The sequence below is a fragment of the Phyllobates terribilis genome, unplaced genomic scaffold (assembly GCF_046119375.1).
Source record: "Phyllobates terribilis strain yellow unplaced genomic scaffold, ASM4611937v1 Scaffold_4__5_contigs__length_816908805, whole genome shotgun sequence".
In the NCBI taxonomy this organism is placed as follows: domain Eukaryota; kingdom Metazoa; phylum Chordata; class Amphibia; order Anura; family Dendrobatidae; genus Phyllobates; species Phyllobates terribilis.
Genome location: NW_027362764.1, coordinates 537,700,193 through 537,844,371, shown reverse-complemented (window position 1 = coordinate 537,844,371; position 144,179 = coordinate 537,700,193).

Below are 144,179 nucleotides of genomic sequence, written 5' to 3'. Positions count from 1 at the left end.
TCTGGAGGGATGTAGGCTTTGATAAAGATTGCTGCAGCGATCAAAAGGCATCACTTGTTCCTCCTATGTATGCGAGTGCTGTTCAGGAGCGTTTATATGTTTTTTTAAACATGGATTAATTCAGTAAAATTTTTGGATTTTATCATAAGGAGCTGGAGCATTACCATTTTTTCTATTGTTCTTCATGTCTCATCAGGATGGAGCTCCATGCACCTTTCAACTGTCAGTGAGCTGGCTATTTTTTCTATTTTAGCAGTCAGAAATCCTGTTCTAGAGAATGCATCAGTTTGTGACTGCCTAATAAAGAACCTCTGAGTACTGAACGGCAGGAAGCGGGAAACAGGGGCAGCAAGGATGCTGGTACAGTTAAGTAGTAAGGTAAGTATTAGGTTTTTTTTGTTTTTTAACCTTTTGCTGGACCTCAACAGTTCAAATTGGTGACTAGCTGCCATTTTGCTGAATTTCTGAAGAATACTGATTTTTGTAAAATTCAAGTAGAATTAAATTCTACTCGAATAAAGTTACACAGCTTTATTAAAGATGTTATTAAATTTGTGAGTTTGTTAACTGTCAACTGACATTTGTTTAACACCAATCTAAATTTCCAAAATACTGTATGTCTGATGACAGAGTTCACACCCCTTTATCTAACCTAGCATTCATAATAACCCTGAATGTGACTTTCAAGGAACAGGTTTCACCCATAATTCTATGATCTTCATCATGAAACCTTAGCCATGAATACCATTGATAACACAACCACAAACAGAATTAATATGAAAAATCCAACCTTGTATCCGGAAACAACATGAAAATTTGAGTGTCCTCAGTGGTTGATACAAGCAAGCTGGGAAGAATGCAACAAATAATAAGCTTTTGAAACTACTCAGGTATCTTCATCATACAAAGTATAACACAAAATCTGAAGAGTAACATACAGTATTTATACAGTCTCGAAAGCTTGCTAATTGTTACCATCTTTTCAGTTAGCCTTTAAAAAGGTAACAACCACTGAGGACTCTCAAATGTTAATATTTTTATATCAATTGGCTAACATGGTACAAAGATATATTATTCCTGTAACTTTCTATCCTGTAAATTCTTGTGATCCCTCTATCAAGACCCAGGATTCCATACACAAACTTCTTGAAAAAGAGATATTTCTGGACATTTTTACAAAGCAGCAAGCAGAATACTTTCATACAGAAAGCCCTATATGTCCGATATTTCATGCATTGCCAAAAACGCTTAAGAATGTTTTTCTACCAACCTTGTCCTACTGAAGCAGCAATCAAATCAGTAACTAAGACACTCTCACAATGGTTAGGAGACCTTCTTCAGCCATCAGTCAAAAGGCTTCCGGGATGCATAAAAGACATTAAAGAACGTTTAAAAAATGCTACATGCACTATGTTGGCGTGTGGATTATACCGGGAAAACACGTGATGTAGTTGCATTATACACATTTATACCACATCTGAGGTCAATTATGGCTTTATCACATCAACTTACTAAACTAAGTATAGTACTTACTTCAAGACTTGTGCAACTACATTATCACATCATCACAATAACAGCTCTCTTATTGACTATGCAAATTACCTCTTCAAAGAATGCTCCTAGATGAGCATTGCACAGCTTATAAACCTCCTTCCAGGCATGTTACTCTACAGAAGGAGAAACGTTACCCTTTAGATTCCACTCTTATTGACTAATAACTTTTTCACCTCTGCAAGGATATTTTATCTCCATATAAAATGGTGGTGAAGTTCTCGCCTTCATTAGTTAATCTTTATATGGCTTTGTGGTAGAATTTTATTAGTGAAATTCAAATGTGCTCAGATAAGAGGTTATCCGAGCACACTCGGGTGCTAACTGAGTATCTTTAGCATGCTCACAAAATAGGTTTGCGTCACCACAGCTGCATGTCTCCCGGCTGTTAGACAGCTGCAACACATGCAGAGAATACCAGTTTGTCAGGCAATCCCTGCACGTGATGTGGCTGTTAAAAAGCGCCGCAGCGATGCAAATCTATTTTGCAAGCACACCGAAGATACTTGGTTAGTACCTGAGCATGCTCAAATAACCCCTTATCGGAGAACATTTGCTTGTAGTAGTGGGGAAGGACGTAGCCTTCCTTTGGCACTGAAACAGTTAAAAGACAATGTTCCCATAGTTAGATCTCTCTGTCCAGTTAAGGGGTTAACTGTGATGATCCAGCCAGTAGAGTTGATGGGGAACTTATGTATAAAGCTTGTCCCTGATATATTTCCTTGTGGGGCTGTTGTACTTTTAATTGGCCACAAGATGCCACTGTCGGGCGCAGCTGTTAGTGAGAGCCTGCTACCAGAATGACAGTGAGGAAATAACTGCCGCAGGGGGTGGGGCATCCTAGGTAACGTCTGGAAAAATTTCCAGAAAGTGTCAGTTGGAGTCCTGTCAGAGTTGTGACAGGAAGCCTTACGGGCGGACAACTAGGGAAATTGGCTGCTAGGGTAGACGGGGGCTCACTACCCTCAGAAAGTGGATAAACAGTGAAATATCTCCTCATGCAGGAGTCCCATTAGGCAACAGGAGGAACTCAGAGGTATTGAGGACCCTGGAGCACTTCTAGTCTGCAGTTAGCAGAGGAAGATAGGACTCCAGGTTAAGCCGTGAGGGAGATATAGGATCCGGACACACTGTCGCTGGTGAGGAAACTTCTATTCAGCTAGAGAATAGAATTAGAGAGATGCTTCACCTAAAGAGAATACCAGGGCTTAAGATGTTTCTAGCACCTGTATGGGAGATGAAAACCTGTTGGGCCTTATCCAATGTACCTGACTATGAATACTATATATACTCCTCTCCCCCAAGTAAAATCCCAGTTATGGTTAAGAACTTCGATTTGTCTGAATTTATTGCTGCCCTGGTCCCGGAAGAGAAATGTTTGGAGACAGCTGCGATTGGATGGTTTGAAGTAAGTGAAGAATGTCACAAACCCAGCCACACATCAGAGGGAGGACACAAATTGTCTGTATCGTGTCAAAGCGAGCAGGGGCTACAACTCACACAAAACTACCTCGCTGGGGCACCTTACATGCTCATCACTAAGTTGCATCTGTATTCGGCTATTATTTTATTCTTAGATAACGTCATATGGTATTTGCAATATATTGATTATTTTTTTCCTCATATGGCAATAAAACCACGCACCAAAAATTGGGTTGGTGGAATTTTTGTATATTAACAATCTACATTTGAAATTTACCGTAGAAAATAAAAATGAGCAAGCAACCTTTTGTGACATCGTTATACAGGGGAATCCCTATAAAAACAGTATTGAAACTACAGTGTACTAGAAATCCATTAGTAGAAATACCACCCTTTAAAAGCAAAAAAGTTGCCATATTCATCATGTCATCAAAAATCTATCAATTAGGGAGTTTGACAGAGCATGACATACCAATACCACTAACACTTCATATGAACAAGAGTTTATAGCAATTGAACCTACGATGATATTCAAGTAAAATTGTAACAACATAGCCAAGACAAAAACTCACCATTTTTACTTAACCAATTTAAATGTAATAATAATAATAATTTAGAAACTAGTCTTAATAATAGAACATAGATTCAGAACATATTTCAGGCACTTAGCCAAATAACGCATTATCTAAATGATCTTTTATCTGGAGCATCATGGCATTTCCTTGTAGTGCACAACAGTGTTGTGTTCACATAGCTATGAATTGAAAAAATAAATAAATCATTGTAAGGAGGCGACTGGAAAAACGTCCTCTTAATTAAGGAAAGACAAGGACCTTAATACCTGTGTACCAAATGGGTTTAAACTATAAAACAGACCATATATTGTATACCTTGATTAATAATAATACAGACATAGGTTTGCTATTTAAACTATCATTTAGTTATCCTACTCTATTACTCTAGCTGCCTTATTTTTTGACTAATTGATCAATTAATTCTACATCTGTACTAGTCTAGTTTAACCCCTTTACAACCCAAGGTGGTTTACACGTTAATGACCTGGCCAATTTTTACTATTCTGACCACTGTCACTTTATGAGGTATTTACTATGGAACGCTCACCTGATCCCCCTGATTCTGAGATTCTTTTTTCGATACATATTGTACTTCATGATTGTGATAAAATTAATTTGATATCACTTACGTTTATTTGTGAAAAAAGCGGAAATTTGGTGAAAATGTTAAAAATTTTGCAATTTTTAAAATTTGAATTTTTATGCCCTTAAATCAGAGAGATATGTCACACAAAAAGTTAATAAATAACATTTCCCACATGTATACTTTACATCAGCACAATTTTGGAACCAAATTTTTTTTTTATTAGGGTGCTATAAGGGTTAAAAGTTGACCAGCGATTTCTCATTTTTCCAACAAAATTTACAAAACCATTTTTTTAGGGACCACATCACATTTGAAGTCACTTTGAGGGGTCTTTATGACAGAAAATACCCCAAACTGACACCATTCTAAAAACTGCACCCCTGAAGGTGCTCAAAACCACATTTAAGAACTTTATTAACCCTTCAGGTGCTTCACAGGAATTTTTGGAATGTTGAAGAAAAAAATTAACATTTAACTTTTTTCACAAAAATGTTACTTTATGTTACGGATCCAGGTGGTGGAACCTCTGTGCTGCGGTGCAAGGAGGGACCCAGAGGGGAGTAACTAAGTATCAACTCGGACTGACCCTTCTCGTACAGCGACTAACCACTCCGTGACCAGGGAGGGACCAAGCAGAGGGACCAGTTGCTACTCTGGGGATGACCTAGTAAGAGAGCAGGTGACTCCCACGGGTCAGATGGCTGAGACTGACCGATACTGCAGATGGGCACAGCAGGCAGGCTGATGAGAGGTCCGGGTAGAAGAACTGGCAGAGACAGCAGGCGACAGGCGAAAGTCTCTAGGTAGGCTGTCAGGTGCTCATGGCAAGTGACGGGCAGGAGCCTCCGGGTAGGCAGACAGGTGGTCACGGCAAGTGACAGGCGGGAGCCTCTAGGTAGGCTGACAGGTGGTCATGGCAAGTGACGGGCAGGAGCCTCCGGGTAGACTGACAGGTAACAGGCAGGTGCTCCCAGGTAAGCAGGTTGGCGAAGCCCATAGACAGACTGGCGGACTGAGCGGAAGACAGACTGTCAGGCTGGAGAGTTGTCAGGCTGGCGGACTGGACTGATAGTCAGGCTGGCAGGCAGGACTAGTAGTCAGGCTAGCAGCGGGACCTGAGGGCTGAAGCAGAGGTAAATACACTGTGCATTAACTATTGCTCGGGCACCTCCATTTTGGAGGAGGTGCCTTATATATGGGAGGACCTCCGACAATTGGCCGGGGACTCCTTAGGGCAGCGCGCACGGCCCCTTTAAGAGGAAGGGAGCACGCGCGCGCCCTAAGCACAGTGCCCGGGAATCTGCGCACGCCGGCAGCAGAAGCAGGAAGAGGAGTGCTGGAGGACGCCGGGCAGGGAGAGCGGCGGTGAGAGGGATGGCGTTTCTGCCTGGCAGAGGGCAGAGACGCCGATGCTACACTTTAGACCCATTTTTTTTTATTTTTGCAGGGGTAACAGGAAAAAATGGACCCCAAAATTTGTTGTGCAATTTCCCATGAGCACGCAGATATCCCATATGTGGGGAAAAAACACTGTTTGGGCACACGGCAGGGTTCGGAAGGGAAGGAGCGCCATTTGACTTTTTGAATGTAGCATTTGCTTGAATAATTAGCGGATGCTATGTTGCATTTGGGGAGCCCCTGACGTGCCTAAACAGTGGAAACCCCCCACAAGTGACACCATCTTGGAAACTAGACCCCTCAGGGAACTTATCTACATGTGTGGTGAGAACCTTGAACCCCCAGGTGCTTCACAGAAGTTTATAACATTGAGCCGTAAAGATAAAATTTTCACATTTTTCCCACAAAAAATGTTTTTCAGCCCCCAATTTTGCATTTTCATAAGGGTAACAGGAGAAATTGCACCATGCAGTTTGTTGTGCAATTCCTCCTGAGAAAGCCAATACCCCATATGTGGGGGAAAACCCTGATGTGTCTAAACAGTGGAAACCCCCACACAAGTGACACCATTTTGGAAACTAGACCCCTCAGGGAACTTTTCTAGATGTGTGGTGAGCACCCTGAATCCCCAAGTGTTTTACAGAAGTTTAAAACATGGAGCAGTGAAAATAAAAAAATCAAACTTTTTCCACATAAATTATGTTTTAGCCCCAATTTTTTTATTTTCACAATGGTAAGAAGAGAAAATGGACCTCAAAAACTTTTGTGCAATTTCTCCTGAGTACGCCAATACCCCATATGTGGGAAAAAATACAGCGTTTGGGCGCACGGCAGAGTTCAGAAGGGAAGGAGCATGGTGTGACTTTTTAAACGCAAAATTGTCTGGAATCAAGAGCGGACGCCATGTCGCTTTTGGAGAGCCCCTGATGTGCCTAAATAGTGGAAACCCCCCACAAGTGACCCCATTTGGGAAACTACACCCCTCATGGATTTTATCAAGGGGTATAGTGAACATTTTGTACCCAGAGGTATGACACAGAATTTGATAACATTAGGTCATCATATTGAATAAATTGTCATTCGTCTTGAGCGAAAGTGCTCGCTACTTGAGTTTGTATCGAGTATTTAGGTATGCACCATGTACCGTAGGTGCTCAAGTGACATGTTCGAGTCACCGCCCGCATGTTTCACGGTTATTAGACACCCAAAAAAAAACATGCGGGGATCGCTCGTGCATGGCAGGCAATCCCCACAAGGTTTATTTGGCCGCGAAGCATATGGTACGGAGACTATAGCGTGTCACTTGAGCACCCCCGATACTCAGTGCATACCAGAGCAACCGATGTAAACTTAAGTAGCAAGCACTTGCGCTCAACACTAGTCGCCATATCGTCATCTTTTTTTTTGAATTTTGAAAAAAATCCCAACCCTAACCCTACTCTAACCCCAACTCTAACCCCAACCCCAACCCTAACCCCAATCCTAGCCCAACCCCAATCCTAGCCCAACCCCAAACCTAATGCAAACCCTAACCCAAGCCCAACCCTAACCCAACCCTAACCCTAGCCCAACCTTAAACCTAACCCTAGCCCAACCCCAACCCCGACCCTAGCCCAACCCTAACCTCAACCCTAGCCCAACCCTAACCCCAACCCTAGCCCAAACCTAACCCTAACCCCAACTCTAACAAAACCCTAACCCCAACCACAAACCTAACCCTAACCCCAACCCTAACCCTAGCCCAACCCTAACCCCAACCCTAGCCCAACCCTAACCCTAGCCCAACCCTAACCCCAACCCTAGCCCAACTCTAACCCTAGCCCAACCCTAACCCCAGCCCTAACCTAACCCCAACCCTAACCCTAGCACAACCTTAACCCTAACCCGAGAGTTTATTTTTTTCGCCATTCCTCGTGCGGTATAAGTGATTAGACAACTTTATTCTTCGGGTCAGTGCGATTACAGCGATACCAGAATCATATCGCGTTTGAATGATTGACAGTTGTCAAACACTCAAAGAAGCATTTTTTTGTAAAATCTAGTTTTTGCATCGCCATATTTTGAGAGCTATAATTTTTCCATATTTTGAACAACAGAGTAATGTGATGGCTTGTTTTTTGCGGGTTAAGTTGACGTTTTTATTGGTTCCATTTTCTGTCATGTGATATTTTTTGATAGCTTTATATTCCAATTTTTGGGAGGCAGAATAAACAAAAACCAACAATTCAGGAATTGATTTTTTTTTTTTAAATGTTATGCTGTTCCGCGTATAGTAAAATTGATAAGGTAGCTTTATTCTTTGGGTCAGTACGTTCACAGCGGTACCACATTTATATCTTTTTTCTATGTTTTGGCGCTTTTACACAATAAATGCTATTTTATAGAAAAAATTATTTTTTTGCATCGCTTTATTCTGAGAGCTATAACTTTTCTATTTTTCGGCTGATGGAGCTGTATGGCGGCTTGTTTTTTGCGAGACAAGAGACAAGATGACGTTTTCAGCAGTACCATTTTTATTTATATTCGTCTTTTTGATCACGTGTTATTCCATTTTTTGTTTGGCGGTATGATAAAGCATTGTTTTTTGCATCGTTTTTTTTTTTTTCTACCGTGTTCACTAAAGGGGTAAACTAGTGGGAAAGTTTTATAGATTAGGTCATTCCGGACGGACGCAGTAATACCAAATTTGTGTACTTTTATTGTTTTTTTTTTTTTTTATAATAATATTTATTGATGGGTACATTATATTTTTATTTTTGGTGGATTATTATTATTTTTTTATATATATTTTTACAATTTTTTTTCATTTTTTTCATCACTTTTTGACACTTTTTTTTACTTTTATTCTTTGTCCCACATAATGGGACTTTCACTTTTTTTTATTCTGATCGCCTGTATAGCACAGGGATGGAGCACCATCCCTGTGCTATACAGGCTGTCAGGGCTGCAGATGCAGAAGATATTTTGGTCATGCACTGCGCATAACCAAAATATCTTCCTGCTGTCTGGCGACCCGGATGTTGTCATGACGAAGCCGTGGCAGACAGCGCTGGAGGCCGGCAGGAGAGGTAAGTATCCCGATCACCCCTATTGCCACCGCAATGCTGTGATTGACTTCGCATAGCACCAGGTGTCAGCTGTGACAATCATATGCAAAGACGTATTAATACGTATCAGGTTCTTAAAGCCCAGGGCGCAGATACGTATTAATACATCTTGGGCTTTAAAGGGGTTAAAAGTTTTATGGTTACAGTATATCTAAGTGCTCTTGGTAGCACAAAATGTATCAGTGAGATGCTATCATAAGAATAATACACTTTCAAGAAGTTCTGTATTACTATTCATCTCAACTTCACAAATTACACCATATCATGTATTTAACAAAAACTAGGCCAAAATACAGAAACAGTATGTGAAGAATTAAATACACCGTTATGCTTTTGTAAGAATTTGAAGGTAAGTAGCAGTCAGGTGCTGCTAATCAAATGCTTGTTATTATTTATTAGTGATGAGCGAGCATACTCGCAAGTACTCGGTGCTCACCCGAGCATCTCAGTACTGAGTACTTGTGAAATGCTCGGGCGGATGCTCGGGGCCCCTCCCTGCTTGTTTGGTGCTCTTTAGAGTGCCAATGAATATGCAGGGATTGCCTGCCACTCACTGTAATGCTGCAGCCATGTTGGTTGTAGCACTACAGTGATTGGCTGGCTGCACAGTGTCATCGGGTCTATATCAGACCTGGCGCTGCTGTGCTCGTCAGTCTACTCCGTAATCAGGCAGTGTAGGGAGAGATTTGGTTATGCATTAGATAGTATAGGGAGAAAACAAGTACATTACACATATCCATCTCAACAAACAGTCCTTTTGAGGACTAATCCATCTGCAGAGAAATCAGGCAGGCAGGGTATATAGGCAGGCAGGCAGTGTATATAGCAGACTGCAGTACATATAGCACAAGAGGCTCCATTCCAGTTCTGCCTTCTGCTGCTGTTAGACATTTCTAGACAAAGGCCCAGGTCTCAGGGGCCAAGAATAATTTTTTGGGGATCTTAATCCTCATTATTTGTTTAAAAAGCAATCCAGAGAACAACGTTTTTCTGCGCCATTTGCTTGTTGGCACTACAGAATACAGCCAGGTCCTTTCCATATTACAGCGTTACATTCAAATTTTTTTTCAGTGTGTCAGCAAAGTTTTTGACACCGGTTTGCTGTTCAAAACAGCCAGGTATTTAAAACTGTGGTTTTCCGTCACATGAATTACATATAACTTCGCTCCAAATTCAGCCATTTGTAGTGAGCGTGGAAGATATTGTCCTCCATTTAAAATGGGCAAGGCGCATGGCAAGGGACGGGGAACTGGACGTCATGGTGATGTTGCATGCAGAGGCCGAGGTCGACGCCGTGGGCAAGCTGAAATTATGCCACAACAAACATCCACATCTTCTCGCCCGACCTTCCTGTCCCAATTCCTAGGGGACCACAGCACTATTGAACCCAGAGTAGTGTCAAAAGGTTGTTGGTTGGATAACGGATAATGTTTCCTGTCACTTAGCCACCACCACCACTACCACCCTGTCTTCCACACATTCAGCTCTCAGTAGCCGTGAGTCTGGACTGCATATTCCTCACCCTGATTCTCCATCCTCCCACCATGCCGAGTGCTTGGAGACAACTTATCGCACACTTGGACACTCCGAATAGCTGTTCACGTTTCCATTTATAGATTCGGGCCTCTCGCCCGGTCCACTTGAAGTGGGGCAAGAGGAGATCACATGTAGTGATGCCCCAATATTTGAGCAGCCACGGTCACACGAAGGTGATGGTGGGAAAGTGTCACAAGAGGTGGACGATGATGAGACACAATTACCAGAAAGTCAGGAGCAGGACCAATGTGCAGAAGTGAAAGATGAGGTGGTGGATGATATAGTAACTGACCCAACCTGGCAGGAGGACATGCAGAGCAAGGACAGCAGCACACAGGGGGAGGGAGGTAGAGCACCCCAACAGACAGGAAGAAGCAGTGTGTTGGCCTCAGAAAGAAGGCAGGCAACCGTTCCCCGTAACACCAACATGAAGGAAGTTGCCAGTACAACTGTTAGGTCTTCCCGAGTCTGGTTGTTTTATAAAGACTCTGCCAATAACCCCAAAAAGGCAATTTGCACCACCTGCAGGCCAGCATCAGCAGGGGTGGCAAAACTAGCAGCCTGACCACCACCAGCATGATCAGGCACATGGCAGCAAAGCATCCGACTTTGTGGGCCAAACCCCAGGGTGCAGGAACAGTGTCTGCGGGTGGCACCACTGCTTCTTCCGCTTTTGTGCAGGCAAGCCAATTCCCTGTACATGGTGCATGCGAAGATGCCTCCTGCCCTGCACTGTCATTGCACTCTCTCAAGTAGCAGCATCAGGAAGCACATCCACGTCCTTGTCCCAGCGCAGCGTTCAGTTGTCCATACCCCAGTCCTTGGAACGGAAGCATAAATACACAGTCAACGCCCCACAGGTCACACTACTAAATTCCCACATTTCACGAATGCTTGCACTTGAAATGTTGCTTTTTAGGCTCATAGAGATGGAAGCATTCCACAACCTGGTGGCGGTGGCCATCCCTCGGTACTCAGTTCCTAGCTGCCACTATTTGTCCCGGTGTGCCGTCCCCGCATTAGACAAGCACGTGTCCCAAAACATTATCTGTGCCCTCAACAATGCAGTTACCGGGAAAGTCCACCTAACCACAGACATGTGGACAAGTGCTTGTGGGTAGGGACGGTACATCTCGCTGACAGCATACTGGTTTAACATATTGGAAGTTGGGACCCAGTCAGACCTTGGGATGGAACACATCCTCCCGACACCAAGGATTGCGGGCCGTAGGTCAAGCAGGGTTGCCCCCACAGTCTACAGCTCTTGCACCTCATGCTCCTCTTCAGCCTCCATCTCCGAAATGACCACATCAGTCACAAGCTGGAAGCACTGCAGCATTGCCTCAGCCAAGCGGCAACAGGCTGTGCTGAAGCTAATATGCTTAGGTCACAAACCGCACAATGCTGAAGAGTTGTGGACAGCTCTGAAAGAGCAGGCAGATCTGTGGCTCACACCGCTGAACCTACAGCCAGGCATGGTGATGTGTGACAATGGCTGGTACCTGGTGGGGGCTCTGAGGCGAGGCGAGCTCACATATGTACCATGCCTGGCCCATGTGCTTAACCTCGTGGTTCAGCGGTTTCCCAAATCCTACCTGGAGCTGCCGGATCTGCTTGTTAAAGTACGTCGCCTGTGTGCCCATTTTAGAAAGTCACCTACAGTTTCCACCGCCCATGCCATGTTTCAGCAGCGTTTGTAGCCTCCGGCTCACAGACTGGTGTGTGATGTCCCCATGCGTTGGAACTCTACACTGCAGATGTTGGGAAGGATTTGTGAGCAGAAGAGGGCAATTGTTGAGTACCAGCATCAACAAGGCCGTCGGTATTCAGTTCAGACTCCACACATAAGACCTCAGGAGTGGACATGGATGTCAGACATATGTACCATCCTCCAAAACTTTGAGGACTCCACCAAGATGGTGAGCGGTGATGATGCCATAATTAGCATCACCATCCCACTTCTCTGTCTTCTGAAATGCTCTCTGCTCACAATCAAAGAGGATGCATTGGAGGTGGAGAACGATGAGATGGAGCAAGGAACCATACAGTCCAGCCTCATCTCATCCCAATTTGGATTGGGTGAAAATGAGAAATAGGAGGAGGAAGTACAGGAGCTAGTTTCATGCGCTGCAGACAGTACTACCTGCACAACTGTCATACCGTCTGTTCAGCATGGATGGCCTGAGGACAGAGAGGAGGAGGAGAGCATGGTTAGTCGTCCTCTAGGTGAGGGCATGGAAGTCTTGCCTGTTAGCAGTCTGGCATGCATGGCTGAGTTTATGTTACGCTGCCTTTCCCATGACCCTCGCGTTCTCAAAATTTTGGGCCCTTGTTGCGGAACTATTAAAAAAATTTCCATCTGAAAATGGTGGCGGCATAGGTCACAGTTCGTTGGACAACCAAGGAGTACAGATGAGAGAGACACAACTCCAATCCAGCAGAGGCAGGGGAACACTGTCAAAGTTCTGGGAGAGTTTTCTCAGCCCCTCCCATCGGACAGGCCCTGAGGCGCAGGGTACTCTCACAAGGAGTGCAAAGTTTGGGAAAATGCTGAGGGAGTACCTTGCCAACCATACCAATGTCCTCCATGATTCCTCTGTGCCTTATAATTATTGGGAATCCAAGCTGGATACAAGGAATGAACTGGCTCTCTACACCTTGGAGGCTCTGGCCTGCCCTGCCGCCAGCGTTTTATCAGAGCGAGTTTTTAGTGCCGCTGGTGGAATTACAACTGATAAGCGCCTCCGCCTGTCAACTGAAAATGCTGACAGCCTGACTCTTATAAAAATGAACAAGGGCAGGATTGGGCCAGACTTCTCAACACCACTGAATGATAGCAGTGTAACAAACTCAAATCTAGTGGGTTTTTTTTGGGAAGTGTATTCCCATGCACCTCTTCACACCCACACATGGGTATACACTTCCTGATTTTGGATATTTGCTCTTGTCCTCCTCCTTCCCGTAAAATTTTTTTTTTATACAGTATGTTCATGTATACCCCCAGGAGTAAACGTTTGTCAGCCCATACACTTAGTGCATGGGCATTACCAGAATAGGAGACCCACTCCTTTCTAATGGGAACATTTTTTATGAGGCCCATTTTTTATGAGGCCCTCCTCCACATCTCTTCCAAGGGGCATTGGAATGCTTCCCAATTTTTGGCAACCTTTGCATTCACTGCATAGGCAAACACAATGAGAGACCTACTTCCTAATTATGGGTACAGTGTTTTCAGGAGACCCTCCTCTAAGTCTCTTCAAATGGTATTGGGGTGCATCCAAATTTTCAAAGTGGTATTGGGGTGCGTTCAAATTTTGGGCAGCCCTGCCACTCACTGCATACGCAATAAGAGTATAGGAGACCCATTCTTTAGTAATGGGAATAATAAAACATAGCCGGCTGATGGCTCTCTAAGAATAATGAGGGTCAACTGCTGGCCTTTTAAGAATAGTAAAGGCCGCCTGATGGCTCTATAAAAATAGGCTTTGTGACTTTCCGAGTCCCTCCTTCATAAATGAAACACGATGTGTCTGATGATGTGTCACACACCACATGGCCAGATAATGTTGTAAAATGTTAAAATGACATTTCCAGGTGAATGCATTTGTCACGGTTGAAAGCAATGCAAAAGTGCAAAAACGCATCAAAAACGCTAAGGTGTAGAGAATTTTTTTGAATTTTGGTTATTTATTTTGCTTTATATACAAGTCATTGCCCTGGAAAGGATGTTCCTTAGCATATTTCCAAGGAAAATCCATTTTGGTTCAGTTTTTGTATGTTTTATTGTGAGTCTGTAAAAGTGGTGTAATACCTCTGACAACTTTGTAGACAGAAGTGACCTGGGAGTCAGAAATGCTTCCAGGGGTCTTCCCCATGCTGATTCCATGTCATTTGAGCACTGTTCCCATCGACTTGGGCAATTTTTAGGCCCTCTGCAGACCGCTGGGGGGAGCCACCTGAAAAATGCTCGAGATTCCCATAGACTTACATTGGGCTTGTTGCTCGGGTCGAGCACCCAAGTATTCCATTGTGCTCAACCAGAGCATCGAGCACCCGAGCATTTTAGTGCTCGTCCATCAATATTAATTATTCATCAGCAACTGAAACTACTGCTAGAAATGCAGAAATTTTGGCAGTTTGCTTGATTGGAGTAATTAGGCATGAGTTAAAACAAAGCCAAGAATGAAATACATCAGCAATGATCTTAGAGAGACATTGTTGCTGTCCATCAATCTAGAAAAGGTTATAAGGCTGTTTACAAACAGTTTAGAGTCCATTGTTCTAGAGTGCAAAAGATTTTTTACAAAAGAAAAACATTCAAGACATCTGACAACCTTCCCAGGAGTAGACATCCCAGCAATTTTACCCCAAACTCAGACTGTGCAATGCTCGGAAAAATAGCAAAAAAATCCGAAGAGCTACAGCTCAGTCTCTAAAGACCTCAGTTAGCATGTTAGATGTTCAAGTTCATGAAAGTACGATTAGAAAAAGATTGATGAGGTATAACTTTTTCAGAAACATTGCCAGAACAAATTTTCTTTCTTAAAATAACATGTCAACATGGCTTATTGTTGCAAAGTTGCATCTTAACAAGCCACAAGACTTCTGGAACAATGTACTTCGGACACACAAGACCAAAGTGGAAATGTTTTGTTTCCCTTGCCACATTTGGCAAAAAACAAACTGCAAAACAGCACAAGTACCTTATACAGTGGTGGCCAAAAGTATTGGCACCCCTGCAATTCTGTCAGATAATACTCAGTTTCTTCCTGAAAATGATTGCAATCACAAATTCTTTGGTATTATTATCTTCATTTAATTTGTCTTCAATGAAAAAACACAAAAAGAATTGTCCTAAACCCAATTGGATACAATTCCACACCAAACCTAAAAAAGGGGGTGGACAAAAGTATTGGCACTGTTTGAAAAATCATGTGATGCTTCTCTAATTCGTGTAATTAACAGCACCTGTAACTTACCTGTGGCACCTAACAGGTGTTGGCAGTAACTAAATCATACTTGCAGACAGTTAACATGGATTAAAGTTGACTCAACCTCTGTCCTGTGTCCTTGTGTGTACCACATTGAGCATGAAGAAAAGAAAGAAGACCAAAGAACTGTCTGAGGACTTGAGAAAACAAATTGTGAGGAAGCATGAGCAATCTCAAGCCTACAAGTCCATCTCCAAAGACCTGAATGTTCCTGTGTCTTCCGTGCGCAGTGTCATCAAGAAGTTTAAAGCCCATGGCACTGTAGCTAACCTCCCTAGATGTGGACGGAAAAGAAAAATTGACGAGAGATTTCAATGCAAGATTGTGTGGATGGTGGATAAAGAACCTTGACTAACATCCAAACAAGTTCGAGCTGCCCTGCAGTCCAAGGGTACAACAGTGTCAACCCGTACTAACCATCGGTGTCTGAATGAAAAGGGACTGTATGGTAGGATACCCAGGAAGACCCCACTTCTTACCCTGAGACATAAAAAAGCCAAGCTGGAGTTTGCCAAAACTTACCTGAGAAAGCCTAAAACGTTTTGGAAGAATGTTCTCTGGTCAAATGAGACAAAAGTAGAGCTTTTTGGGAAAAAAGCATCAACATAGAGTGGGCAGGAAAAAAAAAGAGGCATTCAAAGAAAAGAACGCGGTCCCTACAGTCAAACATGGCGGAGGTTCCCTGATGTTTTGGGGTTGCTTTGCTGCCTCTGGCACTGGACTGCTTGACCGTGTGCATGGCATTATGAAGTCTGAAGACTACCAACAAATTTTGCAGCATAATGTAGGGCCCAGTGTGAGAAAGCTGGGTCTCCCTCAGAGGTCATGGGTCTTCCAGCAGGGCAATGACCCTAAACACACTTCCAAAAGCACTATAAAATGGTTTGAGAGAAAGCACTGGAGACTTATAAGGTGGCCAGCAATGAGTCCAGACCTGAATCCCATAGAACACCTGTGGAGAGATCTCAAAATAGCAGTTTGGAGAAGGCACCCTTCAAATATCGGGGACCTGGAGCAGTTTGCCAAAGAAGAATGGTCTACAATTCCAGCAGAGCATTGTAAGAAACTCATTGATGGTTACCGGAAGCGGTTGTTCGCAGTTATTTTGGCTAAAGGTTGTGCAACCAAGTATTAGGCTGAGGGTGCCAATACTTTTGTCTGGCCCATTTTTGGAGTTTTGTGTGAAATGATCAATGATTTGATTTTTGCTTCATTCTCTTTTGTGGTTTTTCCTTGCAAGCAAATTAAATGAAGATAATAATACCATAGAATTTGTGATTGCAATCATTTTCAGGAAGAAACTGAGTATAATCTGACAGAATTGCAGGGGTGCCAATACTTTTGCCCACCACTGTACTAACTGTAAAACTTCAAGGTGGAGCGTGGTGATGAAGTGGGCTTGTATTGCACCCACAAGACCCGGGGACCTTACAGTCATTGAATCGACTATGTACTCCTCTGTATACCAAAGTCTTCTCAAATCAAATGTGAGATCATCTATCCAAAAGCTAAAGTTTGGCTGAAACTTGGTAATGCAACAGGACAATGATTCCAAGCACACTGGCAAATCTACATCAGTAAGTCTGAAAAATAAAAGAATTAGAGTGTTGCAATGGCTCATTTAAGGTCCAGACCTCAACCCCATTGAAATTTTGTGGTAGGACGTTAAGAGAGCTGTGCAGAAACTAATGCCAACAAACCTCGATAAATTTAAGAAATTATGTAAAGAAGAGTGGGTTAAGATTCCTCCTGGACAATGTGAGAGACTGATAGAAATCCAGAAAACTATCACTATACTACCAAAGTGGAGTGGCAAGGCTTGTTCTTATAGTTTACCTAAATTACTACTAATTTGATGTTCTTTCTATGAATACTTGAAAAAAGAGCATAAATAGTGAGAGCAGGTGGGACATGTGCCCCCAGTGCGATTAGTGGGTGGAGCAATAAAGAGACAGAAGTCCACTACAGTTGATTGCTGCTGCATCTACTTAATTTACAGTATGCCTCTCAATAGAAGTCAGCTGTTTTATTCAACTACTACTCTGTGTACACAGTGGCTGCAGCAGTAATCATCTGAAGCACTGAGCAGAGCCAGTAACCTAAAGAGTGGGGTAGTGCAGAAAGGTAGGAGGAGTTACAGCACTGAAGACTGAAGCGGTTAAACAACAGGAGTTGTCTGCAGTGCTGTATGTGCTCTCTTCCTTTTCTCTATGATGTCTGCAGATCACTCCTTCCTCTGTTTCTGACCCATTCATTGCTCTACTGGGATGTGGGGAGGGAATAAATATTTTCAAAGCCGTATAACAAATCTATCATAGAGTGGGATAAAGTGTGTATATGAGTGTGTGTGTGTGAGTGCATCAGTATTTGTGTGTATGCCATTATTTGTGTATGTTTGTATATATATCTACAGTATATATATATCAGTGTTTGTGTATATATGTAATATATATTTATATATATATATATATATATATATCTATATTGGTGTGTGTGTGTAGTGTGTGTATCAATGTTAGTGTGTATGTGTGTAATTGTTAGTATGTGATGTGGCTGTTTATTAGTGAGTATATGTGCATGTGTTTGTAATGCCGCTGCCGGCGTCCCTTCATGTCTCCCCTTCCCCCTCCATGATGAGACGCCGACACTCACCGTTCCAGCCGCTTGTACCTCGGCGTTCTCCCGGCTTCCTGATTCTCGGCAGTGCGCCTACTGCGGAAGCTTGCTTCCCTGTTATTAAAGGGCCAGCATGCGCACCTGCAAGATGGCTCCCAGCCAATAGCTGGGAGGTATCTTGTTAAGGGGCACCCTCCCCAATAGGGTGGTGCTAAAGCAACATTAATTCATTAGTGAGTTAGGTGTCCTACAAGTAAGTTGTTAGTTGTTAGGCCCGCTGGTCCTGGTGTGGCCAGTGTCCTGAACCTGAAGTCCCTGGTCCTTGTGCAGCCAGTACTGACCAGTAGTCCTTGTTCCTTGTGTGGACAGTCCTGAACCCTGAAGCCGCTCTGGAGGTACCTGAATCTATATCTGAGACCCGTGTGTCTGAAAATGTGCCTATTCGAATATTCGGTGTATCCGGACAGCTGAAACTAGTCTCCGAATCAGCCCTGTCTGAAACTCCGTGTCAGTAACCATTCTGCAGAGAGTTCAGAACCTAGTAGTCAGAACGGAGGCCAAGTTCATATCCGTGTCTGCGATCCTGACTACTGGGGTAAACAGATGCAGTTCCAGGGACTGCCTAGGAGTGATACCTGGCGGCTACCTGCAGCTCAAGCCTGACTTCACCATCAGGAGCTCCAGTGAACATCAGGTAGCCACTTAGCTACACCCCTGCAAGGCAAGCCCGGCCCTGTGGCACAGTGGGTCCCGAACCACATGCACCACCTGTGCGCATAACAGTGTGTGAATAGATTAGTAAACAAATATATTTTTGTTGCTATATATACGACTCTTTAAAAAGATTTTCCATCTACAGTACAGACCAAAAGTTTGGACACACCTTCTCATTTAAAGATTTTTCTGTATTTTCATGACTATGAATATTGTACATTCACACTGAAGGCATCACAACTATGAATTAACACATGTGGAATTATATACTTAACAAAAAAGTGTGAAACATCTGAAAATATGTCCTATATTCTAGGTTCTTCAAAGTAGCCACCTTTTGCTTTGATGACTGCTTTGCACACTCTTGGCATTCTCTTGATGAGCTTCAAGAGGTAGTCACCAGAAATGGTTTTCACTAGAGATGAGCGTTGTTCTACTCGAACTGTTCGCCAATCTCAAATTCGAGCTGTTTTGGGCGGTGTTCGAGCCGTTCGGCGAACACGAACGATTTGAGAAAAATTCGGCTGTTCGAGGTTATATTCGATAACTGTTCGTGCACCAAAATCATAACTGGATTTTTTCTCAGTAATGATGAAAATTAATGTTAATACGCAGTTTGAGTGTACAGCGGGGTGGGGGGAGGGGCAGGGGATGGATCTCTGCAGGAATAATGAAGATCTCCATTTTTTTTTCTCTTTCCCGCATTTACAGTGGGGAGGTGCAATCTGTCAGCCTATCAGCAGCGCACACACGGAGCGAAGTGCTTTTTATCACACAAGCAAGGGCATGTGTCATTGGCAGTGTATGTCACATGTCCTTGCCCTATAAGACCAAGCCATTTTCCCTGTCGCCACCATTTTCTCACTGCTGCAGCTGCGTGTTAGACAGCACCGCTGTTGCTGTGTGCGCTATACCTTGTTAATTTCAAGCCAATTTTCGCACAAATCTACAGATAGCTTGGGAGTAGGGAATAGTTGTGATTGCAGTCCTTTTAAGGACTAGGTTACAGCATTTCCTACGACTTTTATCAGGCAGGTCTGTGCTCTTAAATAGATAGGTTGTGGGAGTAAAGACTAATTGTAATTGGAGTCCTTTTCAGGACTAGGTTACATCAGTTCCTATCAGTTTTTGCCAGGCAGGTCTGTGCCAGTGCTGTGCAAGTTTTTTTCACAGCATTTGGCTGAATCTAGCAAAGCTAATCCTTTTTGGCCTTTTGCAGAGTGTGTTAGTCAGTGGAGTAGCCTATCTGTGTTGCAAGATATACCACCTGTGTATAGAATACCAATTTTTTTACTGCACCTAGTGAAGTAAACTCTTTTGGGCATAGCATCATTCTATTAGTCCATCTATACTGACCTCCATCAGGTTGCAAATTGAATATAATTTTTTTCTGCATCTAGCTCTGAAAAAATATTTGGCCTTCTAGCAGTGTGTGGGACTTTCTCTATTAGTCCATCTATACTGATCTCCATCAGGTTGCAAACTGAATATATTTTTTTCTGCATCTACCTCTGAAAAAATATTGGGCTTGTAGCTGTGTGTGGGACTTGTTCTATTAATCCATCTATACAGACCTCCATCAGGTTGCAAACTGAATGTAATTTTTTCTGCATCTACCTCTGAAAAAATATTTGGGCTTCTAGCTGTGTGTGGGACTTGTTCTATTACTCCATCTATACTGACCTCCATCAGGTTGCAAATTGAATATAATTTTTTTCTGCATCTAGCTCTGAAAAAATATTGGGCTTCTAGCTGTGTGTGGGACTTGTTGTATTAGTCCATCTATACTGACCTCCATCAGGTTGCAAACTGAATATATTTTTTTCTGCATCTACCTCTGAAAAAATATTGGGCTTCTAGCTGTGTGTGGGACTTGTTCTATTAATCCACCTATACAAACCTCCATCAGGTTGCAAACTGAATATAATTTTTTTCTGCATCTAGCTCTGAAAAAATATTTGGCCTTCTAGCAGTGTGTGGGACTTTCTCTATCAGTCCATCTATACTGACCTCCATCAGGTTGCAAATTAAAAATAATTTTTATCTGCATCTAGCTCTGAAAAAATATTTGGGCTTCTAGCTGTGTGTGGGACTATCTCTATTAGTCCATCTATACTGACCTCCATCAGGTTGCAAATTAAAAATAATTTTTATCTGCATCTAGCTCTGAAAAAATATTTGGGCTTCTAGCTGTGTGTGGGACTTGTTCTATTACTCCATCTATACTGACCTCCATCAGGTTGCAAATTGAATATAATTTTTTTCTGCATCTAGCTCTGAAAAAATATTGGGCTTCTAGCTGTGTGTGGGACTTGTTCTATTAATCCATCTATACTGACCTCCATCAGGTTGCAAACTGAATATAATTTTTTTCTGCATCTAGCTTTGAAAAAATATTTGGCCTTCTAGCAGTGTGTGGGACTTTCTCTATTAGTCCATCTATACTGACCTACATCAGGTTGCAAATTAAAAATAATTTTTATCTGCATCTACCTCTGAAAAAATATTTGGGCTTCTAACTGTGTGTGGGACTTGTTCTATTAGTCCATCTATACTGACCTCCATCACGCTGCAAATTCAAAATAATTTTTTGTCTGCATCTAGCTCTGAAAAAATATTTGGCCTTCTAGCGGTGTGTGGGCCTTTCTCTATTAGTCCATCTATACTGACCTCCATCAAGTTGCAAATTAAAAATAATTTTTATCTGCATCTAGCTCTGAAAAAAATATTTGGGCTTCTAGCTGTGTGTGGGACTTGTTCTATTACTCCATCTATACTGACATCCATCAGGTTGCAAATTGAATATAATTTTTTTCTGCATCTAGCTCTGAAAAAATATTGGGCTTCTAGCAGTGTGTGGGACTTTCTCTATTAGTCCATTTATACTGACCTCCATCAGGTTGCAAATTAAAAATAATTTTTATCTGCATCTAGCTCTGAAAAAATATTTGGGCTTCTAGCTGTGTGTGGGACTTGTTCTATTACTCCATCTATACTGACCTCCATCAGGTTGCAAATTGAATATAATTTTTTTCTGCATCTAGCTCTGAAAAAATATTGGGCTTCTAGCTGTGTGTGGGACTTGTTGTATTAGTCCATCTATACTGACCTCCATCAGGTTGCAAACTGAATATATTTTTTTCTGCATCTACCTCTGAAAAAATATTGGGCTTCTAGCTCTGTGTGGGACTTATTCTATTAATCCATCTATACAGACCTCCATCAGGTTGCAAACTGAATATAATTTTTTTCTGCATCTAGCTCTGAAAAAATATTGGGCTTCTAGCTGTGTGTGGGACTTGTTCTATTAATCCATCTATACAGACCTCCATCAGGTTGCAAACTGAATATAATTTTTTTCTGCATCTAGCTCTGAAAAAATATTTGGCCTTCTAGCAGTGTGTGGGACTTTCTCTATTAGTCCATCTATACTGACCTCCATCAGGTTGCAAATTAAAAATAATTTTTATCTGCATCTACCTCTGAAAAAATATTTGGGCTTCTAGCTGTGTGTGGGACTTGTTCTATTAGTCCATCTATACTGACCTCCATCACGCTGCAAATTCAAAATAATTTTTTGTCTGCATCTAGCTCTGAAAAAATATTTGGCCTTCTAGCAGTGTGTGGGACTTTCTCTATTAGTCCATCTATACTGACCTCCATCAGGTTGCAAATTAAAAATAATTTTTATCTGCATCTAGCTCTGAAAAAATATTTGGGCTTTTAGCTGTGTGTGGGACTTGTTCTATTACTCCATCTATACTGACCTCCATCAGGTTGCAAATTGAATATAATTTTTTTCTGCATCTAGCTCTGAAAAAATATTGGGCTTCTAGCTGTGTGTGGGACTTGTTCTATTTGTCCATCTATACTGACCTCCATCACGCTGCAAATTCAAAATAATTTTTTGTCTGCATCTAGCTCTGAAAAAATATTTGGCCTTCTAGCAGTGTGTGGGACTTTCTCTATTAGTCCATCTATACTGACCTCCATCAGGTTGCAAATTAAAAATAATTTTTATCTGCATCTAGCTCTGAAAAAATATTTGGGCTTTTAGCTGTGTGTGGGACTTGTTCTATTACTCCATCTATACTGACCTCCATCAGGTTGCAAATTGAATATAATTTTTTTCTGCATCTAGCTCTGAAAAAATATTGGGCTTCTAGCTGTGTGTGGGACTTGTTGTATTAGTCCATCTATACTGACCTTCATCAGGTTGCAAACTGAATATATTTTTTTCTGCATCTAGCTCTGAAAAAATATTTGGCCTTCTGGCAGTGTGTGGGACTTTCTCTATTAGTCCATCTATACTGACCTCCATCAGGTTGCAAACTGAATATAATTTTTTTCTGCATCTAGCTCTGAAAAAATATTTGGCCTTCTAGCAGTGTGTGGGACTTTCTCTATTAGTCCATCTATACTGACCTCCATCAGGTTGCAAACTGAATATAATTTTTTTCTGCATCTAGCTCTGAAAAAATATTTGACCTTCTAGCAGTGTGTGGGACTTTCTCTATTAGTCCATCTATACTGACCTCCATCAGGTTGCAAATTGAATATAATTTTTTTCTGCATCTAACCCAGCCAATAGTTTTGGCCTAATACCACAGTTTGGCCACTCAGCTCTGCTCGGTTCCCATCCATTGTTTTTTTGTGCAAACAACTCCAGAGTTGTGAATTAGTTAACCACCAAAATGAGTGGAAAAAGGCCCGCTGCTGGTGGAAAGGGGAATAGGCGTGTTGGGAAGGGGAAAAAAGGTTGTGTCCGTGGGGTAGGTGTTAAAGCAACAGTAACATCTGCAGAAGAAAGACCATCTTCCAGCCAAACTAAAATGTCTACTTCTTTTAGCGGACAATGTGATAAGATCCCTTTCTTAAGGCCACGCCAATCGCTACAAATTCCAGATGAGGCACAAAAACAGCAGGTGCTTCAACGGATATCAAGTGCTCCTTTAAGTGGGCTCTCCTCCACATCAACTTCAACATCACAAATACTCCAGTCCTCAAAGGTGTCACCCCAATCGCACTTGCTTCCTCACAGCTCCCAAATCTCCAGCTGCCCGTCTGAGTATGAGGTAGAACAGATGGTTGAGTCTGCAGAGCTGTTTACTCATACTATAGCCTGGGAATCAGAGGTCGACTCCAGCGCTTCTGTGAATCCAGACGAGGAAATGATCTGCACTGATGCCCAGAATCTTTATGAGTCGGATCCAGGACCAAACGCAGAAGGTTCTGACCATAATGTAGACCCTCATTCCCAAACTGTAACTCCTGTTGGTGGAGACAATGAGGAAGACGATGATGAGACTCAAATACCTGATTGGAGCGACAACTTTAGTTTTTTGTCAGGGCAGGAACAGGTTGGCTCTGAGGACGACGGGTGTGATAACGCACAGGGTGATGATAATGAGGTTGGAGATCCCACTTACTGTCAACCCACAGTCAGCCAAGAGATGAGGTCAGCAGAGGAGGTGGAGGAAGATGCTAGTGATGACGAGGTCAGGTTGCGCCTTCCTGGACAGAGACGTAGTACTGGAAGCACGTCAACAACTGCATCCTCAAACACAACTCTGCCTCTCACCACAAGTCGTGGTGGCTCTTCAAGTCGCATGGGTGCTAAGCCTTGCATAGCCTGGGCATTTTTTCAGATCGATAAAGATGACCCAACTCGTGTTATCTGTAACATTTGTCAGCAAAAGCTAAGCAGAGGCCAAAAAATACATAGTTTGAGTACTTCATGCATGAACCGGTACATGGACATGAAGTATAAGTTGCAGTGGGAAGCTCAGTGTGCTACAATGCGGCCTAGCCGGCCGGGCCAACCACCGTCTGCCATATCTTGTGCATCCGCGGCCTCTTCATCCTCTGTGACTGGGGGGACAGCAGTCACACCTGTTTTGGGGCGCAGACCTGCCACCTCTTTACCCGCAACAGCCAGCGTGATTGGCAGGTCATCATTTTCTTTGGAGGTGGTAACACCAGCTGGTGTTGAGCGCTGTCCGACATCGATAGCACCACCTTTGGATCAAGGCAACCTAACATGTCCGCCTGCGTCTTCCTCACAGACCGGCAGTTTGCCGGGTACACCCTTATCAACACCGTCTAAGCACAATAGCCAGGCCTCGATCCCTCAGATGTGGACAAGTAAAAGACCATTTCCTCCTAGCCATGAGAAAGCTAAGAGCTTGAATTTCACCATCTGCAAGCTCTTGGCTACAGAAATGCTGCCTTTCCGCCTGGTGGACACAGAGGATTTTCGATACCTTATGTCCGTCGCAGTGCCCCAGTACCAGATGCCCAGTCGGCACTACTTCTCAAAGAAAGGTGTGCCTGCGCTCCACCAGCATGTCGCACACAACATCACAGCTTCTTTAAGAAACTCTGTGTGTGACAGGGTGCATTTCACCACAGACACTTGGACGAGTAGGCATGGACAGGGGCGTTACATGTCGCTGACTGGGCACTGGGTAACTATGGTGACAGCAGGACAAGGGGCTGCTGTCCAAGTCTTGCCGTCCCCACGAGTTGTGCGTCAATCCTCTTTATGTCAAAGTTCCTCCACTGCTTCTGCCTCCTCAACCTCCTCTCGGTCTTCCACCTGCACCCAAAGCCTGTCTGTTCATGCCACAAGCTTTCTAACTGCGCAGAAGGGATCCTGCACACCTCCTTACTATGCTGGCAGTAGGGCTCAACGTCATCAGGCGGTTTTTACTTTGAAATGTCTGGGAAATGTGAGTCACACAGCTGAGGAGTTGTGGTCAGCTCTGGAGAACCAATTTCATGAATGGTTGTCTCCACTGGACCTGAAACCAGGGAAGGCCGTGTGCGACAATGCTGCAAACCTGGGTGCGGCCCTTCGCCGGGGCAATGTCACACACTTGCCTTGTATGGCTCACGTGTTGAACCTGGTTGTCCAGCAATTTTTAGCCCACTATCCCAGACTAGATGGCCTTCTGCAGAGGGCACGGTCGCTGTGTGCTCACTTCCGCCGTTCGCATCCCGCAGCTCAGCGACTTACATCTCTACAGAAGTCGTTGGGCCTGCCACTTCATCGGCTAAAATGCGATGTGCCTACCCGGTGGAATTCAACTCTGCACATGTTGCAGCGACTGTGGCAGCACCGACAAGCCCTGGTGCAATACGTTCTGACGTATAGCCTGGGCCAACGATATCCAGAGGTGGGGCAAATCACGCTGGAGGAGTGGTCTCAGATCAGGGACCTATGCACCCTTCTGCACAGTTTTGAAATGGCGACGAAGATGTTTAGTGCTGACGATGCCATTATCAGCATGACTAATCCGGTGATTTACATGCTGGAGCACATGTTAAACAGAATTCGGAGTCAGGTGGTGGCACAAGAGGAGGTGGAGGAAGTAGAGGAGGAGGAGTTGTATGCGGAAGGGCTAACATCTGCAAGGTCCAGACGGTCGGCAGCACCAAGGCGGCAGGCATGTGAGGGTGGGGGAGATGGTTTTACCAGGGCGCATGGTAGCAGCCAAACTAGTGAGGAAGGTGCAGGAGCCCAGGAAGAAGTGGAGGACGAACTGTTGGAAGACTCATCAAATGAGGGAGACCTTGATCACATTTCTGTTGTGCGAGGTTGGGGGGAGAGGACAGAGGAAGGAAGCATGATTGTTACCTCGCCACCAACACAACAGGGACTTGGTGCTCCTGGATGCGCAACACACATGAGTGCCTTCTTGCTGCACTACCTGCAACATGACCCTCGAATTGTGAGAATTAGAAATAATCCTGACTACTGGGTTGCCACACTGTTAGATCCCCGGTACAAAAGTAAATTTGCAGAAATTATTCCTGCCATAGAAAGGGATGCACACATGCAGGAGTATCAGCAGAGACTGTTGCAGAATCTTACATGTGCTTTTCCACAAAACACCAGTGGTGCACGTAGTGAATCTCACAGTTCCAACTTGCCAACCGTGGGACCGTCAAGTGTTCAGCACTCAAACCATAACAGAACCACAGTATCTGCTGGTAACATCAATTTTGCACAATCATTTCACCACTTTTTTAGCCCATCCTTTGCAAGGCCACAGGAGACAAGAAGTCTGACACATAGTCAACGCTTAGAGACGATGGTACAGGAGTATCTCCAAGTAAACATTGAAGCCATGACTGTGTCACTGGACCCTTGCTCTTTTTGGGCTTCCAATCTGGATAAATGGCCGGAGCTAGCCACTTACGCCTTGGAGATCTTGTTATGCCCCGCAGCCAGCGTTCTGTCTGAACGTGTGTTCAGCGCTGCTGGTGGTGTGCTGACAGATAAGCGCACGCGGGTCTTCACTGATAATGTAGACAGACTCACGTTCATAAAGATGAACAAATCATGGATCCGAAACGACTTTTCTACCCCTGTGGCATCCTGGGGAGAGTAAAAGATGGATGATTGGTTAAAATCACCCTACCAACCGTTTTAAGCTTTCAAATTACTAATCATGTTTATCTGTATCTTGGCTGGAAAATAATTTGGGCTTTGTAGCAGTGTGCAGCACTGATTCTATTAGGCCATCTATAATAAGCTCCACCAGATTTAAAATTACTAATCATGTTTATCTGTATCTTGGCTGGAAAATAATTTGGGCTTTGTAGCAGTGTGCAGCACTGATCCTATTAGGCCATCTATACTAAGCTCCACCAGATTTAAAATTAATAATAATTTTTATCTGCATCTAGCCCGGAAAATAATTTTGGGGCTCCGAGATGCGCAAGACACATAAGTGCCTTCTTGCTGCACTACCTGCAACATGACCCTCATATTGTCAGAATTCGAAGTAATCATGACTACTGGGTTGCCACACTCTTAGATCCCCCAAACTTTTCGATCAACCTTTTCATTTTAAAAAAGACCAAAAAAATGGTCATTTTTGAAATTATAAGCATTAGCAGGTTATTAGAAACTGAAATCAAACAGCTTTCAACTCAAAACTTTATTCTAGGTGATGTTACATTTTCACATAGGACCCCTTGTTCGAAAGGAGCTTCTGAACTCTCTCGTCCATTGAATTTGTCAGGTTTTGGATGGTTTCTGCTTCAATTGTTTTGCATGAGGACAGAATACCCTCCCAGAGCTGTTGCTTACATGTGAACTACCTCCCGCCATCATAGACACTCCTTTTGATGATGCTCCAGAGGTTCTGAATGGGGTAGAGGTCAGGGGAGCATGGGGTCACACCAAAAGTTTGTCCCCTTTTATGCCCATATCAGCCAGAGATGCAGATGTTTTATGTGCAGCATGAGATGGTGCATTATCATGCAAAAAAATGATCTTGCTGTGAAATACACGGTTCTTCTTCTTGAACCATGGCAGGAAGTGCTGTTTGAGAAAATCCACATACATTATGGAGTTCATCTTTAGCGCCTTCAGGGATCCTAAAGGGGCCGACAATCTCTCTCCCCATGATTCCAGCCCAAAACATTACTCCACCTCCTCCTTGTTGGCGCTGTAGCCGTGTTTGCGTGGGGTGTCCATCAACCAGCCATCCTCCACTCCATCCATCTGGACCATCGAGCGCTGCACGGCACTCATCCGTGAACAAAACAGTTTTGAAATCAGTCTTCATGTAATGTTTGGCCCACTGGAGCCGTTTCTGCTTGTGTGAAGTGGATAGAGGAGGTCGACAGGATGGCGTATGCACAGCTGCAAACCTCTGAAGGACCCTGCATCTTGTTGTTCGGGGGACGTTGGAGGCACCAGCAGCTTCAAAAACTTGTCTGCTGCTATGACAAGGCTTTTTTGCCGCTGCTCTTTTAACCTGACGTAATTGCCTGTAGGAAAGAGTCCTCAATTTGCCCTTATCAGCACGCACACGTGTGTACTGTGAATCAGCTACATACTTCTTGATTGCCAAGACACTTCATCCTGATCATCGCACAATGTTGATTGTAGTCATGCCTTGACCTAAACACTCCACAATTTGTTGCTTCTCAGCAGCCGACACATCCTTTTTCTTTCCCATTTTGGCAGAAAATGTAGGCTGCTTAATAATGTGAGACAGCCTTCTTAAGTAGTCTTGCCTTTCATTGGACACACCTGCCAAACTAATTAGCACAGGTGTCTGCAATTGCTTACAGTGATATAAAGAGCCCTGACACACATCACCATCAATGAGTTTAACTGACAAACAAACAAATTCTTCCCTTATCACTCCTAAACACTTTTTGCATAATAATTTGGAACACAGTGTACATGTGCTTTTCCACAAAACACCAGTGGTTCACGTAGTGAATCTTACAGTTCTAACTTGCCAACCGTGGTCTGTATGGAGTTGTTCAATAAAGGGCCCAAAATTAAGATAACATAGATGGGAGAGGTCTCTATGAATAGGAATTCCTAAGTATTTGATACCCTGTGAGGGCCAGGCAAAGGGAAAGTTGGACTGGATGGAATCCTATATGGATTTGGGGAGGGAGACATCGAGGGCCTCAGACTTCGCTGCATTGATTTTAAAATTTGACCATGTAACAAAGTGATCTATTTCAACCATAACAGCATGGATGGATATATGTGATTGAGTGATATATACTAGGACATCATCAGCAAATAGAGAGCACTTGTACTCGGTGCCTCCCACCTCAATCCACCTAATATTGGGGTTATGGCGAATTGATGAGAGCAGGTGCTCCGTCACTAGGATGTATAAGAGAGGGGACAGAGAACATCCCTGCCTTGTCCCATTGGTGATTGTGAAAGGTGATGAAAATGTTCTGACGCGCCCCCTGGGCCTTGGGACACCCGGAGCCGGACCCTTTTTGGTGGATGCTGGTGGTTGTAGTCTCCGTGGCGGCGACCCGGTTCCATGGCTCAGGGCGGTCAAACCAGTGGCGGAACTATTTATGTGGTTTTGATGTTTAAATGTCCGACTACGCCACCCGTGGATTGCGGTCAGAGTGAACCGCCGCTCCAGGGCAGACCGCTGAGGCTGGTGTTGTTGGTGCAGCAGAGCGTAGCATAACTCCCCACGGGAGGAGTATAGCCTCAGGGCAGTGTATGCGGAGGATGGGGGTGATGGTGCAGGGCAGCAGCAGTAACGACACGGAGTCAGTGATGCAGTCCAGGGCCTTTACTCACAGTTCTTATTATCCAGACCACGTCTGCAGGTAATGGCTGCCCACGTCGTACTGTGCTCACCAGGTGAGGGGCTCAGACAACTCCCAGATAACTTTGGAGTGCTTCACAGGACCCCCTTTGTGTGTCCTTTGTCTGGCCTTTCTTACCAACCCTTCTGTCCGGCTGCCTCGGGCCTCCTCTTGGTAAACTTGGCGCCAGTTTCCCTGACCCTATGTGGTGCCTTCCTAGCGGGTGTAGCGAGGGGCTGCGCCACATAAAATGTCACAGCCTCCTGTTTCTAGTTGAGGGTCGTTTCCTGCCTCCACTAGTTTCGGGGACCGGTCTCCCCCTTTGGCCTGACCCCTCCACGCAGGTGGATTCGGGCGTGCGGTGGCGACTCGCCCGTCCGCACCCCTGGGATCCCTTCGTTCCTCATTCCTGGAGCCTTCTCCGCTCCTCTTACTTCCTTCTCCCTCTTCCAGGCCTGTGCCTCTGTTACTAGGCCCGCCTCTGGAGCAGAGCTCATGCAGAGCCCCTGCTCCCTGCCACTTCTGCTCAGACTTCTCTGCACTGAACTAAGATGGTGCCCACCTTTTATACTCCCTTCTCAATGCACCCAGGAACTGCTTCCTCCCTGCTCCTGCACTACAGGGTTCCCCTTCCTCAGTGTTCCCTCCCCCCACTCCAGCCAGGGACAGGGACTGTCGTGCCCATCTCAGGGGCATATTGGTCGCCCTGCCCCACGGCAATGTGGTGTAATGCATGCAGGTGTCGGGTCCTGATCCACACTCCATCCTTACCTGAGAGTGAGATATCACACCTCTGGGTGAGGTGCAATACCTCTGTAGCAACCGAGCCCTCAGGGTAATACAGTTCCATTTATCTTCAGCCTAGGTGACGTATTGCGATACAGGGCCGTGATTTTGGCTATAAAAGGGTCCCCTAGACCCCTACCCCAAGCTTTTTAAGAGAATCATATATGGCGTGCCAGGAGACTCTATGGAATGCTTTCTCAGCATCCAACGAGAGTATCTAATTACAAATTTTTAACTGCATCTAGCCCAGGAAATACTTTGTGCCTAGTAGCAGTGTCTGCTAGTCAGCGGATTATCCCGGCTGTTAAGCAAGCTACACCACCTGTAGTTTTGACACTTAATTTTTTCAAAGGAAATGCTTCGGGACCACGGGATACTCAGTGAAGAGCATCAGGAGGCACCCCAAGGCATAGGGGCTGGGACTGGCAGTAGGATGCCTTGCGGTGGACAGCCGAGCTCGATCCTTATAAAAGCTTTTTAACTGCAGCAGCTTTAGTGGACGCTACTGGAGCTGGAATTTCGCGGCTGCTGGCATGAGACTTGCCCTCCAATAGATCCTTGTAAATGGATTTAAAGTGTATTCATTCAAATTAGAGAGACAATTTAAATTAAAAAGCTTAGAGCTGCCTCCACCACAGGGGGGCTCGCTCGACCCACCAGCGGACAGGCACCAGTATTGGGAGAGGGGGGCTGGCCATCAGGGTTCACTGCGGCTCTGGCACAAACCCAGCGACACGGAGGTGGCACGGGCAGGAGCGGACTGAACGTGTCGGCTTCTCACTTTTTGGATTTTAGAAGGGCATGACATGCCTATATCTGTGTCTCCCCCTCCTTTTACTCCTCCACCTCTTTTCTTTTCGCATAACTATATGTACTTGTCACTTTTCCATGTGTTAGTTGTGTCTTCAGAGCAGTTTGTCAGCTTTTGGACACCTTTGAAAGTGTTTTCTATGTGTTTCTATGTGTTTTTGTTTGCCTGCCATTGGTTTTAACGGTGTTCGAAGGTGTTCGACGAACAGTTCGGCGAACACACGGGTGTTCGACGAACCGAACCGAACTCGAACACTACGGGGGTGGCTCAACACTAGTTTTCACTTTACAGGTGTGCCCTGTCAGGTTTAATAAGTGGGAGTTCTTGCCTTATAAATGGGGTTGGGACCATCAGTTGTGTTGTGCAGAAGTCTGGTGGATACACAGCTGATAGTCCTACTGAATAGACTGTTAGAATTTGTATTATGACAAGAAAAAAGCAGCTAAGTAAAGAAAAACGAGTGGCCATCATTACTTTAAGAAATGAAGGTCAGTCAGTGCGAAAAATTGGGAAAACTTTGAAAGTGTCCCCAAGTGCAGTAGCAAAAACCATCAAGCACTACAAAGAAACTGTCTCACATGAGGACCGCCCCAGGAAAGGAAGACCAAGAGTCACTCTGCTTCTGAGGATAAGTTTATCTGAGTCAACATCCTCAGAAATCTCAGGTTAACAGCAGCCCAGATTAGAGACCAGGTCAATGCCACACAGAGTTCTAGCAGCAGACACATCTCTTCAACAATTGTTAAGAGGAGACTTTGTGCAGTAGGCCTTCATGGTAAAATAGCTGTTAGGAAACCACTGCTAAGGACAGGCAACAAGCAGAAGAGACTTGTTTGGGCTAAAGAACATGAGGAATGGACATTAGACCAGTGGAAATCTGTGCTTTGGTCTGATGAGGCCAAATTTGAGATCTTTGGTTCCAACCACTGTGTCTTTGTGCGACGCAGAAAAGGTGAACGGATGGACTCTACATGCCTGGTTCCCACCGTGAAGCATGGAGGAGGAGGTGTGATGGTGTGGGGGTGCTTTGCTGGTGACACTGTTTGGGATTTATTCAAAATTGAAGGCATACTGAACCAGCATGGCTACCATAGCATCTTGCAGCGGTGTGCTATTCCATCCGGCTTGCGTTTAGTTGGACCATCATTTATTTTTCAACAGGACAATGACCCAAAACACACCTCCAGGCTGTGTAAGGGCTATTTGACCAAGGCATAGAGTGATGGGGTGCTACGCCAGATGACCTGGCCTGCACAGTCACCAGACCTGAACTCAATCGAGATGGTTTGGGGTGAGCTGGAACGCAGAGTGAAGGCAAAAGGGCCAGCAAGTGCTAAGCATCTCTGGGAACTCCTTCAAGATTGTTGGAAGACCATTTCCAGTGACTACCTCTTGAAGCTCATCAAGAGAATGCCAAGAGTATGCAAAACAGTCATCAAAGCAAAAGGTGGCTACTTTGAAGAACCTAGAATATATGACATATTTTCAGTTGTTTCACACTTTTTTGTTAAGTATATAATTCCACATGTATTAATTCATAGTTTTGATGCCTTCAGTGTGAATGTACAATTTTCATAGTCATGAAAATACAGAAAAATCTTTAAATGAGAAGGTGTGTCCAAACTTTTGGTCTGTACTGTATATGCACCCTTCCAGAGGTCCAGTGCTGTCCCTCCACTGCGGCTCCTTTTTTTCCTGACAGGCTATTGTGGCATATGACTAAAGTTCATGTGACCACTGTAGCCAATTACTCAGCAATAATGTTGAGGTAATAAGCCTGGGAACATTGAGCTTAGTGGGTACAGTGCTCACGTGAGCTATTGTCATGACATCACTACTGTAGCCTGTCCACAAAGACAAAGATTAATAATGGAGAGGCAGCGCTGGACTTGCAGGCGGTAAATATAGCGGAGTTTCATATTTTATATGTATAGAGTAGCTTATGAAATTTAAAGAAATCTTGCATAATCCCTTTAAACCTCTATTCAAATGAAATTTGCAGTCACTCTTCACATATATGCCAGAACATTTACGTTAACAGGTTTTTCCAGGACAGAGCAATTTTTCGCAACATACCAAATTGTAACAATATTTAATATAGTCACTGTCAGGATTTGGCTTTGTTTATCAGTTCAAGCGCTCATCATGTGACTGCTCAAATGTGATTTATATGCCTACTGTCACCTGTCGACTACCATCTTTCATGCTACTCCCAATGAAGCATGTAGTGTATTTATTCACTGAAAATTAAGTGAAGCTAGAAGAGAAGTTAGTTGGCATATATCTGTAAATATGCAAATTCAATATGACCACCACTCAAACTGAAAACCAAAGGCAGATCCTAACAGCATGTCTTTTACACTCTGTTACAATTTGGCATGCTACATTGCATACCAACAATTTTCTCTAGCCTGGAAAACCTTTTTAAAGATGTCCCTGTAGGGATGGTACTCACTCAGGTGCGATGAGAGGAAAACAGGAGGCATGTTCCTTTAAATGTCCATAATGGTTTATTTGCTTAATAAAATGGTCAAAATCAAAATGCAAACAAACAGCCTTTAGTGCAGGCAAAAACAAAGAAAATAGTCCTTTTAGCAAAGTCTCTGGTTAGCCAGCGCTGTGGTCACAAAGGCTGGTAGGCATCTAGTACATGGACCGGTCTGGAGACAATCACACATAGGAGGCTTTCTCCCTCCAGAGACACAGACCATGTGCCACACAATAGCCTCCATTAAATAGACTGTTAACCACACCCAGAGATGAGGTATATGGGTAGCTAGACCCGCCCAACTCTCTCAGCTACCCGTAATCCGGCTCCCAGGTGCAACAAATGATCCTCTTAGTTCTTACTTGCATTAGAGAAACACAGAGGGCAGCCATCTCTGTGACACATACCTTCCATCCACTATGCGGCCATTAGCCAACTTACATCCCCTTTAAAAAAACTTCGGCCCAAAGATTCAGTTACCTGTAAAAAACAAACAAATATAGCTTTACTCAGTAGTGCTACACCCAAACACTACTCTCATTGGGTCATGATGACATCTACCTCAGCAGAGCTGCTGTGTTTTGTGATTGCCTACAGTGCTGTTGACATGATGTAAACACTGCAGCCAAACAACTTAAACCAGGGCAGCAGCAGAGACATAGTTCTGGTCATTAGGAGCGTGATCAGATCGCAGTTTATTTTTATATACCTAACTGAGCCTGCGAACAGAAGATTTTTGTAAAGGTACAACCCATTTAAACGTAGCATAGGGCTCAGTGTATCATTCCACCCCCTTAATTAGAATGCTGAGCACTTTCCTTAGCTTGATTAACATTTACCCATAGCGAGAGCTGCCTGAATTGAATCCCCAGTGTCTGTACTGGCACACTCTCATACCACTCTCCTGTCTGCATCGGCCACCTGCTACTTTGTGATCCTATGTGCTCTGAATGCTGTCAATCAAACTAAGTGAAATGACACAGCATAGAATTGTACACTGAGCACCAAAGAACCCTCCTTTTTTCTGTACAAGTAAATAAATTAAATCTATACTACTATGTATGCATATAATATAGAATCCATTGCAGTATTGAAGTCAGACACAGCAGATTATCTCACTGGATTTTTCAGGTGGAAAATTCAATGTTTCTTACAGTATGAGCTGCACCAGGTGCTTTGATGATATTCCGCAGCTACATTTGACATCCACTGTATGTCAATTTTTTTCTGCAGATTTTTATTACAGATTTCAATCATTGCAAGCAGAGGATTTTTGCCTTTTTTAACACAATTTCTTGTCAAAAACATAACATTTTTACTGCGGTCCCACACCCTGCCGAGCTGTGACCCGTACTGGAAGCTCTCAGATACTGCCGGAACACAGTAGCTCTGTAAAAACTATAGTGACTGGCAACAACCACTATAGAAATGACGAAGCTACTCTGTATAGTGGCCAAACCTTTTAAGCTGTGCATAGGAGAGGGCACAAAAATGAATAATTGCCTTGGGTGCAGGAAACCCTAGATTCGCCTCTGACTTGAAGAATATTGCAAGTATTTATAACCAGTTAGAGATTACAGCAGTCTGATCTACGGTACATTAGTTAACTGTTGGTTCACATAGTGCCTTGAAAAAGTATTAATACTCCATGAACTTTTCCACATTTTTTCACGTTACACCCACAAACATAAATGTTTTATATTGGGATTTTATGCTATATATCAACACAAAGTAGCAGATATTTGTGAAGTGTAAAGGAAATTATACATATTTTTATAAAAATGTAAAAAATATAAATCTGATAATTGTGCCATGCATTTATATTCAGACCCTTTTTAGGACCAACTTTTGCTGCAATTGCTGCTGCAAGTATTTTGGGGTATGTCTCTACCAGCTTTGTACATCTAGAGGCTGAAATTTTTGTCCATTTTTCTTTGAAACTATCTCTTGCTCAGTTAGATTGGATAGAGAGTGTTTGTGAACAGCAATTGTAAGTGATTCTCAATGGGATTTAGGTCTGGACTTTGACTGCGTTATTCAAACACATGAATATGTTTTCATTTAAACCATTCCATTGTAGGTCTGGCAATATGTTTAGGATTTTTGTACTGCTGGAAGGTGAATCTACATCCCAGTCTCAAGTCTTTTACAGCATCTAACAGATTTTCCACCAGGATTGCCCTATATTTATCTCCATACATCATCACATCAACTCTGATCATCATCCCTGTTCCTGCTGATGAAAAGCATGATGCTGCCACCACCATGTTTGACTGTGGGGATGGTGCTTTCAGGGTGATATGCAGTATTAGATTTCCACCTCACATAGTGTTTTGCATTTAGTCCAGAAAGTTCTACTTTGGTCTTATCTGACCAGAACACCTTCTTCAACATGCTAATTGTGTCCCCTACATGGCTTTTTAGAAACTGCCAATGGTACTATGGGACTTATTTTAGTTTGCTTTCAAAAATGACTTTCTTCTTCTCACTCTGCCATATAGGCCAGATTTGTGGAGTATATGACTAATAGTTGTCCTGTTAACAGATTCTCCCACCTGAGTTGTGCATCTCTGCAGCTGCTCCAGGCTCTTGGATGCTTCTCTAATGTGCTCTCATTGCTTGGGATGTCAGTTTAGGTGGGCCGCAATGTCTTGGTAGGTTTGCAGCTGTGCCATACTTCTTCCATTTTTGGATCATGGATTGAACAGTACTCAGTGAGATGTTCAGAGCTTGGGCTACATTTTTTATAACCTAACCCTGCTTTACTTTCCACAACTTTATCCCTAACCTGTCTGGTATGTTCCTAAGTTTTCATGAATCTGTTTGATCCCTAATGTTCTCAAACAAAACTCTGAGGCCTTCACAAAACAGCTGTAGTTGTAGTGAGAATAAATTATACACAAGCGGACTTGATTTATTAATTATCTTAAATCTGGAGGCAATTGGTCACTCAGGATTTATTTAGGAGCATCAGACTACAGGGGGCTGAATACAAATGCATGTCACAATTATCAGATTTATATTTAAAATATTTAGAAAAAAAATGTATCACTTCCTTTACACTTCACAAATACTTTTTACTTGGTGTTGGTGTTATGTTCTGCTACCAGAGCTAAGGAAAGAGAGGAGATCTGTCCCTACGATAGAACACAGCTGAATCCCTACGATGTAACAGGGAACCTGATCCTGCGATCAGACCTGCTAAAGTCCTAAGCTAGTCTGTACGGAGACCTATAGATGTGGGGAAGGAATCCCTACAAGTACTAAGGACTGGGAGGAAAATGGGACACCTCCTAACAGAAATAGTAGCAGACAGACGAACAAACAAAATATATAGAACATAGAGGTCCGTAGACCAAGCAAACTAACAGAGTTAGATACAGAGCACAGGCTAGCTAGAAAGTAGTTATACAATGAAGTCCAGCAAAGCCAGAAGGGCGGAGCAGGATTAAATAGGCCAACAAGGTCATGTGACCAGCAAAGGAAAAAACCTAAGAGCAAGGTTCTAACAGTACCCCCCCTTCTAAGAGGATCCTCCGGATCCCCTAGGACGAGGCTTATCAGGATATCTCCTGTGAAACGCTCTGATAAGTCTGGACGCGGAAACATCATCTGACCTCACCCAAGAGTTATCCTCCGGTCCGAAACCTTTCCAGGCCACAAGATACTGCAAACTCCCTCTATACCGTCTAGAGTTAAGGATGCGAGAAATTTCATATTCCCCGTCCTCCACCACCGGAGGAACAGAGGCAGAGGCGTCACCATCCGACACAACAGCTTTTTTTAACAGAGAGACATGAAATACCGGATTAATTCTCCAGGAGGTAGGAACCTCCAACCTAACAGCAGATTGGTTGACAACCTGAAGCACCTTAAAGGGCCCTACAAACTTGGGACCCAATTTCTTAGAAGGAATCCTCAACCGCAGATTCCTAGAGGACAACCAAACCATGTCACCTTCTTGTAAAATGTTCTCCTCTTTCTCAGCACCAACTATGGGAGAAAAACTGCGAGACAAGGCATCCGCCTTAACATTCTTAGTACCAGGGATGTAAGTAACGGAGAAATTAAACCGCGAGAAAAACAGTGCCCACCTAGCCTGACGGGCATTCAGGCGCTTGGCAGCATCAAGATATATCAGATTTTTATGATCCGTAAGAACCTGAACGGGAAATTCCGCACCTTCCAAAAAGTGGCGCCAGTGTTCAAATGCGAGTTTAATAGCCAATAATTCCCGATTACCAATATCGTAATTCAGTTCAGTCTCCGAAAATTTTTTTGAAAAAAAGGCACAGGGATGTAATCCATCCCCGTTATCCTGAGACAATACTGCACCAACCCCCACAGAGGAAGCATCAACCTCAACCAAAAACGGCTTAGTCACATCAGGCTGCATATTAAAAATAATTTTTATCTGCATCTACTTCTGAAAAAATATTTGGGCTTCTAGTAGTGTGTGGGACTTTCTCTATTAGTCCATCTATACTGACCTCCATCAGGTTGCAAATTAAAAATAATTTTTACCTGCATCTAGCTCTGAAAAAATATTTGGCCTTCTAGCAGTGTGTGGGACTTTCTCTATTAGTCCATCTATACTGACCTCCATCAGGTTGCAAATTAAAAATGATTTTTATCTGCATCTACCTCTGAAAAAATATTTGGGCTTCTAGCTGTGTGTGGGACTTGTTCTATTAGTCCATCTATACTGACCTCCATCAGGTTGCAAACTGAATATAATTTTTTTCTGCATCTACCTCTGAAAAAATATTGGGCTTCTAGCTGTGTGTGGGACTGGTTGTATTAGTCCATCTATACTGACCTCCATCAGGTTGCAAACTGAATATATTTTTTTCTGCATCTACCTCTGAAAAAATATTGGGCTGGACTTACTGTTATGTTCTGCTACCAGAGCTAAGGAAAGAGAGGAGATCTGTCCCTACGATAGAACTCAGCTGAATCCCTACGATGTAACAGGGAACCTGATCCTGCGATCAGACCTGCTAAAGTCCTAAGCTAGTCTGTACGGAGACCTATAGATGTGGGGAAGGAATCCCTACAAGTACTAAGGACTGGGAGGAAAATGGGACACCTCCTAACAGAAATAGTAGCAGACAGACGAACAAACAAAATATATAGAACATAGAGGTCCGTAGACCAAGCAAACTAACAGAGTTAGATACAGAGCACAGGCTAGCTAGAAAGTAGTTATACAATGAAGTCCAGCAAAGCCAGAAGGGCGGAGCAGGATTAAATAGGCCAACAAGGTCATGTGACCAGCAAAGGAAAAAACCTAAGAGCAAGGTTCTAACAGTTGGTATATCACATAAAATCCCCATAAAATCATTTAAGTGGGTATAACGTGAAAAACTATGGAAAAGTTCATGGGGTATGAATACTTTTTCAAGGCTTTGTATTCTCAAGTAATACCCCTCCTTTATTTGTGTACTCTAACTTAGCATAAATCTGATTTGATGTGGTTAAAAAAACGCTATGAACAAAATAAAGCATAAAATATGCTTCTTCTACACATGTATCAAGCAAAACAATATTATATAAAAAGAGGGATTTACACTATGTGTGTATTAGCATTATGTATAAATCAGTATATATCTATTCATAGCATTATAAAATTATTTATAAGTGCAACTCACTCAGTACTGTGACACAATTAAGACTTAATTCAATTGGATGGCTTCTGAGATATTCAGAAATGATTACTTACCAGTATTTATACTGTAATGAAGGCTAATTTAATTTTTATAAAGAAGAATAGTGGAAGCATTAACCTTTGGAGCCTGACAATGGCACTCAGAAATTCATCTTTTTTGACACTGCAATAAGATCAGAGGGTTACTACCCTAAGGGACATCAGTTCTTTCCTTTCGAGTTATATGAATCTTTAATGTATTTTCTTTAAAAGACTTGTGCATGTTTCATATAACTCTGCAGCCATAGAGAACACATGGCAGGTGGCCTGTTATGAATGACAATTGAGGGAAAATTGCCTAGAGTAAAAAGTTCAATGAGTGTTACTGATGAGGTGAAAATGATAAATAAGCAATTCACACCAAAAATTAGATTTCTTAATGTTTGTTCCACAACCATGCACACAAACACATACTTGTAGCTATGACTTACCATGAAACTGAAGAGCCATAAAAAGATTTAAATGTATTATGGTATTGCAACCTCCGTTACCCATCATAGAAATTTATTGTCTATAGCAATTAATGTGATATATTCAGTATTGATTTTTGGCTTGAAATTTATTTCTTCTCAGTATGATATATTCCCTTGCAGCCATGTTAGAATTTCAGTATTTATACACATGTATTTTTTCTGCAGAATGACATTTCCTCTCTTCCTTGAATTCTTTAGAATAATTATGTATGTTGCTTTACATTTTTCAATCAGCTTGATTCTTCTTGCATATTGAATATTATATACTGTTTAAGTATTTACAGTACGCACATATCATTTATGAACAGTACCAAGAAATCTGAATAATGATTTAATAGTTGTATCATAGTTACCTATTAAAGGTAAATCAACATAATAATATGTGCACAGAGCTTTATTCATATACTAGGAGGACTTTATCAAGACCTTTACACCTATTTACTGGTGTAAAAGAGTTGTAAGTTTGCGACCTTTTCCACATTTACTCCCGGGTACCAATTTCTACAAAATTTCATAGAGACACTAATGTCTGTGTCCCAACAAATTTGTTATAATTTATGACAGAAATTCCCATAAATAATAATGAAAGTCTACTCCAGTTGGTGTACATTTCAGTTGATGGTGCAAGGACATCCTGAAAGTGCATCAATTTAATTAAGAAGCATACACCTCCTAATGGATTTGCCTTCTCTTTTTTCATCACACTTTTCTTCAAGACTAGTGTCAGAAATGCCAGGCTTGATAAATTGTTACATAAGTCTTTTAATAAAAAATAATTTTAAAACCTCCATTTTGCAAGCCATGGTAGCAATATTTTTTCTTAAAAATAGCCTGTTTGTGTAGACAGCACATTCACTGACTTATGTGTCACCATGGTTTCAGACTACAATCAAGCAATGTGAAGTCTGCTCCAACCATCATTCCACCATTCCATTCTTCATACTAATATATAGTTATTATGTATTTTTCACAAGCATATGCAATTTATATAGATTAAGAGAATCAAAAAGGGCCATGAAGTGATCATCAACAAAGAGCCTTGAAGTTGATCATAAACAAAGATAAGACAAAAGGATCAAAGTTTGTATGTTATCATACAGCTAGGTCTGGTCAACCTAGAAGGAAAGATATTTTAATTGCCAGACCATTTCAATTATATTGAATTAAGCAGTGACATGAAACCATGGGTGCCAGGACACAGCATAGTCCACTTTGCCCATCTTCTCATGACAAATACCCAACAAGCTATCCAGAACATTGACACTGATCATGTACATCTTGTCACACAGGATACATGGACATAAACAGTAATAGCAATAGTATGAGGGCCAAAATTGACACATGTAGGTCTCATCCCAGAAACACTATCCCCCAAATGTCCAGCTATGCCAGTTTTGGGGTGTAGTTTGCATAAAACCCACTATTTTTGGGTCTTGTTCCCTGGGCTGTCTCTGCAAAATCATGACAGTTGGCTAGAGATGAGTGCATCTTTTTGCATACATTTTTGCCAAGTTTGCCTAATTTTCCCCAAAAATTTGATTTGCAGTGAATAAATTGGAGCGGCTCTCAATACTGGAAAGCTTACAATTGCTCTGTAAATATATGTGTGAGAGAGGAGAGAGAGAGAACTCCGCTGGCCAAAGGAGCTTACACTTTATAAGCGAGAGAGGGAGAACCCTTTTAACTATAAGAGCTTACACTCTACAGGAGATAGAGAGGACCCTACTGACCATAAGAGCTTGCACACTACAGGCTAGAGAGAGGACCCGGTTGACCATATCAGCCTATACTCTAGAAGAGAGAGAGATGACCCCGTTGATCAAAAGTGTTTGCACACTACAGAAGAGAGAGAGAGGTGACCACAGTGACCATAAGAGCTTACACAATACAGAAGAGAGAGAGAGAAAGATACTTACCCAGTGACTCTAGAGATGACAAATAACTAGTCTGTATAAACTGTGTTCCGCTGAGAACTGCTGATCTGTGAGGGCCAAGGAAATGACAACTACTGTACAAGGTATGATAATCCATAAGATGTCATAGCTGCAGGGCATTATGGGGAGACCCATGCAGCAACGCAAAATGATGTTAGCCCGCTCTCTGATGCTGGAAAGTTTTTTTTCTTTTGTGACCCATTAACAGAATTTCACAATGTTTAAATTTGTATAAAAAAGTGAATTTCAAAAAATTTGACTCGAACGCGATGCCCCAAAGCAATGGCTTATCTTTGGCACACATCATTTCAGATTTTGTAGACTAGCTTTTGAGTATTTGCATTATTTACTATTAAACACTTTTTGTTCTTCGGTAGCAAAAAATGCATCCGTGCCTACTTAGAAAGATTAGTATTTCCCTAAAACACAGTAAAAATGTTCTCTTATCTATAGTAGGTATGACCTAAATATATCTTTATCCTGAAACGTCTAATACTGGGACAAGATGCTGAAACTAGAGGCATAAGGTGAAGCTTGTAACATCTGTAACATGTAATATTATTCCAGCAGTGTCAGCTGCTTTCAAAAGTGGAGCTAACATCAAAGGAGGCAATGCTACCCAGCTCTTTTCCAGAGAGTGAGTCTCGCCCTGCTGGCTGCTCCAATAACCTTATAGCTTTCAACTGCACGGCCATTATTTTATGTTGTACATGTATTTTCATTAGGTTCTCCTGACTGTCCAATCACTGAGCTGATCAACATATCAATGTAAGGAGAGGGTTCCGTCACCAATAGAGGCACATAGTGCTCTTTCTCAATCCATATGTGACACCTTTCTGATACCAATTATTACATTGCTATTGCTCTTTCTTAATTTATCCTAACCGATTCTGGTATTTCTGACCTGAACCCACTACATTGATATTTATTCCCTCAGATGCCTGGATTTTAACCTGGACAGTCTGACACCTCTAACATCTCTGCCTGAACCCCTTGATTAAAACTTGGTTATTTTACTAAACATGAGATTATGTCATTGTTCCTGTTGCTTTAGTATTTACCTGCCTCATTTATTATCCTTTCCTCAACTCACTGCCCCGACCAGCAGCTACTCTGTGAATGCAACCAAGAAGCTTTGCTGTGAAGATCTGATTCCCAGGGGCATACATACCATTGGTGAAACCTGTGCAGCTGGACAGTGGTCCAAAAGGTAAAAAGGCCCACTTCCAAGTCCAAAGCAGGGGAAATTGTGCATTATTATAACTATTTTACTGGGCCCACATTTTTATTATTCTTGCACAAGGTCACTTTTATGTCTATGACTGCTTCTGCTGATTCCTGTATGTATGCAAGGGGGAAAACTAGTCTTCCATAAGACCTGCAAAGCCAAAAGGTTTGTGCCAAGTTTGGCCATGGAATCTGTTAAGATTTGATAGATTTCCAATAACACACTAGCAAACATCAGGGAACAATGTCTAGTGTGTTATCGTGAACTCTCCATTTCCTAGAATTACTGTATTTTTTTCGGATTATATGGCGCACTTTTTTTCCCAAAATTTGGGAAGAAAATTGGGGTGCGTCTTATAATCCGAATATAGCTTACTGGGGGGTGGCTGTGGTGGAGCGGGGTCACAGGAAGCAGGGTCGCTGCTGCTGGAAGCTAGTGGCAGCGGCAGGAGTAGGGTTATTCTGCAGGCCCCGAGCTCTCACAAAATGTTTGCGGTGTCCCCACACTTACCATTGTTTTCACTTCTCTGGTCTTTGTGAAAATGGCGACAAGAGGTGGTGCATGCATACATTGAGATCTCAGGTACTGCAGCATCACCCCACTCCTGCCACTGCCACGACCGCCAGCTTCCTGCAGCAGCGACCCTGCAGCAGCGACCCTGCCTCCTGTGACCCCACTCCACTGCAGCTGACCGCTCCCAGTTAAGCTACCATAAAATCGGACTATAAGATGCACCACCATTTTATTAAAAAAAAAAAATTTTTTCCTATTTTCCTCCCCAAAATTTGGGGGGCATCTTATGGTCCAGTGCGTCTTATAGTCCGAAACATATGGTATGCCTTGTTTGAAACTAAAGAGTGACACATACACAGAATATTAGAAAACGTCTTCAAGAGGACAATTCAGGGATTTGTGGGTAATTATTTTATGTCAGAGGAACTGATGTTTAAATGAATGATATATAACCTTGGAATAAATATATAACACAGTATTGCTGTTTCAAGAAATACATTTACTTCATTTAATGCTGCATCAAACATAGTTCAAGGAATATTTATAAGGTTTAGCCCTTTTATGCATAGAATGCTTTTAACAACACTATATTTCACTACTGAGTAATGGTTTCAGAATTTATTAGAAAATAGGAGGGATATCAAGGAGAAAAAGTGAATAAAATTTAACTTTTAATGATAAGATTAAAATATTAATGAAACAAATTATCATACATCCAAGGGGATGTATATTGGGCCACTGCTGTAATAGATTCTAACCAGCTTTGACCCACAAAGTACTGACTTCAATATGACAGCACCAATATGAATATTCCATAACCAATGTCCCCACAATTGAATGTCCTCTTGCGTATCTTAATCTTATTTTCAATTTTTCAAAAATCATGATCTTAATCCAACATGAAAGGATTTTCTTCTTGCCCTTCTTAAGTTCACTTTGAAAATAAATTATTTTGTTTTTGATGGACGCTTATACCTGCAAACACGGGGGACCACGATGGGCGGTCGCACCCACATTCGCAAATCTCTATTTAGGATGGTGGGAAGAGGAGTTCGTCTTTGCAGAGGACATGTCCATCTATGTAGATCAGGTTGTAACGTGGAAACGTTACATAGATGAAGTCCTGATCATCTGGAAGGGCACAGGAGACACTTTGACTAATTTCATTGATATCCTCAATAATAATCAGCTCAGTTTGAAGCTTACACTCTCCTTTCATAGGGATCATATTCCATTTTTAGATATCATGATCCATAGAGATGCGGAGAACATGATTCAGACAGATCTATATAGGAAGAAGACGGCTACAAATAGCATCTTGGATGCTAAGGGTGCACATGCACCAGCAAGTATCAGAGCCCTAGATTTTATCCAGATGTATTGTGAACATTTTAAACTCGACATGCACTACACAGAATTTGATAACATTAGGCCATCATATTGAAAATTATAATTTTTCACAAAAATGTTGCTTTAGCCCAAAAATTTAACTTTTGCAAAAGATAACATGAAATAGTGGACCATAAACTTTGTTTCCACTTTCTTTTGAGTGTGGTGATACCCTACATGTAGTCAAAAAGTTCTGTTTGAATACCTGGCAGGGCTCAGAAAGGAAGAAGCGACATTTGAAATTTGGACACAAATTGACAACCATGACAACATGTCACATTTTAACGGCCCCTAAACAAAAGAAAAGAGACCCCATTTTGGAAACTACACCCCTTAAGCATTTTATCTAAGAGTAAAGTGAGCATTTTGAACTCACAGGTACTACACAGAATTTGATAAAATTAGGTTCTCATATTGAAAATTTTCATTTGTTTCATTTGATCTCATCAGCTGTCATGTGCCTCTAACAGCCACGAGTGGAAACGCGATCCACCTGTGGCCGTTAACATGTTAAATGGCGCTGTCAATCTTCGACAGCGGCATTTAACATGGCCACACTTGAAGCGCATCACTGTTCCCGCCCATGTCACATGACCGCGGGTCACCGATGGGTTGGCATGACAACCCGGGGTCTGCAGGCGACTCCTGCAGTTGTCATTGCTGTGATGCTATGCCCAGCGGTCGGTGCTCATAGCAAGTTAGCATATCTGCTACACACCAGGGCGGAAGCCCTGCTGTATGTAGCACAGGCAATCGGATGATCGCAGCTTCTAGTCTCCCATGGAGACTATTGAAGACAGTGTAAAGTAAAAAAAAAAAAGGTTTTTAAAAATATGAAAAAATAATATACATATATATATGTAGGTGTGTGTGCGTAATATTATAATATTCAAGTCACCCCGCTTTCAACTCATTCAAAATAAAACAATAAAAAAAAAATCAAATATACACATATTTGGCATCACCGCGTTTAGAAACGCTCGGTCTATCAATATAAAAAATAATTAATCTGATCGGTAAACGGCATAATGAGAAAAAAAATCAAAATACCAGAAATACCTTTTTTTTGATCATCACTAGTGATGAGCGAGCGCTAAAATGCTTGGGTACTCGTTGTTTGAGTTGATCAAATTGGAATGCTTGAGTGCTCGGTCCGAGTAACGAGCCCAATGTACGTCTATGGGAAACTCGAGCAGTTTTCAGGCGGTTCCACTCGGCGGTCTGCAGAGGGCCTAAAAATTGCCCAAATCGATGGGAACAGTGCTCAAATGACATGGGAACAGCATGGGGAAGTCCCCTGGAAGCATTTCTGACTCCCAGGTCACTGCTGTCAACAATGTTATCAGAGGTATTACGCAACTTTTACGGACTCACAATAAAACATGCAAAAACGAAACCAAAATGGATTTTTCTGGGAAATATGTTAAAGAAAATCCTTTCCAGGGTAATGACTTGTATATAAGGCAAAATTAATAACCAAAAACAAAAATGCTCCTCCACACCTTGGGCTATGTTCACACGTAGCGTTTTTGATGCGTTTTTGAACTTTTTCATTGCTTTCAACCAAGACAAATGCATTCACTGGGAAATGTCATTTTAACATTTAACAACCTTATCTGTCCATATGGTGTGTGACACATCAAACACATGCATACAGTGCTGAAAAGACATGGGAACAGCATGGGGAAGACCCCTGGAAGCATCTCTGACTCCCAAGTCACTGCCTGAAAGTGTGCCCATCATAAGTGATCCTTGGCGCATGTGATGATGCCTCCTGAAATGCACCTGTTGTTGCAGACTTGCAGCAATCACCGTCCATGTGGGTGGGCCCTGGCTTCTCCATCAGGAGAGTTCATGATAGCGCAAACTTTGCAGCACATATAGGGCTCTTGAACAGGGGAGAAAGTTGAGCCCTCAGAATCAAATCCTCTGGTGGGCCCAATGTTTTTCAGTTTGAAACTGCTTCTCATTGGGAGTTGTATTTCACCTCAGCCATATTCTTTAGCTCTGTGAAAGGACTGGCATAGAGGGAAACCGTATGTACTCCGGCTGTCATTTTTCCGTCAACAGGTCCTGCCCATTGTCACACACGACCATGCCTGGCTGTATGTTCAGCGGTGAGAGCCACAGATCAGGCTGCTGTGTTACAGCTTTCAACAACTCTGCAGAGGTGGGCAGTTTGTCACCTAAGCATTAAGCATTTTGGAGATGGAGGCCGAACTGGAGGAGGAGGTGCAGGAGCTGAACAATGTGATTACATTGAGGTTACATTGGCGAGTCTGGTTTTTATACTAAACAAGTATCCTACCTTGTTTTTGTTTTTTTCTTTATTTTTTAAGACAAATGCATTCACTGGGAAATGTTACTTTAACATTTTACAATCTTATCTAGCCATGTGGTGTGTGGCACATAATCAGACACATCCTGTGTCATTTATAATGGAGGAACTCTGAAAGTCACAAAGCCTATTTTATAGGGTCATCAGTCGGTCCTTGCTATTGTTAGAGAGCCATCAGCCGGCTATGCTTTGTTGTTCCCATTACTAAAGAGTGGGTCTCCTATACTATTATTGCATATGCAGTGAGTGGCAGGGCAGCCCAAAATTTGGATGCACCCCAATACCCCTTTGAAGAGACGTAGAGGAGGGCCTCCTAAAAGAAATGCTCCCATTATTAGGAATTTGGTCTTCCATTGTGTTTGCCTATGCAGTGAATGCAAGGGCTGCCAAAAAATGGGAGGCACTCCAATGCCCCTTGGAAGAGACGTGGAGGAGGGCCTCATAAAAAATGTTCCCATTAGAAAGGAGAGGGTCTCCTATACTTGTAATGCCCATGCACTAAGTGTATGGGCTGATAAACATTTACCCCTGGGGGGTATACATGAACATACTGTATAAATTTTTTTTTTTTTACGGGCATCATAAACACCCTTTAAAAAAATGATGTGGGTGTTGCATCACTACCACGGTCACCCTGGTGATATGGTGGTGGAGGATGAGGAGAAGGAGGAGGTCAGGAGCAAATAGTCAAAATCAGGAAGCATATACCCATGTGTGGGTGTGAAAAGGTGCATGGGAATACACCTCCCAAGAAAAGACACTGGATTTGAGTTTATGTTACTCTGCTATCATTCGGTGGTGTTGAGAAGTCTGGCCCAATCCAGCCCTTGTTCATTTTTATAAGAGTCAGCCTGTCAGCATTTTCAATTGACAGGCAGATGCGCTTATCAGTTATAATTCCACCAGCGGCACTAAAAACCCGCTCTGATAAAACACTGCGGCAGGGCTGGGCAGGACCTCCAAGGCATAGAGAGACAGTTCATTTCACGTATCCAGCTTGGATACCCAATAATTATAAGGCACAGAGGAATCACGGAGGATGTTGGTACGGTTGGCAAGGTACTCCATCAGCATCTTTGCAAACTTTGCACTCCTTGTGAGAGTACCCCGCGCCTCAGGGCCTGTGGCATGGGAGGGTTAGAGAAAACTGTCCCAGAACTTTGACAGTGTTTCCCTGCCTCTGCTGGATTGAAGTTGTGTCTCTCACGCCTGTACTCCTTGGTTGTTCAACGAACTGTGACCTCTGCGGCCAGCATTTTAAGATGGGAATTTTTTTAATAGTTCTGCAACAAGGGCCTTCTGGTACTGCCCCATTTTTGTAGACCTGTATGCCTCAGGAATAAGAGATATAAAGTTCTCCATGTAGCATGGGTCTAGAAGTGTCACCAACCAGTAATGACTGTCACCCAAAATTTTCAGAACGCGAGGGTCATGGAAAGGCAGCGTAACAAACTCAGCCATGCGTGCCAGACTGCTAACAGGCAAGACTTCCGTGTCCTCGCTAGCTCCTATTCTTCCTCCTCCTCCTCTTCCTCATTGTCACCCAATCCACGTTGGGATGAGATGAGGCTGGGCTGTGTGTAATCAGCCTGTATGGTTCCTTGCTCCATCTCATCATGCTCCGCCTGAATAGCATCCTCTTTGATTGTGAGCAGAGAGCATTTCAGAAGACAGAGAAGCGGGATGGTGATGCTAATTATGGTGTCATCGCCGCTCACCATCTTGGTGGAGTCCTCAGACTTTTGGAGGATGGTACATAACTCTGACATCCATGTCCACTCCTGAGGTCTTATGTGTGGAGTCTGAACTGAATACCTACGGCCTTGTTGATGCTGGTACTCAACAACTGGCCTCTTCTGCTCACAAATCCTTCCCAACATCTGCAGTGTAGAGTTCCAAAGCGTGGGGACATCACACACCAGTCTGTGAGCCGGAAGCTGCAAACTCTGCTGAAACACGGCAAGGGCGGCTGTAGTTGTAGGTTACTTTATAAAATGTGCACACAGGCGGTGTAATTTAACAAGCAGATCTGGCAGCTCCAGGTAGGATTTGAGAAACCGCTGAACTACGAGGTTAAGCACATGGGACAGGCATGGTACGTGTGTGTGAGCTCGCCTCTCCACTAAGCCACCACCAGGTTCCGGCCATTGTCACACACGACCATGTCTGGCTATAGGGTCAGCGGTGTGAGCCACAGATCTGCTTGCTCTTTCAGAGCTGTCCACAACTCTTCAGCATTGTGCAGTTTGTCACCTAAGCATATTAGCTTCAGCACAGCCTGTTGCCGCTTGGCTGAGGCAGTGCTGCAGTGCTTCCAGCTTGTGACTGATGTGGTAATTTCAGAGATGGAGGCTGAAGAGGAGGAGGAGGCTGAGGAGCATGAGGTGCAGGAGCTGTAGACTATGGGGGCAACCCTGATAGACCTAGGGCCTGCGATCCTTGGCATCGGGAGGACGTGTTCCATCTCCACGAGCTTAAAAGGCAACATTTTGAGCGCAAGCAGTCGTGAAATGTGGGAATTTAGTAGTGTGGCCTATGGGGCGTTGACTGCGTATTTGCGCTTGCGTTACAAGGACTGGGTTATGGACAATTGAACGCTGTGCTGGGACAAGGACGTGGACGTGCTTCCTGATGCTGCTTCTTGAGAATGTGCAACGACAGGTGCAGGGCTGGAGGCATCTTCGCATGCACCATGGACAAGGATTGGCTTGCATGCACACCAGCGGAAGAAGCAGTGGCGCCACCTGCAGACACTGTTCCTGGATCCTGGGGTTCAGCCCACAAAGTCGGGTAGTTTGCTGCCATGTGCCTGATCATGCTGGTGGTGGTCAATCTGCTAGTTTTGCCACCCCTGCTGATGGTGGCCTGGCAGGTGGTGCAAATGGCCTTTTTGGGGTTATCGGCAGAGTCTTTAAAAAACAACCAGACTCGGGAAGACCTAACATTTGCACTGGCAACTTCCTTCATGTTGGTGTTACGGGGGAACGGTTGCCTGCCTTCTGTTTGAGGCCACCACACTGCTTCTTCCTGCCTGTTGGGGTGCTCTGCCTCCCTCCCCCTGTGTGCTGCTGTCTTTGCTCTGCATGTCCTCCTGCCAGGTTGGGTCAGTTGCTATATCATCCACCACCTCGTCTTCCACTTCCGCACCCTGGTCCTCCTCCTGACTTTCTGGTAATTGTGTCTCATTATCATCCATCTCTTGTGACACTTTCCCACCGTCGCCTTCGTGTGACCGTGGCTACTCAAATATTTGGGCATCGCTACATTCGATCTCCTCTTGCCCCGCTTCAAGTGGACCGGGTGAGAGGCCCGAATCTATAAATGGAAAAGCAAACAGCTCTTCAGAGTGTCCAAGTGTGGGATCAGTTGTCTCCCGGCACTCGGCATGGTGGGAGGAAGGAGGAGCAGGGGGAGGAATATGCAGTCTAGACTCACAGCTACTGAGACTTGACCGTGTGGAAGACCGGGTGGTGGTGGTGGTGGTGGCAAAGAGACTGGAATCATTATCCGCTATCCAACCAACCACCTTTTGACACTGCTCTGGGTTCAATAGTGGTGTGCTGTTGTCCCCTAGGAATTGGGACAGTAAGGTCGGGCGAGAAGATGTGGGTGTTTGTTGTGGCACAATTTCATCTTGCCCACGGCCTCGGCTTCTGCATGCACTATCACCATCGCGTCCAGTTCCCCGACCTTTGCCACGCACCTTGCTCATTTTAAATGGAGGATAATATCTTCCATGCTCATTTCAAATGGCTGAATTTGAAGTGAAGTTATATGTAATCCGTGTGATGGAGAAAACACAGTTTTAAATACCTGGCCTGTAGATAACTATTTTTAACAGCAAACTGGTGTCAATTGCTTCACTGACACACTGAAACAAATTTTTAATGGATGCTAGAAAAGTCAGTATTTTCAGCGCAATTATATGTGATTATATATGATTAAACCAGTTTTAAAAAGCTGGGTTTTTAGCACTGTAATATGGAAAGGACCTGGCTGCATTCTGCAGTGCCAACAAGCAAATGGCGCAGAACAACGGTGTTCTAAGGATTGATTTTTAAGCAAATAATGAAGATTAAGATGCAAAAAAACTTATTCCTGGCCCCTGATACCTGGGCCTATTTCTAGGCAGTTGGCACCACTGCTTCTTCCGCTGGTGTGCATGCAAGCCAATCCCCTGTCCATGGTGCATGCGAAGATGCTTCCTGCCCTGCACCTGTCGTTGCACATTCTCAAGTAGCAGCATCAGGAAGCACGTCCACGTCCTTGTCCCAGCGCAGCGTTCAATTGTCCATACCCCAGTCCTTGGAACGCAAGCACAAATACGCAGCCAATGCCCCACGCTCCTAAATTCCCACATTTCAATGCTTGCGCTCGAAATGTTGCCTTTTAGGCTCATGGAGACGGAAGCATTCCACAACCTGATGGCGGCGGCCATCCCTCGGTACTCGGTCCCAAGCCGCCACTATTTCTCCCAGTGTGCCATCCCCGCATTACACAAGCATGTGTCCCAAAGCACTAGCCATGCCCTCAACAACGCAGTTACCGGGAAAGTCCACCTAACCACGGACACATGGACAAGTGCTTGTGGGCAGGGACGGTACATCTCGCTGACGGCACACTGGGTTAACATAGTGGAAGCCGGGACTCAGTCGGACCTTGGGACAGATGATGTCCTCCCAACACCAAGGATCGCAGGCCCAAGGTCAATCAGGGTTGCCCCCACAGTCTACAGCTCTTGCACCTCATCCTCCCCAGCCTCCTCCTCCTCCTCCTCTTCAGCCTCCATCTCCGAAATGACCACATCAGTCACAAGCTGGAAGCACTGCAGCACTGCCTCGGCCAAGCGGCAACAGGCTGTGCTGAAGCTAATATGCTTAGGTGACAAACCGCACAATGCTGAAGAGTTGTGGACAGCTCTGAAAGAGCAGGCAGATCTGTGGCTCACACAGCTGAACCTACAGCCAGGCATGATCATGTGTGACAATGGCCAGAACCTGGTGGCGGCTCTGAGGCGAGCTCACACACATACCATGCCTGTCCCATGTGCTTAACCCTGTGGTTCAGCGGTTTCTTGAATCTTACCTGGAGCTGCCGGATCTGCTTGTTAACCCCTTTAAAGCCCAAGACGTATTAATACACGTCTGTGCCCTGGGCTTTAAGAGCCTGACCAATATTAATACGTCATTGCGATGGCGCGCGCACACAGGCTGTGCGGGCACGATCCCCACCCGGTACTATGTGCAGTGAGTGGTCCCGCACCACTCCCGTCACATTAACCCCCAAAATGCTGCGATCGAAGTCGATCGCAGCACTGCGGTGGCTAAGGGAGGTGATCGCAATACTCACCTCCTCTTCCGGCCCCCAGCGCTGTCTGCCCCGGCTTCCCGGATGTTGCCATGATGACCCGATGTCATCATGACAACATCCGGGTCGCCAGACAGCAGGAAGATTTTTTGGTCATGCGCAGTGCATGACCAAACTATCTTCTCCCTGTACAGCGCTGACAGCCTGCATAGCACAGGGATGGTGCTCCATTCCTGTGCTATGCAGGCGATCAGAATAATAAAAGTGAAAGTCCCAGAGTGGGACAAAGTATAAAAATAAAAAAACTGTCAGAAAGTGAAAAAAAAAATTGAAAACAAATTTGTACAAATATTAAAAAATTAATAGAAAAAAACAATCCACCAAAACTAAAAATATAATGTACCCATCAATAAATATTATTATGAAAAAAAACAAAAAAAAAAATGAAAGTACACATATTTGGTATTGCCGCGTCTGGAACGACCTATAAAATTGTCCCACTAGTTAACCCCTTCAGTGAACACAGTAAAAAAAAAAAAACGAAGCAAAAAACAATGCTTTATCATCATACCGCCAAACAAAAATTGGAATAACACATGATCAAAAAGACGAATATAAATAAAAATGATACCGCTGAAAACGTCATCTCGTCCCGCAACAAACAAGCCACCAAACAGCTCCATCAGCCAAAAAATAAAAAAGTTATAGCTCTCAGAATAAAGGGATGCCAAAAAATAATTTTTTCTATAAAATTGCTTTTATTATGTAAAAGCGCCAAAACATAGAAAAACTATATAAATGTGGTACCGCTGTAAACGTACTGACCCGAAGAATAAAGCTACCTTATCAATTTTACCACACGCGGAGCAGAATAAAAAAAAAAAAAAAAAACAATTCCTGAATTGTTGGTTTTTGTTTATTCTGCCTCCCAAAAATCGGAATAGAAAGCAATAAAAAAATGTCAGGTGCTTTAAAATGGAGCCAATAAAAACCTCAACTCATCCCGCAAAAAACAAGCCATCACATGACTCTGTCAGCCAAAATATAGAAAAATTATAGCTCTCAAAATATGGCGATGCAAAAAACAGATTTTACAAAAAAATCATAAAAACCCGATATGATTCTGTTATCTCTGTAGTTTCACCAACCCGAAGAATAAAGTCGTCTAATCACTTATACCACACGAGGAATGGTGTAAAAAATAAACTCTTGGGTTAGGGTTGTGCTAGGGTTAGGGTTGGGCTAGGGTTGGGCTAGGGTTAGGGTTGGGCTAGGGTTAGGCTAGGGTTGTGCTAGGTTTAGTGTTAGGGTTGAGGTTGGAGTTAGGGCTGGGGTTAGGGTTAGGGTTGGGCTAGGGTTGGGCTAGGGTTGGGCTAGGGTTAGGGTTAGGGTTGGGGTTGGGGTTGGGGTTAGGGTTGGGGTTAGGGTTGGGGTTAGGGTTGGGCTACGGTTGGGATTTTTTTCAAAAGTAAAAAAAAAAAGATGACGATATGGCAACTAGTGTTGAGCACAAGTGCTCGCTTCTTGAGTTTGCATCGGGTGCTCGGGTATGCACTGATTATCATGGGTGGTCGAGTGAAATGCTTGAGTCTCCGCCCCATTTGCTTGGTGGCCAAAAAAAACTCGCGGGGATTGCCTGCCATGCACGAGCGATCCCCGCATGTTTTTTTTGGGTGTCTAATAACCGTGAAACATGCGGGCAGGAGCTTGAGCATGTCACTTCGAGCACCCTTGATACATGGTGTATACCTGAGTACCCAATGCAAACTCAAGTAGCGAGCACTGGCGCTCAAGACTAATGACAACTTATTCAATATGACCTAATGTTATCAAATTGTGTGTCGCACCTCTGGGTTCAAAATGTTCACTATACCCCTTGATAAAATCCTTGAGGGGTTTAGTTTCCAAAATGAGGTCACTTGTGGGGGGTTTCCACTATTTAGGCACATCAGGGGCTCTCCAAACGCGTCATGGCATCCGCTCTTGATTCCAGCCAATTTTGCTTTGAAAAAGTCACACAGTGCTCTTTCCCTTCTGAACTCTGCCATGCGCCCAAACACTGTATTTTCCCCACATATGGGGTATTGGCGTACTCAGGAGAAATTGCACAAAAGTTTTTGGGGTCCATTTTCTCCTGTTACCCTTGTGAAAATCAAAAAATTGGGGCTAAAACATAATTTTTGTGGAAAAAGTTTGATTTTTTTATTTTCACGGCTCCATGTTATAAACTTCTGTAAAGGACTTGGGGGTTCAGATTGCTCACCACACATCTAGATAAGTTCCCTGAGGGGTCTAGTTTCCAAAATGGTGTCACTTGTGGGGGGTCTCCACTGTTTAGGCACATCAGGGGCACATCCGCTAATTATTCAAGCAAATTTTACATTCAAAAAGTCAAATGGAGCTCCTTCCTCTCCGAACCCTGCTGTGTGCCGAAGCAGTGGTTTTCACCCACATCTTGGGTATCTGCTTACTCAGGAGAAATTGCACAACAAATTGCATGGTGCAATTTCTCCTTTTACCCTTATGAAAATGTAAAATTGGGGGCTGAAAAACATTTTTGTGGGAAAAATGTGAAAATTGTATTTTTACGGCTCAATGTTATAAACTTCTGTGAAGCACCTGGGAGTTCAAGGTGCTTACCACACATCTAGATAAGTTCCCTGAGGGGTCTAGTTTCCAGAATGGTGTCATTTGTGGGGGGTTTCCACTGTTTAGGCACATCAGGGACTCTCCAAACGCAACATGGCGTCCGCTAATTATTCAAGCAAATTTTACATTCAAAAAGTCAAATGGCGCTCCTTCCCTTCCGAACCCTGCCGTGCGCCTAAACAGTAGTTTTTCCATATCGGGTGTCTGCGTGCCCAGGGAAAATTGTAAAGCAAATTTTGGGGTCCATTTTTTCCTGTTACCCCTGCAAAAATAAAAAAAAATTGGCCTAAAGTAACATTTTTGTGAAAAAAGGTAAATGTTAATTTTTTTCTTCCATATTCCAAAAATTCCTGTGAAGCACCTGAAGGGTTAATAAAGTTCTTGAATGTGGTTTTTAGCACCTTGAGGGGTGCAGTTTTTCGAATGGTGTCACTTTGGGGTATTTTCTGTCATAAAGACCCCTCAAAGTGACTTCAAATGTGATGTGGTCCCTAAGAAAATGGTTTTGTAAATTTTGTTGGAAAAATGAGAAATCGCTGGTCAACTTTTAACCTTTATAGCTCCCTGATAAAAAAATGTTGGTTCCAAAATTGTGCTGATGTAAAGTAGATATGTGGTAAATGTTTTTTATTAACTATTTTGTGTGACATATCTCTCTGATTTAAGGGCATAAATATTCAAATTTTGAAAATTGCAAAATTTTCAAAATTTTCGCCTAATTTCCGTTTTTTTCACAAATAAACACAAGTGATATCGAAGAAATTTTACCACAATCATGAAGTACAATATGTCATGAAAAAACAGTATCAGAATCAGGAGGATCCATTGAAGCGTTCCAGAGTAATTACCTCATAAAGTGACAGTGGTCAGAATTGTAAAAATTGGCCTGGTCATTAACGTGCAAACCACCTTCGGTTGTAAAGGGGTTAAAGTACGCCGCCTGCGTGCCCATTTGAGAAAGTCACCTACAGCTTCCACTGCCCTTGCCGTGTTTCAGCAGCATTTGCATGTCCCCACGTGTTGGAACTCTACACTGCAGATGTTGGGAATGATTTGTGTGCAGAAGAGGGCAGTTGTTTAGTACCAGCATCAACAAGGCCGTCGGTATTCAGTTCAGATTTCACACATAAGACCAAGAGGGTGAACGGCGATGACGCCATAATTAGCATCACCATCCCACTTCCCTATCTTCTGAAATGCTCTCTGCTCACAATCAAAGAGGATGCATTGCAGGTGGAGCACGATGAGATGGAGCAAGGAACCATACAGGGTGATTACAGACCTGCCTCATCTCATCCCAACGTGGACTGGGTGACAATGAAGAAGAGGAGGAGGAGGAGGAAGAACAGGAGCTATAGATGGTACTACCTGCACAACTGTCATACCATCTGTTCAGCGTGGATGGCCAGAGGACAGAGAGGAGGAGGAGGAGGAGAGCAAGGTCAGTCATTCTCTTGGTGAGGTCACGGAAGTCTTGCCTGTTAACTGTCTGGCACACATGGCTAAGTTTATGTTCTGCTGCTTTTCCCATGACCCTCGCGTTCTCAAAATTTTGGATGACAGTCATTACTGGTTGGTGACACTTCTAGACCCAGGCTACAAGGAGAACTTTATATCTCTTATTCCTGAGGCGGACAGGTCTACAAAAATGGGCAGTACCAGAAGGCCTTTGTTGCGGAACTATTAAAAAAATTCCCATCTGAAAACGCTGGCGGCAGAAGTCACAATTCTTTGGACAACCAAGGAGTACAGGTGAGAGAGACACAACTCCAATCCAGCAGTGGCAAGGGAACAATGTCAAAGTTCTGTGAGAATTTTCTCAGCCCCTCCTATGGCACAGGCCCTGAGGCGTGAGGTACTCTCACAAGGAGTGCAAAGTTTGGGAAGATGCTGAGGGAGTACCTTGCCGACCGTAACAATGTCCTCCGTGATTCCTCTGTGCCTTATAATTATTGGGTATCCAAGCTGGATACATGGAATGAACTGGCTCTCTATGCCTTGGAGGTCCTGGCCTGCCCTGCCGCCACCGTTTTATCAGAGCGGGTTTTCAGTGCTGCTAGTGGAATTATAACTGATAAGTAGAGATGAGCGTTGTTCTACTCGAACTGTTCGCCAATCTCAAATTCGAGCTGTTTTGGGCGGTGTTCGAGCCGGTCGGCGAGCACGAACAATTTGAGAAAAATTCGGCTGTTCGAGGTTATGTTCGATAACTGTTCGTGCACCAAAATCATAACTGGATTTTTTCTCAGTAATTATGAAAATTAATGTTAATACGCAGTTTGAGTGTACAGCGGGGCGGGGGGAGGGGCAGGGGATGGATCTCTGCAGGAACAATGAAGATCTCCATTTTTTTTTCTCTTTCCCGCATTTGCAGTGGGGAGGTGCAATCTGTCAGCCTATCAGCAGCGCACACACGGAGCGAAGTGCTTTTTTTCACACAAGCAAGGGCATGTGTGATTGGCAGTGTATGTCACATGTCCTTGCCCTATAAGACCAAGCCATTTTCCCCGTCGCCACCATTTTCTCACTGCTGCAGCTGCGTGTTAGACGGCACCGCTGTTGCTGTGTGCGCTATACCTTGTTAATTTCAAGCCAATTTTCGCACAAATATACAGATAGCTTGGGAGTAGGGAATAGTTGTGATTGCAGTCCTTTTAAGGACTAGGTTACAGCATTTCCTACGACTTTTATCAGGCAGGTCTGTGCTCTTAAATAGATAGATTGTGGGAGTAAAGACTAATTGTAATTGGAGTCCTTTTCAGGACTAGGTTACATCAGTTCCTATCAGTTTTTGCCAGGCAGGTCTGTGCCAGTGCTGTGCAAGTTTTTTTCACAGCATTTGGCTGAATCTAGCAAAGCTAATCCTTTTTGGCCTATTGCAGAGTGTGTTAGTCAGTGGAGTAGCCTATCTGTGTTGCAAGATATACCACCTGTGTATAGAATACCAATTTTTTTACTGCACCCAGTGAAGTAAAATCTTTTGGGCATAGCATCATTCTATTAGTCCATCTATACTGCCCTCCATCAGGTTGCAAACTGAATATAATTTTTTTCTGCATCTAGCTCTGAAAAAATATTTGGGCTTCTAGCGGTGTGTGGGACTTGGTCTATTAGTCCATCTATACTGACCTCCATCAGGTTGCAAATTAAAAATAATTTTTTTCTGCATCTAGCTCTGAAAAAATATTTGGGCTTCTAGCAGTGTGTGGGACTTGGTCTATTAGTCCATCTATACTGACCTCCATCAGGTTGCAAATTAAAAAAAAAATTTTTTCTGCATCTAGCTCTGAAAAAATATTTGGGCTTCTAGCAGTGTGTGGGACTTGGTCTATTAGTCCATCTATACTGACCTCCATCAGGTTGCAAATTAAAAATTATTTTTTTCTTCATTTATCTCTGAAAAAATATTTGGGCTTCTAGCAGCGTGTGGGACATGTTCTATTAGTCCATCTATACTGACCTCCATCAGGTTGCAAATTAAAAATAATTTTTTTCTGCATCTAGCTCTGAAAAAATATTTGGGCTTCTAGCAGTGTGTGGGACTTGGTCTATTAGTCCATCTATACTGACCTCCATCAGGTTGCAAATTAAAAATAATTTTTTTCTGCATCTAGCTCTGAAAAAATATTTGGGCTTCTAGCAGTGTGTGGGACTTGGTCTATTAGTCCATCTATACTGACCTCCATCAGGTTGCAAATTAAAAATAATTTTTTTCTTCATTTATCTCTGAAAAAATATTTGGGCTTCTAGCAGCGTGTGGGACTTGTTCTATTAGTCCATCTATACTGACCTCCATCAGGTTGCAAATTAAAAATAATTTTTTTCTGCATCTAGCCCAGCCAATAGTTTTGGCCTAATACCACAGTTTGGCCACTCAGCTCTGCTCGGTTACCATCCATTGTTTTTTTGTGCAAACAACTCCAGAGTTGTGAATTAGTTAACCACCAAAATGAGTGGAAAAAGGCCTGCTGCTGGTGGAAAGGGGAATAGGCGTGTTGGGAAGGGGAAAAAAGGTTGTGTCCGTGGGGTAGGTGCAGAAGAAAGACCATCTTCCAGCCAAACTAAAATGTCTACTTCTTTTAGCGGACAATGTGATAAGATCCCTTTCTTACGGCCACGCCAATCGCTACAAATTCCAGATGAGGCACAAAAACAGCAGGTGCTTCAACGGATATCAAGTGCTCCTTTAAGTGGACTCTCCTCCACATCAACTTCAACATCACAAATACTCCAGTCCTCAAAGGTGTCACCCAAATCGCACTTGCTTCCTCACAGCTCCCAAATCTCCAGCTGCCCGTCTGAGTATGAGGTAGAACAGATGGTTGAGTCTGCAGAGCTGTTTACTCATACAATAGCCTGGGAATCAGAGGTCGACTCCAGCGCTTCTGTGAATCCAGACGAGGAAATGATCTGCACTGATGCCCAGAATCTTTATGAGTCGGATCCAGGACCAGACGCAGAAGGTTCTGACCATAATGTAGACCCTCATTCCCAAACTGTAACTCCTGTTGGTGGAGACAATGAGGAAGACGATGATAAGACTCAAATACCTGATTGGAGCGACAACTTTAGTTTTTTGTCAGGGCAGGAACAGGTTGGCTCTGAGGACGACGGGTGTGATAACGCACAGGGTGATGATGATGAGGTCGGAGATCCCACTTACTGTCAACCCACAGTCAGCCAAGAGATGAGGTCAGCAGAGGAGGTGGAGGAAGATGCTAGTGACGACGAGGTCAGGTTGCGCCTTCCTGGACAGAGATGTAGTACTGGAAGCACGTCAACAACTGCATCCTCAAACACAACTCTGCCTCTCACCACAAGTCGTGGTGGCTCTTCAGGTCGCATGGGTGCTAAGCCTTGCATAGCCTGGGCATTTTTTCAGATCGATAAAGATGACCCAACTCGTGTTATCTGTAACATTTGTCAGCAAAAGCTAAGTAGAGGCCAAAAAATACATAGTTTGAGTACTTCATGCATGAACCGGCACATGGACATGAAGCATAAGTTGCAGTGGGAAGCTCAGTGTGCTACAATGCGGCCTAGCCGGCCGGGCCAATCACCGTCTGCCATATCTTGTGCATCCGCGGCCTCTTCATCCTCTGTGACTGGGGGGACAGCAGTCACACCTGTTTTGGGGCGCCGACCTGCCACCTCTTTACCCGCAACAGCCAGCGTGATTGGCAGGTCATCATTTTCTTTGGAGGTGGTAACACCAGCTGGTGTTGAGCGCTGTCCGACATCGATAGCACCACCTTTGGATCAAGGCAACCTAACATGTCCGCCTGCATCTTCCTCACAGACCGGCAGTTTGCCGGGGACACCCTTATCAACCCCGTCTAAGCACAATAGCCAGCCCTCGGTCCCTCAGATGTGGACAAGTAAAAGACCATATCCTCCTAGCCATGAGAAAGCTAAGAGGTTGAATTTCACCATCTGCAAGCTCTTGGCTACAGAAATGCTGCCTTTCCGCCTGGTGGACACAGAGGATTTTCGAGACCTTATGTCCGTCGCAGTGCCCCAGTACCAGATGCCCAGTCGGCACTACTTCTCAAAGAAAGGTGTGCCTGCGCTCCACCAGCATGTCGCACACAACATCACCGCTTCTTTGAGAAACTCTGTGTGTGACAGGGTGCATTTCACCACAGACACTTGGACGAGTGGGCATGGACAGGGGCGTTACATGTCGCTGACTGGGCACTGGGTAACTATGGTGACAGCAGGACAAGGGGCTGCTGTCCAAGTCTTGCCGTCCCCACGAGTTGTGCGTCAATCCTCTTTATGTCAAAGTTCCTCCACTGCTTCTGCCTCCTCAACCTCCTCTCGGTCTTCCACCTGCACCCAAAGCCTGTCTGGTCATGCCACAAGCTTTCTAACTGCGCAGAAGGGATCCTGCACACCTCCTTACTATGCTGGCAGTAGGGCTCAACGTCATCAGGCGGTTTTTACATTGAAATGTCTGGGAAATGTGAGTCACACAGCTGAGGAGTTGTGGTCAGCTCTGGAGAACCAATTTCATGAATGGTTGTCTCCACTGAACCTGAAACCAGGGAAGGCCGTGTGCGACAATGCTGCAAACCTGGGTGCGGCCCTTCGCCGGGGCAATGTCACACACGTGCCTTGTATGGCTCACGTGTTGAACCTGGTTGTCCAGCAATTTTTAGCCCACTATCCCAGACTAGATGGCCTTCTGCAGAGGGCACGGTCGCTGTGTGCTCACTTCCGCCGTTCGCATCCCGCAGCTCAGCGACTTACATCTCTACAGAAGTCGTTGGGCCTGCCACTTCACCGGCTAAAATGCGATGTGCCTACCCGGTGGAATTCAACTCTGCACATGTTGCAGCGACTGTGGCAGCACCGACAAGCCCTGGTGCAATACGTTCTGACGTATAGCCTGGGCCAACGAGATTCAGAGGTGGGGCAAATCACGCTGGAGGAGTGGTCTCAGATCAGGAACCTATGCACCCTTCTGCACAGTTTTGAAATGGCGACGAAGATGTTTAGTGCTGACGATGCCATTATCAGCATGACTATTCCGGTGATTTACATGCTGGAGCACATGTTAAACAGAATTCGGAGTCAGGTGGTGGCACAAGAGGAGGTGGAGGAAGTAGAGGAGGAGGAGTTGTATGCGGAAAGGCTAACATCTGCAAGGTCCAGACGGTCGGCAGCACCAAGGCGGCAGGCATGTGAGGGTGGGGGAGATGGTTTTACCAGGGCGCATGGTAGCAGCCAAACTAGTGAGGAAGGTGCAGGAGCCCAGGAAGAAGTGGAGGACGAACTGATGGAAGACTCATCAGATAAGGGAGACCTTGATCACATTTCTGTTGTGCGAGGTTGGGGGGAGAGGACAGAGGAAGGAAGCATGATTGTTACCTCGCCACCAACACAACAGGGACTTGGTGCTCCTGGATGCGCAACACACATGAGTGCCTTCTTGCTGCACTACCTGCAACATGACCCTCGAATTGTGAGAATTAGAAATAATCCTGACTACTGGGTTGCCACACTGTTAGATCCCCGGTACAAAAGTAAATTTGCAGAAATTATTCTTGCCATAGAAAGGGATGCACGCATGCAGGAGTATCAGCAGAGACTGTTGCAGAATCTTACATGTGCTTTTCCACAAAATACCAGTGGTGCACGTAGTGAATCTCACAGTTCCAACTTGCCAACCGTGGGACCGTCAAGTGTTCAGCACTCAAACCGTAACAGAACCACAGTATCTGCTGGTAACATCAATTTTGCGGAATCATTTCACCACTTTTTTAGCCCATCCTTTGCAAGGCCACAGGAGACAAGAAGTCTGACACATAGTCAACGCCTAGAGACGATGGTACAGGAGTATCTCCAAGTAAACATTGAAGCCACGACTGTGTCACTGGACCCTTGCTCTTTTTGGGCTTCCAATCTGGATAAATGGCCGGAGCTAGCCACTTACGCCTTGGAGATCTTGTCATGCCCCGCAGCCAGCGTTCTGTCTGAACGTGTGTTCAGCGCTGCTGGTGGTGTGCTGACAGATAAGCGCACGCGGCTCTCCACTGATAATGTAGACAGACTCACGTTCATAAAGATGAACAAATCATGGATCCGAAACGACTTTTCTACCCCTGTGTCATCCTGGGGAGAGTAAAAGCTTGATGATTGGTTAAAATCACCCTACCAACCGTTTTAAGCTTTCAAATTACTAATCATGTTTATCTGTATCTTGACTGGAAAATAATTTGGGCTTTGTAGCAGTGTGCAGCACTGATCCTATTAGGCCATCTATAATAAGCTTCACCAGATTTAAAATTAAAAATAATTTTTAGCTGCATCTAGCCCGGAAAATAATTTTGGGGCTCCGAGATGCGCAAGACACATAAGTGCCTTCTTGCTGCATTACCTGCAGCATGACCCTCATATTGTCAGAATTAGAAGTAATCATGACTACTGGGTTGCCACACTCTTAGATCCCCCAAACTTTTCGATCAACCTTTTCATTTTAATAAAGACCAAAAAAATGGTCATTTTTGAAATTATAAGCATTAGCAGGTTGTTAGAAACTGAAATCAAACAGTTTTCAACTCAAAACTTTATTCTAGGTGATGTTACATTTTCACATAGGACCCCTTGTTCGAAAGGAGCTTCTGAACTCTCTCGTCCATTGAATTTGTCAGGTTTTGGATGGTTTCTGCTTCAATTGTTTTGCATGAGGACAGAATACCCTCCCAGAGCTGTTGCTTAGATGTGAACTGCCTCCCGCCATCATAGACACTCCTTTTAATGATGCTCCAAAGGTTCTGAATGGGGTAGAGGTCAGGGGAGCATGGGGGTCACACCATAAGTTTGTCCCCTTTTATGCCCATATCAGCCAGAGATGCAGATGTTTTATGTGCAGCATGAGATGGTGCATTATCATGCAGAAAAATGATCTTGCTGTGAAATACACGGTTCTTCTTCTTGAACCATGGCAGGAAGTGCTGTTTGAGAAAATCCACATACATTATGGAGTTCATCTTTAGCGCCTTCAGGGATCCTAAAGGGGCCGACAATCTCTCTCCCCATGATTCCAGCCCAAAACATTACTCCACCTCCTCCTTGTTGGCGCTGTAGCCGTGTTTGCGTGGGGTGTCCATCAACCAGCCATCCTCCACTCCATTCATCTGGACCATCGAGCGCTGCACGGCACTCATCCGTGAACAAAACAGTTTTGAAATCAGTCTTCATGTAATGTTTGGCCCACTGGAGCCGTTTCTGCTTGTGTGAAGTGGATAGAGGAGGTCGACAGGATGGCATATGCACAGCTGCAAACCTCTGAAGGACCCTGCATCTTGTTGTTCGGGGGACGTTGGAGGCACAAGCAGCTTCAAAAAGTTGTCTGCTGCTATGACAAGGCTTTTTTGCCGCTGCTGTTTCAACCTGACGTAATTGCCTGTAGGAAAGAGTCCTCAATTTGCCCTTATCAGCACGCACACGTGTGTACTGTGAATCAGCTACATACTTCTTGATTGCCAAGACACTTCATCCTGATCATCGCACAATGTTGATTGTAGTCATGCCTTGACCTAAACACTCCACAATTTGTTGCTTCTCAGCAGCCGACACATCCTTTTTCTTTCCCATTTTGGCAGAAAATGTAGGCTGCTTAATAATGTGAGAGAGCCTTCTTAAGTAGTCTTGCCTTTCATTGGACACACCTGCCAAACTAATTAGCACAGGTGTCTGCAATTGCTTACAGTGATATAAAGAGCCCTGACACACATCACCATCAATGAGTTTAACTGACAAACAAACAAATTCTTCCCTTATCACTCCTAAACACTTTTTGCATAATAATTTGGAACGCGGTGTACATGTGCTTTTCCACAAAACACCAGTGGTTCACGTAGTGAATCTTACAGTTCTAACTTGCCAACCGTGGTCTGTATGGAATTGTTCAATAAAGGGCCCAAAATTAAGATAACATAGATGGGAGAGGTCTCTATGAATAGGAATTCCTAAGTATTTGATACCCTGTGAGGGCCAGGCAAAGGGAAAGTTGGACTGGATGGAATCCTATATGGATTTAGGGAGGGAGACATCGAGGGCCTCAGACTTCGCTGCATTGATTTTAAAATTTTACCATGTAACAAAGTGATCTATTTCAGCCATAACAGCAGGGATGGATATATGTGATTGAGTGATATATACTAGGACATCATCAGCAAATAGAGAGCACTTGTACTCGGTGCCTCCCACCTCAATCCACCTAATATTGGGGTTATGGCGAATTGATGAGAGCAGGTGCTCCGTCACTAGGATGTATAAGAGAGGGGACAGAGGACATCCCTGCCTTGTCCCATTGGTGATTGTGAAAGGTGATGAAAATGTTCTGACGCACCCCCTGGGCCTTGGGACACCCGGAGCCGGACACTTTTTGGTGGATGCTGGTGGTTGTAGTCTTCGTGGCGGCGATCCGGTTCCGTGGCTCAGGGCGGTCAAACCAGTGGCGGAACTATTTATGTGGTTTTGATGTTGAAATGTCCGACTACGCCACCCGTGGATTGCGGTCAGATTGAACCGCCGCTACAGGGCAGACCGCTAAGGCTGGTGTTGTGGGTGCAGCAGAGCGTAGCATAACTCCCCACGGGAGGAGTATAGCCTCAGGGCAGTGTATGCGGAGGATGGGGGTGATGGTGCAGGGCAGCAGCAGTAACGACACGGAGTCAGTGATGCAGTTCAGGGCCTTTACTCACAGTTCTTATTATCCAGACCACGTCTGCAGGTAACGGCTGCCCACGTCGTACTGTGCTCACCAGGTGAGGGGCTCAGACAACTCCTAGATAACTTTGGAGCGCTTCACAGGACCCCCTTTGTGTGTCCTTTGTCTGGCCTTTCTTACCAACACTTCTGTCCGGCTGCCTCGGGCCTCCTCTTGGTAAACTTGGCGCCAGTTTCCCTGACCCTATGTGGTGCCTTCCTAGCGGGTGGAGCAAGGGGCTGCGCCACATAAAATGTCAGAGCCTCCGGTTTCTAGCTGAGGGTCGTTTCCTGCCTCCACTAGTTCGGGGACCGGTCTCCCCCTTTGGCCTGACCCCTCCACGCAGGTGGATTCGGGCGTGCGGTGGTGACTCGCCCGTCCGCACCCCTGGGATCCCTTCATTCCTCGTTCCTGGAGCCTTCTCCGCTCCTCTTCCTTCCTTCTCCCTCTTGCAGGCCTGGGCCTCTGTTACTAGGCCCGCCTCCGGAGCAGAGCTCATGCAGAGCCCCTGCTCCCTGCCACTTCTGCTCAGACTTCTCTGCACTGAACTAAGATGGTGCCCACCTTTTATACTCCCTTCTCAATGCACCCAGGAACTGCTTCCTCCCTGCTCCTGCACTGCAGGGTTCCCCTTCCTCAGTGTTCCCTCCCCCCACTCCAGCCAGGGACAGGGACTGTCGTGCCCATCTCAGGGGCATATTGGTCGCCCTGCCCCACGGCAATGTGGTGTAATGCATGCAGGTGTCGGGTCCTGATCCACACTCCATCCTTATCTGAGAGTGAGATATCACACCTCTGGGTGAGGTGCAATACGTCTGTAGCAACCGAGCCCTCGGTGCTACAGTTCCATTTATCTTCAGCCTAGGTGACGTATTGTGATACAGGGCCGTGATTTTGGCTATAAAAGGGTCCCCTAGACCCCTACCCCAAGCTTTTTAAGAGAATCATATATGGCGTGCCAGGAGACTCTATGGAATGCTTTCTCAGCATCCAACGAGAGTATCTACTTACAAATTTTTAACTGCATCTAGCCCAGGAAATACTTTGTGCCTAGTAGCAGTGTCTGCTAGTCAGCGGATTATCCCGGCTGTTAAGCAAGCTACACCACCTGTAGTTTGGACACTTAATTTTTTCAAAGGAAATGCTTCGGGACCACGGGATACTTAGTGAAGAGCATCAGGAGGCACCCCAAGGCATAGGGGCTGGGACTGGCACTAGGATGCCTTGCGGTGGACAGCCGAGCTCGATCCTTATAAAAGCTTTTTAACTGCAGCAGCTTTAGTGGACGCTACTGGAGCTGGAATTACGCGGCTGCTGGCATGAGACTTGCCCTCCAATAGATCCTTGTAAATGGATTTAAAGTGTATTCATTCAAATTAGAGGGACAATTTAAATTAAAATGCTTAGAGCTGCCTCCACCACAGGGGGGCTCTCTCGACCCACCAGCGGACAGGCACCAGTATTGGGAGAGGGGGGCTGGCCGTCAGGGTTCACCGCGGCTCTGGCACAAACCCGGCGACACGGAGGTGGCACGGGCAGGAGCGGACTGGCCGTCTCGGCTTCTCACTTTTTGGATTTTAGAAGGGCATGACATGCCTATATCTGTGTCTCCCCCTCCTTTTACTCCTCCACCTCTTTTCTTTTCGCATGACTATATGTACTTGTCACTTTTCCATGTGTTAGTTGTGTCTTCTGAGCAGTTTGTCAGCTTTTGGACACCTTTGAAGGTGTTTTCTATGTGTTTCTATGTGTTTTTGTTTGCCTGCCATTGGTTTTAACGGTGTTCGAAGGTGTTCGACGAACAGTTCGACGAACAGTTCGGCGAACACACGGGTGTTCGACGAACCGAACCGAACTCGAACACTACGGGGGTGGCTCAACACTACTGATAAGCGCATCCGCCTGTCAACTGAAAATGCTGACAGGCTGACTCTTATAAAAATGAACAAGGGCTGGATTGGGCCAGACTTCTCAACATCACTGAATGACAACAGCGCAACATAAACTCAATCCAGTGTCTTTTCTTGGGAGGTGTATTTCCATGCACCTTTTCACACCCACACATGGGTATACTCTTCCTGATTTTTGCTATTTGCTCTTGTCCTACTCCTTCTCCTCATCCTGATCCTCCACCACCATATCACCAGGGTGACCGTGGTCCGTGATGCAACACACACATAATTTTTTTAAAGGGTGTTTATGATGCCCGTAAAAAAAATTTTTTTATACAGTATGTTCATGTTTACCCCCCAGGAGTAAATGTTTGTCAGCCCATACACTTAGTGCATGGGCATTACAATTATAGGAGACCTGCTCCTTTCTAATGGGAACATTTTTCATGAGGACCTCCTCCACGTCTCTTCCAAGGGGCATTGGAGTGCCTCCAAATTTTTAGCAACCCTTGCATGCACTGCATGGCCTTTATGGCAGAGTGGCCCAACGGTATCTTCTCCTCAGTGCAAGACATATGAAAGCCTGCATAGAGTTTGCTCAAAAACACATGAAGGACTCCCAGACTATGAGAAATAAGATTCTCTGGTCTGAAGAGACAAAGATAGAACTTTTGGTGATAATTCTAAGCGGTATGTATGGAGAAAACCAGGCACTGCTCATCACCTGCCCAATACAATCTTAACAGTGAAACATGGTGGTGGGAGTATCATGCTATGTGGGTGTTTTTCAGCTTCAGGGACAGGATGACTGGTTGCAATTGAAGGAAACATGAATGAGTACAGAGATATCCTGGATGAAAACCTCTTCCAGAGTGCTCTGGACCTCAGACTTGGCCAAAGGTTTACCTTCCAACAAGACAATGACCCTAAGCACAAAGCTAAAATAACAAAGGAGTGGCTTCAGAACAACTCTGTGACCATTCTTGACTGGCCCAGCCAGAGCCCTGACCTAAACCCAATTGAGCATCTCTGGAGAGACCTGAAAATTGCTGTCCACCAACATTCACCATCCAACCTGACGGAACTGGAGGGGATCTGCAAGGAAGAATGGTAGAGGATCCCAAATGGTGTGAAAAACTTGTTGCATCATTCCCAAGAAGACTCATGGCTGTACTATCTCAAAAGGGTGCATCTACTCAATACTGAGCAAAGGGTCTGAATACTTATGACCATGTGATATTTCAGTTTTTCTTTTTTAATAAATTTGCAAAAATTTCTACATTTCTGTTTTTTTTTCAGTCAAGATGGGGTGCAGAGTGTACATTAATGAGAAAAAAAAATGAACTTTTTAGAATTTACTAAATGGCTGCAATGAAACAAAGAGTGAAAAATGTAAAGGGGTCTGAATACTTTCCATACCCACTGTATGTCTTTGTTGATTTTTGTTTTCACGCAAACGCTGCATTTTCAGTGGTGAAATGGCTTTTTGTGCACGTTTTTTTTTTTTTTTTTGTTTACACACATTTTATTTTACTTTTTTTCACTTTTTCACTAAGTCTCCTGTGGGACAGTGGGACATGTAAAATTTTTACTCTGATCGTTGGTCTCATACATTGCAAAACTTGCGTACTGCAGAGCATGAGACCTGTCAGTGAGTCACTGACACAGCCTGTGAGTCACTGACCCTGTTTATAGCTGGATCTCACAGGCCACCATATCCTGGGGTCATCAGATGACCTCAGAGTACCATGGCAACGATTGGCATTTGCTATAACAATCATGGGGAGGTCAATCCTGCCATAGGGGGTCTTTTAACCCCTTTTCAACCACTTAGATACCGCTGTCGTGATTAACAGTGGTATTTAAGGGGTTTATCATCCCCAATCGGCAACAAAACTTGCATGGGCCGATATCGTCATGTACATCTGTCAACCAAGGGAATTTTGGCCATGGGGCAGTGCTATCCTCCTATTCCCGATGAGGAATAAGGCCCTTTAACGGCCACCGTTTAAGTTCTATCGGCAGTCGTTAAGGATTTAAAGGTTTATCTACAAATAGACAAACAGACCATTGCTACAAATCTTCGGTATAGTCTCCTTTACACTGTTCCTATATTGGACACTGCATAAGTATGGAGGTCTGTACTAGCCATATATTTGTTGGGAACGTGTGTCCACTTTTCTGTGTTAGCTTTTTATTGTTGAAGACCATGAATATGCTACTTCCCCATTTAGGTTGCAGCTTTTACAGAGGTTTTGCACTTTTAGAAAAGTGGACACCATATGTTTCTTGAAATCAAATCTGGTTTTAGACAAAGTGGGTCCCTGGGCAAAAGTAAAATGTAGGGCCCCAAATGCTAACATATTGAATCATCATACAAACATTTAGGTTGCATTTACATGATTTGAGTTCAGGCCAGTAAACAAATGCGATCAACAATATTCAACTCATTTGGAGCTTCATTACAGGCCTCTTTACACAGGCTGACATAGATCAATCTGTCCATATAATAACATGTTAGCAGCAGCACATCTCCAGTTTATCCTGTGCGATGTGCTGCCAAGAACAATGATTTTTATTCCAGCATAAATAATCCAATCACCCAATGAATGAGCAGCTTTTTGCTTGTTTGTTGGGAAATTGCCAGCATGTTTACACCTGTGAACTTTCGTCTGTTCTTCCAGTATTTATAAATGTGGATGCTACACACACAATATGTTACACAAATGCTGTATGTTACACACACATATACTATCATTACATGTTACAGTTATATAAATATACACATAGCATACACATATATGTATACACAGTGCACATGCATGCAAACATGTATAAATATAGCACTTACATATACACATGTATAAACCAAGCACATACAAACATATGTATACACAGAGCACATACTTATGTACACACAAGAGATAAATGAATAAATTCAAGGGCAATTGAATTCTATTCAATTTTTAAAAAAATATGAATTCACCAAAATTCAGAATTTTTATAATTTGCTTGCATGCAGATTCAGCTAAATCCATAAACTGGAGTCAGCAAAAGCCATAAACTGAACAATAAAATGTAGTGATGAGCGAACATACTCACAAGTACTCGGTACTCGCCCGAGCATCTCAGTACTCGAGATGCTCGAAGCTCGCCGAGTACTTGAGAGATGCTTTGGCGGATGCTCGTGTCCCCTCCCTGCATGTTTGGCGCTCTTTAGAGCACCAATCAACATGCAGGGATTGCCTGCCACTCACTGTAATGCCACAGCCATGTTGGTTATGGCATTACAGCGATTGGCTGGCTGCACAGCGCTATCAGGTCTATATCAGACCTGGCGCCGCTGTGCTCGTCAGTCTACTCTGCAATCAGGCAGTGTAGGGAGAGGTGCTGCTCAGCTAGGGAGAGATTTGGTTGTGTATTAGGTAGTGTATGGAGAAAACAAGTACATTACACATATCCATCTCAACAAACAGTCCTTCTGAGGACTAATCCATCTGCAGAGATATCGGGCAGGCAGTGTTTATAGGAAGGCAGGCAGGTATATAGCAGACTGCAGTGCATATAGCACAAGAGGCGCCATTACAGTTCGGCCTTCTGCTGCTGTTAGACATTTCTAGACAAAGGCCCAGGTTTCAGGGGCCAGGAATAAATTTTTTTGGCGCATAATCCTCATTATTTGCTTAAAAAGCAATCCAGAGAACACCGTTTTTCTGCGCCATTTGCTTGTTGGCACTGCAGAATACAGCCAGGTCCTTTCCATATGACAGTGCTAAAAACCCAGCTATTTAAAACTGTAGGTTGTCCGTCATACGGATCACATATAATTGCGCTGAAAATACTGCTATATCTGGCCTCCATTCAAAATTTTTTCAGTGTGTCAGCAAAGTTTTTGACACTGGTTTGCTGTTCAAAGTAGTTACCTACAGGCCAGGTATTTAAAACTGTGGTTTCTCCGTCACACGGATTACATATAACTTCGCTCCAAATTCAGCCATTTGTAGTGAGCGTGGAAAATATTGTCCTCCATTTAAAATGGGCAAGGCGCGTGACAACGGACGGGGAACTGGACGTGATGGTGATGGTACATGCAGAGGCCGAGGCCGTGGGCAAGCTGAAATTGTGCCAAAACAAACAGCCACATCTTCTCGGCCGACCTTCCGGTCCCAATTCCTAGGGGATCGCAGCACACCACTATTGAACACAGAGCTGTGTCAAAAGGTTGTTGGTTGGATAGTGGATAATGCTTCCAGTCACTTTGCCACCACCACCACCACCACCCTGTCTTCCATACGGTCAAGTCTAAGCAGCCGTGAGTCTGGACGGCATATTTATCACCCTGATCCTCCTTCCTCCCACCTTGCCGAGTGCCCGGAGACAACTGATCCCACACTTGGACACTCTGAAGAACTGTTCGCTTTTCCATTTATAGATTCAGGCCTCTCGCCCGGTCCACTTGAAGCGGGGCAAGAGGAGATCGCATGTAGCGATGCCCAAATATTTGAGCAGCCACGGTCACACAAAGGCGATGGTGGGAAAATGTCACAAGAGGTGGACGATGATGAGACACAATTACCAGAAAGTCAGGAGGAAGACAAGGGTGCCGAAGTGGATGATATAGTAACTGACCCAACCTGGCAGGAGGACATGCAGAGCAAGGACAGCTGCACACAAGGGGAGGGAGGCAGAGTACCCCAACAGGCAGGAAGAAGCAGTGTGGTGGCCGCAGACAGAAGACAGGCAACCGTTCCCCACAACACCAACACAAAGGAAGTTGCCAGTACAACTGTTAGGTCTTCCCGAGTCTGGTTGTTTTTTAAAGACTCTGCCGATAACCCCAAAAAGGCCATTTGCACCACCTGCCAGGCCAGCATCAGCAGGAGTGTCAAAACAACCAACCTGACCACCACCAGCATGATCAGGCACATGGCAGCATAGCACCAGACTTTGTGGGCCGAACCCAAGGGTCCAGGAACAGTGTCTGAGGGTGGCACCACTGCTTCTTCCGCTGGTTTGCTGTCCATGGTGCATGCTAAGATGCCTCCTGCCCTGCACCTGTCATTGAACACTCTCAAGTAGCAGCATCAGGAAGCATGTCCACTTCCTTGTCCCAATGCAGCGTTCAGTTGTCCATACCCCAGTCCTTGTAACGTAAGCGCAAATACGCAGCCAACGCCCCACTATTAAATTCCCACATTTCACGACTGCTTGCGCTCGGAATGTTGCCTTTTAGGCTCGTGGAGATGGAAGCTTTCCACAATCTGATGGCGGCGGCTGTCCCTCGGTACTCGGTCCCTAGTCGCCACTATTTCTCCCAGTGTGCCGTTCCCGTATAAGACAAGCACATTACAAAACATTAGCCGTGCCCTCAACGACGTAGTTACCGGGAAAGTCCATCTAACCCTGGACACATCGACAAGTGCTTGTGGGCAGGGGCTATTCATCTCACTGATGGCACACTAGGTTAACATAGTGGAAGTCGGGACCCAGTCAGACCTTGGGATGGAACACTTCCTCCCAACGCCAAGGATTGCAGGCCCTAGGTCAATCAGGGTTTCCCCCACAGTCTACAGCTCCTGCACCTCATCTTAACCAGCCTCTTCCTCCTCTTCAGCCTCCATCTCCGAAATGACCACATCAGTCACAAGCTGTAAGCACTGCAGCACTGCCTCAGCCAAGCGCAACAGGCTGTGTTGAAGCTAATATGCTTAGGTGACAAACCGCACAATGCTGAAGAGTTGTGAACAGCTCTGAAAGAGCAGGCAGATCTGTGGCTCACACAGCTGAACCTACAGGCAGGCATGGTCGTGTGTGACAATGGCCGGAACCTGGTGGCAGCTCTGAGGTGAGGCGAGCTCGCACACGTACCATGCCTGGCCCATGTGTTTAACCTCGTGGTTCAGCGGTTTCTCAAATCCTATCCAGAGCTTCCGGATCTGCTTGTTAAAGTACGCCGCCTGTGTGCCCATTTTAGAAAGTCAGCTACAGCTTCCGCCGCCCTTGCCGTGTTTCAGCAGCCTTTGCAGCTTCGGGCTCACAGACTGGTATATGATGTCCCCATGCGTTGTAACTCTACACTGCAGATGTTGGGAAGGATTTGTGAGCAGAGGAGGGCAGTTGTTGAGTACCAGCAACAACAAGGCCATCGGTATTCAGTTCAGACTCCACACATAAGACCTCAGGAGTGGACATGGATGTCAGACATATGTACCATCCTCCAAAACTTTGTGGACTCCACCAAGATGGTGAGCGGCGATGATGCCATAATTAGCGTCACCATCCCACTTCTCTGTCTTCTGAAACGCTCTCTGCTCACAATCAAAGATGATGCATTGCAGGCGGAGCACGGAACCATACAGGGTGATTACACACAGCCCATCTTCATCTCATCCCAACGTGGTTTGGGTGAGGAGGAGGAGGAAGAATAGGAGCTAGTTCATCCGCTATTGACGGTTCTACCTGCACAACTGTCATACCGTTTGTTCAGTGTGGATTGCCTGAGGAAAGGGAGGAGGAGGAGAGCATGGTCAGTCGTCCTCTTGGTGAGGACATGGTAGTCTTGCCTGTTAGCAGTCTGGCACGCATGGCTGAGTTTATGCTACGCTGCCTTTCCCATGACCGTCGCATTCTCAAATAGAGATGAGCGTTGTTCTACTCGAACTGTCGGCCAATCTCAAAATCGAGCTGTTTTGGGCGGTGTTCGAGCCGTTCGGCGAACACGAACGATTTGAGAAAAATTCGGCTGTTCGAGGTTATGTTCGATAACTGTTCGTGCACCAAAATCATAACTGCATTTTTTCTCAGTAATGATGAAAATTAATGTTAATACGCAGTTTGAGTGTACAGCGGGGTGGGGGGAGGGGCAGGGGATGGATCTCTGCAGGAATAATGAAGATCTCCATTTTTTTTTCTCTTTCCCGCATTTACAGTGGGGAGGTGCAATCTGTCAGCCTATCAGCAGCGCACACACGGTGCAAAGTGCTTTTTTCACACAAGCAAGGGCATGTGTCATTGGCAGTGTATGTCACATGTCCTTGCCCTATAAGACCAAGCCATTTTCCCCGTCGCCACCATTTTCTCACTGCTGCAGCTGCGTGTTAGACGGCACCGCTGTTGCTGTGTGTGCTATACCTTGTTAATTTCAAGCCAATTTTCGCACAAATCTACAGATAGCTTGGGAGTAGGGAATAGTTGTGATTGCAGTCCTTTTAAGGACTAGGTTACAGCATTTCCTACAACTTTTATCAGGCAGGTCTGTGCTCTTAAATAGATAGATTGTGGGAGTAAAGACTAATTGTAATTGCAGTCATTTTCAGGACTAGGTTACATCAGTTCCTATCAGTTTTTGCCAGGCAGGTCTGTGCCAGTGCTGTGCAAGTTTTTTTCACAGCATTTGGCTGAATCTAGCAAAGCTAATCCTTTTTGGCCTATTGCAGAGTGTGTTAGTCAGTGGAGTAGCCTATCTGTGTTGCAAGATATACCACCTGTGTATAGAATACCAATTTTTTTACTGCACCTAGTGAAGTAAAATCTTTTGGGCATAGCATCATTCTATTAGTCCATCTATACTGACCTCCATCAGGTTGCAAATTGAATATAATTTTTTTCTGCATCTAGCTCTGAAAAAATATTTGGGCTTCAAGCAGTGTGTGGGACTTGTTCTATTAGTCCATCTATACTGACCTCCATCAGGTTGCAAACTGAATATAATTTTTTTCTGCACCTAGCTCTGAAAAAATATTTGGCCTTCTAGCAGTGTGTGGGACTTTCTCTATTAGTCCATCTATACTGACCTCCATCAGGTTGCAAACTGAATATATATTTTTTCTGCATCTACCTCTGAAAAAATATTGGGCTTCTAGCTGTGTGTGGGACTTGTTCTATTAATCCATCTATACAGACCTCCATCAGGTTGCAAACTGAATATAATTTTTTTCTGCATCTACCTCTGAAAAAATATTTGGGCTTCTAGCTGTGTGTGGGACTTGTTCTATTAGTCCATCTATACTGACCTCCATCAGGTTGCAAATTAAAAATATTTTTTATCTGCATCTTCCTCTGAAAAAATATTTGGGCTTCTAGCTGTGTGTGGGACTTGTTCTATTAGTCCATCTATACTGACCTCCATCAGGTTGCAAACTGAATATAATTTTTTTCTGCATCTAGCTCTGAAAAAATATTTGGCTTTCTAGCAGTGTGTGGGACTTTCTCTATTAGTCCATCTATACTGACCTCCATCAGGTTGCAAACTGAATATATTTTTTTTCTGCATCTACCTCTGAAAAAATATTGGGCTTCTAGCTGTGTGTGGGACTTGTTCTATTAATCCATCTATACAGACCTCCATCAGGTTGCAAACTGAATATAATTTTTTTCTGCATCTACCTCTGAAAAAATTTTTGGGCTTCTAGCTGTGTGTGTGACTTGTTCTATTAGTCCATCTATACTGACCTCCATCAGGTTGCAAACTGAATATAATTTTTTTATGCATCTAGCTCTGAAAAAATATTTGGCCTTCTAGCAGTGAGTGGGACTTGTTCTATTAATCCATCTATACAGAACTCCATCAGGTTGCAAACTAAATATAATTTTTTTCTGCATCTACCTCTGAAAAAATATTTGGGCTTCTAGCTGTGTGTGGGACTTGTTCTATTAGTCCATCTATACTGACCTCCATCAGGTTGCAAACTGAAAATAATTTTTTGTCTGCATCTAGCTCTGAAAAAATATTTGGCCTTCTAGCAGTGTGTGGGACTTTCTCTATTAGTCCATCTATACTGACCTCCATCAGGTTGCAAATTAAAAATAATTTTTATCTGCATCCAGCTCTGAAAAAATATTTGGCCTTCTAGCAGTGTGTGGATATTTCTCTATTAGTACATCTATACTGACCTCCATCAGGTTGCAAATTAACAATAATTTTTTGTCTGCATCTAGCTCTGAAAAAATATTTGGCCTTCTAGCAGTGTGTGGGACTTTCTCTATTAGTCCATCTATACTGACCTCCATCAGGTTGCAAACTGAATATATATTTTTTCTGCATCTACCTCTGAAAAAATATTGGGCTTCTAGCTGTGTGTGGGACTTGTTCTATTAATCCATCTATGCAGACCTCCATCAGGTTGCAAACTGAATATAATTTTTTTCTGCATCTACCTCTGAAAAAATATTTGGCCTTCTAGCTGTGTGTGGGACTTGTTCTATTAGTCCATCTATACTGACCTCCATCAGGTTGCAAATTAAAAATATTTTTTATCTGCATCTACCTCTGAAAAAATATTTGGGCTTCTAGCTGTGTGTGGGACTTGTTCTATTAGTCCATCTATACTGACCTCCATCAGGTTGCAAGCTGAATATAATTTTTTTCTGCATCTAGCTCTGAAAAAATATTTGGCCTTCTAGCAGTGTGTGGGACTTTCTCTATTAGTCCATCTATACTGACCTCCATCAGGTTGCAAACTGAATATATTTTTTTTCTGCATCTACCTCTGAAAAAATATTGGGCTTCTAGCTGTGTGTGGGACTTGTTCTATTAATCCATCTATACAGACCTCCATCAGGTTGCAAACTGAATATAATTTTTTTCTGCATCTACCTCTGAAAAAATTTTTGGGCTTCTAGCTGTGTGTGTGACTTGTTCTATTAGTCCATCTATACTGACCTCCATCAGGTTGCAAACTGAATATAATTTTTTATGCATCTAGCTCTGAAAAAATATTTGGCCTTCTAGCAGTGTGTGGGACTTGTTCTATTAATCCATCTATACAGACCTCCATCAGGTTGCAAACTGAATATAATTTTTTTCTGCATCTACCTCTGAAAAAATATTTGGGCTTCTAGCTGTGTGTGGGACTTGTTCTATTAGTCCATCTATACTGACCTCCATCAGGTTGCAAACTGAAAATAATTTTTTGTCTGCATCTAGCTCTGAAAAAATATTTGGCCTTCTAGCAGTGTGTGGGACTTTCTCTATTAGTCCATCTATAGTGACCTCCATCAGGTTGCAAATTAAAAATAATTTTTTGTCTGCATCTAGTTCTGAAAAAATATTTGGCCTTCTAGCAGTGTGTGGGACTTTCTCTATTAGTCCATCTATACTGACCTCCATCAGGTTGCAAACTGAATATATATTCTTTCTGCATCTACCTCTGAAAAAATATTGGGCTTCTAGCTGTGTGTGGGACTTGTTCTATTAATCCATCTATGCAGACCTCCATCAGGTTGCAAACTGAATATAATTTTTTTCTGCATCTACCTCTGAAAAAATATTTGGCCTTCTAGCTGTGTGTGGGACTTGTTCTATTAGTCCATCTATACTGACCTCCATCAGGTTGCAAATTAAAAATATTTTTTATCTGCATCTAGCTCTGAAAAAATATTTGGCCTTCTAGCAGTGTGTGGGACTTTCTCTATTAGTCCATCTATACTGACCTCCATCAGGTTGCAAACTGAATATATTTTTTTTCTGCATCTACCTCTGAAAAAATATTGGGCTTCTAGCTGTGTGTGGGACTTGTTCTAATAATCCATCTATACAGACCTCCATCAGGTTGCAAACTGAATATAATTTTTTTCTGCATCTACCTCTGAAAAAATTTTTGGGCTTCTAGCTGTGTGTGTGACTTGTTCTATTAGTCCATCTATACTGACCTCCATCAGGTTGCAAACTGAATATAATTTTTTATGCATCTAGCTCTGAAAAAATATTTGGCCTTCTAGCAGTGTGTGGGACTTGTTCTATTAATCCATCTATACAGACCTCCATCAGGTTGCAAACTGAATATAATTTTTTTCTGCATCTACCTCTGAAAAAATATTTGGGCTTCTAGCTGTGTGTGGGACTTGTTCTATTAGTCCATCTATACTGACCTCCATCAGGTTGCAAACTGAAAATAATTTTTTGTCTGCATCTAGCTCTGAAAAAATATTTGGCCTTCTAGCAGTGTGTGGGACTTTCTCTATTAGTCCATCTATACTGACCTCCATCAGGTTGCAAATTAAAAATAATTTTTATCTGCATCCAGCTCTGAAAAAATATTTGGCCTTCTAGCAGTGTGTGGGACTTTCTCTATTAGTCCATCTATACTGACCTCCATCAGGTTGCAAATTAAAAATAATTTTTTGTCTGCATCTAGTTCTGAAAAAATATTTGGCCTTCTAGCAGTGTGTGGGACTTTCTCTATTAGTCCATCTATACTAACCTCCATCAGGTTGCAAACTGAATATATATTTTTTCTGCATCTACCTCTGAAAAAATATTGGGCTTCTAGCTGTGTGTGGGACTTGTTCTATTAATCCATCTATGCAGACCTCCATCAGGTTGCAAACTGAATATAATTTTTTTCTGCATCTACCTCTGAAAAAATATTTGGCCTTATAGCTGTGTGTGGGACTTGTTCTATTAGTCCATCTATACTGACCTCCATCAGGTTGCAAATTAAAAATATTTTTTATCTGCATCTACCTCTGAAAAAATATTTGGGCTTCTAGCAGTGTGTGGGACTTGTTCTATTAGTCCATCTATACTGACCTCCATCAGTTTGCAAACTGAATATAATTTTTTTCTGCATCTAGCTCTGAAAAAATATTTGGCCTTCTAGCAGTGTGTGGGACTTTCTCTATTAGTCCATCTATACTGACCTCCATCAGGTTGCAAACTGAATATATTTTTTTTCTGCATCTACCTCTGAAAAAATATTGGGCTTCTAGCTGTGTGTGGGACTTGTTCTATTAATCCATCTATACAGACCTCCATCAGGTTGCAAACTGAATATAATTTTTTTCTGCATCTACCTCTGAAAAAATTTTTGGGCTTCTAGCTGTGTGTGTGACTTGTTCTATTAGTCCATCTATACTGACCTCCATCAGGTTGCAAACTGAATATAATTTTTTTATGCATCTAGCTCTGAAAAAATATTTGGCCTTCTAGCAGTGTGTGGGACTTGTTCTATTAATCCATCTATACAGACCTCCATCAGGTTGCAAATTGAATATAATTTTTTTCTGCATCTACCTCTGAAAAAATATTTGGGCTTCTAGCTGTGTGTGGGACTTGTTCTATTAGTCCATCTATACTGACCTCCATCAGGTTGCAAACTGAAAATATTTTTTTGTCTGCATCTAGCTCTGAAAAAATATTTGGCCTTCTAGCAGTGTGTGGGACTTTCTCTATTAGTCCATCTATACTGACCTCCATCAGGTTGCAAATTAAAAATAATTTTTTGTCTGCATCTAGTTCTGAAAAAATATTTGGCCTTCTAGCAGTGTGTGGGACTTTCTCTATTAGTCCATCTATACTGACCTCCATCAGGTTGCAAACTGAATATATTTTTTTTCTGCATCTACCTCTGAAAAAATATTGGGCTTCTAGCTGTGTGTGGGACTTGTTCTATTAATCCATCTATACAGACCTCCATCAGGTTGCAAACTGAATATAATTTTTTTCTGCATCTACCTCTGAAAAAATATTTGGGCTTCTAGCTGTGTGTGGGACTTGTTCTATTAGTCCATCTATACTGACCTCCATCAGGTTGCAAACTGAAAATAATTTTTTGTCTGCATCTAGCTCTGAAAAAATATTTGGCCTTCTAGCAGTGTGTGGGACTTTCTCTATTAGTCCATCTATACTGACCTCCATCAGGTTGCAAATTAAAAATAATTTTTATCTGCATCCAGCTCTGAAAAAATATTTGGCCTTCTAGCAGTGTGTGGGACTTTCTCTATTAGTCCATCTATACTGACCTCCATCAGGTTGCAAATTAAAAATAATTTTTATCTGCATCTACCTCTGAAAAAATATTTGGGCTTCTAGCTGTGTGTGGGACTCATTGTATTAGTCCATCTATACCAAGCTCCACCAGCTTTTAAATTAATAATAATTTTTAGCTGCATCTAGCCCTGAAAATAATTTTTCTTCCCAATAGTGGTAGCAATAGAAAAATGGGGCGCGCGCCTGGCTTACAAAAATATACGCTTCATAACAAAAAACACCAGCCTAGCGCACTGCATTAATAAGATGGCATCATTGTCTCCCCCAATGCTAGGCCTACTACCCAGGCTAGCATTCCTGTGCCTAAAACACAATGTATGGGTCCGCGCTAGCCACTATGCTGAGGGGTCTAAAGCTGCTGCTAACGCTTTATAACAATTCAATTGGCAGATTTTCACAGAGCTCTTCCACAACGCCCACCCATCGGGCAACAGTTGCCCACCTTCCCTATGGGATCTAGTGGCGAATAGTTGATGCCATTAATCAGAGCGTCAGTTGCCCCGTCGACGTGGCAAGCATACGGGAAGGCATGGGAAGAGTGGACACGACTAGTAGCAGGCAGACGAGTTGACCAATGTGAACAAGCCAGATCATCACAAGTCACCATAGAATTTCTCCACCAGCTAATTATGAGGGGCATATCAGGGGCATCAGCGCAGCGGTGTCTGACCGGAGTAGCATTTCACTTCCAACTACTGAATTGGGGAGATGTGACAAAGATTCATCATCAGACAATCCATAAAAGGGTGGAAAAGGGGTCAGCCAAGTCAGGAGTGTAGACGTCCCGTCCCGTGTCACTAAAACTGATTTCTCACATCATATCCCTAGCATCATTAACATGACACTCACAATTTGAAGCAACACTACTGTCTACTGCATTTGTGATCGCCTTCTTCGGGGCGCTATGCATAAGCGAATAAGTCCCTCAATCCAAAATTACCACCAGTGGAGGCTTATTACACCAGGACGTAGTCATAGCCAATAATGCAATACGTCTACGCATACACAAATCGAAAACGGTTCCAGCGGGCAGGGGCACTTGGGTACTTCTACAACCCACAAACGGTACACTGAGTTGGGTAACAATAGTAAAAACATATCTAACCATCAGACCACAAAGTAATTTCTTCCTATCACACATTGATGGAATGCCATTATCAAGATACCAGTTCCAAGCTATATTTAATAAATGCATAACATCGGCAGGGAACCACCCCAAAGATTACGGGACACACTCATTCCGCATAGGCGCGGCCACGGAAGCAGCAAGAGCAGGACTGTCAGAAACGGAAGTTCAGAGGATAGGGAGATGGCGATCCACGTGTTTGGCAAGATACATAAGACCGGACTTGTTATCCTAACGTGGTTTGTTTCTTTTACAGGTGACGCTAAGCCAACAGTGTGGGTGATAGGCCACTCATATATGTATTGGGCAGAAAAAAGGGCGAAAGTCTGCCCAGGCGGGAGGAAATTAGAGTTTCATAACACATATTTCAACTAGAGAGGTATTAGAGGCCTGCTATGGCCACAGGTACTAATGGAGGTAATCAAGGTAGGGAGAGAGGCAAGATGTCCGGTCATCTTAGTTATACAGGCCGGGGGAAACAACCTAGGTCATCATAACAGCGCATAACTAATGGCAATAATGAAACTAGACACTGAGCGCTTCAGAGAATTTTTCACAAAACTAGCGATAGTATGGTCAGAGATTGTGCCGATAGCGGTATGGCAAGGTGCGCGAGACATCACGGCCATCGAACGGACAAGGCGGGTAATAAATATTCGGATGGCAAAATTTAGAAGAGACAGAGGCGGTGTAGTGGTACGACACTGACAACTGGAAGGAGATAAAACAGGCCTCATACGGCCCGACGTTCACTTAATGAATATTGAACTGGACATATTCCTGTCAGGACTCCAGGACGAAGTGGAACAAGCGTTAAGAGTGATGGGTGGGGGTCAGAGTCCTGCATACGAGTACGCAGGATCCTCCGTGGCCTGGAAATAGAAAGGACATGTTGGAGAGTTACACTTGTTGGCCAACTTGCCAAAGTGGAGACCCAGGGCATGCTGCAACAAGCTGAATTATTTTAGAAATAAAATGCCTTTCTAATGGAATGAGTATAAAGAGTTAATAAAGCTGTGACCGATCCTCACCCATCCAGAGTGAGTTACATTATTGTATTGTCAAGGAAAGGGGGGCGGTAGGGGTGCTGAGCATCTGGGTTTGGTTGGGGGTCCCCACAGTCTGCCTAGGCTAGTTGCATTTAAAAATTCTTATTAGATACACAGGCGGTGCAGCTTGCTTCGCAGCTGGGCTACTACGCCCAAAGTATTGCCTAGGCTAGATGCAGTTAAAAATTCTACGCTGACTAGCAGACACTGAAGATTTGGAGCAGACCTCTGAGCTCTTCAGACTCAACCATCTGTGTTACCCCAAGCCATAGTGTATCTAGTTTCTTACAGTTAAAAAGGGGGGGGAGTGACCCAAGCCACCTGGAATTGACGATGCCAATGTCACGTAAGACACAGGAAGGGGACTCCACAAAGAGTCTCCATTTTTTCCCAAAATTGTGGCACAGACACCACTTAACCCTAGAACGCATACCTGGGGCCTCGCAGGCCCGCCCTGTTAATTGTTTTCTATTTTCTGCAAGATTACTTTAGTTAGAATTTTGAAACTCTAGGTATTCTTCATGTATATAGTTGTTTGTCATTTGAGTTTGAGTTATTCCATGTTATTTGCACACGAGCCTAAAAGGCCCCAGGTATATGAAAGTGTAGATTTTTATGGTCATGCGTTCTAGGAATAAGTGGCATCAATTGCCCCACAGTTGCTTAAAACGGTTGGTGAGGTGATTTTACCAAATCCTCAAGGTTTTAGTCTCCCAAGGATAACACAGGGGTAGAAAAGTCCTTGCGAATCCATGATTTGTTCATCTTTATGAACGTGAGTCTGTCTACATTCTCAGTGGACAGACGCGTGCGCTTATCTGTCAGCACACCACCAGCAGCGCTGAACACATGTTCAGAGAGAACACTGGCTGCAGGGCATGACAAGATCTCCAAGGCGTGAGTGGCGAGCTCCAGCCATTTTTCCAGATTTGAATACCAAAATGAGCAAGGGTCCAGTGACACAGTCATGGCTTCGATGTTCACTTGGAGATACTCCTGCACCATCCTCTCTAGGCGTTGACTATGTGTCAGACTTCTTGTCTCCTGTGGCCTTGCAAAGGATGGTCTAAAAAAGTGGTGAAACGATTCCACAAAATTGCTGTTACCAGCAGATACTGTGTTACTGTTACGGTTTGAGTGATGAAGACTCGACAGTCCCACGGTTGGCAAGTTAGAACTGTGAGATTCACTACGTGCACCACTGGTGTTTTGTGGAAAAGCACATGTAAGATTCTGCAACAGCGTCTGCAGATACTCCTGCATGCGTCAATCCCTTTTTATGGCAGGAATTATTTCGGCAAATATACTTTTGTACCGGGGATCTAAGAGTGTGGCAACCCAGTAGTCGGGATTACTTCGAATTCTGACAATCTGAGGGTCATGTTGCAGGTAGTGCAGCAAGAAGGCACTCATGAGTCTTGCGCATCCAGGAGGACCAAGTCCTTGTTGTGTTGGTAGCGAGGTAAGAATCATGCTTCCTTCCTCTGCCCTCTCCCCTCAACCTCGCACAACAGAAATGTGATCAAGGTCTCCCTCATCTGATGAGTCTTCCATGCCCATCGCCAGTTCGTCCTCCACTTCTTCCTCGGCTCCTGCACCTTCCTCAACAGTTTGGCTGCTACCATGCGCCCTGGTTAATCCCTCCCCCCACCCTCCCATGCCTGCCGCCTTGGTGCTGCCAACCGTCTGGACCTTGGAGATGTTATCCCTTCCGCATACAACTCCTCCTCTACTTCCTCCACCTCCTCTTGTCCCACCGCCTGACTCTGAATTCTGTTTAGTGTGTGCTCCAGCATGTAAATCACCGGAATAGTCATGCTGATAATGGCATCGTCGTCAGCACTAAACATCTTCGTCGCCATTTCAAAACTGTGCAGAAGGGTGTGTGGCACCCCTGAGGGTTCAGTCGCCACAGAGTTACTGCATCTCATCCAGAGGTGTGGTATCTCACCCTCAGGTAAGGAAAGCATATGGCTCGGGACCCTAACACCTGCATCCAACACATACCCGCAGTGGGGGTAGGGCAAGATTGCTCCTAAGGGAGAGCACAGTCCCAGGTCCCTAGCTGGTGGAAGGGTCCTATGTAGTGGGTGCTTAGGGGAGCAGCTTAGCGGAGCACATGACAGGGAGAGTATAAATAGGAAGCTATCTTAGAAAGAGCAAGCCAGTCAGAGGAGGAAAAGTGACAGGAGCAGAGGCTCGGCATGAGCTCTGCTCCAGAGGCGGGCCTAGCCTGGGAGGCCCAGGACTGAAGGAGAGAAGAGAGGAGTGGGAGCAGGAAGGCTCCAGGAACCGAAGGGACCCTAGGGCTATGGACCGTGCAGAAGGCCACCCGTACTCCTGCTGCTACCAGGAGGTAGAGGGGTCAGACCAGATAAGGGGAACCGGTCCCTCAACTGGCGGAGAAACAGCAAGGCTCAACTAGAAACCGGAGGCTGCAGCATTTCATGTACTGCAGGTAAAAGTCCACACCAGTCTCACTAAGAAGGTAGCCACATAGGAACCAGGGGACGGAACACAAGTCGCCCGCCAAGGCCCGAGGATACCGGATAGAAGTGTCACTGGGTGTGAGGTGCAGGTAGAAGGCCAGAGAAAGGACACACAGAAGGGGGTCCTGCTAAGTACTCTGGAGCTATCTGGGGGTGGACTGAGCCCCTCACTGAGTACGCACAGCACGACGGGTGAGATTGCTATGGTACCTGTAATCTGGACTGCAACAACTGTGAGTAAAGATCTTGGGACTGCATCACACGGACTCTGTGTTCATTACTGACTCCCTGCACTACAACCACCATCATCCACCCACACTGCCCTCAAGCTACACTCTTCCTGTGGTGAGTAATAATACCATTGCTGCAAAACCACCAGCTTCAGAGGACTGTTCCGCAGCGGCGGCCCCTTTTGCCCCACTCCAGAGGTGGCGTAGTCGGACATTATAAAACCCATATATACAAATTACCCTTGGATTGACCGCCCTGGATCACGGACCGGGTCACCGCCACAGTGACTACAACCCCCAGCGTCTACCGGCCCGGCTCAGGGTACCCCATGGCCCAGGGGGCGCGTCAACTTCATAGGTCCCTGATCTGAGACCACTCCTGCAGCGTGATTTGCCCCACCTCTGGATCTCGTTGGCCCAGGCTATACGTCAGAACGTATTGCACCAGGGCTTGTCGGTGCTGCCACAGTCGCTGCAACATGGTCAGAGTTGAATTCCACCGTGTCGGCACATCGCATTTCAGCCGGTGAACTGGCAGGCCCAACGACTTCTGTAGAGATGTAAGTCATTGAGCTGCGGGATGCGAACGGCGGAAGTGAGCACACAGCGACCGTGCCCCCTGCAGAAGGCCATCTAGTCCGGGATAGTGGGCTAACAATTTATGGACAACCAGGTTCAACACGTGAGCCATACAAGGCACGTGTGTGACATTGCCCCGGTGATGCAGCATTGTCGCACACGGCCTTCCCTGGTTGCAGGTCCAGTGGAGACAACCATTCATGAAACTGGGTCTCCAGAGCTGACCACAACTCCTCAGCTGTGTGACTCACATTTCCCAGACATTTCAAAGTAAACACTGATGCCTTGAGCCCTGCTGCCAGCATAGTAAGGAGGTGTGCAGGATTCCTTCTGCGCAGTTAGAATGCAGGTGGCATTACCAGACAGGCTTTGGGTGCAGGTGGAGGACCGAGAGGAGGTTGAGGAGGCAGAAGCAGTGGAGGAACTTCGAGATAAAGAGGATTGACGCACAACTCGTGGGGACGGTAAGACTTGGACAGCAGCCCCTTGTCCTGCTGTCACCATAGTTACCCAGTGCCCAGTCAGCGACATGTAACGCCCCTGTCCATGCCTACTCGTCCAAGTGTCTGTGGTGAAATGCACCCTGTCACACACAGAGTTTCTCAAAGAAGCGGTGATGTTGTGTGCGACATGCTGGTGAAGCGCAGGCACACCTTTCTTTGAGAAGTAGTGCCGACTGAGCATCTGGTACTGGGGCACTGAGACGGACATAAGGTCTCGAAAATCCACTGTGTCCTCCAGGCGGAAAGGCAGCATTTCTGTAGCCAAGAGCTTGCAGATGGTGAAATTCAACCTCTTAGCTTTCTCATGGCTAGGAGGAAATGGTCTTTTACTTTTCCACATCTGAGGGACCGAGGGCTGGCTGTTGTGCTTAGACGGGGTTGAGTAGGATGTCCCCGGCAAACTGCCGGTCTGTGAGGAAGATGCAGGCGGACATGTTAGATTGCCTTGATCCAAAGATGCTGCTCTCGATGTCAGAGAGCGCTCAACACCAGCAGGTGTTTCCACTTCCCAATGAACTGATGACCTGCCAATCACACTGGCTGTTGCAGGTAAAGAGGTGGCAGGTCTGCGTCCAAAAACATGTGTGACTGCTGTCCCCCCAGTCACAGAGGATGAAGAGGCCGCGGATGCACAAGATGGGGCAGACGGTGGTTGGCCCAGCCTGCTAGGCCGCATTGTAGCACAGTGAGCTTCCCACTGCAACTTATGCTTCATATGCATGTGCCGGTTCATGCATGAAGTACTCAAACTATGGATTTTTTGGCCTCTACTTATGTTTTGGTTACAAATATTACAGATAACACGAGTTGGGTCATCCTTATCATTCTGAATAAATGCCCAGGCTATGCAAGGCTTAGAGCCCATGCGACCTGAAGAGCCACTGCGACTTGTGGTCAGAGGCAGAGTTGTGGTTGAGGATGCAGTTGTTGACGTGCTTCCAGTACTCCATCTGTGTCCAGGAAGGCGCAACCTAACCTCGTCGTCAATAGCATCTGTGACGCCCCGCTGTGCTTGGTATCACATATCCTAGAAGAGTGTATTGATGGAATCCTCCACAAGAGGCCCCCATAAACATTCACACATCTCCACCTTCCACCTCTGACCAGCAGAGGGAGCCCGTTAGGGATATAAATAGGGAAGGTGGAGCTAGGCAGTTCAGTTCCTCTGAAGAGTTCCTGCAGTAGAGAAGGCTAAGAGAGGTCAGTCTGAAGTGGAGCTCAGTCTAGTCTAGAGAACTCAGTTAATAGTTCAGCAGTGGAGCACGAGGCTCCTGCTAACTAGATTCAGTAAGGCATAACCGGAATCCCTGGAGAACTACAAGTCCCAGGATGGCTAAGGTGCTGATACGTAACAGAGCCAGGAGACGCTTAGACCCCGCATAGTGGGAGCGTGAACTCCAAGAGAAGGCCCTACCACAAGGTCAGCCAGCGCAGGACAGAGACAAAGTTAGGCCTAGCTCCAGGCAGGTCAGAAACTTACTACGCAGAGGCAAGAAACAGGAGGCCCTACACCCGCTCATTGGGGAGGATCCTGATATTCACCCTTCACCCTACAGTGCTCCGGGATGTGCCTGAATTTCCTCCAGTAAAAGGTACTGAAGTGACTACCGTGTCCGTTCCCATTCTTGCTCTGACCCAGCTGGGTCTCGCCTGTCCTGCATTCCCCCTGCATATGCTGCCCTGAGACCTAGCTCCACCTGTGGGGAGCTATACCATCGAGCAGCCTTATCACGGGTCTCAGTGGACTGCTGCAGTGCTGGTGCTTCTCACCAGATACCACAGGTGGCGTCACAAACTCTTATAAAATTAACAATTATCCACTCTTTTAAAGAGTGACCCCAGGGTACGGGCCAGGGAGACGACCACCGCGACATCCCCAAGGCCAGGCAAAGGCCCGGGTACCGAGTCATCCCCATCCCCTGGGCTAGTCACATCCTCCTCCACCTCCTCCGTTGACTTCATCAACTGGCTGACTGTGGGTTGACAGTAAGTGGGATCTCCAACCTCGTCATCATCACCCTGTGTGTTATCACACCCGTCGTCCTCAAATCCAACCTCTTCCTGCCCTGACCGAAAAGTCAAGTTGTCGCTCCAATCAGGTATTTGAGTCTCATCATCGTCTTCATCATTGTCTCCACCAACAGGAGTGACAGTTTGGGTACGAGGGTCTACATTATGCTCAGAACCTTCTTCATCTGGTCCTGGATCCGACTTATAAAGATTCTGGGCATCAGTGCAGATCATTTCCTCGTCTGGATTAACAGAAGCACTGGAGCAGACTTATGTTTCCCAGGCTATAGTATGAGTAAACAGCTCTGCAGACTCAACCATCTGTGTTACCCCATACTCAGACGGGCAGCTGGAGACTTGGGAGCTGTGAGGAAGCAAGTGCGATTGGGGTGACACCTCTGAGGACTGGAATATTTGTGATGTTGAAATTGAGGTGGAGGAGAGCCCACTTGAAGGAGCACTTGATATCCGCTGAAGCACCTGCTGTTTTTGTGCCTCATCTGGAATTTGTAGCGATGGGCGTGTCCGTAAGAAAGGGATCGTATCACATTGTCCACGAAAAGAAGTCGACACCTTAGCTTGGCTGGAAGATGGTCTTTCTTCTGCAGATGTTACCCCCCCCCCACTGCGGGGGGGCTCGACCCACCAGCAGACAGGCACCAGTATTGGGAGAGGGGGGCTGGCCGTCAGGGTCCACCGCGGCTCTGGCACAAACCCGACGACACGGAGGTGGCACGGGCAGGAACGAACTGGCCGTGTCGGCTTCTCACTTTTTGGATTTTAGAAGGGCATGACATGCCTATATCTGTGTCTCCCCCTCCTTTTACTCCTCCACCTCTTTTCTTTTCGCATGACTATATGTACTTGTCACTTTTCCATGTGTTAGTTATGTCTTCTGAGCAGTTTGTCAGCTTTTGGACACCTTTGAAGGTGTTTTCTATGTGTTTCTATGTGTTTTTGTTTGCCTGCCATTGGTTTTAACGGTGTTCGAAGGTGTTCGACGAACAGTTCGGCGAACACACGGGTGTTCGACGAACCGAACCGAACTCGAACACTACGGGGGTGGCTCAACACTATTCTCAAAATTTTGGGCGACAGTCATTACTGGTTGGTGACACTTCTAGACCCACGCTACAAGGAGAACTTTATTTCTCTTATTCCTGAGGCGGACAGGTGTACAAAAATGGGGCAGTACCACAAGGCCCTTGTTGCTGAACTATTAAAAAAATTCCCATCGTTCGTTGTACAACCAAGGAGTACAGGCGCGAGAGACACAATTGGAATCCAGCAGAGGTAGGGGAACACTGTCAAAGTTCTGGGAGAGTTTTCTAAGACCCTCCCATCGCACAGGCCCTGAGGCGCAGGGTACTCTCACAAGGAGTGCAAAGTTTGGGAAGATGCTGAGGTAGTACCTTGCCGACCATACCAACGTCCTCCGTGATTTCGCTGTGCCTTATAATTATTGGGTATCCAAGCTGGATACGTGGAATGAACTGTCTCTCTACGCCTTGGAGGTCCTTGCCTGCCCTGCCACCAGCGTTTTATCAGAGTGGGTTTTTAGTGCCGCTGGTGGCATTATAACTGATAAGCGCATCCGCCTGTCAACTGAAAATGCTGACAGGCTGACTCTTATAAAAATGAACAAGGGCTGGATTGGGCCAGACTTCTCAACACCACCGAATGATAGCAGAGTAACATAAACTCAAATCCAGTGTCTTTTCTTGGGAGGTGTATTCCCATGCACCTTTTCACACCCACACATGGGTATATGCTTCCTGATTTTGACTATTTGCTCCTGACCTCCTCCTTCTCCTCATCCTCCACCACCATATCACCAGGGTGACCGTGGTAGTGATGCAACACCCACATCATTTTTTTAAAGGGTGTTTATGATGCCCGTAAAAAAAAAAATTTTTATACAGTATGTTCATGTATACCCCCCAGGGGTAAATGTTTATCAGCCCATACACTTAGTGCATGGGCATTACAAGTATAGGAGGCCCACTCCTTTCTAATGGGAACATTTTTTTATGAGGCCCTCCTCCATGTCTCTTCCAAGGGGCATTGAAGTGCCTCTAAATTTTTGGCAGCCCTTTCATTCACTGCATAGGCCAACACTATGGGAGACTCTCTCCTTTCTAATGGGAATTTGTCGTTACTGTGGCCCTGCTCTATGTGTCTTTAAATTCTTAGTGGGGTTTTTCCTGAAATTGGTCAGCCGTTGGACTCACTGCATGCCCTATAACTGTATAGCAGACTCTCTAATTTCTAATGGGAACATGTCGTACTTGTTACTGTGGCCCTGCTGTATGTGTCTTTAAATTCTTAGTTGGGTTTTTCCTAAAATTGGTCAGCCGTTGGACTCACTGCATACCCTATAACTGCATAGCAGACCCTCTCCTTTCTAATGAGAACATGTCATACTTGTTACTGTGGCCTTGCTCTGTGTGTCTCTAAATTCATAGCTTGAGTAGCTTTTCTGTGCCATCCAATTAGCTCAGCTAGCCTTTCTTCATCAATGAGCCTTTGCTATCAATAGCCCTGTTCCTGGTTTACAAATTGGTGCAATCACATAGTCACCAGAATGGTTGCACCATCAAGATCCTCCCCACCCCCAATGCAATTTGATAGCAGAGCACTGATGGATTATCATGACAGCCATCTTTGTATGGTCTTTTCTAATCTAAACAATAATAATAAGGTAATACAGTATATAGAACAAGTGATCAAACAGTTGCAGATGCAAGTTCTCTAGGGGATCTTAAAAATAAAGTGAAAATTATAAAAACAAATATATATTTAAAAAAATATGTGAGTAAAAATATAAATGTACTGTAAGTGCACTTAAGACTATATTCTTCCCATCCGCTACAACCTATGCATTATTTTAAAACAAAATGCATGCAAATTATTTATGGAAAATCTGAAAGAAATTTTAGTTTGTTGTAGCTTCTTTGCTTCAAAAATTCTCTCACAGAATAATTGATTTTTATTGCCATTTTTGTATAAGGTATTAACTGCACGTGATGGGTCTATAAAGCAAAATTATTCATACAGGGGCATATCAATATTCTAAATAAATCAATATTGACATTAAGAACCGCTATACTTTCATATAATATGATGACTAGTGTTGAGCCACCCCGTAGTGTTCGAGTTCGGTTCGGTTCGTCGAACACCCGTGTGTTCGCCGAACTGTTCGTCGAACTGTTCGTCGAACACCTTCGAACACCGTTAAAACCAGTGGCAGGCAAACAAAAACACATAGAAACACATAGAAAACACCTTCAAAGGTGTCCAAAAGCTGACAAACTGCTCAGAAGACACAACTAACACATGGAAAAGTGACAAGTACATATAGTCATGCGAAAAGAAAAGAGGTGGAGGAGTAAAAGGAGGGGGAGACACAGATATAGGCATGTCATGCCCTTCTAAAATCCAAAAAGTGAGAAGCCGACACGTTCAGTCCGCTCCTGCCCGTGCCACCTCCGTGTCGCCGGGTTTGTGCCAGAGCCGCGTGAATCCTGATGGCCAGCCCCCCTCTCCCAATACTGGTGCCTGTCCGCTGGTGGGTCGAGCGAGCCCCCCTGTGGTGGAGGCAGCTCTAAGCTTTTTAATTTAAATTGTCTCTCTAATTTGAATGAATACACTTTAAATCCATTTACAAGGATCTATTGGAGGGCAAGTCTCATGCCAGCAGCCGCGTAATTCCAGCTCCAGTAGCGTCCACTAAAGCTGCTGCAGTTAAAAAGCATTTATAAGGATCGAGCTCGGCTGTCCACCGCAAGGCATCCTACTGCCAGTCCCAGCCCCTATGCCTTGGGGTGCCTCCTGATGCTCTTCACTGAGTATCCCGTGGTCCCGAAGCATTTCCTTTGAAAAAATTAAGTGTCCAAACTACAGGTGGTGTAGCTTGCTTAACAGCCAGGATAATCCGCTGACTAGCAGACACTGCTACTAGGCACAAAGTATTTCCTGGGCTAGATGCAGTTAAAAATTTGTAATTAGATACTCTCGTTGGATGCTGATATAGCATTCCATAGCGTCTTCTGGCACGTCATATATGATTCTCTTAAAAAGCTTGGGGTAGGGGTCTAGGGGACCCTTTTATAGCCAAAATCACGGCCCTGTATCACAATACGTCACCTAGGCTGAAGATAAATGGATCTGTAGCACCCTGAGGGCTCGGTTGCTACAGAGGTATTGCACCTCACCCAGAGGTGTGATATCTCACTCTCAGGTAAGGATGGAGTGTGGATCAGGACCCGACACCTGCATGCATTACACCACATTGCCGTGGGGCAGGGCGACCAATATGCCTCTGAGATGGGCACGACAGTCCCTGTCCCTGGCTGGAGTGGGGGGAGGGAACACTGAGGAAGGGGAACCCTGTAGTGCAGGAGCAGGGAGGAAGCAGTTCCTGGGTGCATTGAGAAGGGAGTATAAAAGGTGGGCACCATCTTAGTTCAGTGCAGAGAAGTCTGAGCAGAAGTGGCAGGGAGCAGGGGCTCTGCATGAGCTCTGCTCCGGAGGCGGGCCTAGTAACAGAGGCCCAGGCATGGAAGAGGGAGAAGGAAGGAAGAGGAGCAGAGAAGGCTCCAGGAACGAGGAAAGAAGGGATCCCAGGGGTGCGGACGGGCGAGTCGCCACCGCACGCCCGAATCCACCTGCGTGGAGGGGTCAGGCCAAAGGGGGAGACCGGTCCCCGAAACTAGTGGAGGCAGGAAACGACCCTCAGCTAGTAACCGGAGGCTGTGACATTTTATGTGGCGCAGCCCCTCGCTACACCCGCTAGGAAGGCACCACATAGGGTCAGGGAAACTGGTGCCAAGTTTACCAAGAGGAGGCCCGAGGCAGCCGGACAGAAGGGTTGGTAAGAAAGGCCAGACAAAGGACACACAAAGGGGGTCCTGTGAAGCGCTCCAAAGTTATCTGGGAGTTGTCTGAGCCCCTCACCTGGTGAGCACAGTACGACTTGGGCAGCCGTTACCTGCAGACGTGGTCTGGATAATAAGAACTGTGAGTAAAGGCCCTGGACTGCATCACTGACTCCGTGTCGTTACTGCTGCTGCCCTGCACCATCACCCCCATCCTCCGCATACACTGCCCTAAGGCTATACTCCTCCCGTGGGGAGTTATGCTACGCTCTGCTGCACCCACAACACCAGCCTCAGCGGTCTGCCCTGGAGCGGCGGTTCACTCTGACCGCAATCCACGGGTGGCGTAGTCGGACATTTAAACATCAAAACCACATAAATAGTTCCGCCACTGGTTTGACCACCCTGAGCCACGGAACCAGGTCGCCGCCACGAAGACTACAACCACCAGCATCCACCAAAAAGGGTCCGGTTCCGGGTGTCCCAAGGCCCAGGGGGTGCATCAGAACATTTTCATCACCTTTCACAATCACCAATGGGACAAGGCAGGGATGTCCTCTGTCCCCTCTCTTATACATCCTAGTGACGGAGCACCTGCTCTCATCAATTCGCCATAACCCCAATATTAGGTGGATTGAGGTGGGAGGCACCGAGTACAAGTGCTCTCTATTTGCTGATGATGTCCTAGTATATATCACTCGATCACATATATCCATCCATGCTGTTATGGCTGAAATAGATCACTTTGTTACATGGTCAAATTTTAAAATCAATGCAGCGAAGTCTGAGGCCCTCGATGTCTCCCTCACCAAATCCATATAGGATTCCATCCAGTCCAACTTTCCCTTTGCCTGGCCCTCACAGGGTATCAAATACTTAGGAATTCCTATTCATAGAGACCTCTCCCATCTATGTTATCTTAATTTTGGGCCCTTTATTGAACAACTCCATACAGACCACGGTTGGCAAGTTAGAACTGTAAGATTCACTACGTGAACCACTGGTGTTTTGTGGAAAAGCACATGTACACTGTGTTCCAAATTATTATGCAAAAAGTGTTTAGGAGTGATAAGGGAAGAATTTGTTTGTTTGTCAGTTAAACTCATTGATGGTGATGTGTGTCAGGGCTCTTTATATCACTGTAAGCAATTGCAGACACCTGTGCTAATTAGTTTGGCAGGTGTGTCCAATGAAAGGCAAGACTACTTAAGAAGGCTGTCTCACATTATTAAGCAGCCTATATTTTCTGCCAAAATGGGAAAGAAAAAGGATGTGTCGGCTGCTGAGAAGCAACAAATTGTGGAGTGTTTAGGTCAAGGCATGACTACAATCAACATTGTGCGATGATCAGGATGAAGTGTCTTGGCAATCAAGAAGTATGTAGCTGATTCACAGTACACACGTGTGCGTGCTGATAAGGGCAAATTGAGGACTCTTTCCTACAGGCAATTACGTCAGGTTAAAAGAGCAGCGGCAAAAAAGCCTTGTCATAGCAGCAGACAAGTTTTTGAAGCTGCTGGTGCCTCCAACGTCCCCCGAACAACAAGATGCAGGGTCCTTCAGAGGTTTGCAGCTGTGCATACGCCATCCTGTCGACCTCCTCTATCCACTTCACACAAGCAGAAATGGCTCCAGTGAGCCAAACATTACATGAAGACTGATTTCAAAACTGTTTTGTTCACGGATGAGTGCCGTGCAGCGCTCGATGGTCCAGATGGATGGAGTGGAGGATGGCTGGTTGATGGACACCCCACACAAACACGGCTACAGCGCCAACAAGGAGGAGGTGGAGTAATGTTTTGGGCTGGAATCATGGGGAGAGAGATTGTCGGCCCCTTTAGGTTCCCTGAAGGCGCTAAAGATGAACTCCATAATGTATGTGGATTTTCTCAAACAACACTTCCTGCCATGGTTCAAGAAGAAGAACCGTGTATTTCACAGCAAGATCATTTTTTTGCATGATAATGCACCATCTCATGCTGCACATAAAACATCTGCATCTCTGGCTGATATGGGTATAAAAGGGGACAAACTTATGGTGTGACCCCCATGCTCCCCTGACCTCTACCCCATTCAGAACCTCTGGAGCATCATCAAAAGGAGTGTCTATGATGGCGGGAGGCAGTTCACATCTAAGCAACAGCTCTGGGAGGGTATTCTGTCCTCATGCAAAACAATTGAAGCAGAAACCATCCAAAACCTGACAAATTCAATGGACGAGAGAGTTCAGAAGCTCCTTTCGAACAAGGGGTCCTATGTGAAAATGTAACATCACCTAGAATAAAGTTTTGAGTTGAAAACTGTTTGATTTCAGTTTCTAATAACCTGCTAATGCTTATAATTTCAAAAATGACCATTTTTTTGGTCTTTATTAAAATGAAAAGGTTGATCGAAAAGTTTGTGGGATCTAAGAGTGTGGCAACCGAGTAGTCATGATTACTTCGAATTCTGACAATATGAGGGTCATGTTGCAGGTAGTGCAGCAAGAAGGCACTTATGTGTCTTGCGCATCTCGGAGCCCCAAAATTATTTTCCGGGCTAGATGCAGCAAAAAATTATTATTAATTTTAAATCTGGTGGAGCTTAGTATAGATGGCCTAATAGGATCAGTGCTGCACACTGCTACAAAGCCCAAATTATTTTCCAGTCAAGATATAGATAAACATGATTAGTAATTTTAAATCTGGTGGAGCTTATTATAGATGGCCTAATAGAATCAGTGCTGCACACTGCTACAAATCCCAAATTATTTTCCAGCCAAGATACAGATAAACATGATTAGTAATTTGAAAGCTTAAAACGGTTGGTAGGGTGATTTTAACCAATCATCAAGGTTTTACTCTCCCCAGGATGACACAGGGGTAGAAAAGTCGTTTCGGATCCATGATTTGTTCATCTTTATGAACGTGAGTCTGTCTACATTATCAGTGGAGAGCCACGTGCGCTTATCTGTCAGCCCACCACCAGCAGCGCTGAACACACGTTCAGACAGAACGCTGGCTGCGGGGCATGACAAGATCTCCAAGGCATAAGTGGCTAGCTCCGGCCATTTATCCAGATTGGAAGCCCATAAAGAGCAAGGGTCCAGTGACACAGTCATGGCTTCAATGTTTACTTGGAGATACTCCTGTACCATCGTCTCTAGGCGTTGACTATGTGTCAGACTTCTTGTCTCCTGTGGCCTTGCAAAGGATGGGCTAAAGAAGTGGTGAAATGATTCCGCAAAATTGATGTTACCAGCAGATACTGTGGTTCTGTTACGGTTTGAGTGCTGAACACTTGACGGTCCCACGGTTGGCAAGTTGGAACTGTGAGATTCACTACGTGCACCACTGTTGTTTTGTGGAAAAGCACATGTAAGATTCTGCAACAGTCTCTGCTAATACTCCTGCATGCGTGCATCCCTTTCTATGGCAGGAATAATTTCTGAAAATTTACTTTTGTACCGGGGATCTAACAGTGTGGCAACCCAGTAGTCAGGATTATTTCTAATTCTCACAATTCGAGGGTCATGTTGCAGGTAGTGCAGCAAGAAGGCACTCATGTGTGTTGCGCATCCAGGAGCACCAAGTCCCTGTTGTGTTGATGGCGAGGTAACAATCATGCTTCCTTCTTCTGTCCTCGCCCCCCAACCTCGCACAACAGAAATGTGATCAAGGTCTCCCTCATCTGATGAGTCTTCCATCAGTTCGTCCTCCACTTCTTCCTGGGCTCCTGCACCTTCCTCACTAGTTTGGCTGCAGCCATGCACCCTGGTAAAACCATCTCGCCCACCCTCACATGCCTGCCGCCTTGGTGCTGCCGACCGTCTGGACCTTGCAGATCTTAGCCCTTCTGCATACAACTCCTCCTCCTCTACTTCCTCCACCTCCTCTTGTGCCACCACCTGACTCTGAATTCTGTTTAACATGTGCTCCAGCATGTAAATCACCGGAATAGTCATGCTGATAATGGCATCGTCAGCACTAAACATCTTCGTCGCCATTTCAAAACTGTGCAGAAGGGTGCATAGGTCCCTGATCTGAGACCACTCCTCCAGCGTGATTTGCCCCACCTCTGGATCTCGTTGGCCCAGGATATACATCAGAACGTATTGCACCAGGGCTTGTCGGTGCTGCCACAGTCGCTGCAACATGTGCGGAGTTGAATTCCACCGGGTAGGCACATCGCATTTTAGCCAGTGAAGTGGCAGGCCCAACGACTTCTGTAGAGATGTAAGTCGCTGAGCTGCGGGATGCGAACGGCGGAAGTGAGCACACAGCGACCGTGCCCTCTGCAGAAGGCCATCTAGTCTGGGATAGTGGGCTAAAAATTGCTGGACAACCAGGTTCAACACGTGAGCCATACAAGGCACGTGTGTGACATTACCCCGGTGAAGGGCCGTACCCAGGTTTGCAGTATTGTCGCACACGGCCTTCCCTGGTTTCAGGTCCAGTGGAGACAACCATTCATGAAATTGGTTCTCCAGAGCTGACCACAACTCCTCAGCTGTGTGACTCACATTTCCCAGACATTTCAAAGTAAAAACCGCCTGATGACGTTGAGCCCTACTGCCAGCATAGTAAGGAGGTGTGCAGGATCCCTTCTGCGCAGTTAGAAAGCTTGTGGCATGACCAGACAGGCTTTGGGTGCAGGTGGAAGACCGAGAGGAGGTTGAGGAGGCAGAAGCAGTGGAGGAACTTTGACATAAAGAGGATTGACGCACAACTCGTGGGGACGGCAAGACTTGAACAGCAGCCCCTTGTCCTGCTGTCACCATAGTTACCCAGTGCCCAGTCAGCGACATGTAACGCCCCTGTCCATGCCTACTCGTCCAAGTGTCTGTGGTGAAATGCACCCTGTCACACACAGAGTTTCTCAATGAAGCGGTGATGTTGTGTGCGACATGCTGGTGGAGCGCAGGCACACCTTTCTTTGAGAAGTAGTGCCGACTGAGCATCTGGTACTGGGGCACTGCGACGGACGTAAGGTCTCGAAAATCCTCTGTGTCCACCAGGCGGAAAGGCAGCATTTCTGTAGCCAAGAGCTTACAGATGGTGAAATTCAACCTCTTAGCTTTCTCATGGCTAGGAGGAAATGGTCTTTTACTTGTCCACATCTGAGGGACCGAGGGCTGGCTATTGTGCTTAGACGGGGTTGATAAGGGTGTCCCCGGCAAACTGCCGGTCTGTGAGGAAGATGCAGGCGGACATGTTAGGTTGCCTTGATCCAAAGGTGGTGCTATCGATGTCGGCCAGCGCTCAACACCAGCTGGTGTTACCACCTCCAAAGAAAATGATGACGTGCCAATCACGCTGGCTGTTGAGGGTAAAGAGATGGCAGGTCTACGCCCCAAAACAGGTGTGACTGCTGTCCCCCCAGTCACAGAGGATGAAGAGGCCGCGGATGCACAAGATATGGCAGACGGTGGTTGGCCCGGCCGGCTAGGCCGCATTGTAGCACACTGAGCTTCCCACTGCAACTTATGCTTCATGTCCATGTGCCGGTTCATGCATGAAGTACTCAAACTATGTATTTTTTGGCCTCTACTTAGCTTTTGCTGACAAATGTTACAGATAACACGAGTTGGGTCATCTTTATCGATCAGAAAAAATGCCCAGGCTATGCAAAGCTTAGCACCCATGCGACCTGAAGAGCCACCACGACTTGTGGTGAGAGGCAGAGTTGTGTTTCAGTATGCAGTTGTTGACGTGCTTCCAGTACTACGTCTCTGTCCAGGAAGGCGCAACCTGACCTCGTCGTCACTAGCATCTTCCTCCACCTCCTCTGCTGACCTCATCTCTTGGCTGACTGTGGGTTGACAGTAAGTGGGATCTCCAACCTCATCATCATCACCCTGTGCGTTATCACACCCGTCGTCCTCAGAGCCAACCTGTTCCTGCCCTGACAAAAAACTAAAGTTGTCGCTCCAATCAGGTATTTGAGTCTCATCATCGTCTTCCTCATTGTCTCCACCAACAGGAGTTACAGTTTGGGAATGAGGGTCTACATTATGGTCAGAACCTTCTGCGTCTGGTCCTGGATCCGACTCATAAAGATTCTGGGCATCAGTGCAGATCATTTCCTCGTCTGGATTCACAGAAGCGCTGGAGTCGACCTCTGATTCCCAGGCTATAGTATGAGTAAACAGCTCTGCAGACTCAACCATCTGTTCTACCTCGTACTCAGACGGGCAGCTGGAGATTTGGGAGCTGTGAGGAAGCAAGTGCGATTGGGGTGACACCTTTGAGGACTGGAGTATTTGTGATGTTGAAGTTGATGTGGAGGAGAGCCCACTTAAAGGAGCACTTGATATCCGTTGAAGCACCTGCTGTTTTTGTGCCTCATCTGGAATTTGTAGCGATTGGCGTGGCCGTAAGAAAGGGATCTTATCACATTGTCCGCTAAAAGAAGTAGACATTTTAGTTTGGCTGGAAGATGGTCTTTCATCTGCAGATGTTACTGTTGCTTTAACACCTACCCCATGGACACAACCTTTTTTCCCCTTCCCAACACGCCTATTCCCCTTTCCACCAGCAGCAGGCCTTTTTCCACTCATTTTGGTGGTTAACTAATTCACAACTCTGGAGTTGTTTGCACAAAAAAACAATGGATGGGAACGGAGCAGAGCTGAGTGGCCAAACTGTGGTATTAGGCCAAAACTATTGGCTGGGTTAGATGCAGAAAAAAATTATATTCAATTTGCAACCTGATGGAGGTCAGTATAGAAGGACTAATAGAACAAGTCCCACACACAGCTAGAAGCCCAAATATTTTTTCAGAGGTAGATGCAGAAAAAAATTGTATTCAGTTTGCAACCTGATGGAGGTCAGTATAGATGGACTAATAGAGAAAGTCCCACACACTGCTAGAAGGCCAAATATTTTTTCAGAGCTAGATGCAGACAAAAAATTATTTTTAATTTGCAACCTGATGGAGGTCAGTATAGATGGACTAATAGAGAAAGTCCCACACACTGCTAGAAGGCCAAATATTTTTTCAGAGCTAGATGCAGACAAAAAATTATATTCAGTTTGCAACCTGATGGAGGTCAGTATAGATGGACTAATAAAACAAGTCCCACACACAGCTAGAAGGCCAAATATTTTTTCAGAGGTAGATGCAGATAAAAATTATTTTTAATTTGCAGCCTGATGGAGGTCAGTATAGATGGACTAATAGAGAAAGTCCCACACACTGCTAGAAGGCCAAATATCTTTTCAGAGCTAGATGCAGACAAAAAATTATTTTGAATTTGCAACCTGATGGAGGTCAGTATAGATGGACTAATAGAGAAAGTCCCACACACTGCTAGAAGGCCAAATATTTTTTCAGAGCTAGATGCAGACAAAAAATTATTTTTAATTTGCAACCTGATGGAGGTCAGTATAAATGGACTAATAGAGAAAGTCCCACACACTGCTAGAAGGCCAAATATTTTTTCAGAGCTAGATGCAGATAAAAATTATTTTTAATTTGCAACCTGATGGAGGTCAGTATAGATGGACTAATAGAACAAGTCCCACACACAGCTAGAAGCCCAAATATTTTTTCAGAGGTAGATGCAGAAAAAAATTATATTCAGTTTGCAAACTGATGGAGGTCTGTATAGATGGATTAATAGAACAAGTCACACACACAGCTAGAAGCCCAAATATTTTTTCAGAGGTAGATGCAGAAAAAAATTATATTCAGTTTGCAACCTGATGGATGTCTGTATAGATGGATTAATAGAACAAGTCCCACACACAGCTAGAAGTCCCAATATTTTTTCAGAGCTAGATGCAGACAAAAAATTATTTTTAATTTGCAACCTGATGGAGGTCAGTATAGATGGACTAGTAGAGAAAGTCCCACACACTGCTAGAAGGCCAAATATTAATTTCAGAGCTAGATGCAGATATAAATTATTTTTAATTTGCAACCTGATGGAGGTCAGTATAGATGGACTAATAGAGAAAGTCCCACACACTGCTAGAAGGCCAAATATTTTTTCAGAGCTAGATGCAGAAAAAAATTATATTCAGTTTGCAACCTGATGGAGGTCAGTATAGATGGACTAATAGAACAAGTCCCACACACAGCTAGAAGGCCAAATATTTTTTCAGAGGTAGATGCAGATAAAAATTATTTTTAATTTGCAGCCTGATGGAGGTCAGTATAAATGGACTAATAGAGAAAGTCCCACACACTGCTAGAAGGTCAAATATTTTTTCAGAGCTAGATGCAGACAAAAAATTATTTTGAATTTGCAACCTGATGGAGGTCAGTATAGATGGACTAATAGAGAAAGTCCCACACACTGCTAGAAGGCCAAATATTTTTTCAGAGCTAGATGCAGACAAAAAATTATTTTTAATTTGCAACCTGATGGAGGTCAGTATAGATGGACTAATAGAGAAAGTCCCACACACTGCTAGAAGGCCAAATATTTTTTCAGAGCTAGATGCAGATAAAAATTATTTTTAATTTGCAACCTGATGGAGGTCAGTATAGATGGACTAATAGAACAAGTCCCACACACAGCTAGAAGACCAAATATTTTTTCAGAGGTAGATGCAGAAAAAAATTATATTCAGTTTGCAACCTGATGGAGGTCTGTATAGATGGATTAATAGAACAAGTCCCACACACAGCTAGAAGCCCAAATATTTTTTCAGAGGTAGATGCAGAAAAAAATTATATTCAGTTTGCAACCTGATGGATGTCTGTATAGATGGATTAATAGAACAAGTCCCACACACAGCTAGAAGCCCAATATTTTTTCAGAGGTAGATGCAGAAAAAAAATATATTCAGTTTGCAACCTGATGGAGGTCAGTATAGATGGACTAATAGAGAAAGTTCCACACACTGCTAGAAGGCCAAATATTTTTTCAGAGCTAGATGCAGACAAAGAATTATTTTTAATTTGCAACCTGATGGAGGTCAGTATAGATGGACTAGTAGAGAAAGTCCCACACACTGCTAGAAGGCCAAATATTAATTTCAGAGCTAGATGCAGATATAAATTATTTTTAATTTGCAACCTGATGGAGGTCAGTATAGATGGACTAATAGAGAAAGTCCCACACACTGCTAGAAGGCCAAATATATTTTCAGAGCTAGATGCAGAAAAAAATTATATTCAGTTTGCAACCTGATGGAGGTCAGTATAGATGGACTAATAGAACAAGTCCCACACACAGCTAGAAGCCCAAATATTTTTTCAGACGTAGATGCAGATAAAAATTATTTTTAATTTGCAACCTGATGGAGGTCAGTATAGATGGACTAATAGAGAAAGTCCCACACACTGCTAGAAGGCCAAATATTTTTTCAGAGCTAGATGCAGACAAAAAATTATTTTTAATTTGCAACCTGATGGAGGTCAGTATAGATGGACTAGTAGAGAAAGTCCCACACACTGCTAGAAGGCCAAATATTAATTTCAGAGCTAGATGCAGATATAAATTATTTTTAATTTGCAACCTGATGGAGGTCAGTATAGATGGACTAATAGAGAAAGTCCCACACACTGCTAGAAGGCCAAATATTTTTTCAGAGCTAGATGCAGAAAAAAATTATATTCAGTTTGCAACCTGATGGAGGTCAGTACAGATGGACTAATAGAACAAGTCCCACACACAGCTACAAGGCCAAATATTTTTTCAGAGGTAGATGCAGATAAAAATTATTTGTAATTTGCAGCCTGATGGAGGTCAGTATAGATGGACTAATAGAGAAAGTCCCACACACTGCTAGAAGGTCAAATATTTTTTCAGAGCTAGATGCAGACAAAAAATTATTTTGAATTTGCAACCTGATGGAGGTCAGTATAGATGGACTAATAGAGAAAGTCCCACACACTGCTAGAAGGCCAAATATTTTTTCAGAGCTAGATGCAGACAAAAAATTATTTTTAATTTGCAACCTGATGGAGGTCAGTATAGATGGACTAATAGAGAAAGTCCCACACACTGCTAGAAGGCCAAATATTTTTTCAGAGCTAGATGCAGATAAAAATTATTTTTAATTTGCAACCTGATGGAGGTCAGTATAGATGGACTAATAGAGAAAGTCCCACACACTGCTAGAAGGCCAAATATTTTTTCAGAGCTAGATGCAGAAAAAAATTATATTCAGTTTGCAACCTGATGGAGGTCAGTATAGATGGACTAATAGAACAAGTCCCACACACAGCTAGAAGCCCAAATATTTTTTCAGAGGTAGATGCAGATAAAAATTATTTTTAATTTGCAACCTGATGGAGGTCAGTATAGATGGACTAATAGAGAAAGTCCCACACACTGCTAGAAGGCCAAATATTTTTTCAGAGCTAGATGCAGACAAAAAATTATTTTGAATTTGCAGCGTGATGGAGGTCAGTATAGATGGACTAATAGAGAAAGTCCCACACACTGCTAGAAGCCCAATATTTTTTCAGAGGTAGATGCAGAAAAAAAATATATTCAGTTTGCAACCTGATGGAGGTCAGTAAAGATGGACTAATAGAGAAAGTCCCACACACTGCTAGAAGGCCAAATATTTTTTCAGAGCTAGATGCAGAAAAAAATTATATTCAGTTTGCAACCTGATGGAGGTCAGTATAGATGGACTAATAGAACAAGTCCCACAAACAGCTAAAAGCCCAAATATTTTTTCAGAGGTAGATGCAGAAAAAAATTATATTCAGTTTGCAACCTGATGGAGGTCTGTATAGATGGATTAATAGAACAAGTCCCACACACAGCTAGAAGCCCAAATATTTTTTTCAGAGGTAGATGCAGAAAAAAATTATATTCAGTTTGCAACCTGATGGAGGTCTGTATAGATGGATTAATAGAACAAGTCCCACACACAGCTAGAAGCCCAAATATTTTTTCAGAGGTAGATGCAGAAAAAAATTATATTCAGTTTGCAACCTGATGGAGGTCTGTATATATGGATTAATAGAACAAGTCCCACACACAGCTAGAAGCCCAATATTTTTTCAGAGGTAGATGCAGAAAAAAAATATATTCAGTTTGCAACCTGATGGAGGTCAGTATAGATGGACTAATAGAATGATCTAGCCCAAAAGATTTTACTTCACTATGTGCAGTAAAAAAATTGGTATTCTATACACAGGTGGTATATCTTGCAACACAGATAGGCTACTCCACTGACTAACACACTCTGCAATAGGCCAAAAAGGATTAGCTTTGCTAGATTCAGCCAAATGCTGTGAAAAAAACTTGCACAGCACTGGCACAGACCTGCCTGGCAAAAACTGATAGGAACTGATGTAACCTAGTCCTGAAAAGGACTGCAATTTCAATTAGTCTTTACTCCCACAATCTATCTATTTAAGAGCACAGACCTGCCTGATAAAAGTCGTAGGAAATGCTGTAACCTAGTCCTTAAAAGGACTGCAATCACATCTATTCCCTACTCCCAAGCTATCTGTAGATTTGTGCGAAAATTGGCTTGACATTAACAAGGTATAGCGCACACAGCAACAGCGGTGCCGTCTAACACGCAGCTGCAGCAGTGAGAAAATGGTGGCGACGGGGAAAATGGCTTGGTCTTATAGGGCAAGGACATGTGACATACACTGCCAATGACACATGCCCTTGCTTGTGTGAAAAAAAGCACTTCGCTCCGTGTGTGCCCTGCTGATAGGCTGACAGATTGTACCTCCCCACTGTAAATGCGGGAAAGAGAAAAAAAAATGGAGATCTTCATTATTCCTGCAGAGATCCATCCCCTGCCCCTCCCCCCACCCCGCTGTACACTCAAATTGCGTATTAACATTCATTTTCATCATTACTGAGAAAAAATCCAGTTATGATTTTGGTGCACGAACAGTTATCGAACATAACCTCGAACAGCCGAATTTTTCTCAAATCGTTCGTGTTCGCCGAACGGCTCGAACACCGCCCAAAACAGCTCGAATTTGAGATTGGCGAACAGTTCGAGTCGAACAACTCTCATCTCTAATGATGACATCCTATGGTCTTTTCCTCTATTCGATAATGTACACTTACAAAAATGAATTCTGGCACTGTTTCATAATGACCTGTTTCAGGATTGTTTAATATCTCATAGTAGGACACTTCCTTTGTGCTCAAATTAATTTATAGTGTAATTCCAGAAAAAAAAAAGTCTGCTATAATCATCAGTCAAAAAATCACTGCCTGTTGCAAATATATTGATGATATTTTTGTTTCATTGGTTGGTGATATGCTGTATTAACTTTTAAAAACATTTTTTACATTTTTAAAACAAAAATCTACAAATACTCTAATTTACAATTAACACATTTTTGTAAAAGTTCATCTGAATTGATTGGTCAATTCATTATTTGTGACTCAAAACTGAAGATCAGCATCTGATTTAACCCCATAATATTTGGTCTGCACTTTTCTAAGTAAGTCTATATCTTAAGTATATGATAAATGCTTTCACTAATACTAGGTGCAAAACTTGCTGACGCAACCGGATATTTTTTGCTGTTTAGTATCAGTTTAACGTTTATTTCACATTTTATATATGAACCAATCAAATGAATTGTTTTCTTGTTCCCATGCATTAGGGAAGCTCAGATCCCAAGTTATGATGTCGCAAATTGCAGAGATTTTGGGGAAAATCACAAGTTTACTAATGCTAAATATGTGTGTATTCCACATGTTTTACTACTGCCACTACTGGCACAATCCCAAAATAAATTATATTAAATACATGAACATTGTATAAAATTATTACATTTCTGAGTGATCTTCAAAAAGGAAATTTCATGCTTAAAACAGTGAAGAAACCCACCGAATTATTAAAAATTATTAAACTAGAAATTAATTTTGACAATTTCAAAAATTATATACAGTCATGGCTAAAAATGTTGGCATCCTTGAAATTGTTCTAGAAAATGAAGTCTTCCTCCCAAATTGGAAATAATGTCACACAAAACCTCAAAAATGGTCCGGACAAAATTTTTGGCACTCTCAACTTAACCCCTTAATGACCGGAGCATTTTCCGTTTTTGTGTTTTCGTTTTTTTGCTCCCCTTCTTTCCAGAACCAGAACTTTTTTATTTTTTCTTCAATATGACCATGTGAGGGCTTATTTTTTGCGGGACGAGTTGTACTTTTAAACGCCATCACTGGTTTTACCATATTGTGTACTGGAAAACGGGAAAAAAATCCAAGTGAGATGAAATTACAAAAAAAAAATGCAATTTGACAGTTGTTTTTTTTTTACCACGTTCACTGAATGCTAAAAGACCGGCCATTATTATTCTCCAGGTCATTACGAGTTTGTAGACACCAAACATGTATAGGTTCTTTTTTATTTAAGTGGTGAAAAAAAATTCCAAAGTTTGCTTAAAAAAAAAAGAAAAATGGCACCATTTACAGAGACCCATAGCGTCTCCATTTTTCAGGATCTGGGGCCAGTTGAGGGCTTATTTTTTGCGCCATGCTGATGTTTTTATTGATTCTATTTTGGGGTAGATTCAATGGCTTGATCGCCCGTTATTGCATTTTATTGCAATGTTGTAACTCTGGCGTTTGGAATTTTTTTCTCATTACGCCGTTTACCGATCGGATTAATTATTTTTTTATATTGATAGATCGGGCGATTATGAACGCGGCAATACCAAATATGTGTATGTGGGGTTTATATTTTTATTTTGAATTGGGCAAAAGGGGACTGATTTAAACTATTAGATTTTTTAATTTTTATAATATATATATATATTTTTTTTACACTTTTTGTATGCTTAAATAGTCTCCATAGGAAACTAGAAGCAGCAACAGTCCGATTGCCTCTGCTACATAGAGGCGATGAACAGATCGCCTCTATGTAGTAGAAATGCTCACTTGCTATGAGCGCCGACCACTGGGTGGCGCTCATAGCAAGCGAGACATGACAACCACAGGGGTCTGATGCAGACCCCGGGTTGTCATGCCCACGCATCGGTGACCCGCGATCATGTCACGGGGTCACCGATGGGCGGGGCTTAGGACCTGCTTCCCATAAGTGCGAGTTAAATGCCGCTGTCAGAGATTGACAGCGGCATTTAACTGGTTAACAGCCGCGGGTGGATCGCAATTCCACCCGCGGCTGTTGCAGGCACATGTCAGCTGTATAAATCAGCTGACATGTGCTCGGTTTAGTTCGGGCTTAGCGCCGGAGCCCGCACTGAACAGGGGGTACCGACATGGTGCGTACTATTACGTACCACATCGGAAAGGGTTTAATATTTGGTTGCACATCCTTTGGAATAAATAACTGCAATCAATTGCTTCCTATAACCATCACAAAGCTTCTTACACCTCTCAATTGGAATTTTGGACCACCTTTCTTTTACAAACTGCTCCATGTCTCTCATATTTGAAGGATGCTTTCTCCCAACAGCAATTCTAGGCTGTGTGCACACGATGCGTTTTCCAAGCGTTTATGCTGCGGAATTTCCGCAGCGTAAACGTTTGGGAAACACTTGGTAAACCTTCCCCCATGGTCTCCAATGCAATTCCGCACTTTCAATGCCCATGCTGCGTATTTTTCCGCAGCGTTTATGCTGCGCTCCAAAATACGCAGCATGTCCATTAATTTTGCGGACAAGCAGTGTAATCGCCACCATTGACTTGCATTAGAACGCGCCAATTCCGCAAGACTGCATCTGTACTTGCGTAATTGGTGCTTTCTAATGTGCGAATGGTACCCAAGTCTGGAGGAGAGGAGACTCTCATCCAGACCTGGGTACCATAGAATCTGTAAAAAAAAGAATTTAAAATAAAAAATAAAGTCCACGCCGTCCAGTCTAAATGCAATGCTCGCGCTGTTGTGAAGGACCTGCCATGACGTCACTGAGTCATGTGACCCATCAGATGACTCAATGACGTCACCGCAGGTCCTTCACACCACCACGAGCATTGCAAGAGACCGGACGGTGTGGACAAAACACCGGGAGGACATCGGAAGGTAACTATATTCTTTTTTTTTTATTTTTTACCATTCTTATTCTTTTTTTAACTATTACTTGGTCACACTATATAAATCCATGCCGGTTGCATGGATTTATATAGTGTGACCAACTTGTCAAGCACTTTTCCAAGTGATGCTAAAATCGCTTGGAAAACTGCTTGAAAAAACGTATGCGAAAACGCATTTAAAAACGCAGAAAAAACGCTTCTCTCTGGCAGAAAAAATGCATGTAAATCTGCATGAATTTTTTTCTGCCAGAGAGAGGCAAAAACGCTCTGCATCAAATCTGCTACGTGGGCACATTGCCTTAAGATCTCTCCACAGAGGTTAAACAGAATTTAGATACGGACTCATTGCTGGCCACTTCAAAACTCTCCAGCGCTTTGTTTCAATTAATTTCTGGCTGTTTCTTGAAGTATGTTTGGGGTCATTGTTCTGCTGGAAGACACATGACTTAGGATGCAAACCCAGCTTTCTGACACTGAACAGTACATTGCAACCCAAAGTTCTTTGATAATCTCCAGATTTCATGATGCCTTGCACACAGTCAAGGTATCCAGTGCCAGAGGAAGAAAAACAACCCCAAAACATCTTTGAACCTCCACCATATTTAACTATAGATACTGTGTTGTTTTCTTTGTAGGCCTCATTCCGTTTTCGGTAAAAAGTAGAATCATGTGCTTTATCATAAAGATTTATCTTGGTCTCATCTATCCACATGATGCTTTCCCAGAAAGATTTTGGCTTATTCACATACATTTTGGCAAACTGCAGTCTAGCTTCTTTAAGTCTCTGTAGTTATTTAATTCAATAGTTAAATAGCACTGTAAAATTAACTTATTCTATGTAAAAATATATGATAAATATTTTTTTCACAATGCCCTTAAGACTATGTGCCCACGATGCAGAAATGCTCAGGATTTTTTCCTGAGCGTTTCTGCATCTCCCTGGCAGAAAAAAACGCATGCGGATTGTACATGCGTTTTCCTGCCAGGGACATGCGGAAATGGAGCGTTATTCACTGACATTTCCGCATGCGGATTGACAAGCGCTTTCCAAGCGATTAGCATCACTTGGAAAGTGCTTGTGACTAGAGATGAGCGTTGTTCTACTCGAACTGTTCGCCAATCTCAAATTCGAGCTGTTTTGGGCAGTGTTCGAGCCGTTCGGCGAACACGAACAATTTGAGAAAAATTCGGCTGTTCGAGGTTATGTTCGATAACTGTTCGTGCACCAAAATCATAACTGGATTTTTTCTCAGTAATGATGAAAATTAATGTTAATACGCAGTTTGAGTGTACAGCGGGGTGGGGGGAGGGGCAGGGGATGGATCTCTGCAGGAACAATAAAGATCTCCATTTTTTTTTCTCTTTCCCGCATTTGCAGTGGGGAGGTGCAATCTGTCAGCCTATCAGCAGTGCACACACGGAGCGAAGTGCTTTTTTTCACACAAGCAAGGGCATGTGTCATTGGCAGTGTATGTCACATGTCCTTGCCCTATAAGACCAAGCCATTTTCCCCATCGCCACCATTTTCTCACTGCTGCAGCTGCGTGTTAGACGGCACCGCTGTTGCTGTGTGCGCTATACCTTGTTAATTTCAAGCCAATTTTCGCACAAATCTACAGATAGCTTGGGAGTAGGGAATAGTTGTGATTGCAGTCCTTTTAAGGACTAGATTACAGTATTTCCTACGACTTTTATCAGGCAGGTCTGTGCTCTTAAATAGATAGATTGTGGGAGTAAAGACTAATTGTAATTGGAGTCCTTTTCAGGACTAGGTTACATCAGTTCCTATCAGTTTTTGCCAGGCAGGTCTGTGCCAGTGCTGTGCAAGTTTTTTTCACAGCATTTGGCTGAATCTAGCAAAGCTAATCCTTTTTGGCCTATTGCAGAGTGTGTTAGTCAGTGGAGTAGCCTATCTGTGTTGCAAGATATACCACCTGTGTATAGAATACCAATTTTTTTACTGCACCTAGTGAAGTAAAATCTTTTGGGCATAGCATCATTCTATTAGTCCATCTATACTGACCTCCATCAGGTTGCAAATTGAATATAATTTTTTTCTGCATCTAGCTCTGAAAAAATATTGGGCTTCTAGCTGTGTGTGGGACTTGTTCTATTAATCCATCTATACAGACCTCCATCAGGTTGCAAACTGAATATATTTTTTTCTGCATCTACCTCTGAAAAAATATTGGGCTTCTAGCTGTGTGTTGGACTTGTTCTATTAATCCATCTATACAGACCTCCATCAGGTTGCAAACTGAATATATTTTTTCTGCATCTACCTCTGAAAAAATATTGGGCTTCTAGCTGTGTGTGGGACTTGTTCTATTAATCCATCTATACAGACATCCATCAGGTTGCAAACTGAATATATTTTTTTCTGCATCTACCTCTGAAAAAATATTGGGCTTCTAGCTGTGTGTGGGACTTGTTCTATTAATCCATCTATACAGACCTCCATCAGGTTGCAAACTGAATATATTTTTTTCTGCATCTACCTCTGAAAAAATATTGGGCTTCTAGCTGTGTGTGGGACTTGTTCTATTAATCCATCTATACAGACCTCCATCAGGTTGCAAACTGAATATATTTTTTTCTGCATCTACCTCTGAAAAAATATTGAGCTTCTAGCTGTGTGTGGGACTTGTTCTATTAATCCATCTATACAGACCTCCATCAGGTTGCAAACTGAATATATTTTTTTCTGCATCTACCTCTGAAAAAATATTGGGCTTCTAGCTGTGTGTGGGACTTGTTCTATTAATCCATCTATACAGACCTCCATCAGGTTGCAAACTGAATATATTTTTTTCTGCATCTACCTCTGAAAAAATATTGGGCTTCTAGCTGTGTGTGGGACTTGTTGTATTAGTCCATCTATACTGACCTCCATCAGGTTGCAAACTGAATATATTTTTTTCTGCATCTACCTCTGAAAAAATATTGAGCTTCTAGCTGTGTGTGGGACTTATTGTATTAGTCCATCTATACTGACCTCCATCAGGTTGCAAACTGAATATATTTTTTTCTGCATCTACCTCTGAAAAAGTATTGGGCTTCTAGCTGTGTGTGGGACTTGTTCTATTAATCCATCTATACAGACCTCCATCAGGTTGCAAACTGAATATATTTTTTTCTGCATCTAGCTCTGAAAAAATATTGGGCTTCTAGCTGTGTGTGGGACTTGTTGTATTAGTCCATCTATACTGACCTCCATCAGGTTGCAAGCTGAATATATTTTTTTCTGCATCTACCTCTGAAAAAATATTGGGCTTCTAGCTGTGTGTGGGACTTGTTATATTAATCCATCTATACAGACCTCCATCAGGTTGCAAATTGAATATAATTTTTTTCTGCATCTAACCCAGCCAATAGTTTTGGCCTAATACCACAGTTTGGCCACTCAGCTCTGCTCGGTTCCCATCCATTGTTTTTTTGTGCAAACAACTCCAGATTTGTGAATTAGTTAACCACCAAAATGAGTGTAAAAAGGCCTGCTGCTGGTGGAAAGGGGAATAGGCGTGTTGGGAAGGGGAAAAAAGGTTGTGTCCGTGGGGTAGGTGTTAAAGCAACAGTAACATCTGCAGAAGAAAGACCATCTTCCAGCCAAACTAAAATGTCTACTTCTTTTAGCGGACAATGTGATAAGATCCCTTTCTTACGGCCACGCCAAACGCTACAAATTCCAGATGAGGCACAAAAACAGCAGGTGCTTCAACGGATATCAAGTGCTCCTTTAAGTGGGCTCTCCTCCACATCAACTTCAACATCACAAATACTCCAGTCCTCAAAGGTGTCACCCCAATCGCACTTGCTTCCTCACAGCTCCCAAATCTCCAGCTGCCCGTCTGAGTATGAGGTAGAACAGATGGTTGAGTCTGCAGAGCTGTTTACTTATACTATAGCCTGGGAATCAGAGGTCGACTCCAGCGCTTCTGTGAATCCAGACGAGGAAATGATCTGCACTGATGCCCAGAATCTTTATGAGTCGGATCCAGGACCAGACGCAGAAGGTTCTGACCATAATGTAGACCCACATTCCCAAACTGTAACTCCTGTTGGTGGAGACAATGAGGAAGACGATGATAAGACTCAAATACCTGATTGGAGCGACAACTTTAGTTTTTTGTCACGGCAGGAACAGGTTGGCTCTGAGGACGACGGGTGTGATAACACACAGGGTGATGATGATGAGGTTGGAGATCCCACTTACTGTCAACCCACAGTCAGCCAAGAGATGAGGTCAGCAGAGGAGGTGGAGGAAGATGCTAGTGACGACGAGGTCAGGTTGCGCCTTCCTGGACAGAGACGTAGTACTGGAAGCACGTCAACAACTGCATCCTCAAACACAACTCTGCCTCTCACCACAAGTCGTGGTGGCTCTTCAGGTCGCATGGGTGCTAAGCCTTGCATAGCCTGGGCATTTTTTCAGATCGATAAAGATGACCCAACTCGTGTTATCTGTAACATTTGTCAGCAAAAGCTAAGTAGAGGCCAAAAAATACATAGTTTGAGTACTTCATGCATGAACCGGCACATGGACATGAAGCATAAGTTGCAGTGGGAAGCTCAGTGTGCTGCAATGCGGCCTAGCCGGCCGGGCCAGCCGCCGTCTGCCATATCTTGTGCATCCGCGGCCTCTTCATCCTCTGTGACTGGGGGGACAGCAGTCACACCTGTTTTGGGGCGCAGACCTGCCACCTCTTTACCCGCAACAGCCAGCGTGATTGGCAGGTCATCATTTTCTTTGGAGGTGGTAACACCAGCTGGTGTTGAGCGCTGTCCGACATCGATAGCACCACCTTTGGATCAAGGCAACCTAACATGTCCGCCTGCATCTTTCTCACAGACCGGCAGTTTGCCGGGGACACCCTTATCAACCCCGTCTAAGCACAATAGCCAGCCCTCGGTCCCTCAGATGTGGACAAGTAAAAGACCATTTCCTCCTAGCCATGAGAAAGCTAAGAGGTTGAATTTCACCATCTGCAAGCTCTTGGCTACAGAAATGCTGCCTTTCCGCCTGGTGGACACAGAGGATTTTCGAGACCTTATGTCCGTCGCAGTGCCCCAGTACCAGATGCCCAGTCGGCACTACTTCTCAAAGAAAGGTGTGCCTGCGCTCCACCAGCATGTCGCACACAACATCACCGCTTCTTTGAGAAACTCTGTGTGTGACAGGGTGCATTTCACCACAGACACTTGGACGAGTAGGCATGGACAGGGGCGTTACATGTCGCTGACTGGGCACTGGGTAACTATGGTGACAGCAGGACAAGGGGCTGCTGTCCAAGTCTTGCCGTCCCCACGAGTTGTGCGTCAATCCTCTTTATGTCAAAGTTCCTCCACTGCTTCTGCCTCCTCAACCTCTTCTCGGTCTTCCACCTGCACCCAAAGCCTGTCTGGTCATGCCACAAGCTTTCTAACTGCGCAGAAGGGATCCTGCACACCTCCTTACTATGCTGGCAGTAGGGCTCAATGTCATCAGGCGGTTTTTACATTGAAATGTCTGGGAAATGTGAGTCACACAGCTGAGGAGTTGTGGTCAGCTCTGGAGAACCAATTTCATGAATGGTTGTCTCCACTGGACCTGAAACCAGGGAAGGCCGTGTGCGACAATGCTGCAAACCTGGGTGCGGCCCTTCGCCGGGGCAATGTCACACACGTGCCTTGTATGGCTCACGTGTTGAACCTGGTTGTCCAGCAATTTTTAGCCCACTATCCCAGACTAGATGGCCTTCTGCAGAGGGCACGGTCGCTGTGTGCTCACTTCCGCCGTTCGCATCCCGCAGCTCAGCGACTTACATCTCTACAGAAGTCGTTGGGCCTGCCACTTCACCGGCTAAAATGCGATGTGCCTACCCGGTGGAATTCAACTCTGCACATGTTGCAGCGACTGTGGCAGCACCGACAAGCCCTGGTGCAATACCTTCTGACGTATAGCCTGGGCCAACGAGATTCAGAGGTGGGGCAAATCACGCTGGAGGAGTGGTCTCAGATCAGGGACCTATGCACCCTTCTGCACAGTTTTGAAATGGCGACGAAGATGTTTAGTGCTGACGATGCCATTATCAGCATGACTATTCCGGTGATTTACATGCTGGAGCACATGTTAAACAGAATTCGGAGTCAGGTGGTGGCACAAGAGGAGGTGGAGGAAGTAGAGGAGGAGGAGTTGTATGCGGAAGGGCTAACATCTGCAAGGTCCAGACGGTCGGCAGCACCAAGGCGGCAGGCATGTGAGGGTGGGGGAGATGGTTTTACCAGGGTGCATGGTAGCAGCCAAACTAGTGAGGGAGGTGCAGGAGCCCAGGAAGAAGTGGAGGACGAACTGATGGAAGACTCATCAGATGAGGGAGACCTTGATCACATTTCTGTTGTGCGAGGTTGGGGGGAGAGGACAGAGGAAGGAAGCATGATTGTTACCTCGCCACCAACACAACAGGGACTTGGTGCTCCTGGATGCGCAACACACATGAGTGCCTTCTTGCTGCACTACCTGCAACATGACCCTCGAATTGTGAGAATTAGAAATAATCCTGACTACTGGGTTGCCACACTGTTAGATCCCCGGTACAAAAGTAAATTTGCAGAAATTATTCCTGCCATAGAAAGGGATGCACGCATGCAGGAGTATCAGCAGAGACTGTTGCAGAATCTTACATGTGCTTTTCCACAAAATACCAGTGGTGCACGTAGTGAATCTCACAGTTCCAACTTGCCAACCGTGGGACCGTCAAGTGTTCAGCACTCAAACCGTAACAGAACCACAGTATCTGCTGGTAACATCAATTTTGCGGAATCATTTCACCACTTTTTTAGCCCATCCTTTGCAAGGCCACAGGAGACAAGAAGTCTGACACATAGTCAACGCCTAGAGACGATGGTACAGGAGTATCTCCAAGTAAACATTGAAGCCACGACTGTGTCACTGGACCCTTGCTCTTTTTGGGCTTCCAATCTGGATAAATGGCCGGAGCTAGCCACTTACGCCTTCGAGATCTTGTCATGCCCCGCAGCCAGCGTTCTGTCTGAACGTGTGTTCAGCGCTGCTGGTGGTGTGCTGACAGATAAGCGCACGTGGCTCTCCACTGATAATGTAGACAGACTCACATTCATAAAGATGAACAAATCATGGATCCGAAACGACTTTTCTACGCCTGTGTCATCCTGGGGAGAGTAAAAGCTTGATGATTGGTTAAAATCACCCTACCAACCGTTTTAAGCTTTCAAATTACTAATCATTAGTGTTGAGCCACCCCCGTAGTGTTCGAGTTCGGTTCGGTTCGTCGAACACCCGTGTGTTCGCCGAACTGTTCGTCGAACTGTTCGTCGAACACCTTCGAACACCGTTAAAACCAATGGCAGGCAAACAAAAACACATAGAAACACATAGAAAACACCTTCAAAGGTGTCCAAAAGCTGACAAACTGCTCAGAAGACACAACTAACACATGGAAAAGTGACAAGTACATATAGCCATGCGAAAAGAAAAGAGGTGGAGGAGTAAAAGGAGGGGGAGACACAGATATAGGCATGTCATGCCCTTCTAAAATCCAAAAAGTGAGAAGCCGAGACGGCCAGTCCGCTCCTGCCCGTGCCACCTCCGTGTCGCCGGGTTTGTGCCAGAGCCGCGGTGAACCCTGACGGCCAGCCCCCCTCTCCCAATACTGGTGCCTGTCCGCTGGTGGGTCGAGAGAGCCCCCCTGTGGTGGAGGCAGCTCTAAGCTTTTTAATTTAAATTGTCCCTCTAATTTGAATGAATACACTTTAAATCCATTTACAAGGATCTATTGGAGGGCAAGTCTCATGCCAGCAGCCGCGTAATTCCAGCTCCAGTAGCGTCCACTAAAGCTGCTGCAGTTAAAAAGCTTTTATAAGGATCGAGCTCGGCTGTCCACCGCAAGGCATCCTACTGCCAGTCCCAGCCCCTATGCCTTGGGGTGCCTCCTGATGGTCTTCACTAAGTATCCCGTGGTCCCGAAGCATTTCCTTTGAAAAAATTAAGTGTCCAAACTACAGGTGGTGTAGCTTGCTTAACAGCCGGGATAATCCGCTGACTAGCAGACACTGCTACTAGGCACAAAGTATTTCCTGGGCTAGATGCAGTTAAAAATTTGTAAGTAGATACTCTCGTTGGATGCTGAGAAAGCATTCCATAGAGTCTCCTGGCACGCCATATATGATTCTCTTAAAAAGCTTGGGGTAGGGGTCTAGGGTACCCTTTTATAGCCAAAATCACGGCCCTGTATCACAATACGTCACCTAGGCTGAAGATAAATGGAACTGTAGCACCGAGGGCTCGGTTGCTACAGACGTATTGCACCTCACCCAGAGGTGTGATATCTCACTCTCAGATAAGGATGGAGTGTGGATCAGGACCCGACACCTGCATGCATTACACCACATTGCCGTGGGGCAGGGCGACCAATATGCCCCTGAGATGGGCATGACAGTCCCTGTCCCTGGCTGGAGTGGGGGGAGGGAACACTGAGGAAGGGGAACCCTGCAGTGCAGGAGCAGGGAGGAAGCAGTTCCTGGGTGCATTGAGAAGGGAGTATAAAAGGTGGGCACCATCTTAGTTCAGTGCAGAGAAGTCTGAGCAGAAGTGGCAGGGAGCAGGGGCTCTGCATGAGCTCTGCTCCGGAGGCGGGCCTAGTAACAGAGGCCCAGGCCTGCAAGAGGGAGAAGGAAGGAAGAGGAGCGGAGAAGGCTCCAGGAACGAGGAATGAAGGGATCCCAGGGGTGCGGACGGGCGAGTCGCCACCGCACGCCCGAATCCACCTGCGTGGAGGGGTCAGGCCAAAGGGGGAGACCGGTCCCCGAACTAGTGGAGGCAGGAAACGACCCTCAGCTAGAAACCGGAGGCTCTGACATTTTATGTGGCGCAGCCCCTTGCTCCACCCGCTAGGAAGGCACCACATAGGGTCAGGGAAACTGGCGCCAAGTTTACCAAGAGGAGGCCCGAGGCAGCCGGACAGAAGTGTTGGTAAGAAAGGCCAGACAAAGGACACACAAAGGGGGTCCTGTGAAGCGCTCCAAAGTTATCTGGGAGTTGTCTGAGCCCCTCACCTGGTGAGCACAGTACGACGTGGGCAGCCGTTACCTGCAGACGTGGTCTGGATAATAAGAACTGTGAGTAAAGGCCCTGAACTGCATCACTGACTCCGTGTCGTTACTTCTGCTGCCCTGCACCATCACCCCCATCCTCCGCATACACTGCCCTGAGGCTATACTCCTCCCGTGGGGAGTTATGCTACGCTCTGCTGCACCCACAACACCAGCCTTAGCGGTCTGCCCTGTAGCGGCGGTTCACTCTGACCGCAATCCACGGGTGGCGTAGTCGGACATTTAAACATCAAAAACACATAAATAGTTCCGCCACTGGTTTGACCGCCCTGAGCCACGGAACCGGATCGCCGCCACAAAGACTACAACCACCAGCATCCACCAAAAAGGGTCCGGCTCCGGGTGTCCCAAGGCCCAGGGGGTGCGTCAGAACATTTTCATCACCTTTCACAATCACCAATGGGACAAGGCAGGGATGTCCTCTGCCCCCTCTCTTATACATCCTAGTGACGGAGCACCTGCTCTCATCAATTCGCCATAACCCCAATATTAGGTGGATTGAGGTGGGAGGCACCGAGTACAAGTGCTCTCTATTTGCTGATGATGTCCTAGTATATATCACTCAATCACATATATCCATCCCTGCTGTTATGGCTGAAATAGATCACTTTGTTACATAGTAAAATTTTAAAATCAATGCAGCGAAGTCTGAGGCCCTCGATGTCTCCCTCCCTAAATCCATATATGATTCCATCCAGTCCAACTTTCCCTTTGCCTGGCCCTCACAGGGTATCAAATACTTAGGAATTCCTATTCATAGAGACCTCTCCCATCTATGTTATCTTAATTTTGGGCCCTTTATTGAACAATTCCATACAGACCACGGTTGGCAAGTTGGAACTGTGAGATTCACTACGTGCACCACTGGTATTTTGTGGAAAAGCACATGTAAGATTCTGCAACAGTCTCTGCTGATACTCCTGCATGCGTGCATCCCTTTCTATGGCAGGAATAATTTCTGCAAATTTACTTTTGTACCGGGGATCTAACAGTGTGGCAACCCAGTAGTCAGGATTATTTCTAATTCTCACAATTCGAGGGTCATGTTGCAGGTAGTGCAGCAAGAAGGCACTCATGTGTGTTGCGCATCCAGGAGCACCAAGTCCCTGTTGTGTTGGTGGCGAGGTAACAATCATGCTTCCTTCCTCTGTCCTCTCCCCCCAACCTCGCACAACAGAAATGTGATCAAGGTCTCCCTCATCTGATGAGTCTTCCATCAGTTCGTCCTCCACTTCTTCCTGGGCTCCTGCACCTTCCTCACTAGTTTGGCTGCTACCATGCGCCCTGGTAAAATCATCTCCCCCACCCTCACATGCCTGCCGCCCTGGTGCTGCCGACCGTCTGGACCTTGCAGATGTTAGCCCTTCCGCACACAACTCCTCCTCCTCTACTTCCTCCACCTCCTCTTGTGCCACCACCTGACTCCGAATTCTGTTTAACATGTGCTCCAGCATGTAAATCACCGGAATAGTCATGCTGATAATGGCATCGTCAGCACTAAACATCTTCGTCGCCATTTCAAAACTGTGCAGAAGGGTGCATAGGTCCCTGATCTGAGACCACTCCTCCAGCGTGATTTGCCCCACCTCTGAATCTCGTTGGCCCAGGCTATACGTCAGAATGTATTGCACCAGGGCTTGTCGGTGCTGCCACAGTCGCTGCAACATGTGCAGAGTTGAATTCCACCGGGTAGGCACATCGCATTTTAGCCGGTGAAGTGGCAGGCCCAACGACTTCTGTAGAGATGTAAGTCGCTGAGCTGCGGGATGCGAACGGCGGAAGTGAGCACACAGCGACCGTGCCCTCTGCAGAAGGCCATCTAGTCTGGGATAGTGGGCTAAAAATTGCTGGACAACCAGGTTCAACACGTGAGCCATACAAGGCACGTGTGTGACATTGCCCCGGCGAAGGGCCGCACCCAGGTTTGCAGCATTGTCGCACACGGCCTTCCCTGGTTTCAGGTCCAGTGGAGACAACCATTCATGAAATTGGTTCTCCAGAGCTGACCACAACTCCTCAGCTGTGTGACTCACATTTCCCAGACATTTCAATGTAAAAACCGCCTGATGACGTTGAGCCCTACTGCCAGCATAGTAAGGAGGTGTGCAGGATCCCTTCTGCGCAGTTAGAAAGCTTGTGGCATGACCAGACAGGCTTTGGGTGCAGGTGGAAGACCGAGAGGAGGTTGAGGAGGCAGAAGCAGTGGAGGAAAAATGACATAAAGAGGATTGACGCACAACTCGTGGGGACGGCAAGACTTGGACAGCAGCCCCTTGTCCTGCTGTCACCATAGTTACCCAGTGCCCAGTCAGCGACATGTAACGCCCCTGTCCATGACTACTCGTCCAAGTGTCTGTGGTGAAATGCACCCTGTCACACACAGAGTTTCTCAAAGAAGCGGTGATGTTGTGTGCGACATGCTGGTGGAGCGCAGGCACACCTTTCTTTGAGAAGTAGTGCCGACTGGGCATCTGGTACTGGGGCACTGCGACGGACATAAGGTCTCGAAAATCCTCTGTGTCCACCAGGCGGAAAGGCACCATTTCTGTAGCCAAGAGCTTGCAGATGGTGAAATTCAACCTCTTAGCTTTCTCATGGCTAGGAGGAAATGGTCTTTTACTTGTCCACATCTGAGGGACCGAGGGCTGGCTATTGTGCTTAGACGGGGTTGATAAGGGTGTCCCCGGCAAACTGCCGGTCTGTGAGGAAGATGCAGGCAGACATGTTAGGTTGCCTTGATCCAAAGGTGGTGCTATCGATGTCGGACAGCGCTCAAGACCAGCTGGTGTTACCATCTCCAAAGAAAATGATGACCTGCCAATCATGCTGGCTGTTGCGGGTAAAGAGGTGGCAGGTCTGCGCCCCAAAACAGGTGTGACTGCTGTCCCCCCAGTCACAGAGGATGAAGAGGCCGCGGATGCACAAGATATGGCAGACGGTGGTTGGCCCGGCCGGCTAGACCGCATTGTAGCACACTGAGCTTCCCACTGCAACTTATGCTTCATGTCCATGTGCCGGTTCATGCATGAAGTACTCAAACTATGTATTTTTTGGCCTCTACTTAGCTTTTGCTGACAAATGTTACAGATAACACGAGTTGGGTCATCTTTATCGATCTGAAAAAATGCCCAGGCTATGCAAGGCTTAGCACCCATGCGACCTGAAGAGCCACCACGACTTGTGGTGAGAGGCAGAGTTGTGTTTGAGGATGCAGTTGTTGACGTGCTTCCAGTACTACGTCTCTGTCCAGGAAGGCGCAACCTGACCTCGTCGTCACTAGCATCTTCCTCCACCTCCTCTGCTGACCTCATCTCTTGGCTGACTGTGGGTTGACAGTAAGTGGGATCTCCGACCTCATCATCATCACCCTGTGCGTTATCACACCCGTCGTCCTCAGAGCCAACCTGTTCCTGCCCTGACAAAAAACTAAAGTTGTCGCTCCAATCAGGTATTTGAGTCTTATCATCGTCTTCCTCATTGTCTCCACCAACAGGAGTTACAGTTTGGGAATGAGGGTCTACATTATGGTCAGAACCTTCTGCGTCTGGTCCTGGATCCGACTCATAAAGATTCTGGGCATCAGTGCAGATCATTTCCTCGTCTGGATTCACAGAAGCGCTGGAGTCAACCTCTGATTCCCAGGCTATAGTATGAGTAAACAGCTCTGCAGACTCAACCATCTGTTCTACCTCATACTCAGACGGGCAGCTGGAGATTTGGGAGCTGTGAGGAAGCAAGTGCGATTTGGGTGACACCTTTGAGGACTGGAGTATTTGTGATGTTGAAGTTGATGTGGAGGAGAGCCCACTTAAAGGAGCACTTGATATCCGTTGAAGCACCTGCTGTTTTTGTGCCTCATCTGGAATTTGTAGCGATTGGCGTGGCCGTAAGAAAGGGATCTTATCACATTGTCCGCTAAAAGAAGTAGACATTTTAGTTTGGCTGGAAGATGGTCTTTCTTCTGCACCTACCCCACGGACACAACCTTTTTTCCCCTTCCCAACACGCCTATTCCCCTTTCCACCAGCAGCAGGCCTTTTTCCACTCATTTTGGTGGTTAACTAATTCACAACTCTGGAGTTGTTTGCACAAAAAAACAATGGATGGTAACCGAGCAGAGCTGAGTGGCCAAACTGTGGTATTAGGCCAAAACTATTGGCTGGGTTAGATGCAGAAAAAAATTATTTTTAATTTGCAACCTGATGGAGGTCAGTATAGATGGACTAATAGACCAAGTCCCACACACCACTAGAAGCCCAAATATTTTTTCAGAGCTAGATGCAGAAAATTTTTTTATTCAATTTGCAACCTGATGGAGGTCAGTATAGATGGACTAATAGACCAAGTCCCACACACTGCTAGAAGCCCAAATATTTTTTCAGAGCTAGATGCAGAAAAAAATTATTTTTAATTTGCAACCTGATGGAGGTCAGTATAGATGGACTAATAGACCAAGTCCCACACACTGCTAGAAGCCCAAATATTTTTTCAGAGCTAGATGCAGAAAAAAATTATTTTTAATTTGCAACCTGATGGAGGTCAGTATAGATGGACTAATAGACCAAGTCCCACACACCGCTAGAAGCCCAAATATTTTTTCAGAGCTAGATGCAGAAAATTTTTTTATTCAATTTGCAACCTGATGGAGGTCAGTATAGATGGACTAATAGACCAAGTCCCACACACTGCTAGAAGCCCAAATATTTTTTCAGAGCTAGATGCAGAAAAAAATTATTTTTAATTTGCAACCTGATGGAGGTCAGTATAGATGGACTAATAGACCAAGTCCCACACATTGCTAGAAGCCCAAATATTTTTTCAGAGCTAGATGCAGAAAAAAATTATTTTTAATTTGCAACCTGATGGAGGTCAGTATAGATGGACTAATAGAACAAGTCCCACACGCTGCTAGAAGCCCAAATATTTTTTCAGAGATAAATGAAGAAAAAAATTATTTTTAATTTGCAACCTGATGGAGGTCAGTATAGATGGACTAATAGACCAAGTTCCACACACTGCTAGAAGCCCAAATATTTTTTCAGAGCTAGATGCAGAAAAAAATTATTTTTAATTTGCAACCTGATGGAGGTCAGTATAGATGGACTAATAGACCAAGTCCCACACACCGCTAGAAGCCCAAATATTTTTTCAGAGCTAGATGCAGAAAAAAATTATATTCAATTTGCAACCTGCTGGAGGTCAGTATAGAAGGACTAATAGAAAAAGTCCCACACACTGCTAGAAGCCCAAATATTTTTTCAGAGCTAGATGCAGAAAAAAATTATATTCAGTTTGCAACCTGATGGAGGTCAGCATAGATGGACTAATAGAATGATGCTATGCCCAAAAGATTTTACTTCACTAGGTGCAGTAAAAAAATTGGTATTCTATATACAGGTGGTATATCTTGCAACACAGATAGGCTACTCCACTGACTAACACACTCTGCAATAGGCCAAAAAGGATTAGCTTTGCTAGATTCAGCCAAATGCTGTGAAAAAAACTTGCACAGCACTGGCACAGACCTGCCTGGCAAAAACTGATAGGAACTGATGTAACCTAGTCCTGAAAAGGACTCCAATTACAATTAGTCTTTACTCCCACAATCTATCTATTTAAGAGCACAGACCTGCCTGATAAAAGTCGTAGGAAATGCTGTAACCTAGTCCTTAAAAGGACTGCAATCACAACTATTCCCTACTCCCAAGCTATCTGTATATTTGTGCGAAAATTGGCTTGAAATTAACAAGGTATAGCGCACACAGCAACAGCGGTGCCGTCTAACACGCAGCTGCAGCAGTGAGAAAATGGTGGCGACAGGGAAAATGGCTTGGTCTTATAGGGCAAGGACATGTGACATACACTGCCAATCACACATGCCCTTGCTTGTGTGAAAAAAAGCACTTCGCTCCGTGTGTGCGCTGCTGATAGGCTGACAGATTGCACCTCCCCACTGCAAATGCGGGAAAGAGAAAAAAAAATGGAGATCTTCATTGTTCCTGCAGAGATCCATCCCCTGCCCCTCCCCCCGCCCCGCTGTACACTCAAACTGCGTATTAACATTAATTTTCATCATTACTGAGAAAAAATCCAGTTATGATTTTGGTGCACGAACAGTTATCGAACATAACGTCGAACAGCCGAATTTTTCTCAAATTGTTCGTGTTCGCCGACCGGCTCGAACACCGCCCAAAACAGCTCGAATTTGAGATTGGCGAACAGTTCGAGTAGAACAACGCTCATCTCTACTAATCATGTTTATCTGTATCTTGGCTGGAAAATAATTTGGGATTTGAAGCAGTGTGCAGCACTGATCCTATTAGGCCATCTATACTAAAGCTTCACCAGATTTAAAATTAATAATAATTTTTAGCTGCATCTAGCCCGGAAAATTATTTTGGGGCTCCGAGATGCGCAAGACACATAAGTGCCTTCTTGCTGCACTACCTGCAGCATGACCCTCATATTGTCAGAATTCGAAGTAATCATGACTACTGGGTTGCCACACTCTTAGATCCCCCAAACTTTTCGATCAACCTTTTCATTTTAATAAAGACCAAAAAAATGGTCATTTTTGAAATTATAAGCATTAGCAGGTTGTTAGAAACTGAAATCAAACAGTTTTCAACTCAAAACTTTATTCTAGGTGATGTTACATTTTCACATAGGACCCCTTGTTCGAAAGGAGCTTCTGAACTCTCTCGTCCATTGAATTTGTCAGGTTTTGGATGGTTTCTGCTTCAATTGTTTTGCATGAGGACAGAATACCCTCCCAGAGCTGTTGCTTAGATGTGAACTGCCTCCCACCATCTTAGACACTCCTTTTAATGATGCTCCAAAGGTTCTGAATGGGGTAGAGGTCAGGGGAGCATGGGGGTCACACCATAAGTTTGTCCCCTTTTATGCCCATATCAGCCAGAGATGCAGATGTTTTATGTGCAGCATGAGATGGTGCATTATCATGCAGAAAAATGATCTTGCTGTGAAATACACGGTTCTTCTTCTTGCACCATGGCAGGAAGTTCTGTTTGAGAAAATCCAGATACATTATGGAGTTCATCTTTAGCGCCTTCAGGGATCCTAAAGGGGCCGACAATCTCTCTCCCCATGATTCCAGCCCAAAACATTACTCCACCTCCTCCTTGTTGGCGCTGTAGCCGTGTTTGCGTGGGGTGTCCATCAACCAGCCATCCTCCACTCCATCCATCTGGACCATCGAGCGCTGCACGGCACTCATCCGTGAACAAAACAGTTTTGAAATCAGTCTTCATGTAATGTTTGGCCCACTGGAGCCGTTTCTGCTTGTGTGAAGTGGATAGAGGAGGTCGACAGGATGGCGTATGCACAGCTGCAAACCTCTGAAGGACCCTGCATCTTGTTGTTCGGGGGACGTTGGAGGCACAAGCAGCTTCAAAAACTTGTCTGCTGCTATGACAAGGCTTTTTTGCAGCTGCTCTTTCAACCTGACGTAATTGCCTGTAGGAAAGAGTCCTCAATTTGCCCTTATCAGCACGCACACGTGTGTACTGTGAATCAGCTACATACTTCTTGATTGCCAAGACACTTCATCCTGATCATCGCACAATGTTGATTGTAGTCATGCCTTGACCTAAACACTCCACAATTTGTTGCTTCTCAGCAGCCGACACATCCTTTTTCTTTCCCATTTTGGCAGAAAATGTAGGCTGCTTAATAATGTGAGACAGCCTTCTTAAGTAGTCTTGCCTTTCATTGGACACACCTGCCAAACTAATTAGCACAGGTGTCTGCAATTGCTTACAGTGATATAAAGAGCCCTGACACACATCACCATCAATGAGTTTAACTGACAAACAAACAAATTCTTCCCTTATCACTCCTAAACACTTTTTGCATAATAATTTGGAACGCAGTGTTCATGTGCTTTTCCACAAAACACCAGTGGTTCACGTAGTGAATCTTACAGTTCTAACTTGCCAACCGTGGTCTGTATGGAGTTGTTCAATAAAGGGCCCAAAATTAAGATAACATAGATGGGAGAGGTCTCTATGAATAGGAATTCCTAAGTATTTGATACCCTGTGAGGGCCAGGCAAAGGGAAAGTTGGACTAGATGGAATCCTATATGGATTTGGGGAGGGAGACATCGAGGGCCTCAGACTTCGCTGCATTGATTTTAAAATTTGACCATGTAACAAAGTGATCTATTTCAGCCATAACAGCATTGATGGATATATGTGATTGAGTGATATATACTAGGACATCATCAGCAAATAGAGAGCACTTGTACTCGGTGCCTCCCACCTCAATCCACCTAATATTGGGGTTATGGCGAATTGATGAGAGCAGGTGCTCCGTCACTAGGATGTATAAGAGAGGGGACAGAGGACATCCCTGCCTTGTCCCATTGGTGATTGTGAAAGGTGATGAAAATGTTCTGATGCACCCCCTGGGCCTTGGGACACCCGGAGCCGGACCCTTTTTGGTGGATGCTGGTGGTTGTAGTCTTCGTGGCGGCGACCCGGTTCCGTGGCTCAGGGTGGTCAAACCAGTGGCGGAACTATTTATGTGGTTTTGATGTTTAAATGTCCGACTACGCCACCCGTGGATTGCGGTCAGAGTGAACCGCCGCTGCAGGGCAGACCGCTGAGGCTGGTGTTGTGGGTGCAGCAGAGCATAGCATAACTCCCCACGGGAGGAGTATAGCCTCAGGGCAGTGTATGCGGAGGATGGGGGTGATGGTGCAGGGCAGCAGCAGTAACGACACGGAGTCAGTGATGCAGTCCAGGGCCTTTCCTCACAGTTCTTATTATCCAGACCACGTCTGCAGGTAACGGCTGCCCACGTCGTACTGTGCTCACCAGGTGAGGGGCTCAGACAACTCCCAGATAACTTTGGAGCGCTTCACAGGACCCCCTTTGTGTGTCCTTTGTCTGGCCTTTCTTACCAACCCTTCTGTCCGGCTGCCTCGGGCCTCCTCTTGGTAAACTTGGCGCCAGTTTCCCTGACCCTATGTGGTGCCTTCCTAGCGGGTGTAGCGAGGGGCTGCGCCACATAAAATGTCACAGCCTCCAGTTTCTAGCTGAGGGTCGTTTCCTGCCTCCACTAGTTTCGGGGACCGGTCTCCCCCTTTGGCCTGACCCATCCATGCAGGTGGATTCGGGCGTGCGGTGGCGACTCGCCCGTCCGCACCCCTGGGATCCCTTCATTCCTCATTCCTGGAGCCTTCTCCGCTCCTCTTCCTTCCTTCTCCCTCTTCCAGGCCTGGGCCTCTGTTACTAGGCCCGCCTCCGGAGCAGAGCTCATGCAGAGCCCCTGCTCCCTGCCACTTCTGCTCAGACTTCTCTGCACTGAACTAAGATGGTGCCCACCTTTTATACTCCCTTCTCAATGCACCCAGGAACTGCTTCCTCCCTGCTCCTGCACTACAGGGTTCCCCTTCCTCAGTGTTCCCTCCCCCCACTCCAGCCAGGGACAGGGACTGTCGTGCCCATCTCAGAGGCATATTGGTCGCCCTGCCCCACGGCAATGTGGTGTAATGCATGCAGGTGTCGGGTCCTGATCCACACTCCATCCTTACCTGAGAGTGAGATATCACACCTCTGGGTGAGGTGCAATACGTCTGTAGCAACCGAGCCCTCAGGGTGCTACAGTTCCATTTATCTTCAGCCTAGGTGACGTATTGTGATACAGGGCCGTGATTTTGGCTATAAAAGGGTCCCCTAGACCCCTACCCCAAGCTTTTTAAGAGAATCATATATGGCGTGCCAGGAGACTCTATGGAATGCTTTCTCAGCATCCAACGAGAGTATCTAATTACAAATTTTTAACTGCATCTAGCCCAGGAAATACTTTGTGCCTAGTAGCAGTGTCTGCTAGTCAGCGGATTATCCCGGCTGTTAAGCAAGCTACACCACCTGTAGTTTAGACACTTAATTTTTTCAAAGGAAATGCTTCGGGACCATGGGATACTCAGTGAAGAGCATCAGGAGGCACCCCAAGGCATAGGGGCTGGGACTGGCAGTAGGATGCCTTGCGGTGGACAGCCGAGCTCGATCCTCATAAAAGCTTTTTAACTGCAGCAGCTTTAGTGGACGCTACTGGAGCTGGAATTACGCGGCTGCTGGCATGAGACTTGCCCTCCAATAGATCCTTGTAAATGGATTTAAAGTGTATTCATTCAAATTAGAGAGACAATTTAAATTAAAAAGCTTAGAGCTGCCTCCACCACAGGGGGGCTCGCTCGACCCACCAGCGGACAGGCACCAGTATTGGGAGAGGGGGGCTGGCCGTCAGGGTTCACCGCGGCTCTGGCACAAACCCGGCGACACGGAGGTGGCACGGGCAGGAGCGGACTGGCCGTGTCGGCTTCTCACTTTTTGGATTTTAGAAGGGCATGACATGCCTATATCTGTGTCTCCCCCTCCTTTTACTCCTCCACCTCTTGTATTTTCGCATGACTATATGTACTTGTCACTTTTCCATGTGTTAGTTATGTCTTCTGAGCAGTTTGTCAGCTTTTGGACACCTTTGAAGGTGTTTTCTATGTGTTTCTATGTGTTTTTGTTTGCCTGCCATTGGTTTTAACGGTGTTCGAAGGTGTTCGACGAACAGTTCGACAAACAGTTCGGCGAACACACGGGTGTTCGACGAACCGAACCGAACTCGAACACTACGGGGGTGGCTCAACACTACTTGTGACAACTTGGTCACACTATATAAATCCATGCAAATGGCATGGATTTATATAGTGTGACCCGAGAGAGTGGTTAAAAATAAAAAAATAAATGTATACTTACCCTCCGATGGCCCCCGGTGTCCTGCTTTACACTCTGTTCTCCCTTGCCGACAGCGGTGGATTGAAAGACCTGCTGACGTCAGCGTCGTGTGACCCGTCACATGACTCTGACGTTAGCGCAGGTCCTTCAATCCACCGGGAAGCAAGGAGGAGCGCAGCGCGGGCCACAGGAAGGTAAATATACACTTATTTTTTATTTTATTCTTTTTTTTACAGATTTTTTAATAGTACCTGGGTGTGGATGAGACTCTCCTCTCCTCTACACCCGTGTACCATCCGCACATTAGAACGCGCCAATTACGCAAGTACAGATGCAGTCTTGAGGAATTGGCGCGTTCTAATGCAAGTCAATGGCGGCGAAAATGCAGCACTTCCACAAAATAATTGGTAGTGCTGCGTTTTTTTCCGCAATGATAATCCGCAGCGGAAATTTCCGCAGCATGTGCACAGCACATGCGGATTATCATTGGGGAACATTGCTGCCCTTCTACCATGCGTTTTTAATGCGTTTCCGCAGCATTTCCGCAGCTGCAAAAACGCTGCAGAAACGCATTAAAAATGCATCGTGGGCACACAGCCTAAAGGTTAAATCAATAATTTTGTAAAAGTAAAAAACTGTATATTATTATAATGTGTTTGTTATAGCTTCTTCGTTTTATGCCCTAGCATTTGCCGTCATGCTATTGCTAATTACCTATTTGTTAGAACTATGCGTGGGAGAAGCCGTGAATCTCCTGAACATCTAAATGAAATTGATCTATATGTCACTGTTGTTTAAAAAGGAACAAAAATGTACATTCAATAAATATATATGATATAGAAAGTGATCTCTATTTTACTGTTACTTAAATAGAATGTACTTACAATATACATATATCTATCTATATATTTACTGTATATATACAATTGGGAAATAAGTACAGGGTGGGCCATTAATATGGATTTATCTTTGGGGTCATCTGAAGGCAATTGTCTATGCTGTGAAGATACGAGATGTGCAGCATCTGAAACAACGGATACTGGAAGCCTGTGCTAGCATTTCTTCTGCGGTGTTGCCATCAGTGTGTTAAGAGTAAGAGAAGAGGGTTGCATTGACAATCCAACACAATGGTCAGTACTTTGAACACATTTTATAAGTGATCATAAACTTGTAAAAAACTCATGAAAGAATAAAGTTATGTTAAAACAAAGCACACCATTGTTTTTCTTATGAAATTCTCAATAAGTTTGATGTGTCACATGACCCTCTTCCCATTGAAAAAAAAAACCTGCTAACACTTCTATTTTTGAAAGCATTCTTACTTTGCATTATTTGCCTGTCTAGACCTGCTTAAAACTAGTGTTGAGCGAATTTGTTCGGCATTTCAAATTCGGGTTCGTGTTCGGGGTTCCGGCTTGATCGCTGCGTGTCAAATCAGGGATGCTCATGGGCGGAGCCGATTTTTTGGCGCGAACAAGCCGGAATCCCGAACACGAACACGAATTTGAAATGCCGAACAAATTCGCTCAACACTACTTAAACCGTATGTACAGTCGGTGTGTAAATATATAAGTATATACATATGTATATTTATATGTGTGTGTGAATTTGCATATAGAATGCTCAGCATAAAGGAGTATACCACAGCAGGTGTGTCAGAAAGTCTTTAGTTTACCATACTACAAAATATGGGCCATTGGTTGCAAACATAGGTTATTTTGCACACCCAAAAAAAAGTAATTTTCCTGACAAATTCATTAAAGTCCATGTTGTAAAAATAGGTATACCCCAATGAAAGTTTTAGGCTAAAGTTTAGACTACAAAATTTTAATTAATGAGAATTGAACCACAGGTAAGTCTAATTATTCATTAAACAGAATACTGTAGCAACAGTGATACAAAAATTTAACAAAGATGGAACTGAAACCATCTCACAGAGATGTCAAGGCTGACCACAATACAGGCAATACAGTGCACACTGCAGAATAATGACATACTTGGGTGTCATCCATGATGGAAGACTCTCCTAAAGCCCATGCACAAAAAATGCCTGCATATATGGCCTATGCTGAAAAATATGAAGGCTACAGAGGCTCTATACTTTAAAGTGATGAGACTAAGACAAACATTTTTCGAAACTGATGGCTTCAAAACGGTGTGGTAAGGTTGCAAAGAAAAATGTATGGTGCCTACAGTGAAACATAGTGATGACGGTGTTCTTATGTGGTGTTGCATGAGTGCTGATGGTGTTGGTGAGCTACATTTCACTGATGGTGTCATGAATTCACAGATGTATTGCTCTATTGCTCTATATTGAAAGAGAAGTTGGTACCATCACTCCACGTCATTGGTAGACATGCACTTTTCCAACATGACAATGATCCAAAACACACATTTTAGGCCACTGTTGCATTCTTGAAGTAGAACAGAGTATAAGTGATTCAATGGCCAACTATGCCTCCTGATCTGAACTCAATCAAACACCTATGTGGAATTCTAAAGAGATAAGTAGAGCATCCCTCTTCATCCAGCAGAAGTGCTCTACAAGAGGTCATTCTTGAAGAATAGAAAAAGATAAATGTCGCCACCTTGTTCATTCCAGTCCTAGAAAACTTGGTGCTGTTTTTAAAAATCATGAAGGGAGTACAAATGCTAAATTATAGAAGATTTTGATGTGGGATGTATTCATTTTTGCATCAACTAATTTGAGTAAAACTAAAGATTTTGTAATGAAATTTATATTAACCTTACTTTCATGTTATGTGTTAAAAAATTGTTCTATGAAACTCGGTCTTGTCAAAATGTTGGAAATTGTTCTTGAATTCAGTGAGATATCATTTAATATCTACTTTTCAAAGGTGGTGTACTAATTTTGGCTGAGTACTGTATATATTTAATGCTGAGTCGGCTGTCAGTTACAGCCACTGCTCACTATGCACTGAGAGGTGACTGAAGCCACGCTGGCCCACCCCTATGACTAAAAGCACAAGACTGTGAAAGAGAAAGACTAGCAGCACTGTCCTCTTAATTATAGTGTGCTTGAGGAAGGGACTCGTGGTCCAGACTAATTGAAGTAGAAACATCCTGGCTCTTGCTATACACAGATGTCCTTGATATAGACCGCTCTTGGTCGAAACATTGGACCATATCTGTTTTGACTCTTTGCCGGATCAAAATAAATAACACTACAGCAAAACCTACAAATCCCATTTTCATTTTTGTTTTGCTGAGATTTCTACTTCTAAAAACACAAGAATGCTGGGAGGAATCAAGTTCATTTCCTCCGGGCAGCGGGACTCTCAGTGCGGGCGATGGGCAGCTTCAGATAGCAATTAACCTGCAGATTAAAAGAAAAAGGATCTATCAAATTCAGATCTTCACATCATATTTGTAGAAGTGTATCATAAAACAAATAAACGAGATTTCTGAGGACCTCAGAATAAAAGTTCTTGAAGCTCATCACTCTGGAAAAGGTTACAAAAACCACCTCTTAAGAGTTTAAATCCACCAATCTAGAGTCAGTCAGATTGTGCATAGATAGAGAAAAATTTGAGATCGTTATTACCCTGCACATGAGTGGTCAACCAACAAATATCAATCCAAAAGAAATGTGCTTAATAGTGCTTCATTTGAGGTCACAAAGGAACCTCTCTAAAGGCCTCTCTATTCATGGGTCCATCTTCAAACAATGGTGTGCATGGTAGAATTACAAGGAGAAAGTCGCTGCTCTCCCTAAAGAATATTGCTGTAGTTTGCTAAAGATCACCTGGAAAAGTGAGAAAAGAAGGCTATTTGAACACTGTTTTATCCATGGATGAGGACAAAATAGAGCGTTCTGGTTTAAGTGAGAAGCATTTTTGAAGAGAGAAAAACACTACATTACTGTGTAAAAACTTCATATTGTGAAACACAGTGGTGAAAGTATCATCATTTCGGCGTTAGTTTCTGCATAAGCGCCAGTACAGCTCGCCATCATTGAGAGAACAATACATTCTCAATTATACTAGTTGCAAAACAAAATGTTAGGACATACAAAAGTGTTAAATAAGAATAAAGTTAAAGTTTTGGTATGGCCAAGTCAAAGTTCCAAACTTAAAGGGATATTCCCATCTCCAAGATCCTATCCCAATATGTAGTATTTGTAATAATAATAAATAATAATATTAACAAATACCTCCAGGCATTGCAGGACCTTAGATATCCATGGCTACGACCACTAGCAACTAGCTAACTGTCACTATATCAGTGGTTGTAACCATGGATACCTAAGGTCCTGCAATGCCATGACCTTATGATTCGCTATGCCTCTTACATGAGGTAAGAATCATAGCGAATCAGAAAAAGCATAGTACATTTCTAATTGGTGGTACAGTATTTGCTAATATTATTATTATTATTACACCTACTATTATTACACCTTTACTCCTAAAGAAATGTTTTGGAAGGACCTGAAGTGAGCAGTTTATGTGAGAAAATCAACCAACAGAGTTGAAGTTATTTTATAGGGAAGAATGGGGTAACATTTCTTCAACACGATGTGTAGGACTATTCAACAATTGCCAGTATTGCTTAGACGTAGTTAGAGGGTCGCATCAGATACTGAAAGCAAAGGTTTTGCATACTTTTGCCATCCACTGATGTGTAATTTTCAATAATTTTCCTCAAAAAAATGTATAATTCTAAGTCTAATATTTGTGACTCATTTGTTTGATTGGTTCTCTTTATATACTTTTAAGACTTGTATGAAAACCAGATGTATTTCAGCTCAAATTTATGCAGAAACAGAAAATTCTGAATGTTTCACAAATTTCACTTGTGTTTTATCTCCACTTTATTAGAGATACCACACAAGTAGCTCATGTCATCACCTTTGTCCTTCAGAACTGTAGAAATGTGTTGTGGAATAGATTCTATTTGGTATTGAAATCATTACATAACAACATTGGGCCAAGGTGACCAGGATCACAGTCAACATAAATTAGGAGAGGCTGACATGCTGTAAACTACCAGTGCCACTTTGTCCTAGAGATGCTGTATGGCCACATCCACATTATGGTTGCCTTCAAAGGGCCGCTTGTAATTGTAAGAGTTTATACAGTCATCCATGCAACATGACATGAGCATGGACTGCAATGCATGTGTAAAGTGCTGTAGACCGAGCCGCTGTCCAGTTGCACTCTGGCACTTTACACACAAGGGGTGTCCCAGTCCCATCACACTCACTTGTAGGCTGCAGGTGTTGCATGCACGCCAATATGGTATATAGAGGCAATAGAAATTAACATGAATTCTTTGAAATCCTGGGGGAATGTTACTCAGGATGACCATTAATCAGTGCTTCCACTTTTAAGAGGTATATCAGCCTCCAGGCACACACAGCGATGACAGGGTCCCAGACTACAGTTAATCACAGTAGTTTTATTCAAGTTCCAGTTCATTAAATTGAATCATTCCTTTTAATACAATGCTTCCCGCACAACAGTGATAATCTCTTTATAAATCAGTTCTCTTCACCCATACACAGTGTTTGTACACAGAGCCACACTATACCTTATTTGTAGTGAGGTGGGTGGGGGAAACAGAAGGATTAATCCAGCCCTTGGTCTTAGAATTCACTCCCTTTTCCTGCTGTATAACAGTTTGCTTCCACTTCTGCTCTCCACGTAAGGTAGCCACTGTTCACAACTAGCTGGCAGTTGCAGCCAGAGAGGCTCAGCAGCACCTCCACTAGCCTGGGGTGCAGGTTTGCATCCCTCCACCATATTCAGAAACACAAGACTAACTTTTACCAATCTTTATGGGGCAGGTCTGACACCTCCCCCTAACTGCAACTTGTTATCCCCTCTGCTTGCTGGATGCTTTTAAAGATACCCGTACAGTTTCTACCCTTTACACCGGCCTCTCCTGTCTTCAGGCGTCCGTACTCAGGAGCTGCCGCACACAATACATGGGACACCAGGTTTTTTGCAACAAATTTTTACTAAACAGTTCAAGTTCATCAGGTGGATACAGGCGGGATAGGGCACAGCAATTCAAACGTCCTTCCTCCTTAGTACAACTCTTCTTCTGTGCTGCCACACATTCATTCTGAACTACCCCCAAGCCCACTGACCTTCAGCCTCAGGAATTTGTTGTCCACTCTGGCAACGCACCCAGGACCGGACACCTGCCCGCAAACAACTCCATGTCCACCGCCCTTGTGATGTTGGAAGACCAGGCCAAGCGATCCGACAATCATATCTTCAAGTCTTCTAAGGGGATTAACAAATAAAGTTAAAAGTGAACAAAAGTTTTAAAAAATATAAAAATAATTAAAATAAAGAAAAAGTTCAAATCACCCCTCTTTTGCCCCATTGAAAATAAAACAATAAAAAAAATACAAAATGCACATATTTGATATTGCTGCATTTGTAAAAGTTTATCAAAATATAAAATAAATTAATTTGATCTGTAAACGGCATAACAAGAAAAAAAATCACCAAAGTTACAATTTTTTGGCTAACACAACATTGCAATAAAATACAATCAGAGGCGATCAAAACATCGTATCTACACCAAAATGGTACAAGTTAAAAAATCAGCTTAGGGTGCAAAAAAAATATGGCTTCACACAGCCCCATATCCCAAAAAAATTAAAATTTTACTCATACTGACTTGGAGAATCATATTGCCAGGTTATTTTTAACATATATTGAACATGGTAAATAAAACCCCCAAAAATCCATTGTGGAATTGCACTTTTTTTTGTAATTTCCACGCACTTGGAATTTGTTTGCTGTTTTCCAATACACTATGTGGTAGAATTAATTGCGTCATTTAAATGTACAACTCGTCGCGCAAAAAAAGAAGCCCTCATACGCCTATATTAATAGAAAAATGAAAAAGGTTATGGCTCTTGGAAGAAGGGAAGGAAAAAACAAAAACGAAAAACATGAAAAATCTCCATGACATGAAGGGGTTAATATTAACATAAATTCTTATATCTATTTGCAAAACAGAATTATATGCAACTCTATGTTGTCACTTGAATTTCATTAATTACATTAAAAGGGCATATTTATGAATTTTATTTTAGTCTGGTGGGATTTAAGTAGTTTAAGGTCACATTATTTGTTCTTGTTTCACGACATTAACACATTTTAGATTTTATGCTATTCCGTTTCTTTTGTCAAGCATTAAATGTCAATGCTGTCACCTAAGTAAATAACCTTGAAAAAGATTATTTAATATAACATTGTATCTCCCTTCTGCTGCCTGTCAATTGCCCTAATGACTTTTACGTTACTGTAGACAGAACCTCTGGTACATTGTGTGACTAAGAAAAAGTGTTATTGTATGTTAATAGTCAAAGGCCGACATAAATACGGTAACATAGTGTGATGACAAAGTGCTGACTAATCGTGCGTGTCTGACATCTTAGTCATAAAATGTTTGGCTTATACATAATACATTTTTATTTTTATTCATCAAATAAAAGGATGGTCTCATACATACTATGTTTGTGTTATTTCTCTTTTTCCTAACTTTGGGTAAAGGGATCGAGATACCATTTACACAAATAGATAATAAAGTATCTGGTGCTGGTCAGAATCAATTTTAGTCATTAGGAAATCTTGAAGACATCCACTGAAGGTGGACTAAAAAAAGAACATTATCACAATACACGTAGCTGAACACTGAAAATCCAAAGAAATATGATCTAAATGGGGATGTCTATTTAAAAAGAAAAGGACAAAGGTAGTAAATGAATAAATGTGTTGACTGGGCATAAAATATTAATGACATATCCTTAGGCTAGGTCATCACTATCAGACTGGTGGGGGTCCGATACCCGTGAAGCCACCAATCTTTCAAAAATGTACATATAACCTATAAAGGACCAAAACTATGTGTCGCCCAAAAATCCCTATCTAAATAGCATGACAAAAAGAAGCAAAGAGTAAGGAAGGAAAAATAAATCTATCAGTTGCAAAGACTGCTGCTAATCCTAAATAGGATAGATGATCAGGCAACCACCAAGGGATTCAGTAATACAAATAAACTTTATTAAACACAAAATACACAATCTTAACAAAGCACAGAATACTTAGGGGATAACAGATGGTAGAGATGCAGGTAAAAAGAAACAGGATATGATGGAAAAAATTCCTGAAAAGAGACCTACATCCCCTGCATACGGTCCATCGTAAATAGTATTAGTAATGCAAAAGACAAGGGACCAAGGATATGTACTCTAATTATGGGCAACTCTTAAGTGATGTATATAAAGGTGAAGGTACTGCTGCAGTCATAGAAGATAGCTGTTGGGCAAGTGGGACATATACGTATTTATACCTAAATTAGTTTGTATGCCCATCTTAATTATCTGCAGTATGCACCAGCACTATAGGTGGACTGAAAAAGTGCTCGGTGCATAAAGTGCAGGTGCTTGGGTATATACCTCTCATAGGAGTTTACAATAGTGATCATATTGTCCAATTAGACATAGCATCATAGTCAATCAATGCAGCAACCGATTAATACTGTACATATTGGTCAGTCGTCCATCACCATGTATTTAACACAGTTTCACAAAGATGGTATCTAGATGTCCATTACCTCGAGTCATGGTGAAAGTACTGGAAGCGTGGAAGGGGATACAAGGGATGCAAGCCTCGACGCGCGTTTTGTCCAACCACTGGACAACAGAGAGGGGATCATTAACCTTTTCATCTCGTAACTGTTGCGTGTTCATCACCTCTTCATTCTTGTCCTCCTCCATTTGTTTCTCAGCTCCTGCACCTTCACTAAGAATTTATCTGGTACCATGAGCATGGCTTGATCACTGTAATCCACCCTCCCATGGCAACCACCTGTGCGATCGCAGTCCGGAACTTAGAGATATTGTTAGCCCTTCTTCATCCTCCTCTGCTTCTTCCTCTTCCTCCTCTTCCCCTGGGACCACGACCTCCTCCCGCAGACTATTCAAAGTGTTCTCCAGCATGTAGATGACCGGAATGGTGATGCTGATGACAACATCGTCAGCGCTAACCATCTTAGTAGCTATTTAGAAAATGTGCAAAAGTGTGCACAGGTCCTTCTTCTATGTACACTCCATGTGATTTGCACCACGTTCGTACTGTGTTGGGCCAGGCTTTGCATAATTATATACTGCGTCAGGGCTCGTCGCTGTTACCGCAGTAGCTGCAACATGTGCAGAGTTCAATTACACCATGGCAAAACATTGCATGTCAACTGGTTAACCGGTAGACTGAAAGATCTCTAGAGCAATGCAAGTTGATGACCTGTGGGTTGCGAATGGCAGAAGTGAGCACACAGCGACCATGGTTTCTCCAGGCCAGGATAGTGGCGTAGAAATTTCTGTACCACCAGGTTGAGGATGTGAGTCATGAAAGGCACATGTGTGAGGTTGCCCCGGCATAGGGCCGCCACCAGGTTTGCACCATTATCGGACATGGCCTTCCCTGGCTCCAGGTTCAGTGGAGACAGCCATTACTCAAACTCGGCATGGATAGCTGTCCGAGCTTCTTGATCTTTATGACTGCGATCTCCAAGGCATATTAATTTAAACACTGCCTGATTGCGGTGAGCCCTGGTTGTGCAGTACGAAGGTGGTGGGGATTCTCTTTGCACTGTTGGAATGCATGTCTCATTAAGACAGAGGTTGAGGGCGCTGGTGGAGGTGTATCCAACAGGCTGAAAGGCAGCATTTTTGTGGCCAACAGATTGGAGATGGTGAAGTTCAAGCTCTTTGCTTTGGCATGTGCAGGAGGAAACAATCTTTTACGTGATCACAACAGTGGGATTGAGGGCTGGCTGCTGTGCTGAGAGAGAGTGGAGTAGGGTGAACACGACAAACTGCTGGACTGTGAGAGAGGTTCAGACGGAGATGTTATGGTGGATTGAGAAAGATAGAGTGTGCTCGGTGTCTGAGATCAGTCAAAAACAGCAGGCATGTCCACTTCTTTAACAGCGGACGGGTTCTCACTCACCCCGACTGTAGAGGATAAACAAGTGGAGGTTCTGTGGCTGGAGACCTGTGTGAGAACACTTTCCACGGTGATGGAGGAGGAAGAAGCAGAAGATGTGGTTGATAGGGTGGTTGGCAAAGCACATTAGTATGCATTTTACCACAGGGATATTCACAGATTAATGCACGTTGTTCACGCATGTGCCAGTTCATGCATGTAGTAGTCAAATTATTGCTTTTTTTTTACACTACTCTGTCATTTTTAACAAAGTTGACAGCATGAGTTGTGTCATTTTTTGCAATCTCAAAAAAGACCAAGGCTAGGCAACCCTTGCCACCCCTGCAAACTGTAGACCCACGAACGCAGCTGGCTACTGCCAGGGTTAGGGCTGAGGATACAGTGCTTGTCGTGGTTGCATCACCCTGTGTCGGTGTGGGAAGCCGCAACGAAACCTCCGAATCTTCCTCCTCGTCCTCCTCCACCTCCACCTCCACCTTCTCTACTACTCAACTGCATACCTCTGGGTTCACACCAAGTGGGATCTACAACCTCATCATCATCCTCTCTGTTATCCCACTCCTTGCCCTGAGAGTCACCCTCCTCCTCTTCCTGCCCTGACAGCACAGTACAGTACAGTCCGCGTGTGCCTCATGTATCTGAGTCTCATCAGAATCACCTCCACCCCCAGGGGTTAACGTCTGGTGACGAGGGTTTGGATTATGCTCGGACCCTAATTTGTCCGGCCACTGATCAAACTGAAATAATTTTGGGCATTGCTGAACATGCTTTCCTCCTCTTGAGTCTGTGAATCTTTGAATCAGACCTCTGATGCCCCAGAATAGAATGTGTGAACAGCTCTGGAGACTCACCTATCTGTGCTTCCCCACAGTCAGTTGGGCGGTTGGAGAGTTGTGACATGGGGAAATACAAGGGTAATTAGGGTGCCACCTCTGAGGAAAGTACTGTGTTTGTTAAGGTGGAGGAAGAGGAGCAAAGGCCACTTGAGGTAGCACTTTCCATCTACTGGAGCGCATGTTCTTTCTGCCCCTCATCTACAAAGCGTACCTGTGTGCAGCTGCAAAAGAAAGGGAGTGAAGTAGCTAGTCCAGTAACAAAAGTTGTCAAAATGCTGCGCAATTGCTTACAGCAGCAAAGCAAACCTACTTCTCATCTCTCATATCATACCTGTCTAACAACCCTAAACAGCTATTCAGTACTTTCAATTTCCTCCTCCGTCCACCAGCTCCCCTCCCTCTCCTCTCATCTCAGCTGAAGACTTTGCCTCATTCTTCAAGCAGAAGATTGTCAATATAAGGCAAAGCTTTTGCTTAAAGTCACCACAGCCCCTCCTCATTACTACTCAACTCTCCTCCTCCAAAACCAGCTTCTCTGCAATCACAGAAGATCATCTTTACTCTCCAAATCACATCTCACAACCTTTGAACTTGACCCAATACCGTCCCACCTCATTTCAAACCTTACCACAGTTTTCATCCCAAGCCTAACCCATCTTCAACCTGTCACTAACAACTGGTGTCTTCCCCTCATGATTCAAATATATCTCGATCACACCCATCCTCAAAATGCCCTCCCTTGACCCATTCTGTGTGTCTAGCTGTCGCCCCATCTCACTTCTCCCCTATGCCTCCAAACTACTGGAACAACACATCCATTTTTAACTGTCCTCCCACCTCTCCTCCTGCTCTTTGACCGCTTACAATCTGCCTTCCAACTGCACCATTCCACTGAAACTGCCCTGACTAAAGTCACCAATGACCTACTAACTGCCAAATCCAAGCAACGCTAGTTTGTCCTCCTCCTCCTGGACCTGGCATCTGCCATTGACACAGTGGACCATTCCCTCTTGCTACAGAGTTTCTGATCTCTTGGCATTACATACTTGGCCCTTTGTTGGATCTTCTTGTATCTAACATACAGGACATTCAGTGTCTCCCACTCACACACCGCCTCCTCATCTCGCCCCCTATGTGTCGGTGTCCCCCAAGGTTCAATTCTAGAACCCCTGCTCTTCTCCATCTACACCTTCAGCCTGGGACAGCTGATAGAGTCTCACGGCTTTCAGTATCACCTCTATGCTGATGACACACAGATCTACATCTCTGGACCTGATATCACCTCCTTACTAACCAGAATCCCAAAATGTGTGTCCGCTATTTCATCTTTCTTCTCTGCTAGATTTCTAAAATTTAACATGGATAAAACCGAATTCATCATCTTTCCACCATCTCATTCATCCCCCCCCCAACTGACCTATCCAACAAAGTCAATGGCTGCTCACTCTCCCCAGTCCTGCAAGCTTGACTCTGATCTGTCCTTCAAACGTCAGATGCAAGCCCTTTCCACTTGTTGCCGACTCCAACTCCAAAATATCTCTGGGATCCGCACATTCCTCAACCATGAATCTACAAAAACACCAGTGCACGCCCTCATCATCTCCCACCAGGACTACTGCAACCTCCTGCTCTGTAGCCTTCCTTTTACCACTCTCGTACCCCTTCAATCTAAACTGTGCTGGTCGACTAATCCACCTGTCATCTTGTTATTCCTCGGCTTCTCCCCTCTGTCAATCCCTACGCTGGCTCCCACGTTGCCCAGAGACTGCAGTTGAAAAGCTTAACTTTGGCATACAATGCCATCCAAAGCCTGTCTCCCCCATACATCTGTGACCTAGTCTCCCTGTACTTACCTGCGTGCAACCTCCCATCCTTCCAAGATCTCCTTCTCTACTTCCCTCTTATCACTTTTTGCCAGAATCGCATACAAGATTTGTCCCATGTATCTCCCCTACTGTGGAACTCTCTACCCCAACACATCAGACTCTCGCCTACTGTGGAAACCTTCAAAAGGAAGCTGAAGACCCACTTCTTCTGACAAGAGTACAACCTGCAGTAAGCCTCGCTCCACCATACCGCTGCACGACCAGCTGTACCCTCACCTACTGTATACTCACCCATCCCTTGTAGATTGTTTGTGCACCCTCGTGGGCAGGGTCTTCTCTCCTCTTGTTCCAGTTGGTGACCCCTTTTAACATGTAAAGCATCAAGGAATAAATGGCAATATAATAATAAATAATAATAATTATACTACTTGTACTCTGGGTCAATTGATGCCACTTTCCTGCTGTCTGCCCCTTAATTTGATCTGTTTTGGCAGCTTTTGGGCCCGTTTGAAGGTGTTGTGTATGCGTTTGGTTTTGAATCCAATGGGGTTCAGATATGTTCTGTGAATGTTCGACGAATTAATTGCAAATTTGGAGATCGGAAACCGAACCAAACAATGAAATGTTCGCTCATCTCTAGTTAAGACAAGAAAAGGCTTTTGAAGTTTTGAAAGGATTAAAGCAAAGATCTCATACTTTTCAGAGATAGCTATTGTTCTTCACAGGCGCACATTCCTTTCATCCAAACATCTTTGCAAGATGCCTCTGCACCGGAAAGAAATTATGAATATTGGAGTTTGCATAAATCCAATAGTGATGGGACATACATTTTCAGCTACAGGGCTAATAGGGGAAGACTTTGCATGTTTTTTATGACTGTAGCCCCTGCCTAAAATCCCCAAACTCATATTGCCAGACAACCAACAACAGCCATGTTATGTTTGATCTTTTTTTATAAACACTGTCTTCTTTTGGATTAAATATAAAATGTAATAGTTCTGTTTCTTTTGTTCTGTAAACTGTACCCCGAAGCCATACTCTGCTAGAAACCAGGCCTCCAGTCAGCTTGTATTTAAAACACGACTGGTGGTGGCAGCGATTAGACTTGGGGTTATCGTGGAGCTAGCCATGGCCATATTGGGGGTATATACAGTACAGACCAAAAGTTTGGATACACCTCATTAAAAGATTTTTCTGTATTTTCTTGACTTTGAAAATTGTACATTCACACTGAAGGCATCAAAACTATGAATTAACACATGTGGAATTATATACTTAACAAAAAAGTGTGAAACAACTGAAAATATGTCTTATATTCTAGGTTCTTCAAAGTAGCCACCTTTTGCTTTGATGACTGGTTTGCACATTCTTGGCATTCTCTTGATCAGCTTCAAGAGGCAGTCACCGGAAATGGTCTTCCAACAATCTTGAAGGAGTTCCCAGAGATGATTAGCACTAGTTGGCCTTTTTGCCTTCACTCTGCGGTCCAGCTCACCCTGAACCATCTCGATTGGGTTCAGGTCTGGTGACTGTGGAGGCCAGGTCATCTGGTGTAGCACCTCACCACTCTACTTCTTAGTCAAATAGCTCTTACACAGCCTGGAGGTGTGTTTGGGGTCATTGTCCTGTTGAAAAATAAATGATGGTCCAACTAAACGCAAACCGGATGGAATAGCATGCAGCTGCAAGATGCTGTGGTAGCCATGCTGGTTCAGTATGTCTTCAATTTTAAATAAATCCCCAACAGTGTCACCAGCAAAGCACCCCCACACCATCACACCTCCTCCTCCATGCTTCACGGTGGGAACCAGGCATGTAGAGTCCACCCGTTCACCTTTTCTGCGTCGCACAAAGACAAGGTGGTTGGAACCAAAGATCTCAAATTTGGACTCATCAGACCAAAGCTCAGATTTCCACTGGTCTAATATCCATTCCTTGTGTTCTTTAGCCCAAACAAGTCTCTTCTGCTTGTTGTCTGTCCTTAGCAGTGGTTTCCTAGCAGCTATTTTACCATGAAGGCCTGCTGCACAAAGTCTCCTCTTAAGAGTTGTTGAAGAGATATGTCTGCTGCTAGAACTCTGTGTGGCATTGACCTGGTCTCTAATCTGAGCTGCTGTTAACCTGCGACTTCTGAAGCAGGTGACTCGGATAAACGTATCCTCAGAAGCAGAGGTGACTCTTAGTCTTCCTTTCCTGGGGCGGTCCTCATGTGAGCCAGTTTCTTTGTAGCGCTTGATGGTTTTTGCAACTGCACTTGGGGACACTTTCAAAGTTTTCCCAATTTTTCGGACTGACTGACCTTCATTTCTTAAAGCAATGATGGCCACTCGTTTTTCTTTACTTAGCTGCTTTTTTCTTGCCATAATACAAATTCTAACAGTCTATTCAGTAGGTCTATCAGCTGTGTATCCACCAGACTTCTGCACAACACAACTGATGGTCCAAACCCCATTTATAAGGCAAGAAATCCCACTTATTAAACCTGACAGGGCACACCTGTGAAGTGAAAACCATTTCCGGTGACTACCTCTTGAAGCTCATCAAGAGAATGCCAAGAGTGTGCAAAGCAGTCATCAAAGCAAAAGATGGCTACTTTGAAGAACCTAGAATATAAGACATATTTTCAGTTGTTTCACACTTTTTTTTTTAAGTATATAATTCCACATGTGTTAATTCACAGTTTTGATGCCTTCAGTGTGAATGTACAATTTTCAAAGTCATGAAAATACAGAAAAATATTTAAATGAGAAGGTGTGTCCAAACTTTTGGTCTGTACTGTACATATATTCCATGTGTTGCAATCCACAGTTATATATACCATACGTTCAATGTTAGTTTTCCAATAACTGGCCTATTGGAGACAGCTTGCGGCCTCCTTCATTAATTGTCGGCCAATCGTGTAATTTTCCGGACGAAAGGGGGCAGCTAAGAGCAGTTCGACACCAAGATGACAGCGAGTGGTTCTGCATGACCTTCCCAGGATGTGATATTCTTGACGTACAGTTTTATAGGTTGGGTTGTTCTTGATGTGGTGATGCCAGACGTGTACTTTTTTGTTTAGTGTAGTTTTTACATTAAACAGCATTTTTAGTGGCAAAATATTTTTCTGTTATTTTTTAATTTAATTTTTTCCATAGAGTAATATTGTGTTACGATTAGCCCCATGTAGTATTTCTGTCTCCTATCTTGTAAAAATGTCCCGCATCTTGTAATAATGTCCCCAATCCTTGCCCCCATTCTGTAATAATGTTCCTTTAATAATGTCCTGCTTCATGTGATTATGTCCCAAATCCTGTAATAATGCCCCCCTTCCTGGCACCCATCTTGTAGTAATGTCCACCACCCTGGCCCCTTCCTTTAGTGATGTCCCCATATTTTAATAGAATCACTCATCCTGTAATAATGTCCTCGTACAGTAATAATGCTGTCCATCTTGTAATAAGATCTCACTTCCTGTAATTATGGCTCCAATCCTGTAATAATGTCCCCAATCCTCACCCCAGCTGTTAACAATGTCCCTTATCCTTCCCCCATCCTGTAATATTGTTTCCCATTCTGTAATAACATCCCCCTTCCTGTAATTATGTCCCCCATCCTGGCCTTCATCTTCTAATAATGTCCCCCATCCTTTAATAAAGTCCCACTTCCTGCAATAATATACCCCTTCAAGTAATAATGTCCCCCCCTGTAATAATGCCCCCTTCCTGCAATAATTTTCTCTTCCAGTAATAATGTCCCCCTTCTTGGCCCGCATC